This window comes from Bactrocera tryoni, chromosome 2, assembly GCF_016617805.1.
Source record: "Bactrocera tryoni isolate S06 chromosome 2, CSIRO_BtryS06_freeze2, whole genome shotgun sequence".
Classification (NCBI taxonomy): domain Eukaryota; kingdom Metazoa; phylum Arthropoda; class Insecta; order Diptera; family Tephritidae; genus Bactrocera; species Bactrocera tryoni.
The window spans coordinates 29925552-30069730 of record NC_052500.1 but is presented as its reverse complement, the minus strand read 5'-3'; the positions used below and the strand labels follow the sequence as shown (position 1 = coordinate 30069730).

The window sequence follows — 144179 nt, the reverse complement described above, 5'->3', positions numbered from 1 at the left end:
GGTCATCTATACTTTCAGGTTTCGGTCCAGATTGGCGTATCGATGGTGTTAAAAGTATTTCACCAGAACAAATCTCGCAAATTGATCGCATTTTTGCGGCTGATATATGCACTTGTTTACGGATTAAAGCTAATTATACAAACGATCATCGAATGGATCGGATTACTTCGGTTATTGGCGTTTCGTATGAAAACAGATGCACGCGCGAGATGCACAAATCAGGCAAATCCAACCACAGACTGACAAATAAACAAATGTAAGTATGAATGCGAGTATAGTCTCGGTACTTAGCTTCGGCATTGTAATCGAGAAGTAATTTACTGGCGAAGAGAAATCAAGTGCCACACTTACTTACAACTTTGATGTGCGTAAAAATAGCAAAACAACAAATGGAGGACTGAAAATTTTATGCTCGGGTTTTACGGGTATATACGTAAGTATGTATGTATGTCTGCATGTACTACAAAGATCGTTTTCCGCTAAGATGCGCAAAAAGCTCCTCAATGCAATGCAACAGCACCATCGAAAGGCGGAATGTTTGTTGTAAAAAGTCAAACGCTTCACAGAGAATGGGAGCATTGAAGCTGAGCGGTAGCTGGAGATGCCTTGAAAACGCCAATTAAAATGTTACACCGACCTGGGCACTGATGGTCGTAATGCGTCACACAACTCAACGTTGGAGTACCTGTCCCCACACCCGCTACAGCGCAAGCTGGTGATGATTTGCACACAAAAATGGCAACTATGTTAGCGAGGCGGGGGTAGCGATGGCTTCTGTGGCTAGTGCTCGTTGGCGATGGCGGCGGAAAAATGGCACAATCTGTATGAGCATGAATCCCCCGCGTCGTCACCGGTAGCTGGAGCGCAGGCAGGGGCAGAAATGACGGTTGATGGCACTGTGATTTGCGAGTGTTGCATTTCGTTTCACTTTGTGCTCAGCAACGCAACTCAGGCATAACATTCACATCTGAAGAATTCATTTGCCGCACATAACTTTATGCTGGCGCGTGTATGCATATTTTTGTGTGTGTGCGTGTATAGAAGGTGTGGACCCCTCAACTAGCGTGTGCCGTTACTTTGTCGATATTCGTGGAATATGATGAAAAGGTAAAAGGTATTCAAGTTAGGTCGGTGCTTCAAGTGTGCCACTTCCAAAGCGCCAACCAACCAGGCCAGCAGTCGACGCTTCGTCGTGGGTGATTTAGTCAAGCGTGTGGAAGAAGCGGCCATTTTGTGGGACGCTTGCATGCTTCAATAAAGTGAAGAGTTGGCAAATGTAGTCCTCAAAGCAACTGTTTTTTTTTTCAAACTTACGCACACAAAGACACATACTTATTTGAAGAGGTGTGAGAGTACATCTCATTTATACTGCGTTGTCACCATTTTTTATTTTTGAATTCACACTTTGTTTGCGAAAAAACCGTTAACAGCTATCGTATTAACTTCAAAAACTGTATTAATTTCGAAACACGAAGTTGTAGAGCCACCACTACTAGTTAGTGAAGCAGAAATATTCCAGAATGCCATAGCCAGAAAAATTAAAATCAGCAGAGTGCCTGGAATAGATGACATATCAAACGGAGCCTTAAAGGAAGCCATGAAATTAGAAGCAATTTTATTTGCAAATATGTATAATGTGAACTCAAAAGAAGTGATATTCTGAGACTCAAGGAAAATTCAGCGATTGGTTCTACTTTGTAAATCAGAATAGTGCCCGGTGAAACCTTCATCACACCGAGGTCTGTTCATGTTTGATTGGCAAAGTGTACCAAAGCATAGTAAGAAATCACTTGGAGTCAGCACTTTAGAAAGTCGGTGAATTATCAGAAGGATAATATGGCTTTGTGAAACAGAGTTTCACCATTGAGGCACTAAGCAATGTGATTGACACTGCAAAATACGCACATAGATGAAAAGTCGGGACTAAAAAATATTGCGCGTTGATCATCCTAGGTGTGAAGAATGCTTTAAGGCTAGTAAAATTAGCAAACATAATCGCATAATCTAAACAGTATTATAAGTTATTTTGAAAATAGACTATTCGACATATGAAGGCCTCAAGTCCTGTTTCGAGTGGAGTACCACAAGGCTCGTTGATAGACCTCCTTCTTTGGAGCCTAATTTATGATGGGGTGCTGAGAAGACATCAACCAAAAGCCGTGAAATTAATCATATACTTGGATGACCTTATAGTGGTAGCAGTGGGTCGTAGATGGCCTCCGGAACAAATTCAATGAGTGCATTAACGGCCTGTGCCAGTGGTTCTTTCCCATGAGTTTAGAATTGGCAAATCACAAGAGAGAAGTTCTGCTCATAATCACTAGAAAAGTGGAAGAAAAAATATCGCTCTACATAAAGAAGTCACAACTGTGGTATCTGGGATTAAGTAATTTAAGGAGCATCTGGTAAAGCGAATAAAATCTTAAATGCGTTAGCAAAAAGGTGTGTGCGTTCCAGCCGACGATTTTTGCTTGCAAAGATAATGAGATCAGTTATGTCGTATACGGCCCCTATATGGATTCAGACGCGAACTCGCGCGACTAAACAAGTCATAAGCGCCGAAAACAGAAGAGAGAACTAGAAGCTCAACAATGTGGCAGCAATGGTGGCAGACCTCATCCAAAGGACGGTGGGCCCATAAACTGATACCGGAAACTTTATGAAGAGACAATTAATTCGTGGATAAACAGACGACATGGGGATCAACTCTATTTAGATAAGATTTGGATATAAACTATGCAAAATATAGTGAAAAACAATCTGGAAAAAACTTCGAAATAATATGTTAAGAGCTACTTCGACGGAGGCTGTGGGAAAATCTGCATTTATATGGTTACCCTAAGGTCTAAACGAAAACAAAATTCACTGCTACGTTGGGCGACACAATATTGGTAGAATATCTTAAGCATTAGTACATAGCTATTGAAGAATTTCATAAGTAGGCTCTCATAGTTTTGTAACATATTAATTGTCATCATGACTTTTCTCATATTCTACATTAGACTACATACATATACACATACATATGCATATGTCATTTGTCATTTGTCTTGTTGCGGTCGGTCAGTCGCGCTGCGTCGATGATTTATGCCAACCACTCTTATTATCCACGCTTTCAAGTGTCTGTGCATCTTAATTGCGGCGGGAAAGTGTGAAATGCGAGTACAACCCAGCATTTAGAGACACATACATAGCCTATATTCAACTACATACATAAGCGTTTACCTCCACAAAGTCGGTGCACTTCAATGGATATGCCTAATCGTGTCATCTATTGGGAAACATAAGAAGTTTGAAAGGCGTAAAATTGTGTTTATATACTACTTGAGGTCGACTACTTAAGAACTTCAGCTCCAAATTTACATCTGTATGTAAACATTCACTTGAGTGTACCATACATATACTCGTATGTATGCTTTTTCGTGTGTTTGGCTGGGCCACACAGTTGCACTCGTATTTATTGTCCACGACTCGAGTGACCGCAGATTGATTTTTACGACTGTTCGTGTTCGTTTGTGATGAGAATTGTTTATTAACTGTAATTTGCTTCACATTGTCGTATGAACTCTCCCATAATTAGTTGGGTTTATATATTACAATAAGAAGAAGTAAAAAATCAATTAAAATTAAATAAGCAAAATAAAATAAAATTTTATGAAGAGACAATTAATTTTTATACTAAACAGGGTATTTTAAACTCATATAGAGTTTGCTTTGATGTTTTTAACATCTAAAAAGAAATGTCGAACACCCTCCAAGGCATAAACGACCCTGTCAAAGGTTAAAATATGGCATAATAAAAGGGGCCAAGTGGGCTTTTGCTCTAACCAGGATATGGAAGCAGGTAACTCGGTTAATATCATCTGAGTAACCAATTAGTTAGAAAAATTTGAGAAAAAAAGGCAGATCGTAGCTAAAAACACAATTCCGCAATTCCGTAGCTATATGCTATAGTTAACCGATCTGACCAATTTCTTCGGAGATTACATTGTTGCCTTAGAAAATAATCTATACCAAATTTGATGAAGATACATTGTGAAATGTGAAAGTTTTCCATACAAGAACTTGATTCCGATCGTTCAGTTTTTATGGCATACAGACGTTGTTATCACGCCATGATAACCGACTATTTGATGCCTGAAATTGAAGCTCGTGAATTCGGCGACATTTGATTTCAACAAGACTGCGCCACTTCCCACACACCGTGTGATATCACACTGTTAGACTTTTTGCTTTGGGTATGTGAAAAGTCTAAAGTCTATGCGGACAATCTCGCTTCGATTCACGCCTTGGAGCAAAACATCACGTGTATCATTCGCCAGTTACCAGTCGAAATACTTGAACGAGCCAACGAAAAATGGACACAACGTACGAATCATCTGAGACGTGCTGCGGCCAACATTTGAAAGAGATAATCTTCAAAAAATAAATCCAAAGAATTTGAATTCTTTTGACTGATAATAAACATTATCCATTAAATTTGAAGTTTCTGTGATTTTTCTTCCCCAGTTCAAGGGTATTTGTGAATGTAAAAATGGTTGATTCCGACAGTATGGTAGTTTGAAAAAGTTTCGCATAAAAATCCATCGGATATTACGAATAGAGATACTTATATAAAGATAATATGTCATATGTTTATGAAACTATAAGTGCTCAGGTAAGAAATTTTCGCAGTCAACTTGTCGAAAATATACGTGAATGACGTTTGTGGCCGAATCAAGTGAGCCAGTATATCCACATGGGTGCATATGTAGATATGTAATTGTATATGGCGTGACAGTGTTGAAAAAGGCTCAATGGATATGCTCGTATGACTATGTAGAACGCCAAAACTAGTCAGAGCAGCAATAAATGCGCTTAGAATTGTGATTACATTGGACGAATTTAGCCCACATAGGAAAATTTAGACACTTTAAAGCGGCCTTGTTGACCAACGAACCTATTTCAGTTCAATTAGTTGCCATATCGCTGTATACATATCTCTATATCATTAGAAATTACTTTATTAGAGTTGCAATGATTTGGAATTTGTTCCAGTAAATCTAATAATATTTGAAATCTTTCCACAGCCTTCGTTAGTTACTTTGTCAGGTAACAGTTATTACTATTTCTTACAAGGTAGACAGTGACATATTGACTATGTCCAAATAGCCACTATCAAGCACTTGTGCGCCACACGTGTGCGCTGAAAAAGGCTAATCTCAACATGAGCAGCAGTAAAGGTGTAACGCCGATTGTGAGGGCAACGGCAAGTAACCGCAATCGGTCAACATCCGGTGGCCGGAAGATGGCGGGTGGTGGTCGTGCAGCGCTCGTGTCCATTGAAATTAGGCTTGGTGCGACATACACACTATACACACATAGATATATATATATATATGTATATATAGAATGCATATTTGGTATTTTCTCTTTTGCTGAAAATTATGTCCTTATCTCACTTCCTGTCGTGATACAATTTTCTATCATAATATTTCGTTTATGACGACTCAGTTGGGCGTTGGGTCGCCTGACTTTCGTAATAACTGTCTTAGCGTGGAAATAAGAGCCTTTGAAATTTCTCGCACTCAACCACAATAAGTCTCGCGTTGGCCGCACAAAATCGATATGTCCCATTTCATTGCCTAAGGCGTATGATAAATGTTCGTCGTGCACGATTGCTGATGACTGACGTGCATCTATGAGTATTTCGCCACACAGTCTTCCATCTTTGTGACATTCTCTAACATTCTGCGTCGGCCATCGTCCATCATCATTCGTGCGCCACCGTCAATTGGTGGCCTACAATTGGTGAGCCACAAAAAATGCATAATTTAAATAATCGCCAGCACACACTCGCTCCTTCCTTCCGTTTAATTGGATTGGTCGCGGGTCGTTGGACGAGCGTTGCTTCATTTAGCCTTTTGCGGTTGGTTGGTCATTTCGTCGTTGTCCACTAACACGCAATCTACTTCAATTGCGATTTAGTTTCCACTTTCGTGTCGCTCCTCCAGTGGGGTGGCGAGTGGAAACTTACTGATAAAATGACCGACCACATGCTAATGTGCTTGGACGCCAACGTCGCTGCCATCGTAGTATTCTATGCCGTGCCATGTCTCTAATTTACGACGCTTGTCATTAAAGCTATGATGGAAAGTGGATGGATGATAGGGATCTCTATGACATACAATAAAATGCGCAGGAAGTGGCCGCGCAAAGTGGCGGTGTGAGTGTGGGGTTGGCCGCCATTATTTTACGAAGAATCGTGCTGCGAATGACATGATTTTGCAGAGACATTCTGCGTTGGTGGTGTGGTGGCGGGATGAGTGTGTCATAAAAGACAGAGAGAGACAGAGAGAGACAAAAGAAGCAGTCCATTAAATGCGCTCCAATAATGACAATAGTGGAGTCACTACTTTTGTGGGAGTATATAGTTTTATGTTGGCCAAAACGGAAATGAGAACGAGACTTCTAATAAAAATGGTAATAAAAGCAAGTTATTTTTAATTAATTCGGGGAAAAGAAATTATTGAAGGGAGGACTGCACTTTGAAATCTTTAAGTTTTGATCTTAAATAGCAGTTATAGCTAGTGGAATTTAAAGATCTATTGTCAGATTTGTATTTGCAAGAAAAAAGCAGGTGTGTAAGAAAATATTTCTGAAAATCTTTATAACCAACAACAATAAAAAAGTTACATCGAAGCTTTAATACCCTTAACAGGTGCATTTTTATACCGCAAGGGAGTAAAACAAGATGTTTAGATAGTGGTCCGATCCGATAGCGCTGCATTGAAAAAAAATCTTTGCCAAGTTTCGAAAAGAGGAAGGAAGATGTTTAAAATGTGATTTTCAAATAATCGCTCACAAGAGTCGATCGATGAGACGGCGCATTATCGTGCAACAAACGCTAACTTTCATCTTCGCGATATTCGGGCCGAACACGTCGAATACGGCGCATAAAACGCTTCAAAACTTCAAGGTAGAATACCGCGTTAACGTTTAGGCCTGGTGGAACAAATTCTTTGTGAACAATACCCCTGGAATCATAAAAACAAACCAGCATTGACCTCACTTTTGATTCTCCATGCGCGATTTTTTGGGTTTCGGCTCGTCCGGTGCTTTCCATTCAGCACTCTGGTGTTTCGTTTCGGGATCATATTGGAAACACCACGTTTCGTCACCAGTCACAATATTGTAAAGGAAGTTTTTGTCCTTTTTGACCCCTTTAATGATGTCCTTCGAATGTTGGTTTGTGAGCAATTTTTGGTCGTCAGTCAATTTGTGCGGAACAAACTATGTACACACCTTTCGTAAGCCCAAATGTTCAGTCAAAATGCGATAAATCGATGTTTTGGAAATGTTCAATTCCATTTCTGTGAATTTCAATGATGATTTTGGCTGATTTTTGATGAATTCACGCACAGTTTCGATGGAATTTCCGGTGATCACGGATTTTGATTGGTCCACATGTTGGTCGTCATTTATGTCCTCACGACCACTTTGAAAACGTTGAAACTGCTCATGCACTCTGCTACGGGATAGGCAATCATAGCAATAAACTTGTTTCATCAAAATCCTGTGTAACATAAATAGGAGAAAGTCTCTAAGGAACCACTAGATCCTTTTTCAGAAATGAGTTATTTTAATTTTTCCAAAGTTCTCATTACCCCACTGTATTTCACCAAAGGTTCTTCCCAGCGAGCATTATTTTCAGACCCGACAGCAGAAAATAGTCGCTGGGGCAAGATGTGGAAAATGCGGCGGATGCGGAAACAATTTGAAGCCCAACTCATGGATTTTTGCCGTCGTTTTCAATGGCTTATGACATTGGCATTAGTGAAACAACACTTTCTTTTTCTTCGAATCTGTAGGTATGGTCTATAACTTTGCTTCCGCCGTTTTTTTTTTTGTAAATTTAAGGCTTTATTGTATAAAAACGGTTACAAAAATGTTATTCAAAATATTGGCCGTCGCTAGCTACTACTTTTGACCATCTTTCTGGCAGCATGCGTATTTCGTGACGAAAGAACTCCTCATTTTTCGAGTCGATCCAAGTATCAATCCAATTTTTTACTTCTTCATAAGAACTGAGGTGCTCGTTAGCTAGACCGCGTGCCATCGATCGGAACAAGTGGTAGTCAGATGGAGCAACGTCTGGAGAATACGGCGGGTGGGGTAAGATCTCCCATTTCAGAGTCTCCAAATATTTTTTGACCACCTTTTCGACGTGAGGCCGAGCATTGTCATGCTGGAGAATGACTTTATCTGTCTTTCCTCGTACTGTGGGCGTTTTTCTTTTAGTGCTCGACTCAAACGCTTCAATTGCGTTCGGTATTGATCTCCTGTGATGCTTTCAATCGCTTTAGCAGCTCATAATATATCACTCCCACCAAATGCAGAGCATGACCTTGGCGCCGTGAATGTTCGGTTTTGCCGTCGACGTGGAGGCATGTCCAGGCTTTCCCCATCACTTTCTTCGCTTAGGATTATCGTAGTGGACCCATTTTTCGTCGCTAGTTACAATGCGATGTAAAAATCCTCTCTTGGTTTCAAGTCGTAAGGAACCCAGTTTCCTTGTTTCTGAATCATCTCCATGGCTTTGAGGCGTTTTGATACGGCTTGCTGTGTCACTTGCAACGATTCGGCCAATTCTTTTTGGGTTTGAAACGCATCTTGGTCGAGTAATGCTTCCAATTCAGCATCTTCGAAAATCTTCTCCCTTCCACCACGTTGAAACCATTCGCGATATGTTCTTTCACTTAGGACAGCCTTACCGTGCGTATCCGAAAGCATTCGATGAGCCTCAGCCGCACTTTCCTTGGAATTAAAAAAGAAAAGTAAAATTTCCCGCAAATGTCGAGAATTCGGCTCAAAAGGTGACATTTTCAGTTGAGAATAAGTTTGCGATGCAAACAGATCTCTACAAATATTTCGTTGGGTTAGTGTTGACACAAATATCCAAGATCGATATAAAACGATTTAATCGACCAGTGCTTGACCCTAGAGACATCTATTCGAAAACGGTGGAAGCAAAGTTGTAGACCTAATATTTCGAGGATTTCGTCCCCTTCCAATGGGCCAATAATGCTATGTAATAGTCGCTGTTGTTGGTCCTTTCTTTTTCAAGGTGGTCAATAAAAATTATTCCAAGCGCATCCCAAAATAAAGACGCCATAACATTGTCAGTTTACTTTTGCGTTTTTTCTTGCTTTGGAAAGGGTTTATCGTGTGCAGTCACTTAGATGATTCATTGTCAAAGACACCAAATTCTATAAGTCACTCATCGTCACCGTCCTGCTATATGGTGCAGAGACATGGACGATGACAACATCTGATGACTCGACCTTACGAGTTTTCACGAGAAAGTTTCTGAGGAAGATTTATGGTCCTTTGTGGATTGGAAAGGACGAATATCGCATTTGATGGAACGGTGAGCTGTACGAGATGTACGGCGGCATTGACATAGTTCAGCGAATTAAGAGACAGCGGCTACGCGCGCTAGGTCATGTCTTCGAATGGATGAATACACTCCAGTTCTGAGAGTATTCGACGGGTGCGGAAAAAGCAGTGGAAGAGGAAGACCTCCACTTCGTTTGAAAGTTCAAGTAGAGTAGGACCTGGTTGCACTTTGAGTTTCCAATTGGCTCCAAACAGCGAAAAGGGAGAACGACTAACGCTGTAACCGCGTAACAGGTGTCTACGCCAAAAACTAAGTATTTAAACTTTCGGCGTATAAGGCACTGTACATCTTTCTGTGGTCCGTACTATAAAATACAATATAATAGAACAATAGAATGATTTGATGATGAAATGACTGGCGGAGCTTCTTTGATGTACTTTTTAAATTATCAGATTCCAAGGGGTCATTGTTTTTTTATTTTTTATAACTCTGAATTATTCACACCCTTCTCAAATTATACAAATCGCGATCTATCACAAACATTGCTTAGGTTATTCAACTTGAGTTGACAGACAACGTGACCAACACTTGATCCATTCAGTTCATGCCACAAATTTTCCAAAAGCCTCTGGTTCGAAGCTACGCTCTATGTGATTTTATAGTAAATGTGGTTTATTACTTCAACATTGAGTAATTCTAACGATGCGCTGAGCTCAGACTGCTGCCACACAGCGCATCCGATGTCAATGCTACGAAAGTGGTCTCTACAAAATATTGAATTTTGCTGGGATATTAAAACCAAGTCATCGCATGTGAAAAATCCGTAGTTTGTATGTAAGTATGTTTGAAATTTAAGATGTTTAACCTAAAAAGTGTCAATGCAAGCACATACACGTGCATGCCACTGATTCATTGAATACATATGTCCTCCTCAATACAGCGACTGACTCGGTTTGTCACATTACCCCAAAACAATTACCGACACAAAATATTATAGTGCAAATATTCAGAACGTGACAAATTGAAAGCGCGCATTGCAGCGAAGCAGAAACTACGACTACGTGTCCAAATTGCCGTTCGCATTGTCGTCGCTGTCGTCAATATTATCTTCGTCATCCATCCAGCTCCGCAAAAAAACTGCTCGCCTATTGCCAACTGCTCCACCACCCATTCTGTCATGCATCCGTCGGTCCGTACATCCAAATGTTTGCTTTAACAGCTGCTTCATCAACGCTTTGTCCGGCTGTGTGCCACACAGCAGCTCTTTTGGCGCATGCGTAAATTTGGGATTGTCGCCTGTTTCTTCGTTGCTGTCCGTCCGCCGTTCATGCTTTTCTGCATTCAGAGGTTCTGTGTGTCCAACGACAATGAGGCTTTGACGACCACTTCCTACTAACCATCGTTGCTTTCGGTGTGCTTGTGGGTATGTGAGGTAGGTATGTTGTTGCAACTTTTTCATTCATTGCGCGCTCAGTGTGTAAATAAACCATTTTGGTTGGAAGCGTATACAATGTGTCGAATACAGCACAGTGACGCAATCTTGATACTAACACAAATTTGTTGAGACGGCCAAGATCAGTTTCGGCTTTGTCTCCTGGTGCGTCGAAGGTATAACTGCCGAGATGCTTCAACCTGGATGTTGGCACTTCACCTTCTCTCATACATTTTTGACAATTTGCATCCGACTGAATTTTTTGCATTACACCAAGACTGCCTATTGGATAATGCTTAGAAAAAATTCCAACGATTGCTGCAAGATGAACTTTGGTAAGGGCAAGCAGTTCAGTAGATCTCCTACCTTCAACTATAGGTCAGAAGAACCTTGCATTCGTACACCAGCGCCTGCTAAGCGCACGCGGGGTCCATAGGTTCAGTGCTAGATCGCAGACAGCGGAGACTCGACTCGTTCCCACTCCGATGTGAGCGGGGTAGGGATCACTGACATTTTAATGGAGCAGGCGCTGCAAAACTGAGTTGGAGTTAGCAGTCTTGAAGAGAACGTTAACCATGAGGATTTTGATGTTCAGAGAATACATCAATCAGTGGTCACTAACAAAAGTTCGTGCATAAAATTGAATCTAACCGCCATTGGAAGTAAGAAGAACATGAACCAATAGTTACTTAATCTAAACATCTTGTTCATGTTCGTCCTTCGCTTTTAAGTTTCGAAATTTCTGAGAAGTTTGTAATTTTTGACTCTTTGTTCGAAAGAATTCGCCGGATTTCCAATCGTTTGGGAGTATTTCTCTAGTTTTATGAACGTGTTGAAGAGAGTATCATTTTGAGGTGTTTTTACTCATGAAAACGATTAATGAGGAGTTAGTATAAGTGACAAAGGAAATTCAGAAACGCGGAGAACAGTTCTCTCGAATGATCAAAGTGCTTTCCCATCTGGGCTCGTCTTTTTCCATGGTTCTGCGCCATATAATAGGACGGAAATAATGAGAGACTTATAGCATATAGTTTTTGTTCGTTGAGTGAGGGATCAAAACTAAGACTTACCGACCTAAACGGGGTTAGATCTCCAAAATAACAGCGCTTGGACGGATAAATCTGAGTCAATTCCGGTAGCACGGAACCGGCTGTTGTAAGAATTGAGAAAAGGATCTACTTTTCAATTGGTTTCCGATCCAAAAGTAGAACCTCTTGGAAAGAGTTATTCTGTGTTTGATCTCCAGGCTTAGAGATATGATACTACAAGTGTGATACTTGTATGTAACATTTTAGCAGTAACTGAAAACTTTTTAGACTTTAGAAATATTTCATGTCAGCTTAAGAGAACGAAAACGGAACGAATGCTCGTGCGAACCGAAAAATGCACTCTGATAACGGATTCCAAATGAGACGAAGATATGACGGTTCAGCAAGTTTCAGTTATCTTTTGTTGACGTAAGAGTTTTGCACTAAATTTACAAAGTTAGGAATCTGCGACCGTTTCGTGAAGAAGCCAAAAATGATTCTTTAATATATGGATTGTTTGTGTGTACCATAAGAAATCTGGAAAGTAATGATCAGATCAAATTATCGGAGTCTGTTGAAAAAAAAAATATTATAAAATCTTTATTTACAACCAGTCCTTCGCAATAAGTAAGCAACAGAAGTCACTTAATCACTTGGTGATCCAAAGACGATTTGTAAATTTTACAATTTTGAACCATGAACGATTCATCAGAAAATGAAATAAATTATAGTGAACTAAAATTGATTTTTTTTTTTCAAATTGGGAGGACGATTTTTTCATGCTAAGTAAAGTTGTCCCTTCCGGACGACCTTCTCGCTCTCGTCCTTATTTATATTATTGTTTTTATTGCTAATTCATGTTTTAAAGATCTCCACTCAGAGCTGCTATTCCCCTCTCGGAAAGGTAGTGGCCTTATATGGGGTCAAGCTTATCTCAGTTACGAGGCCAGGGCACACCCTTATGAGTCAATGCGTTCAAAGCCGACAAGTGCAAAGAAGTAGTCATCAGGATACATCTACCAGATCAATTTAATCATGACGGTAGGGAAACGTATTCCGTAGCTTGTCAAGGTTTCAACGGGATGGAGACAGCTTTGGCATGCCGCCATCCGCCGTTCGCAGCGTGTCAGCTCTGCATTCTTAGGTGGTCAACAGCCCAGAGTTCAAACCAATCCTTCTAGTAGTTCGAGCGAGATTCATGTGTTGCCAAGGGTCAGAAGTCAGAAGGAGACTAAAGGCAGTGGAGTCCGTAGGTCTTTCAGCGTTACTTAGGATGCACCGCGCTAAGGCGAACCTGCTCCACATCTCTCAGGAAAGATTTAAATCACCAATGTTATGAAAAAGGCAATGACACAGTTCCGGAAGCAACCACGCTTTCGGAGTCGAATCTACTAGAATTTTTGCCGACTAAGAACTAACAAAGAGTGTTTAAGTTGGAGAGTTCTTTGAGGAAAATATGTAACAATTCTGCGTAAGTTCGAGACTTCTTTGAGGTTAACATGTAAATTTAACGATTTTTAAAAACACTCCTTAAATTAAATAATAATCTTAATTACAGGATTGGCTCGCTGACATACAAATTTAGATGCGAGTTTCCAGTTTCAAAACCACTGAGTCCACTGTCTTTCTCAGCAAGTGTACGTGTACATATTAACAGTTATATATGTGCGCGGCTGTGACTAGGCAAATACAATAGCTTTGTTGGTGTTCACTCGTCGTTCGCACTTTATAGCCCGACACAGTGCAATTCAATAGAGAGCAATGCCGTTAACTTCACTTCTGTTTGGTTAAGTTCAGTTCGGTGTATTTTCTGTAGCATGAAGTAGCTGCGCACAGTCATTTGCTCCTGATTACCGTGTCGAAGATCATAAATTTGTTTATGAGCCACTTTTTACGAGTTCGCATTGTCAACGCTACGACGAAGGAGCAACAAACGCGCAGCGCGCTGCAGCGGGCGGCTGGAGCTACGATGAGCACAGCATAATGGGGAACAAATAAATATACATATGTATATGTATGTATGTATGTATGTATGAATATGTATGCATATGTGTATGCTAAATGAGCTTAAAAACCAGCACAGTGGATATAAGCGTTTGTAGACCGCGCGTCAGCCGCGCCGCGGCATTTCAATGCACCGAGTTCACAATGAAAACAGTCAGCGCGCATGATCGCGGAGTCTGGTCTGAGTGCGAATGTGCATGTGTGAGCGCGTGGTTTTTGCGTGGCATAAAGCACTGCATCGAGTGTCATAACTTTTGACCAAATGAAGACATAAACAGACCATGCAGTGCGCGTCGCAGACAAAAGATACAAGGGTAAACGACAACAGGCGCAACAACAAAGAAAACATATTGAACCAGTGCTTGTTTGTTTTGTTGGTTTGGTTTGTGGCGAATTCGCTTTTAACTTTTAGTTTTTGTTTTTGCTGCTGCGCTTTATAGCCGCGCACACACACACACAGAAGCCTGCGCGTGTATTTTATAGACATCGGCGAAACAGTAGTTATTGGCAGCTGAAAAATCAATTTACTTGCGCTTAAAGTTTTATTTCTTTGACAGTTTCTAAAGATGTTTACACACTACGACCGCAGACGCCGCGCGAAGTTGGCTGGCAATGCGCTCCTAATGCAGGCGTACGTGTGCGCGCAATCCACAGATAAATATATAAATCCTGCATATATGTATAAAGCAGATTACATAGCGTGCCTACAATGTACAATATAATGCTTTCGTTTGCTGTTGTCTTGCTTAGTCATTGGTCAGCGCGTTGACGCGGCACGCCGCGCGCGTCTGCTTGGCTGTTATTCTGTGTGCACTATCATTTTAGCCACCATTGGTAGATATGATAAGACAGCGACACACGCCACGCCTCTAGCTTATTGCTTCAGCACTCACCTCCATGTGAAACCGTGCGTCTGACAGACAAAATGTGTTGGCGCTGTTTGCCGACGGCGAAATGAAAGCGCCGCGAATTTTCGATTAAACTGTATAGCGCCGGATATTTCAAGGACCTGCACACAGCTCTGAAAGAAGTGAAATGTCGACCACCAAGCGCTGCGCTGACCTTGTGGCGCCTTGTCTGCCGCATTCAAAGCTCTACGCAAAGGGCGCGCGTCAGCGCGGGTAGCGCACAGCGCGAGCGTCTGCGGTAGTTGTCCTCTTAACACACTTCATTAGTTGCAAAGATTGCAAAAAGCATATATATGGCACACAAAGCAATGTTAATTACCGTAGTTGCCACCGTTTATTTCAATATTCGCCGCACTCCGGGCGAATTGGCAGCGTGCGCGCCAAGTACAGCATGCATGCCTACCATATTGCCTGCGCCAGTGCTGCTCATAATCAATCTCGCACTTGCCGCGCCGTCATATTTATTGCTTCACATTTCCACTAGCAAATGCCGCTGTACACTCAGCCAAACATAGGCATGTATTGGTATGTGCTTATTGAGTTTAGCTCCACCTCCGTGTGCTACTGCGCAGACGCGTAAAAAGCGCGCTCACACTTTGCCGCCGCGCGCTCGCCTGCTGGCTACTACGTTCGTGTCTGCGCTTCGTTGTGGGTGAGCGCTTGGCACGACACGCCGTTGTTGGCTTTGTTGGGCACCTCACTATTGACATTCATATATGTTGTTGTTGCGCTTGTTGCTGCTTCTGCCGCTGCAAGTTGTTGTGGTGTTAGTGATGATGGTGTTCGTGGTGATGGTGCTGATGACAGACGAATGACAGACATAAGCGATTGTCGACAACAACGACGAGCAGCAGCGCACACGCTGAGATAATTCTGAGAGATAAGCGCCCGGCCGACCGACCCATGCCCGCCAGTCAGAAGACAGCATTTGCGCGCTGTGCTGCGCTGCGCTGCGAGTGTTGTGGCCGCGCGCTGTTGGTGTGCGTGCACACATACACACACGGCAGCACTTAGAATGCCGCTGTGGGGTGCAGTTGGGGTTGGCTGCGCTTTTGTGAAACAGGATGCCCATCACGTCTAATGGCGCGCTGTAGCCACTCGACTGAGTGTGAGTGTGTGTCTGTGTGTTTTTCTGTATATTGAGTAGGTGGCTGGTTTATCTAGTATTGTTGTTATTTTTTGTTTTACAAGAAACACATTTTAGTTGATGATAAAATTCCAGCGCTGCTGGATTTGACGAATGGGGCGGTGTAAGTGGCGCCAGCCCTCAAACTCACTGAAAATTTCCATTCATTTTGCTATATACAACAACAATAACAGGGGCAACAACAACAGCGGCATGGCTGTTATTTCCATTACAACGGTGCCTGCAAATTACTGGCGTCATTTCGAGTTGTAGCATTTTGGTGCAATAATAAAGGCAACTGAAGCAACAATAACAACCAACAGTCAGATCCGTTAGTCGCAGCAAAACTGCAGTTCAAGATAAATAATAAAAAATTAATATTTCATTATCTGAAATTGTGTGGCATAACTGTCAGACTCTGCCCACCGCCGCCTCCGTGCGCTGGCATAGAATTTTCACCACATTTCCTGATTATTCTCAGCTTTCAGCACCAAAATGCACATTTATACGGCTGTATGTGTGTATGTGTGTGTATTTATACACTGATTACTTTATTTTATATTTTTCATTTCTGTATTTGTTCGGCAAATGAATTTGCTCCAGCGTTAGTAGGCGATAGGCGGGTGGGGATTTTTCAATGGGATTCTCATAAATTGAGTGAGAGACGTGCGGCGGAGTGGACGAGTGGACGCATGGACAAATGCCACAACTGCGTTCAGATAAATTGAAATGTTTTGAATTGGCATGAAATTAATTATTGATTTAAATATGCAATTGTGTGTGTGTGTTGGTGTGCATCTAGGCATTGTGGCTTTCTGAGTAGCACAGCCGCATGCACAGCTACATTGACTTGTAGGCTAAATTAAGCGCTAATATTTAATGGAGAATTTCTATGTAATTGGAGATCTCTAAAATATGGATATTTGCGATTCATTAATTTTATGTTAAATGAGAAAGAATGCGAAAATTTAATATCCTTAGTTGTTTGTCTGAAGAAAAATTCATGTGGACTGCAGATTAATTAGTAAATTTATAAATATACGAAGAGACAGGCTTTTTGTAAGGCAAAATAAAACAAAGAATTGAACTGTTCGCACATAATTGAATATTATATGAGTTTAGAGCTGCAAATAATGCATAAAAAAATAAAATAATAAAAACAATATAAAACGTTATCTTTGGTTATATCAAAAATAAAGTATTTACCCTTCAAATACAAATCTTCCACACAAAAACTTTATTTCGTTGCGTCACTTTGTATGAAAGCTAAATGATGCAGTGATTTGAGCTAAATATTTTCTTTAGAGATTATACTTTATTTTTTAGTAATAATTCGAGCCAAATTTCGTGAAGATAACTCGTCAAATAAAAAGTTTTCCATACAAGGACATGCTTTTGAGATTGTTGTCTCATAAATTGAGAGATGGACGGACATACTTAGCTAAATCGACTCAGCTCGTTACAATGATGATTTGTATATATGTATGTATATAATTTTAAGATTCTGCGTCGTTTCCTTCTGAGAAAGCAAAGAAGGGTATGTAAAGTGCATATACCTTCTTCTTGGTATAATAATTGAATTAACATTTGAATCAATTTAGTTTTTTGTAATACTGAACATCTTAATTAAAAAATAATAGAAGAACATTTAATACAAAACCAAGCTTGTACCATTTTGAAGTAGAGCTCGTACAGAGCTATCAGATTCTATACTCTAGAATACATACATATGTACATATACCGGTAAAGTTACACAATCAAACCATTTATGTTTATTAATTTTGAATTCAATTTAATGTTTTTTTTTTGTTTTGCAATATCTTATTATTTATTAAATCTGCTTTTATTTTTTTTATTTTTATTTAAAAATTATAAAACAAAAAAATAGTTTTTGTTAAAAAAAATTATTGCATTTTTATAGTTTTTATTAAAAAAAATTATTACATTTTTATTTTTAAAAATATAAAAATATTTTTTAATATTTTTTAAATATATATAAATATATATTTTTAAATAATGTAATAATTTTTTAATAAAACTATTTTTTTTTTATTTTTTTAATAATAAAAAAATATTTTAAAAATAAAATTTAATAATTTTTTTAATAAAAAAATATATTTAAAAATAAAATTTTATAATTTTTTTTAATTAAAAATATTTTTAAAAATTAAAAAATACTTTTTTTTTATAAAAACTATAAAAATGCAATAATTTTTTTTAATAAAAACTATTTTTTTATTTTTTAAATAAAAATTAAAAAAATAATTAAAATAATTTTTTATTTTTTTGAAAATATTTTTTTTAAATAATCATTTATTTTTAAAATAATTTTTTTTTTTTTTATTAATAAATTAAAAATTAATGTTTAACAATCAAAATCAAGCATAATTTTTTATTTAAAATTTCGAGTTTAAAACATAAAAAAAAAAAATTTTTTAAATAAAACTAAAATTTTTAATCCGAAAAAACGATTTTTTTCATGTAGCAATTGATGTACATAGTTGTTTGAGAGGTGAAAGTAGTCGCTGATTTGTGTTCACTCAATGAGCTATCGTTGAAAGCATCTCACATTAAAAGAAACCATTTGAAATGAAAAATGTGATTCATTTCGAGGTTTCCTACTTTTAGAAGAAAAGACACAGAAACATCAGATTTAATGGAGAATGTTTATTATCGTTCGAAAGAACATTCTTTGGCATTTGTTTTTTGAAGATTATCTCTTGCAAATGTTGGCCGTGGCTACGTCTTAGATGGTCTACCCGTTGAGTCTAATTTTCGATGACTCGTTCCATCATTTCGACAATTAACTGGCGAATGACACACATGATGTTTTGCTCCAAGGCCTGAATTAAAGCTTGATTGTCCCATAGACTTTAGACTTTACCAATTCCCACAGGAAAAAGTCTAACGGTGTGATTTTACACGATCATGGTGGCCAATCGATCGGCCCAAAACGAGAAATTTTCTGCTCACGGAAGTGTTCTCTTAACAAATCTATTGATTGATGCGATGTGTGGGAAGTGGCGCCGTCTTCTTGGAACCAAATGTCGCCGAGATCATGAGCTTCAATTTCAGGTATCAATTAATCGGTTATCATGGGAAGGCTAGCGGCTTGAGTTCACGCACAAGCTGTATTTTGTACGCTTTCAATTTAAGATCTCGACGTAAAATGCACCAGATCGTTCCATACGTCAGTCTGAGTTTCTGCGAACGGCACCATATCGACACACCACGGTCTTCATGTATACTCCCTGCTACGGCACCGTTACATTTTATCCCAACGCTTCGAAACTGTTTTTATATCTTCATAGCATTTTTATAGCTTTTCCTTGCAGACCTCGCTATTGGGCCAGTAGGTCGGTGGTTGGTCTGTCGGCTGGAAATTCGCATTTGAAAACTATTATCCAATACAATAAAATAATGGGCCGTGAAGAAGATCAAAACAATAGTAAAATCAAAAAGCGGCGCGTGCCGAGTCTGCTGCATTGCTTCTGATAGATGCAATAAGATTCAAATTCACGCGAACGCGCGATGCTGCGTCGTAGCTGCAAACGACCACAGCGCTTTTTCGGCCATAAAATTTTGCGCAAATTCATTTCCTCACTAATTGCGCTAAAGTGCTCTAAATTTTCCAGATATTTATTTGCTTTATGAAAATTGTGTTATAATAAGACCGAATTACGGATAAATTTTCAATTGTGGAACAGCTGAGGAGACGACGGTGCCGGTTTCCGCCGCAAAATGAGAGTGCGTAAATAAAGGCATGCGCATATCTCGTACATAGGTATGTATAGTGGCTACAAACGTTCTCCATATGGGTTTAGGGAATGTTTACGAGGATTTAGGTTAGGTTAGGTTAGTCTGGTAGTGGTAGAGCAATGCATACATCAGTTTCGGTCTTTAGATGGAGTGCTTATCTACTATATGTACTGCATGAGGAGTAGTCAAAATTTAGGAGGCTTCCGCTTGACTCGATTTTCAACAGACACTATGGCCTCACTAACGATCTTCCAGTGTCTCATACCGTGGGGTCTTCAAATGCTTGAAGCGTGGTCTTGCTAATGTGGCACAAGTGCACAAGAGATACTGCATTGTTTCTCTGATGCCGTGTTCTTGTAGTTTTTTCAATCTAACAGCAGATGTGTGCTGCCACCAGAGTTGGAGAGTGTTCCAGAAACTTACATATTTCTGATCTCCCGCTGTACATCTCCTGCCATGTTCTTGCCTTGAACTTCGTATAGACAATTCATGGGCTTACCAAAGTCGTTCAAGTTGTCAGTTGACGGCCTTCTTGACAACCCCGTACATTATCTGATTGCCTTCGATGCCCTTGTGACCTGGCACCTAAGAAAAGTGCAGTCTCTTGTTTCTGGCGATACTCTCCACTGCTGCCCTGCTCTCAAGACACTTCTCGCGAAAATGCGAAACGAATTAAAAATTTGGAGTTGCCCGCTAATGCTTAACAGGCCATCTCCGCGGCTTTTCCAATAGCATAGATCTCTCCTTGAAACATACTGCAGCATAAAAGGCTGCCTTATGGTTAACTCTGGACAGTACATCCCGGCACCAAATCTCTTCTTCATTTTGGACCCATCCGCATAAATGTTTATTGTGTTGCGCACATCTAACATACTTTTTCTCTTACTTTGTCTACTCTGAACCGTAGTTCCCAATTGAAAAATGGGACCTTGTCCTTGTACCCAACGAGCTTTGATCGACGGTTCCATATGTAATTAAGATATAAATTAAATGTAAAATGTATGATTGTTGGCTAATGTCGGATAAGGCTCGCTAGGATTGCGATGTTGATCATCCCTACGAAGCTCATGGTAGTCCCGCTTTAAACATTGGTTCTTTGTATTGCCAAAGCTCTTAGGTATATATAGTATATCAAGCGTAAACTCAAACAACTCTTGACTGTAAATAGTCTCAATTGGCCGAACTGCATGCAAGGAAAAACATGAAATTATCTCTTTTATACACCTGCTAGAATAGTAAAGAAAAGGACACGTTCATTTTATTACTTTATCTTTTAGTGAATTATGGGAGGCATTAAATGTTAGTGAAAGTCAGACCTATATTTATTTTCCTACACTTTTGAGTATTGCTTGGTTTACAAAATCTGAGAACTTGGAGCGCCGTACTTAAAATTAGGCGAGATCCCGCTGTTCCACTTTCCAAGCTTGGGTGATGAGGGTGAGTTGATTATGTACACCCTGTTTAGAATAGATGTCAGTGGTGTTAGCAACTGTTGCCTGCTGTCAAAGTCACCAACTCATGAATATTTTTGGTAGATGTTAGCCAACAATGAGCGGACATTAATAGGCTGGCATACTAAGAACGCCGCGATGCATGTGAGTCCAGGGCAGGTGAACTACTTACATATGGACAACCGTACATACATAAATCCGCACGCATGAGTCTCCGTGTGCATGTGATATTCAAAGTATCTGTATGGTAAACGTCAGCATTTTACCTTGCGTGACTCCATTTGCATAAAGCCCACATCATCCAATGGAAGGGGTGAACTTCGCGACTAAAAAACTCTGTCGGCAGCTGCCCCACGTGTGTCGCACGCGCCATTCTAACACTAACGCTTAGTCGTCCAAGATTGCGCTGGTGGCGCTGGTGCCTAGGGTGGTAGTTCTGGCGCTAACGCTTGTGCAAACTGTCCTTAAAGCGGCGTCGCGGTCGCGGTCGCGGTCACAACGCTGATTTGCATTTTGTTGTTGCCACCTGACACCGCGTGACGCTCAACCACATAGGCACTTTGGCAACTGGCTAGACATTCAACTAGCCAGTCAGCCAGCCAGCTAGTCAGCCACTTGGTCTCTTGGCCTTCCACCTTAGCTCAATTGTACTGCCACTTAAGCGCTCACTTAGTCAGTCACTTTGCTAGTCAGTCAGTCATTTGGTCCGCTCATTCATCTATTCGCGCAGCACCACGCGGGTCATTTAGCCTTTTTCACTGGACTTTTGCAGTCGCGGCTTTTGTTTTTGTTTTGCGTGCTGTCTGTGTGTTTCTGTTCTTGCCACCAACTCCACACCGCCCTCTACGGTCGCCACTAGTTGTGTCTCTTCGTTTGCGTTTTTGCTTTGTTTTTGTGTTTTCTTGTGTTTTTTCGTTTTTGTTTTTTAGTTAGTTTGTTTGTTGTTTGTTGGGGGCGCCCGCCGAAGAAGTTTCGCGTCAGTCGCGTCTGAGGTGCTTCAAGGGAAACAGGTGCCATTGCCGTTAGTGCTGATGTTACTCGCGCAAAAAGTGCCGGTGCTATGTTTAAACGCCGCTGGCCGTTTTCCTTCGTGTGTGTATGTGTGCGTCGGGTTGTGCCACTGCTGGTCGGCCACTTGGCCAAGTGAATTGAAAACCGAAAAATGCAAATAAAGTAGAAAATACTAGCTGCTGCATTAAAAGCAAAAGCAAAAACAACAGCTCAAACATAACAAATACTCAGCAAAAAGTGCCGTTAAACGTTTAGTGCGAATGTGCATAATGACGCGAAGAGTTTGGCAGCCGAGTGACTGTGTCGTGGGGTCTGCGTTGCAAATTCACAAATAAATTTTGCGACTTTTGCTCGAGTTTTTGCGAGGGCTTCGTATGTTCTTTTGGAATTCGAGTGTTTTTTGGGGCTTTATGGCGACATTGTTGGCACATTCAAGGTGAAGATTACCTGTAATTTTCAAAGGGTGCGATTTTACTGTTATTGCTCCATCTTTGGTGTTTACTCATATAAATAATGGGAATTAAATTCCAAAACGTTGTGCATTAGATGAGTCTTTGATATAATATATATCTGGCATATAATGCATGATATATTTACTCTCCTGGCAAGCCAAAAATGAGAAGTAAATAAAGCGCGCAGCGCGAGGTATTAAATTTGAAAAAATGTTGATTTGATTTCAGTGCGACCTTTAGTAATCCCTGGAGATTAAACAAAAATTAATCGAAAAACGGGTTTTACTGAAACGTTCCAAAGCACCCGACAACCCTTTACCAATTACCAAATAACTCTAGAAGTATTTGTCGCATTGACTTAAAATTTTCAGACAACATTTCTATGATTTTATATTTTAAGAAAATACAAAGGATGGGTAGTCATCCTTAAGGTGTTACATGAGTTTCGTCGGGTAAAAACAGTATTTTTTCAACAGTTTTTCTCATATAAAAAATAAATATTTTACTAGAATATTTTATAGTTACAAACACACATTGTTAACAAAGAAATTCTGAAATTTCTGTAAAAAAATTTTTTAACTCGTCCATTGCGACGCGACCCCAGGGAAAAAAGATGCGCCCGCATTGGCAAGATAACTGCTAACAGGATCATTTAAAGTGAAAAAATACGCAAACTTGGGCGAAGGAAAAAAAAACAACCGAAAATTTGATTTTAGGCAGATATTTTCACCAAAAAATGAAAATTTCAGTCAACATTTCGTGAAATTGTTTTTCAAATATTTGTAATCGAAAATAACCAAAGTCTTTAAGAATTGTATCTCAAAGACCTGTGTAAAATTTCATGAAGATTGGTTTGCTAGTTCTCAAGAAATCTTACCAACCGACTCCAAAACACACAGTTTCGAGAAAAACACGTTTAAAGATAGCGTACTTAGCTTAGCTATCCTCGAGCGCACAAGTTCTCAAGGCTATATCTTCGAAACTATTACTCGGATCAACTTGAAAATTTTGGACAATATTCTGGAGGTGTTGTAGAATTTATAGAACAAATAGAACAAAAAAAATAGTTTTGAAACCCGTAAACCCATGTAACCTTTTAAGATGTTTTACATATTAACCTATATATGTGCTTTAACACTAGATATACCAGCGATTGAACTATATCTATTTATACCAAACCAGTCAAAATGACTGTTCTTAAAAAAAAAGTGTTTAATGTGGTTTCCAGTCTTTATTTACTTTTAAATACATACAGTATACATATATACAGTAATATAAACTTTGTAAAATTAATTCTTTAGTTATAACTAGCAAAGTCATGATATCATTACGAAAAGAAAATATTACACGTAGTAGAAATTTTAAATTGAAATACCGGAAACAGTCATTTTGACTGGTCTGGTATATCTAATGTTAGAGTCAACCGAAAGCTCCAAAATATTAATGTTTTATTAGGTCATCACAAAAATGTTCTCCCCAAACTTCAATACTAGGCTTCAGGGATTGACCGAAATGTTCGGTAAAAAATTAGTTGTATACACTGGGGTCCACATGTTTGGTGTTTGGGTCCTTGAAAAGTTAAAGTTCCGTTTCGACAATTTTTGAGCGTTACATGAAATTATTCGGGACAGTATTTGGGAATTTTTGTATTCCAATAACTTCATTGTGGTTTGAGTTGTAAACTATAAGGTGAATGAGTCAGATGGAATTTTAAAGTTTGTTATATGGGAGTCAGGCGTGGTAACAGTGTTCTGGTGTTGCAGATCTTACTATGAGATATTATTGTTCAATATGTGTTTAACAAATTGTTCAGGCATATAATAATTATTATTTTGGGCTTTAGTGAGAATAAACATACTGATGTTATATACAGAGTTTTTAATAAAGCAAACCATTCATTTCTTTTGAAATAACTGGATATTCTTGGTTTTCAAACAATATTTCTAAAATGGGTTGCTTTTGATCTTAGTAATAAAACTAAACAAGTTATATTTAACGATACTTTTTCTGATTTAATTAATGTCCCTTCAGGCGTTCCTCAAGGTAGCCATCTTGGTCCAATTCTGTTCTTGTTATTTACTAATGATATGTCATCTGTTATTAAATATTCAAGTTTAGTTTTATTATATGCTGACGATGTAAAACTCTTAAAATCATATACTTTAAATAGTGGAAGATGTCAGTTGACAGACTTAAACAACTTAGTTTCTTGGTGTGTTAGAAATGATGTGCCTTTCTCGTAGATCTGTAGACCCTACTTCATACGTAATGTAGTCCATGGCGACCAGGCAGTTTACTTAAAAAAAGAATTACTTTATCTACTCTTAATAAGTAGCATTTAAAAATAATAAACTTACTTTAACTTAATTCTTAACTTTGGCTGTAAAAATTTTTGTTTCTGTAGCTGAGCGGCTTAAGATCGCAACGTTTAAAAATTCTCCTGTCTCTTCTGAGCAAATTCCGCTCGTTTGCGGATTGTGTCCCTCGCATCGGTTGCGCGGGAGGAGGGTAGTCATTGGGAAGTATTATTATTTTTATTATATGCATATATTTATGTATAAATCAATACTATATATCGCAGACCTCACAGTTGAAGAAACAATCCAATATTGAAACCAAGAAGTGCAATACTATGCTAGTTAAGTAACTGACTAATTATCAAATACGAAAAAATATCGAAATAAATTATTAATGAGAAACGAGAAATTCCAAGCGAGTACTGGTGCGCGAAAAAAGGTTTTTATGTCATCAATAATCGATATAATTATGCGATCCAAAGCTTTTGCGCGCAGACTCAATCAAGGTAAGTTTAAAAGTCTGTAAATACCATATATATATCTAAAAAGAAAATTTAATAATAAAAAATTTGTCACAAAACAAATTAAAACGAAAGTGAAGAAAGGAAACTATATTTTTATTGGTAAAGGAAAGGTCATCGGCAAATACATATCGTCAGTAACAGAGAAAAGAAGATTACAAAATCTCGGAATTTAAGCTTAAAAAAAATCGTTTGTAACAGCACCAATTATTCCAAGTCGCCTGAACCTAACCTTTCTTGATTCGACTTGTATTTCGAAGTGTTATAATGAAGCTTCAAATTAAATTTTGCCATCAAAAGCTAACAGTTTAACGTCAAAAATGTATTTCTCTCGTAGCAATGTCTACAAAAACTGATTGACATTCAATTCAATTCAATTCAGTTCAAATTTGGCGGAACTAAATCATTTAAAGTATAAAATTGTACTCCAAGCGGTCATTAAACTTTTAAAGTTGTGAAAGTGGTCATTAGCTTGAATTTTTTTTTATTTTTTTCAAATTGGCCGCGGCTACATATGGTGCATCAGTTGAGCCCAATTTTCGATGAATCGTTCGAGCATTTCAACTGGTATCGGGCGAATGACTCGCGTGGTGTTATACTCCAAGTCCTGAACTGAAGCGGTATTCTCCGCATAGACTTTAGATTTTATATAAGTATCCCCTCAGGAAAAAGTCCAAAGGTTTGAGACGATCTTGGTGGCCAATCGACTGGCCCAAAACGTGAAACTATTTGTTCACCGAAGTGTTATATCAATAAATCCATTGATTGATGACCAAATGTCGCCGAGATCTTGAACTTTAATTCTAGTCATTAAATAGATGATTATAATGACGCAATAACGGTTGTTGTTGTTGTAGCGGCAGAAATCTGCCGAGTTCACAGTCCTTGCCCGGATAAAAATCCGGATCCATTCTGGTAACGTAGACCCGACTGGGCGCAATAAAGGTCGCCATTAACGGTTACGTTCTCACTGGCATCATTGTGGAATAAATATAGACCGATGATTCCACCGACCTACAAACCACAACAAAGCTTTGTTTTTTCTGAATTAATGACGAACTCTTGAATATCTTCAGTTTGCGTTTGTTCCAAATGCGGCACTTTTGCTTGTTTACATATCCATTGAGCCTCATACTTGAACAAAATTTGGCTCGAAAAATTCGGATATTCTTGCAATTATTCGAGGTCCCAGAGAGCGAAGCGATGTCGTTTGGGAAGGTCGGGCGGCTTCTTCTTGCACAAGCTGCATTTTGTACGCTTTCAATTTAACATCTTGACGTAAAATGCGCCAAGCCGAATCGACTCTCCACGGTCTTCGAGTACGCTCTCAGCCTCGGTTTGTAAACGTTGTTCAGGCGTAAGTCTTTACATGATGGGGAAACAAAAATAATATGGCAGCTTGACTCAAAAAAAACTCTTCTTGGTTCACCCGTTATAAACGAGTATTTTTATAAAAACAACTAAAATTCTAAGCCAGTCAGATCATTCTGTCCATATTGTGTTTCCAATTTTCTGTCTTTTTGTCGAGAAGGCACCTAACTAGTATAGTTTGCGTTGTCCTTCTGCCTTCTGCAAAAAGCAGTTTATAAGTGAATATAACTCTCCGTCTTGCTTTTGAATCTTGTCAAAATATTCATTATTTTCAAAAAATTGGTCCATGAATTTAGTTTTTGTGGTAAAACTTATTTTCACAAATGCCATGGAAAGTTCTATTTCTCTTCTTCAAAATCACTACTGTTAATATTTTTCTTTTCTTCTTGCTCACTATTTTCTTATGCTCGTCATTAGAAAGGGTATTTGCTGATTCTTGAATTACTTCTTCGACGTCTTCTCCATTTAGCTGATATAAACAAGTTAGTTTTGCTAAATCCAGTATTTTGTCTATATCGACAGAGGCTCCATTGTATTCGTCCATGCTTAAATGTGACCAAATATACTTCCATTATACTTTCAAAGATATTTTTGTTATCTTATAACAAGAAAGGATTTGTGCTTGAAGATTTTAACTCCAGGGTGGCAAAAGAAGGCATCTTTGGTAAAATCGTTGGAAAATTGAGGCTGATCGACTTCGCAGGGGTCCAAAGTATGGTTGGTTGTTGTACTAGATTCCAGCACAAGAAAATTCGTCAACTTGGCTGTCTCCGGATTGGAAATTTCAAAACCAAATCGATCATGTTGTGATAGATGGATGACATGTCTCCAGTGTCCTTGATGTTCGTACACTCCGAGGACCTCGTTCTTGTTGTAGCGAACTTACGCACCCGCCTCTGTACAGCAACGCACTCCCGTCAACAAACACAAGGAAGGTACGACGTTAAGAAGTTACAATCACAGCCGACAGAATATTGAAATTCGCGTACAATGTTAGTGATGTAAATTGCGTTTGAAAATTAATGGCGAAACAAAAAACAAAAAAAAAGAAGGCACTATAAAAAAGTATGACACAATTTTTGTGATAAATTATTTCAATAAAGTTATTCTTGTTGTAGAATTATTTTTATTAATTTATTTTGAAATAGCATGTTGGCGATAAGTCACTGGTCTCATGTTAAAAGAGAATAGGAACAAATATCTGTATTCTATATTAGGGTGGGTTAAAAAAACGAATGCCTTTTTCGATTCGTACGCTGAAAAATTGCATGATAGATATGTCTAAGAAGGGATCTTCAAGTATGAACTCTTAATCGAAACGGAAGGTCTTCTGACTAACGTTTTTCTATTTCTTCAAGTAGTTGTAGGTGGGATACAAATTTTTCTACCTGATAAAAGGGAAAAAATATAAAGTCGTTACAATTAAGAGCTCATACTTGGATAGCATTTTTGAGTGGGGTTCATCAAACAAATTTTTCAGAGTAACAAGCGAAAAAAAATCATTTTCTTCACCCTCCCTAATATATCATATTTACAAACCCTACACATAAGTATGTATTAAGATATATGTACATAAATACATTTGCGGTCCGTGTTACGCTCAGGCTCTTCAAATACAAATGTGTGTATGTGTATATATGTATATACATGAAAAAGTTTTAAGATTAGTTGGCATCGAGTTTTGATCATGAACCAGCGCACATTCACGTGCAATTTCTGATTTTCTGACATGCTAAGGGTTCTAGTATAAAATTGAAAATAATTTTTTTATATTTTCATGATTCTGATAACCGGATATCTGTTGATATGAATAAATTCGAGATAGTTCGGATATCAAGTTAATATTAGTTAACTCTTCGGATATTTATGTTCACGAATTTCCGGTTAAATTTCATATTTTAAAATTTCTTATTATAATTCCACGGAAATATATGGCAGCCACAAGGCGTTGGGAAGACAATTACCCAATAGAAACATACTTTTCATTCCTGAAATATTGGGGCTGGGCTTATTTGCATTTTCGAATATTCGAATGCTCATAAGAAGTAATGTCCATTTCTTTATATCCTATATCATTAAAAATCAAGAATTCTTACTAACTAAAACTGTAAAAATATAATAATAACAAAAATTTGTGGCGAAACATAAAAAGATTTTTATATGCGCACATACATATGTGTATTTATATCCATACTCTGGCAAAAATATCTACTACTTTGACTTTATCAGCTTCCAAAGTTCTAAGAAAATACGCAAATATTTAAACCTTACTTATGTATGTATATTATGTATATAGTATGTTGTATATAATGTGTTGAAAAACAACAACATTTAAATATCTAACTGATAAGCGCGTGGTTGGCGTCCATCGGTTCGCTGGCATAAGACTCGGTGAAACCCCAGTTGTAAGATGCTGCCATTATAAATGTGTACTAAATGCTTATGCGTATGTGTTTGTTATTGTAGTGACATTGCGTTGCAGCCTAGTTTCGTGCTATCAGCAAGCACGTCCGATTATAGTACAATCGTTCGGTGTGGTGACAAATATTCAAGTAAATTAGTCTTTTTCTCCTGGGCCGACGAAAAGTTCGAAATCTCGAAATTATTTACTAAAGTCTTGTGGATTTTGAAAAATGCAACATTTAGACAATATGGAAGTGGGTTTAAGTAATGTCTAGAGTTTGTTGAAATCAAATCATTTGTTCACTTAAATGAGACACGCCCATTGTCCAAATTTTATACTGGTTACTATGAAGTCCTATTGTACCACGGATAGTGTAAATGCATTTATTCATTGGGTTATCACATTTTTAGTCGTTTTAAACAAAATCGTTATATGGAGAGCGGGCGAGGTTATTTCAATTTACTTATTTTTACGCAGTACGTGGATAAGCTAGGGAGACTTGTTCTCAGCAAGTCTGGTGAATCTACTTTAGTGGTTCGTGAGTTTTGTGTTTCAATTTATTAGAGGGCGGGATAACTGATAGTTTTTTAAATATCTTTAAATATGGATCCCCTTCCGTACTACGACGCTTATCGCCAAATAAAAGTTTTGTATACAAATTAATAAGCTTACTAACAGCACTTGCTGATAGTATTCCAATTTCTCTATCTGCAATATGATTATGTCCGACTATTTATTTATTTATTTAAAATAATCCATATAACAAAAAGAGTTTTATTATATAAATACATAAACGCAGCACTGGCTACGAGGCCTTCAGCCGTCTTGTAATTATAACTAGGTGAAAAATTCTATTTGCTAAGGGTAAGTAAAGATGTAAGTTGTTCAAATATGTTTTAACAAATCGTTGGTTTTTAAGAATCTATATACAATCATCACGTTTTTTTCTGAAGGTTCACTTAGTAGTTTTATGAAATCAATGTTGCCAGAGTTGTGGGCTGTTGAGTGAAGCATCAGACAGAGTGTGAGTAAGTGTTTGATAGAAGCGGTGTCATCGCAAAGGGGGCAAATGGATGGGCTTTTACCCGATAGTAAGTGGGCGTGTGTTATGATAGTGTGTCCAATCCTTAATCGAGTATATGTCTTCATTGCGCTAGTTTTAACTGTTGACAAGTAGATTATACGATTTCTGGCTGGGTTTATGACCGCGTAGTGATGTTTAAATGTTTTCCATTCGTTTGCGTTTTTTTGATGCCTTTTGTGCTTAATAAGGTTAAGAATGTCTTGCTTGGATGAGTCGTAGTATGTTAAGGCAGGAGTCCTGGCTACATTTTTCGCAGCGAGGTCTGCAAAGTGGTTGCCTGTAATACCAGCGTGGCCAGGGATCCACATTACTTGGATTTTCTGAGGGGCACCAATGACCGCGCCCCTGATAACTTCTATTACGGGATTGCGATTGGAAGGAGACGTTATTGCAGACATACACAATTTGCTGTCTGTACAGATGAGGAACTTTCCTTTAGTCTTTTTTGCGTAATTAACTGCATGAAGGACAGCAGATCCTTCAGCGGTAAATACAGAGCTCGTTGAGGGAAGAATCCAATTGCAAATAATTTCTCCTGTGGCAGTGACAACTGCTGACGAAGTGGAATCGATGGACTTGGAGCCATCCGTAAACAATAACTTCCAGCCATTATTTGTGTAATTAGATTCCAGTTCAGCAAAGGTTTGTTGAAAGACTTCGTTTGGTGTGTTTTGCTTGGACAAAAACATAAGCTTATTCTGTAGTATTTTATCATTGATCAGAAAGGGGGATGTCGAGTGGTGAATTTGCGTGTTGCGTTACGTAAAATATTATTTTCTGCAGCGAAACTTAAGCATCTCGAAATAGCCGATTGTATTCTTGGAATTTTTCTTTTTTTCGCGGCATGGGTGATAGTTGTATTTAGTAATGGGTTGGTGTTCTCAGCCGTTTTCGCAAGAATTTGAAGCGAAGAATCTATAATTTTGTCCGACTAACTCGTTCCTTCAATAAGTATTTTCTTCTTTATTGGGGTAGGCACCGCTTATAGTTATAGCCGTGTTTGCAACCAGTTGAGGCAGTCGTTATTCCTTTTCGATGTTTGGCGCCAACTAGAAATTCTAAGTGTAGCCAGGTCTTTCTCCACCTGGTCTTTCGAACTTAGTGGAGGTCTTTCTTTTCATCTGCTTCCCTCGCGGGTACTACGTCAAATATTTATACTCTCGCAACAAAGTTGCTAAGGAGAGTATTATAGTTTTGTTCACATAACGGTTGTTTGTAAGTCCTAAAACTAAAAGAGTCAGATATAGTGTTATATATACCAAAGTGATCAGGGTGAAGAGTGGAGTTGAAATCCGGATGTCTGTCTGTCCGTCCGTCCGTCCGTGCAAGCTGTAACTTGAGTAAAAATTGAGATATCATGATGAAACTTGGTACACGTAATTCTTAGCTCCATAAGAAGGTTAAGTTCGAAGATGGGCAAAATCGGCCAACTGCCACGCCCACAAAATGGCGAAAACCGAAAACTTATAAATTGTCATAACTAAGCCATAAATAAAGGTATTAAAGTGAAATTTGGCACAAAGGATCGCATTAGGGAGGGGCATATTTGGACGTAATTTTTTTGGAAAAGTGGGAGTGGCCGCCCCTACTAAGTTTTTTGTATATATCTCAGAATCTTCTATAGCTATGTCAACCAAACTCTATGGAGTCGTTTCCCTCAGGCATTTCCATATACAGTTCAAAAAAGGAAGAAAGCGGATAATAACCACGCCCATCTCCCATACAAAGGGTATGTTGAAACACTTATGGACCAAAACCATGTCTCAGGAACTACTAATCTAATTAATTTTACAACAAAATAAAAAAAATATGTAAATGACGGATAATGAAATCTCGATTATCACTTTATCATGCGAGAGTATAAAATGTTCGGTGACAGCCGAACTTAGCCCTTCCTTACTTGTTTCAAAACTGTTTAATTCGTTGAACTAAGTCAATGGCATCGTATATCTCATATAGCTTATTGTTCTATCGACTGCGGTCTTTGTCATCCCAACACGCAAAGGACCATAAATCTTCCGCAGATCCTTTCACTCGAAAACTCGTAACGGCGACTCAAAAGATCTTCCATGTCTCTGCACCACAAAACAGGACGGGGATAATGAGTGACTTGTAGAATTTGGTCTTTGTTTGTCGAGAGAGGACTTTACTTCTCAATTGCCTATTCAGTGCGAAGTAGTACCTGTTGGTAAGAGTTATTCTGCTTCCGATTTCGAGGCTGGCATTCTTGTTAGTGTTAATACTGGTTCAAAGATAGACGAAATTATATACGACTTCAAAGTTATGACTGCCAAGAGTGACGAGGGGGCCATTCGCGAGGGCGACGACTTTTTGTTTGACGACAGCAGATATTTGCTTCGCTTCATTATCCAGTCTCGAGAAATCAGAACTAACGGCAGCGGCGTATGCTATTTAAAGGGTCATTAATTATATTTATCAATCTTACTAATAGAAAAAAATAAAAATAAGAATATAGTTTTAAGTCTGCTATCATAATTTCTTGCATACGGCAGATATTTTGGCGCTTTTGCAATAAATCTAAGCGCCCTATGCTTTATTTTCGTTCAATATTATTATCCTATTTCATCATTTGTTAATCTATAAGTCTTCATTTTTCAACATTTTAGCTTTGCTTTTCGAAGTACGTGAAATTCGATTGTCACTCCGATATTCTATGGCTAGACTATATTATATTGATTATGTGTATACTTATGTACTGGATATATTCCAGTACGTATGTATATATGCATGTGAATACATGGGGAAGTTTATGCGTGTATTAAGACAGCTCCACAGGTCTACTGACCATCATGTTTACAAATACTCACTCACTTATTCTTGTACAAATTAGTTTATTTGGACTTTATCTGCCCGAACCGTTATTTAGTCCGTCCAGTTGTCATTCAAGTCACCAGTGAGAGTGTGTTAATTTTTATTGCATTAATAAAGTAAATTTTTCTACAAACCTTAATAACTACATATACATATGTACATATGTATATCACATACTCACACAATTCTAAAGCTACGCATCAAGACAGTATTTATCTTCGAGAATACCAACGCTCCGATACGATCGATTTTTTTCAAAAAGCTCAGCGGGCAATAAATTTCTTTGATACGACGAAACAATATTCGGCGGCAATAAATTTTTACCCAGTCCAAATAGCAACGAAATTGAAGCCAAATCATTGCAATAACAAGTTGCTGGCGGCTAAGCGGTGTCTTAAGCAATCGCAAGAGACATTATATTCTCTTTAGCGCTGGTTTAACCGAGCACAATAACAACAAGTTTTGGTAAATATAGCAATATAACTGTATATCAATGACACTTGCAGTCATGTGTTTAATACCGTTACGTATGTGTGTTAGGAAATATGCGAGCAATAAAATATTTGGCTTGATAACGATTTATTTGGTTAGCCTGTCTTCTTTTAAGGAAATTGAGTAATCGTGAGTACTTGTTGTACACAATTATCAGAAGCTCCAAGCCAGTAGACCCTTCTGTAGTAGCAGACGATCTTCTGCCCAAACTAATTTATGTAAATACTGAGTCAAACCCTGTAGAAATGATTCGTTGCACGGATCAAACGGAAATATGTTGTCAAGGTTGGGCTTCCATGGTTTTAATTCGTCGCATAGTCGGATGTGAACTCTTTTACTCCATTTTTGCTATACTTCGGCACAATAGTTTGACCTACATTTCGGGAAAATAATTTCTAAAATTGGAAGTGCAACAGGCAACAATAGGATACTCTTGGTGATGGCTTCATATAAACTTCAGAAAGATCTCTGGCGTAGCTTTCCGCTGTTGGCATATCAAATAGTTGTAATAGATCTGGTTGATAATCAGTTATAATCTAAAGCCAGATATGATTATAATTTCTATATAATATGTTTGGAATTCCTAGTTTAATAAATGAAGCTTTAATGAAAAAACAGTAATAAGACTTTAGGCACGGTGAGCTTATACCCGGATGGATCAAAATTAAGAGAGAGTATAGGAGAATAGAATGTAGATAGGAGAAGTTTTCTGTCGGAAGCTTTTTATCAACTCTAGTTTCAGACTACTAGATCACTGTAGCGTCATTCAAGCGGAGCATCTTCGGAGTGCATCTTCAGATAGGTCACTTCGATAGCCGAGCTGCTATACTGACATTGAACTCGCTAACTGTGCGCTCAAAATAAGTCAAAGAGTTCGTGAACTTGTTAGCAATATTTAGCTTTAAGCTTTCATATTAGGCTTGTAAGGGTGCCCAGAAACAACGCAATTGCCGAAAACTGCAAAGCCGATGCCCAATTAACGCAAACTCATCTGGTTGGAAGCGAGTTGGTTTTCAGAAATGCTTTTACTATATAACGCTGGTTTTATTGGACCTCCAGTGAGTTTGACAAGCGCTGGTTAACAACCAGAAATTGTGCAAGTGCAAAATGCTTCTGACCCAGAGCGAACCTTGAGATGTCTTTCGAATTAGTAAAGTCAAAGCCGGCGCAATTCCAGGTGTGTATATTCTGTGTGACACTATATGGAGGAAGGCGAGGTGTAATTTTCTCCTCTAATGCTCAGTTTTTGCCAGATTAAAATTGAAATATCTCGGTAACCATACCTAGCGAAAGGGCTGAACTTGGTATTAATCGCTTTATTAAATTTGTGGAAAGATCAAAACGCTTCGTCGATCTTAAGGAATCTGGTGGTATAATTTTGAAGTTTTTGGGTAATAAGGAAGATCCATCGATTAGGATCAACCCTATATCCTAATCTAACTTTAGCAATGTTTGATCACAAGTCAAGTTTGGCGGTCAATAAGGGTTTACTATGTGTATAGTGGAAATTGCAGGGAATCTTCTACAATGAGCATACATACGACTATACTCTTAATTCAGACCTGAACTATCATCAGTTGAACTGTCTGAGGAAGCATAATTCAGAAAGAATTGGAGTGCGGATTGCATTCCGCGATTAGAAGGCTTTCGTTTTATGACGAATGATTTTGCTGGTGAAAAATTTGCCTCAAGTGAAGCTTGTGGAAATCGACTCTCCTAGTGTTTGATAATATTGACAAGGATTTAAGATTGACATTAGGAAACTATCTTCAAGATTGCAGCAAGATATTGAACATAGCGGAAAGACCTTAATTTAATAACATAAAGTTAAAGGTCCCAAACTCAGCGCACAGTTCAGAGGAGGAATGGTGCACCTTCTCACTGTAGCTCGCCTTCAAACGGATGTTTTTTTTGGCTAACCAGAGTATACTTGATCTAAGACCGGAAGTCATTAACTGCTTGAGCCATATGTAAGAGAATAGTTTCTGGCACTTCTAAGTGAATGACGCTCAAAGAACTTTTTTCACTTGCGTGAACTTCTACACATGGCTCCATACTTAAAGTCGTATCTCGACAAACAAAGTCTCTATAAGTCACTCATTATTCCTGTCCTGCTATATGGTGCAGAGGTATGGACGATGACAACATGTGATAAGTCGACGTTACGAGTCTTCGAGAGAAAGATTTTGCGGAAGATCTATGTTTCTTTGTGATTTGGCAACAGCGAATACCGCAGTAGATGGAACGATGAGCTGTATGAGATATACCGCGACGGCTATGCTGGCTAGGTCAAGTCGTCCGAATGAACGAAAACACGTCAGCTCTGTAAGTAGTAAGACGAAGACCTCCATTGCGTTGGAAATATCACGTGGGATAGGACCTGGCAACATTTTGAATCTCCGATTCGCGTATATAATATACAGACATATAGACTAACATGGTTACAACACTAAAATCAAATTTAGTTTAGCAAGAACAAAATTTCATTGCATAAATCGGTTTACTAATTGATATCTAGTAAAGAACTAACCGACAACTGTCTAAAGTCCAGACGAGCTTATGAGCCCCTAAAACATATGGCAGTGAAAATATGCGTAAATAAAAATCGCAATGTCAATATTCTCTCATAAATTGACAATTTTGTTTTTTTAAGGCAGGAAATCGCCCATAAACAAAGAATAAAAGAGTATAATAGAAGTCATTATTTTTTCGGCAGTATCGTCTGTTAGACATTACTATTATCAGGCAATCTAAAAAGAATACTCCAATACTGGGGCACATTTAGTCTGAAATGCTCGTATAAATCGATCGCCGTGATCGTAAACCATCGATGATAACGTCAAGCGAACGTACTGAAGTACAACGTCGATGTTGTTGTTTCTACTTCTGCCGAAGACGAGTGAAAACAAGCGCCAATTTAAAATTTGGTAATATTATTGTACTTATTTATATAATTTATGACTTCCACCTATAAAGAAGATTTTCATCGTTGGCTAAGCTCATAAAACACTATCTACAATTAGACATTTACCAATCGATATTGATTAGCGGCCAGCAAGGAGTAAGTCGCGTAATGTCATGCTCAATAAAAAATTAAAAAAAAACAACAAAAACTTCATAATAGTAGGTGAAGAGCTTTTCGTAAAGCACATTTGCGACGTTGACTAATTTTAGAACCCACACACACACATACACAAGCAAACTCATGTACTTAGACCACGTCACGCACGCGTACATAAATACGTACGTATGCAGGCTTCAACCGCTCTGGATTGTCTTGTCAAATGAAGCATAAGCAGATAACACCTGTGTATCATGTCTATTTATTTGGTATAAAGTCGCATTTAAAAGGCATTGTGCTGTGACACGCAGTGATGCTTGCGAGCTGACATTCTAAGGCTGTGGACAGTAGGCATAAAATTTATGGTACCTGCTCTTTAATTTACAATGTCAGTGTTTGAATTTCTAGCGGCATGATGAGACGACATTTTAAAAAGTTAGTAGAAATATCGATAATTGGTCGACTTCATCGATTAAATGTTATATATATATTATAAAGTCACCCGGAAGCTCGGCACTATTTGTATTAGGTATATGCGAGCTTAGGGAAGTGTTGACCCGTTTTAACCCACTTTTGATATGCAGAGATACTATTGCCAGGAAAGGATTCTTTATGAAATTTTTGGTCAAAAGCCAACTATAGATACTGGGGTCCGTACATTCGGTGCCGAGAGGCTTGAACAGTTTTGGTTGGATTTGGAAACTCTTTGGTTTTTATACTCTCGCAACAAAGTTGCTAAGGAGAGTATTATAGTTTTGTTCACATAACGGTTGTTTTTAAGTCCTAAAACTAAAAGGTTTAGATGTAGGGTTATATATACCAAAGTGATCAGGGTAACGAGTAGAGTTGAAATCCGGATGTCTGTCCGTCCGTCTGTCCGTCCGTCCGTGCGAGCTGTAACTTGAGTAAAAATTGAGATATCATGATGAAATTTGGTACTCGTATTTCTTGGCTCCATAAGAAGGTTAAGTTCGAAGATGGCCAAACGGCCTACTGCCACGCCCACAAAATGGCAAAATCCGAAAACCTATAAAGTGTCATAACTAAGCCATAAATAAAGATATTAAAGTCGAATATGGCACAAAGGATCGCATTAGGGAGGGCATATTTGGACGAAATTTTTTTGGAAAAGTGGGCGTGGCCCCGCCCCTACTAAGTTTTTTGTACATATATCGGAAACTACTATAGCTAAGTCAACCAAACTCTATGGAGTCGTTTCCTTCACGCATTTCTATATACAGTTTAAAAATGGAAGAAATCGGATAATAACCACGCCCACATCCCATACAAAGGTTATGTTGGAAATCACTAAAAGTGCGTTAACCGACTAACAAAACACGTCAGTAACACTAAATTTTACGGAAGAAATGGCAGAAAGAAGCTGCACCCGGGCTTTTTTTTAAATTGAAAATGGGCGTGGCGTCGCCCACTTATGGACTAAAAACCATATTAGGAACTACTAGACCGATTTCAATGAAATTCGGTATATAAAATTCTCGTAACACCCTGATGACATGTACGAAATATGGGTGAAATCGGTTCACAACCACGCCTTCTTCCAATATAACGCTATTTTGAATTCCATCTGATGCCTTCTCTGTATAATACGAGTATATACATTAGGAACCAATGATGATAGCGGAATAAAACTTTACACAAATACGGTACTTGAAAAATATGTGAATGACGGATAATGAAATCTCGATTATCACTTTATCATGCGAGAGTATAAAATGTTCGGTGATACCCGAACTTAGCCTTTCCTTACTTGTTCTCCTTGATTTGTGTATTGAAAAGTGAAAGCATCACAGGTGCCTCTTCTCATAGCATGAATATGTTTATTCTGATTTTGATCGGTCAGTTGGTATAGTAGTTATATGCTATTGTAATCCCATCTGAAATATTTTTTTTGGAAATTGTACCGTTACTTTTGCAATAATGCTTTTCAAATATAGTGAGATTATCTCGTCAAATGTAAAATTTTCCTATGCAAGGACTGTATTATGATTTATTAGATTGTTTATATGGCAGCTATAGGTCTTTGCACTTCGATCTCTGTCGAATAAAAAATTGTATGATACAAAGACATGTTTACAGGGTTTATCTGGAAAGTAATAGGACTGATTGTTTTCCGCTGCGACTGTACTTCGAGAGGATTTGGTAGAGGGCGTTCCTAGCTAACGAACGAGCGACTGGTCAGTTGTCTCCGAGCACCTGATGAGTCAGTACAAACATTTTTGCGCAAGGTGTTTCTGTGTGTGGTGCAAGCCGAAAATGCAGTGTGCGTTAAAGCAGAGTTACGCGGTTAAACTCTGTGTCAAACTCGGTAAATCTGCGACAGAGGGTTTGATATGATCAAGCAAGAAGTGGTGTGTTTCGGTGGCACCAGGCCTGGTCCCGACTTATCTTATAAACCGCTGAAGCTACAACAACCAAATGTTAAAGACATACAATTTTAAACACGAGATGCTACAGGACGGCTTTATGGGATCCGGTGTAAAATTTTGACAATGAGCGTGGTACCGTACCAAATGTGGCACATATCGTTATTTTAACACAGCAATTTTAAATTCCATTTGAAACCTTGTATCTGTATAAAACCTTACACAAGTAATGTGCTTAAGTCAATTCAATTTACCCCAAAAAAATTGTCAATATCGGACCATAACTATTCAAGCTCCCACAAACGGAATATGTGGAACCCAGTGCGTATGGCCGACTTTTTGCCGAAAAGCCATTTGAGGCTGATTTTAGCATAATTTACGGTGACAGGAAATAAAATATGGTAATAAAACTAAGGGAGTCTATGACCTTCAAAATAAGTTAATTTGATAACAAATTTGATTGCAATCCATTTACGATTTCGTCGAACAATGAAGTTGACCACAAGCTCTTCTTCTTCTTCTTTAGTGACGTAGACACCTCTTAAGTGGTTATAGCCGAGTTTATAGATATATAGACCTTATAGTAGAAGGGGGTGATGAGTGAATTGTAGAGTTTGAGCTTCGTGCGTCGAGAGCGGACTTTACTTCTCGATTGCCTACTCCTGCCGAAGTAGCACCTGTTTGCAAAAGTTATTCTGTGCTGGATTTCAAGGCTGGCATTGTTGTTGGTGTCAATACTGGCTCCAAGATTGCTGAAATTATTACGACTTCGAATTTTTGACTGTCAACAGTGACGTGAGAGCAAAGTCCCGAGTGCGACGATTGATTGTTTGATGACAGTTAATATTTTGTCTTGTCCTCGTTCACTACCAGACCCATTTGCTACGCTTAATTGTCCAACCTGGAGAAAGCAGAACTAAGGGCGCGATTGTTATTGCTAATGATACCGATGTCATCGACATACGTCGGCAGTTGTACACTTTTGTGTTGTTGTGTTTTTTACCTTCTTTATTCAGCTCTACAGCTCGAATAATTTTCTCCAGCAGTAGATTCAAGAAATCGCTCGATAGGCAGTCGTCTTGTCTGAAACCTCGCTTAGTATTGAAAGCCTCGGAGAGGTACTTCCCGATCCTGACTGAGCTTTTGGTATTGCTCAACGTCAGTTTACGCAGCCGTATTAGTTTTGCGGGCATACCAAAATCAGATATACCGGCATAAAGACAGCTATTTTTCGTGCTGTCAAAAGTAGCTTTGAAATCGATGAAGTCGATTCTTATTTCACGGGTTTTTTCCAAGATTTGGCGCGTGGTGAATGTCTGGTCAGTTGTTGGTTTTTTAGGCCAGAAGCCACACTGATATGCTCCAATCAGTGATAGAACCTTATATGCGATGTTGAGAAGGCTTCTCCCACAGTATTTGGTCCAGATTGTGGAGTCTCCCTTTTTGTGACAAGTCCTTTTAGTACTTGTAATATTTATAGATACATGCATACGAAAGTTCATTTATATAGTATGTACATAATTTATATATAATTTGTATATAAAAATATATAATATACAACTCCATATTCACATAATGGTCCAAACGTTTATGTGCATATGAATATATGTACTAAATATTGCGAAAGCTCTTACAGCTGATACCGAAGATAGCTCATTAATTAGGCGTACAAGTGTTTTAGCTGTACGATCACCACTTCATAAATTGAGCTTTCAGCGAGTAGCGTGTGAATATGTGTGCGCGCATGTGTATATGTTTGTGCTGGGGCATGCTCAACTACGGATACACCAGCGCCTACATTTTCTAAGTATTCAAAATTTATGCTATATATACATACATACAAAACTAACAACAATTGTATGGGTGTACGACTTCTATCTATTTTAATTTGCTTGTGTATGGGTTTTTCACAATTTTAGTTTAGTCTCTTCGATTAGATAACGGTTATGTGACACCAATACATGCGCACTGAATATTTATAAGCGTTTGCTGCTTGCTGCTGCAATAACCGTTATCTTTTGGAGAAGCTCGTCTATCTATTCGTGTGTTTGTACGAGGCTGAGTGTAAATGCAAAGGCTCGTGTCTGCGTGCTTGGTGGGTTGAGTGGGTTGAGTGGGCTGTGTTTCGGCTTGTTATGCCGCTGTTGCGCGCTACGAGTACCAAAAGCCAGATCACACCAAAGCTTGCCGTTACCATTGGCGGGGCCATTTGGCGCACAAGTAAAGCAGACATACCGCGCGGTCAACCGCATTCGACGCGAACCATACGCTGCCTCCGTGCTCGGATAAACCCAAAAAGTGTTATTTTGACATAGAGGACGCAACGCGCCCGGATAAATGGACGTACGCGGATTATCGCTAAATATTCTAAATACAACAACAAACTCATACACTTAGATTACGTTTCATATACCAACATACTCACTCATACACACGCATACGACCGCAGTACTTGTTGCTTATAATTGTACTGCGGCGTTTGGCGAATCGGCAACGCCGCCGATCTCTTTGTATCTAAGACGATTCTAATCCGAAGTGCAATCCGCGCGTTATGTAGAGCAAGTGTAAAAAGCGACGCGCATATATAGTATATTGAAATTAGATACATATTCGTTTAGCAAGTGTATTTGTGACTGAAGGCTGGAAAAAAAGTCAACGAAACAAAAGGGAAGATCAGTAGCAATTATGTGGAGCGGATGTACCGCAGTCAGTGGCAACACAGCGTCGCGCGCGATCTGTGTCAAGTTGTGGGGTACGCGGCAAATGTGCCAGCGTCGGAACGGCATACAGTTAAACGGATATATTCGATGAACTAAAATATTCAAATAGATACCGCGTACTAAGCTTAATAAATGAGGATTGAAACGCGACCCAAGGTTTATGGTGCTCCAAACTAATATACGAAGCTTGTTTGAAAAGCGTTAATTGTTTGAAAGCGAGTTGCCAAAGTAATCGTGGTGTACATTTGATTGCAAAGAAAGTAAAACGAGCGTGAAAAGTGAAAGATCTAATGGATTGAAATCTATTGACAAACTTTAAACAAAATATTTTCGTGTGAAAGAGTTCATTTCTTATAAGAAAAAAATTGAAAATACTGTGGCAGTTGTGGATTTAAGCCCAAAACACTCCGAAGCGGTAAGTACTTGATTTAAGAATCCACTAGACTGCTGTGACGTTTTAGTACAAAAAGTGTAGCACATCATTCTTCAAAGCTCCGCACCCACTGAGATAACAAATGGAAACTTATTTTAATTTTCAGGCACCTTTGAAACTTGTTATGTTCTATTTTTGTGAGGTTGGAAAGTACTCAAAAAATGTCTGTTTCAAATTGTGTTGTGTTGTGTTGTGTTGTGTTGGTCAATGTAGTGTGCTGCAAGCTTAAGATCTCCTTCAAAGGTTGTGAGATGCTATGAAAAACTTGTTCTCTACACAAATTCATTATGAAAAAAAAAACTAAAATACTAAGTTAAGTCACCAGGTAATGATAAAATTAATGTGTTTGCACGTAACGCGTTACCCGAAAACGTAATCATTATGATTGTCAAGCTTTTTAACGGAATGCTCAGACTTTGTCATTACCCATCGCAATGGAAATGTGCTAAGGTTATTTTAATTCTTAAACTCGGAAAACCTGTACATCCGGTTAAATCTCATAGACCAATTAGTCTAATGGTAATTATCAAGAAAATATTAGAAAAAATATTTTTACGTAAGCTTTTGCGAGTGTTGGAAGAGAAATTCCGTATCATCAGTTTGGTTTCAGAAAATTTCATGCTACAATTGAACAATGTAGAACACTTCGTAACTGCTGCTATGGAAAAAAATAAATACTGCTCTGCTGTGTTCCTTGATGTCCATAAAGTATTTGACAAAGTCTGGCATTTAGGCCTATTATTCAAATTAAAAGGAAAACTACCAATGCTGTATTATTTGCTGCTAAAGTCTTACTTGAACAAACGAACGTTCTGCTTAGATGGCGTGATGCTGAGTCCGATTTGAGACCTATAGGTATACTTGCTGTTATGCTTAAGGCAGTGACTCGCCCCTGTCCTCAACATTCTTTAAACAGCAGACCTTCCATTGGTCAACTCTGACTCCAAAATGACGGCAACATATGCTGGTGATACTGAACTTCTAACATCAAGTGGCTACCTTAAGGGGGTATTCTACGCTAGAATTTTTAAAAATTCGATTTTTTTTTCATATATTTAAAGTTTAGACCCTTAAGAACATATCCTCCAAAGGATTTTTAAAATTAAAATTATTTTAAGAGCTACAGTTACTTTAGTGACGCAGTACCTAGCCCGGTTCGGCCGTATCGACTTTTTTAAACGCGTTTTTCTCGAAACTACTTTTTTCCACACGGTGCCGACATTATCTCAAGTTCTATACAACCGATTTACTTGAAATTTTGTGTGAACCTTCTTTATATAATCCTTTATCGTGCCTACAAATTTTTGTTTTTAATATTTAAAAAAAAATTCAGGAATTTCAAAAAAAAAGCGTAAAAACTGATTTTTATTTTCAGGCAGTCGCCATTTTTCAAAAAAAAATTTTTTCATGTTCCCTGAAATAGGGACTATAACAGCAACCTTACCGATTAAGAATTTCTTTTGATTTTTTTTTTTTTCAGACCACTAGGAGAGTCAGGATCAATGTCACCAGGATGCGCCATTTTTTTTTTACACCTGTCTCTCCCTCCCTCTAATTATTTTAATTTTTAATATTTTTTTGTAAAATTTTTTTACTGTATTCTTAAGATATCAATAAAAACACCATAAAAAATTGATAGTAAAAATATTAATTGCCTTTTTTTACGACACTTTAAAAATTACCTGAAATTCATGCTTCTAGAGTAGAATACCCCCTTAATACTGCTTCAAGAAAACTGCAGATGCAACTGAATGCTTTAGAACCGTGGCTCACCAAATGAATCGGTATCAATATCGAAAAGTCCATACAAGTAGTATATATCCTCATGCACAAAATAGCTCTCAAGTGGCTTCATATGATCAGTTTTTGCCAACAAACCAAGATCCCGTCTCAGTCTGAATAATAAGTTGCTTATGACATCTGGTGTAGTGCAGCGAATTCAAATTTAATATAATTCAAACTTTTCAAAATAAAGTTCTGGGTACCATAGTGGGAGTTCCTTTCTACCTGAGAAACGAAGTCCTCCACCGGGAACTAAAGTGGTTTACTGTAAAGGAAACAATCGAAAAATTTTGTAGACGGTACCTCAACCGTTTGGGGAGTCATGAAAATATACAATTGGCTGTCTTGTTGGAACCAAAGCTCGTCAACATCAACAACCTCCATAGCAAGTACGAAAAAGTCATAAATCATATCTCCATGGCTCTCTCCCTCATGGATTAAATTTTGAAGAAATATGAAATATGCCCATAGAGTACATCAAAGAGTGACTTTTGGAGAATTTGTAATGCCGTTTCAACATGCACTTTTGGTTTACCATTACTCAAAATTCGACAATTTTGTGCAACCAAAAGGAAGCTTTATCCCTGGTTTGAGCCCTTTGGCCGAACTCAAGTTCTTTCTTCACGTTCTTGCCCGAGTTGGATTTTGTAAGCCCTTAAGCTAAGATCCTTCTAAAAATTCTTCTTTAAAGTAGCAGTAATGAAAATCATTCGGAAGTACACTTTTGTGAGATCCTCTTTCCGCCAAGAAACTGCTCATTTGTTGGAAACGTCGATATCGGATCACTATAGCCTGTTGCTGACTTGGCAATCTTAGAAGCAGAAGCATCAAATAATTGCTCTGGTATGGAAAGTTTTTTTCAAGCTGTCTTCACGAAATTTAGCACAGATTATTGTTTAAGGCAACGGTATAATCTCTGAATAACTTGCTCAGATCGCATCGCTATAGATTATAGCTGTGATTAGATTAGATAAATAAATGAGGATTGCAGCGCGACCTAAGGTCTATTGTGTCCGCTCCTAAGTCACAACGACTCACTTAGCCGCAGCATATTGTTAAATTCCAATATACTGCTAGGTGCTATTGAGACGATGTGATCTCTATTTGGAAACATGGATCCAAGGGTCTTTATAGCTCCGAAAAAAGCTAACCGATCAAAATCAAGGTAGGGGTATTTTTATACCATTTTGTACTCTAAGAAATGTAGAAGAATAATAGTATTATAGATTCTTTTTCTCAGCAGTAGATAAAAATAATTGGTGTACTGGCCACTGGTTACATAATTATATTTGGTACAAGCCAGGTTTTTTGTTCTACAGAATTTAAAAAAGATGTAATTAAATGAAGTTTTTATTAGTTTCTTGACAAGTCAGTCAATAGTTTGTTCGTTTAAGATTTTTGAAATATGGCTTTCACTTAAGACATTTTTCTTCAACCTAGAAGTAAAGCTGCGGATACCCACATGATAATAAGTTTACATGCACTTCATTTAAATAGCATATGTATATATTTTATTGCATGCTCGCGCATTTTGAAGACGAGCAGCTGATAAAACTGACAGCAGCCCTTCGGCTGAAGAGTGCTGCTACCGCTTATCCACGCGCCTCAACGCTTCCGGTGGCCTGTGCCATTAATAAAAGCGCACATGCCAGCATACGGCACATGTCCATATGTATGTAGTATTTATAAATAGTAGCGCATACAATCATATATATAGACAGCGAGAGCTACTCTCATTCATTGAATAGTTAAGCGCATTGTCAGCTGCTATCGTCGATTGCAATTGCATATCCTGCGCCCGCCCTCCACTCGCCTTTCACGCGCACACAAACACACACAATTCGAGATCAGACGGAGTTCACAGGCGAGCGCCTTGCCGTTTGCATGTTGGGGCAAAAATAGCTATGCGTTCTTTAATGCTAGCTGAAATGCGTGAAATTTGGAAGGTGATAAGAAAATCGAGCAGGAAAAAAATTACAAACAGTGATCTTCTTCGTCTGAAATTGAGAGATTAGAAATATTTAATTAAAGCACATTAAATTTTTATATTTGAAGAATAATTCTCAAGGGTCATAAAAATCGCAACGAAGTCAAAGAGAGAGATTGGATAAGCTGGTCATATTCGACAATTTATTCAAAGTGGTTTTCGAAATTCCTTTAGCATAAACAAAAAAATGGAAAAACTAAAATTTCAATATTTGTCAAAAAAAGTGATTTATGATCTTTTTAATTATATCGATGCTCTAGGTAGATAGGTATATTGAAGTTTGCGTCCGAATCTAAGGAGCATAGTGCTCTCACTTCTTTTACAACGATCACTGATAAATTTCAGTATCCTGCTGGATGCTATTAAGGCGATGTTATCCCTATTCGAATATATAGATCTTAGGGTCTGCGTATACAAATGTCGCATGTCGCAGAACCATCAGATTGCAAAAGGGCTATGTCCATTTTAAATTGCTGATTCTTAAGTCTACAGTGCCCAGTGTAAATAACACTGAATTATTGTCTCGAAATGTTAATAACATTTTTAAACCTGGCGAAGTTGTAATCACATATTAGCAACTTTGTCTGGCGCAGGACTGTAAGTTGTTGCCAATACATTTCCCTGTCCACTCTTTCCAACTGACGGAGTAGCTCTTGTATGGTATGAGTTCCCAGGGTTCATTCCCAGTCACTCTTTTTGTGACCTGCCACACATATGAAGCGAAATCCTGATAGACTGTTCAGCCGTTCTATGCACTCCTGTAATTTCATAAGCTGAGATCTCCGTTAGTGCAGCATGACTATCGCTGAGTATGGCAGGACTTTCATTCCGGTAGTTGCGTTGGAGATTTGTACAAACATACTTATTTAGAGCAAATGTTTCTGCTTGGAAAATGCCCGGAAAACGTGCCAAAGGCATGGAAGGTTTGGTACACGTTCCTGCAACGCCTTTGGACTTTTTCAAACCGTCAGGGTACCACTTCATAGCGCTGCCTTTAGCACTAGGTAAAGCTTGACGTTATTGCATTTAGCCTTACCAGCTTTGGTAACTTTAAAATTTCCAGTGTATTTAACACTTTTGGTATTGTTGTCCCTTGTCAGAAGAGAGATTAGTGTTTCATCATATAACCCATTCGTGTGCTGGGACGAAACAACCTTCCCTCTGTCGTACTCTTATGGTCACATTTGAAGCATTGTATATTTAGCTAATTGACTAATCGGTCAAACATTATAGGTGGAGGGGTGTGTTTTCCAACAAGATTTCTAGTGCTGCCGTCGGACAAGTCTTTGCCTCAACTTTGATTTTCGATAGTTGAGGTCCGACCGAAACCTGCGATGCTTTCGAAGCCCATAACAACGCTCTATTTGTATATGATAATCGGTCTTACGATCAAGGTGTACATCCATTTGATAAATCTTGGCTGGCAGCTTTAGGATTTACCAGCCAGCCAGCTTTTGTGGCTTTGACTATGCTTGGATCCACGGGCTGCGTTCACCGAAGAATGAAATCCATAGTGAGGCCCATATATTTGGATCTTCTAATTCTCCGCCGCCAAAAGTTAAGCTTCACAGTGGTCTAAGACAGGCTTTGACAGTGAAAATCTGTTGTATAAGCGATATGCTCGAAAAAGTTGCCATGAGCTATTTGAAGTTAGGATGGTCGTCATTTCCGATTTTTTGTTATGAACTTAAAGAAATAAGTTCATATGGTTGGCTAAGTATCTTTGACTTCGATTCTACTATACTCCAATGTCTGGTATAAGTTTTAAAACTCAACTCCTTTGGTGAAAATAAACAGTTGTTTTGTCCACTTGTTTGGCTTGTTTGACCCCCTCTTCTCGAACCATTTGTTTCTAGTTTGCTTGGACAAGACTTCCATCTAATGTGGGCATTTAAGCGTATTTGGTTTTTGGACGTAAAGTGGGTTCATTACAACTGGTCCTCACATAACCTGTACGGAATTTAAGAAAACACAAACCATTAGTTTCTCTGACGTAGAGAATGATTTTAGGACACATGAAAACATTTTTAAACCCTGAAATGATCAGCGTATAAATGACGTCCGTTTGCTTGTCTGCCTGTTTTTGAGATATCGATCTGAAATTGTGCACATATCCTTTCTTCTTCAAGAAGCTGCTCATTTGTTGGAATCGCCGATATCGGACCATTATAGCATATAGCTGCCATACAAACTGAACCATCGGAATAAAGGTTTTATATGGAAAACTATTTAATTTAATAAAATGTCGTCACGAAATTTTGTATGAGTTGTTGTTCGGGAGAGCGGTGCAATCTTCGAAGAAATTGTTAAGATCGAGTCCCTACAGCATGTAGCTGCCATACAAACTGTGCGATCAAAATCAAGTTCTTTTAAGGAATCTTTGGTGGTTGTGAAGGGTATTTTAGCTTCGGTGTAACCGTTTAATACTTACCGCGAATTGCGTGTTAGGTACAGGTGGACTCTGCATTATAGAGGTTGGTATAGGTTAGGTTCAGTTTTGGTCCTTTGCCAGACGAAATTCAGTTCCTAAGTCCAAGAGAAGTAGTCACCCTTTACGATGCCTGCGCTTGTCATGAATTTTAACTTTACGGCCTCACATCGATACCTCCTTCAGCGTATCATACCATGGGGATACCAGTTGCTTACAGCGTAGTCTTGCCATTGCTGGACAAGTGCACAAGATATGTTATATTGTTTACCTGGTGTTCTGCTCTAAACATTCCCTGCAGTCTTCTCGATCTGTCAGTTAGATTGACTAGTTAGTATTCCGATCATGTTCCTACAATCTCTTCTATCGAGAGGCTGGTATAACTTTGAACTATATTCTCTCGTGTCTAGCTTCGCCTACTCAAACTTTTCATTCTGCCTGGTGTACCAACCAAACTGCACGGAATTTAAATCGGTTATTTATGCTTCGTTTCTCATGCCTTTCAGACCACTGTGTTCAATCTGCTGCCACAAGTCACTAGTATGTAATGCCATACTATCACCTCCAACCTCTTGCAAGCAGTGATCCTGAGAAGTATACAAGTAAACTTTGATTTCTATTCGAAACGGTGAATAAAGTCATTTTTGCCGAACAATTCGTCGTTCTAGTATTTCTATTGTTTGGCGCGTTTGTAGGGCCTAAATGCGTCTGCGTGTCTGCGAAAAAGGACGACTTCCGCTCTCCACAACACAATGCACATCCTCGATTCGCGATCGTTTCGCATTATAATTATGATTTCGTCTGCTTGCCACGCCATTTCGTCTGCTTACTTGCGCTAAATGATGTACGCGCTTACAGTTTTACGCTTATATATATATATGTATGTGTGTGTGTGTCTTGGCATTCAATTCTTTGTATGGATGCTTTTTCATTATTTGAATGACTTTTGAGTTGACTTGATTTCAGCTTCACATCTGATTACCGACACAATACTTCATGGAAGCAGTGGATTACCTTCTTTGCATTTCATACATCTCACATGTGTATGTGTGTGTGTGTAAGAGTGCTCACAAGTGTGTGTAAGTGCGATTGGCGGGAATTTTTACAAATATCTACGCGCTCATACATATTTACTCGGTATGCGCGCGGTCCACTTGGCCCTGACGCGGCGGGTCGCCGACGTAGAAGTCAACAATTTACAAGATACTTTGGCAAGCACACAAGGCACAAGCACAATAACAATGTAAAGCAAGCGGCATACTTGTGTTTGTGCGTGTGTGTGTGTTTGTGCTTATTACGGCATGGCCGACTGTTGATTGCGTTATATGTACTTGCAATTGGATCGACGAACGGATCACCACTCGACACTGACGGAATGTCGACAAGATCGAGCGACTATTTACATACACATACATATGCACACGCAATCAGCAGTACATAATGTCTCATGTGGCTGTATGTTTGTAGACTTGTTCATGCACGCGGTGGTGGCGACGCGCTTACTGCGGAGCGAACAATGGCAAATCGCTTGCTGGCTGTCCTGTAATTACGGTTATGCGATAAAAGCGTGTGAGTATTTGTGCAATTTTTAAAAATAAAATCCGAGGAAAGATCGAGGCTCATAAGTGCGCGTCTTGTAGCGGAATCTACATACATTTGTATATATATATATGTACATATATATAAGTATAAGTATATGCATGCCCGTGTATATGTAAGCACGTCCGCGTTATAAATACAAGTATGTTGCTATGTACTTGGCAGCGTCCTGATTTTGAAAAGTTTTTTTCTGATGCGCGCCACAACGTCGCAGTGGCTTCCCGCCGAGTTAATTACGGACACATACACACACACATACATATACAATAAATGCGTTTAGTTGAAACATGCCTTCACTTTGGCAATCAAATCCACATAGTCCAATAAATAGTTTAGCTTGTTTTGCACCGATTGCCCTGCAGCACATTTTCCTGTCTTCCTTTCAAGCGCGCTTTTGTTTTTGTTGTTATAATTTTTGTTTTTGCTTTTGCCGAACTTTGACAGTTGCTGTTTGACGTTTGCGCGGCAAATATCCTTGCGCGCCGCCGCTCTGTTGCTGCCGTCCCGCGGCGTGTCAGCTGAAATCTAGTGCAATTGCTCAGCTTGCTGAAATTCCTCCAGTGACATTCGGTAGCACTTGAGCCCGCGCGCACCACACTGTGCATTTTTGTTGGGAGACACCAAATTGAATGAAAGGCATATTTCTTTCGGATAAAAAAATCGAAATGTTTTGAAAATTGCAAAAAGTTCATATGAGCTATTGAATCAATGTGTACTATTGTCAATATAAGCGTATAACTGTTTATTCTTTCGATTTTGCAATATCGTAGTTAAACGTTTGCCCTCCACTGAAACCCATAATTATTGTGAAAGCGAAAGTGAATTTTGAATTTGTCGCAGTTATTATGTGCCGGCGCTGTTTTCGACTTTTTGTTTGAGGAATTTCTAAAATTTTTCCAGGATAATACTTGTTTAATCTGAGATTTCTTAAATATTTTTTCCCACACTTTCTGGTGTTGCTTGATACTTGCATTTGAGTTTATGGAATTGGTCTCTCGAAGAGCGTTCCAGTAGGTTCCTCCTCTTCTTCTTGGAGGTGGAGGTTTTCATCTTCCTCTGTTTCCCGCGGCGTGTACCGCGTCGATTACTTTCAGAGCTGGGGAGTCTTTATCCATTCGGACGACATGACCTAGCCAACTATGTCAATGTCAAGACAATGTCGTCATATATCTCGTACAGTTCATTGTTCCATCGACCGCGATATTCGCCATTCCCAATACGCAAAGGACCATAAATCTTCTGCAGATCCTTTCACTCGGAAACTCGTAACGGCGACTCAAAAGATCTTTCATGCCTCTGCACCATATAGCAGAACGGGGAGGACGAGTGACTTGTAGAGTTTGAGCTTCGTGCGTTGAGAGCGGACTTTACTTCTCGATTGCCTACACAGCCGAAGTAGCACCGTTGGCAAGATATATTCTGCGTTTGATTTCGACGCTGACGTTGTTGTTGGTGTTAAGGCTGGTTCCAAGATAGACGAAATTATCTACGACTTCACAGCTCTGACTGTCAACAGTGACTTGGGAGCCAAGAGTGTTTGTTTGAAGACAAGAGATATTTCGCGTTACCCTCGTTCACTACCAATTCCATTTGCTTCGCTCCCTTAACCAGTCTAGAGAAATCAAAACTAAAAGTAATATAGCAATTTACTGATTACAAAAGTCTATAAGCGAAAAATATGACACTACAGTTGCAGCAGGACGCACTTCGGACTATAACAAGATGTCTTCTGATGTCTCTCGTGAAACGTCTTCATAGCGTGGGCAGGTTGCTCTCTATTAAGGAGCATAATACACTTCTCTACAGGTAGTTTCTGCTCGTGCATGTTTGCAGAAACCAACCATGCAGTCACCTGCTAGAAGCGGAATCGCCACCTGCGAACATCTGGAGTGATATGCATTCGTCTTTTTAACATTGTGAGACCTTAACATAATGGCTAGAGAACGTTATCACTCGGAGTTCGATTCGAAAATAGTCTACAAGTTTGTCTCGGCATTCGAAATCAGTCTTATACAATATAAATACGTAAATAAGATTACCGCGTATGACCCTCCGAATTAATTTTTGGAGTAATAGAAAATAGTTCTTAATGAATAATTTTTAATAGATTAACGTTTCTTGGCGCTAAGACATCGTTTTTAACTATCATTTGCTGTATTTTGAACTGCTTAGACTAAAAAAGTGAATATTTTTTTGGTTCAGAATAAATAGAGAATTTTATTATGGAAAAGAAATTCTATCTATTGATTTGCTTCCTGTTCGGGGCAGCGGCGTTTTCAATATAATCTTGTATATGGAAGGTTTGGCTATACGTTTTCTGCTGACTCCAGAATAAAATTTGATTTTTTTACCCCGACCAGGGTATATTAAGTTAATTAACGATGCTTGTAACACCCAAAGGAAATATGAGAGACCAGATAAAATACATAAGTATATATAAAAATGATCACTGTGACGAATTGAGTCGATTAACTACGCCCATCTGCCTGTCCGTGTGTTCGTTTTTCTGTATATACGCAACTAGTCCCTCAGTTTTTCAGATATCGAACCGAAATTTTGCATCCGTACTTTTCTAACGGAGAAGCTGCTGATTTGTCAGAACCGCCGATGTTGGCAAGCTCTTGCATGAAGAACTTTTAAGTTTGGCCTAGCTTTTTAACCGAAGCAATGTTTTGCAATCGGACGACTATTACATACGAGGTTTGACAATTAAGTAATGAGACTGATTTTATTTTTTTTATTACTCTTTCTCTTTTTCTGGCATCCCTCCCCTCTCCATTGATATATGTACCATCGCTCTAGCTTGTTTAGTTCGCCTGCTGCGTCAAGTTGAGTAGACGTGTGTTTGTAGTGCTCGTTACGAAAATGGAAAAACGAAAGCAAAAGCAGCATCGAATGACCGTCGGAGAAGACTGTTTGGAACAAGTGGGAAACGATCCACACTGCTTGGTCGAGTTATTACAGGCGATGACCCGGAAACCGAACGCCAAAGCTCGCAATGGTTGTCTCCGCGCGCCCCCCGCCCGAAAAAAGCTCGCATGAGCCTTTGCCTTTTTTGATAGCCGTGGAATCGTCCACAAAGAATTCGTTCCACCGGGGAAAACTGTGAATTAAGTCTACTATTGCCAAGTACTCGAAAGATTGGGAAAACGAGTCAACAGGGTGCGCCCAGACATCGCTCGTAACTGGATCCTTCATCACGACAACGCACCCTGCCACACCGCCCTCAGCGTGTCCCAGTATTTGGCCTCTAAAGGGATCGTCGTATTGCAACAGGCGCCTTATTCACCCGACATGTCACCCTGTGACTGTTATTGTTTCCTTAAACAAAATCGGTGGTCAAAGGAACCCATTTTGAGTCGATTACGGACATTCAGGCGGCCGTGACGAGGGTACTCGCGGACATCCCAGTCGAAGCGTTCCAGAAATGTTACGAAGCATGGAAAACGCGCTGGAATCGCTGCATAGCTGCCCAAGGGGACTACTTGGAAGGGAATGGCAGAGTTGTAGAATAATTTTCAAATGTACGTTTTTTATGTAATCACTTAATTGTCATACCTCGTATAGCTGTCATACAAACTAAATGATAAAACCCGCGGCCTTTAAAAAACTCGTTTATTTGGCAATATATTTTCTGGAAATTTGCCATAGACTATAACCAAAGGCATTACTACAATTCCTAGGCAAATTGGTTAGATCGGAGTACTATAGCATATAGCTGCCATACAAACTGATCGGTTAAGATCAAGCTCCGATAAAATTGTTCATATGAGATCACTCTAGTATAAAGCTGTCATACAAACTGTCCGATCGCAATTAAGTTCTTGTATGGGAACTTTTTTATTTTTGAGGTGAAAGACACACATTTTAGCTTTATTGCCACCGGAGTTAACTTGTTTTCTAATTTTTATATAGGTGTATTCTCTTAATGTCGTCTAATACAATTCCCACTCTTCCCAACTTTCTTCAACTAATTGCTCCAGCAAAAACATCACTGCACTTGTTGTAGCCTTCTACTTCTACTCGACTATTCACTACAATTGCACATACACATACATACATTTATGCTAATGAGTAGGTATGTGTGCAAGCCTTCCATATGCCAGTGAATATAAATTCACATTTTCTTAATTGTATGCAAATCGCCCAGAAATTGTCATAATAGGTGTCAAATTTGTGCGAGCACACCGCAGCACCCAAAACAATTCAACAGCTTTGCTTTTTTGCCTTTCGGTGGTGTAAGAACTCGCGCCTGCAGTTAGCTCATAAATTTCGTGTAAACTTGCGCGAGAACACAAAACAGTTGCCACATTAACAAACACACCGCATAATTCACGCGCTGGTGAACGCGGAGCGCTGAGCTAACAGCGGAAGATACATGATGGCATTAAGAGATGAGCCGCATAGGGAAATTAGTCGGTATGTATGCCTGCATAACGGTAACGGCCTGTCAAACAAATTAGCGCGACACGAGAGGTTAACATTCATTGTTGTCTTTCTTATTTGCTTGCCGAATTTGATCGACACATGTGTGTGAATGTGTGTAGCGGTGGCACCACGAGCGACGCCGGTACAACGGTTGTGTCATCAAACCCATTTCTCCTGCGCGAACAGTTGTTTTACGTTTTTTTTTTTGCTTTTTGGTTATGTAACTAAAGGATCTAGTTGTGTACAGAAGGCACCGTAACGAAGTTAGGGGATGAACACACGCGGGCGCATCCTGTTTGTCTATGCAAAGCATACAATTAGGGGTAAACGTGTGAGTGAAGGGTGCTAATAGCGTTAAATTAAGATGAGAGCGACAACGCGCTGCCAGACAATAAGGCAGATAGTCTATTTGCATTTGATATGGATATGGATACGGTTCTTCCAACACAAACACACACACACACACACACGTGGAATGAAGCGCGCACACCAACAGCACACAATAAAGGCGTTCAGTCACAGGCAATTGAGCGATTGAGTTGTGTAAGTGAACGGGTTAATCCTTTTCGTAGCCAAGCAGGCGTGCAAAGTCAAAAACTATCGAAATTGGATTTCGGCGAAATCAAGCGTTCGGGCGAAGGGACCGAGTTCGCATTATGCTCTTGCCTTTGTGCTCAGATTTATTTCGGTTTGCCATCTCCACCTTAGTGTGTATCACTAACAATGCGGCAAAACTAATAAATTTGATTTGATTTAAATTACTTCGTTTGCTTTCTATTTGAATATGTAATAATTTGTAGATGAGAGCTCTCGTTGACAACGCCCATAACTTAGCGCAAACGAAGGCTGCAACTTTGCTCCATTCACACTTCGTTCAGTACTGTTATCTTTTGAGTTTCAATAAAACAAAAGAGGTGAATTTAATGACATATTTATGAGCCTGATTTGCAATCGAACAAAAACTGCAAATATTCATATATTACAATGATATGAGTTGCCAAAAAAGTTGTTAGATTTTCCTGTTGATTTTTTCAGAAAGGAAAAAGTGTCAGTTTAAGATAGAGAATATACCTATGTGCACATACGATAGATATGTACATACAATATATATGTAGGTGTGACACGAAAAATATTTTCTGTTATATAAATTTCTGTTGTCTTCTTGAAATTCATTTTAATCGCTTCACGTAATCACTAACCACTACCCAGTTACTAAAAGGAAAACACAGAAACTTTAAATTTAATTAAATAGGTATGTTTATTATAATTTAAATATCTATCCGTTGAGTCCAAATTCGATGACTCTTTCTATCATTTCGAGTGGCTTCAAAACTTGAATCGAATCGGGATTGCCCGCATATCAATTTCAGGCATCAAATAGTCGGTTCTCATGACACGATAACGGTCGCCATTGACAGTTACGTACGCACCGGGAACATTTTTGAAGAAATATGGACCAGTGATTCCACTGACCCACAAACCACATCAAACCGCTGTTTTTTCTGGATGAAATGACAGCTCTTGAAACACTTCAGATAGCTTTGCGTCCCAAATGTGGCAATTTTTCTTATTTACAGTTCCATTAAGTCAGAAATAAGCTTCATTGATGAAAAAAATTTACTCGAAAACGTCGGATCTTCTTGCAACTTTTCAAGAGCCCGTAGAGCGAAACGAAGTCGGTTGGGAAGGTCGTGAGACTTCAGTTCACGCACAAGCTGTATTTTGTACGCTTTCAATTTAAGATATCGAAGTAAAATGCACCAGATCGTTCCATACGTCAGTCCGAGTTGTTGCGAACGGCGCCGAATCGATTATCCAAAGTCTTCGTGTACACTCTCAGTTATGGCTGTTATATTTTCTTCACTGCGTGCTGGACGTGATCTATTCGGTCGAATATTATCCAATATTGCAAGCTGAGTCTCAAGATGGATGATGGTGTTGCGTATAGTACGCTTACAGAACGTTAGTTTTCGTATTAAAGTTTCGTAAACGATTTGTAAACGTTATTCAAGCGGAAGTATTTCCATGATAAATTGCCAAACAACACTCAACAGAACAAATACAACAACTTGACACGACTCACTCGTGACCTGCCAAAAAGACTATTGAATAAAGTACCTCTACTTGGATCACAAATTATAAGATAAGTATAACAACCGAAACCGATACGAAATGTTAACTGCATTCGATTTTTTTCAATACTCTTATGGTCATTAATAGGAAAATCATATAGTTAGAAAGAAATAAGGGGAACCGATTATCAACCCGAGTTTCATTCAATACAAAATGACACTATGCTTCAACCTAAAAGCCAGTTGGTGCTAACTCTTCGAGTTCACTGCTTTAGGGAGATGAAAATATCAAGAAAAACTTATCCAAGTCATATTATCAATATTATGAGATTGACGAAAGAAATATCCACAAAGTTTCAAAAAGGAATCAAAATTTTTTTTAATTGAATTCTATTATTCCTCTACCATTTTTCATCCAGTACCACTTTGGTTGTTGAATTTGTTTAGTTGCTTCAAAATAGGCATCATTCTAGGCAATTTGATTTAAGAGACGTGCAAAATATGTTGTTTTTCTTCTTTCGGTCGAAGAAATCGGCGACTTAAGCACATTACGGAGGTGCTGCCCCAAGTGAAACAACGTGCACTAATTGGTTTCGTTCAAATAGGGCGACTTCGATATTAACGACCGTCCGTCTGAAGAAAGGCCAAACACCTTCGAAGATTGTAAATTGGAGACATTACTTGATGATGATCCTTGTTAAAATGCAAGAATAGCTTGCTCTGGCATTGAGAGTAACCCACCAAGTCATTTCAAAGCGACTATATGCGCTGGAAGGGCTAAGTTCGGGTGTCACCGAACATTTTATACTCTCGCATGATAAAGTTATAATCGAGATTTCATTATCCGTTATTTACATATTTTTCAAACACCGTATTTGTGTAAAGTTTTATTCCGCTATCATCATTGGTTCCTAATGTATTTATTATACAGAGAAGGCATTAGATGGAATTCAAAATAGCGTTATATGGGAAGAAGGCGTGGTTGAAAACCGATTTCACCCATATTTTGTACATGTCATCAGGGTGTTAAGAAAATATTATGTACCGAATTTCATTGAAATCGGTCAAGTAGTTCCTGAGATATGGTTTTTGGTCCATAAGTGGGCGATGCCACGCCTATTTTCAATTTTTAAAAAAACTTGGGTGCAGCTTCCTTCTGCCATTTCTTCCGTAAAATTTAGTGTTTCTGACGTTTTTTGTTAGTCGGTTAACGCATTTTTAGTGATTTTCAACATAACCTTTGTATGGGAGATGGGCGTGGTTATTATCCGATTTCTTCCATTTTTGAACTGTATATGGAAATGCCTGAAGGAAACGACTCTATAGAGTTTGGTTGACATAGCTATAGTAGTTTCCGAGATATGTACAAAAAACTTAGTAGGGGGCGGGGCCACTCCCACTTTTCCAAAAAAATTACGCCCAAATATGCCCCTCCCTAATGCGATCCTTTGTGCCATATTCAACATTAATATCTTTATTTATGGCTTAGTTATGACATTTTATAGGTTTTCGGTTTTCGCCATTTTGTGGGCGTGGCAGTTGGCGGATTTTGCCCATATTCGAACTTACCCTTCTTATGGAGCCAAGAAATACGTGTACCAAGTTTCATCATGATATCTCAATTTTTACTCAAGTTACAGCTTGCACGGACGGACGGACGGGCAGACGTACGGACGGACAGACAGACATCCGGATTTCAACTCTACTCGTCATCCTGATCACTTTGGTATATATAACCCTATATCTGACTTATTTTAGTTTTAGGACTTACAAACAACCGTTATGCGATCAAAACTATAATACTCTCTTTAGCAACTTTGTTGCGAGAATATAAAAAACAGCGAGAATTTATTTGCACACCTCATGTACTAAGTTAGCCACGAAGTTTGTAACAACCAGAAGGAAACGTCGGAGACGCTATAAAGTGTACTTAGTGCATATCTAAATGATCAGCGTGACGAGCTGAGTCGACTTAGCCATGTCCGTCCGTCTCTCTGCATGTACGCGAAATAGTCCCTCAGTTTTTGAGGTATCTATCTGAAATATCCCACACGTCCTCTTCTCCTGAAGCAGCTGCTGATTTGTCAAACAACTGTAGCAGGTAGCTTCCATACAAACTGAAGGATCAAAATAAGTTTTTTGTAAGGAACGCTTTTTTTATGAAATCTGGCGGAGATTTTCTTCCAAAGTAAGATTAAAATCTCCGAGGAAATTGTTCAAATCGAGCAGCTATAGCATATAACTACCATGCAAACTGCCAGTCTAGGAGAATTTTTTTCAGCGACATACAAAACAAAATTGTTCGCTAGATTCTTATTCTTCTTCCTTAGCAAGACAGTCCTGGGCGGACCATCTACATATCTCTCCAGAACTGCACTTTCATATCTTTGAGATCACCAATCACTGCATTTAACCATTCTTCCTATGGTCTGCCCTTGGTTCGTTTCCGTATTCGCTGAGCTTTTATGAATTTTATGATATTTTGTTCAATAATAAGGTTTTTATGCTCGGAGATAATAAGATATACATATGCAATCTTCCAACATCGTTGGACTATATATTTTCCTTAGTATTTTTCTTTGGAAATTAGCTATAGGCTTCACCTCAGTCGCCTTATCGTCCAAACTTCACAAGCGTATGTCAAGATCGGACACAGGAGTGCATGATAAAGAAGTGGATTTCTGGGTTTCGAAATAAGTTTAGATAAGATCATCTGAGCAGATGTTTTTAGTTTGCTATCCATTTGGTTTTGTCGAAGCTTAGGCATGATAGTCATCTCTATGCTTAACTTCTGAGCTTACTTCAAAAGAGTCAGATAGATTTAACGCTAAGATCGAAGTCTATTAACTGTATTGGCAGAGAACTGTTTCTTTGATAGCTGTAGCCGGCGAAATAGTTCACAGAACCCTGAATATGAATGTCGTCTCTAGATAGATTGAGACACTGCTAACTCAATAGATATTTTTTCGAAACTTACAACTGCCTTGTTTCAGAGTGCCTGGTTACTCAAAATACTTCTGCGAATTACAAACTCCCTTACGTTCTTAAATAAGAATTTTCTTGAAAAATGAAATCTAAAAAAACTTGGCTCAGGCTTCACTTTATCAAAACCACAGAAGCTTTAATATGAGTAAATAAATGAAAAAAGTTTATTTTTAACATTACAGAACGGCAGCATTCAACCAAGACGAATGCTTTCCAGATTCAACCCAGCAGTTTGCAATCATGTCCATAACCGATAAGAAAATCCGCTTATTAAATGCCCAAAAATGTTATTGTACTAAACCACAGAACACAACAAATTACAAACCGCACTGCACGTCTCTTCCCCCAACGACAGCCCAGCAAACAAGTTAGGCCGACGAGTCGACAAACCCCCACACACGACAACTGAAAGAAGCTACACTTTGAACTCACAAGCACTGTGAGTCCTTTGGTTGTTTGCCAAGTGTGGTTGCCGATGGCGAGGCTGGCGTGCACGAGGTAGGGCAATGAGCAGCGACAGATACTCGCATTTTGCTCGTGCAAGTGGCTGTGTGCCCGAATTGTTGTGCCCTCAGGCCATACTTTGGCTAACCTTGCGCATTTCGCAGCCACCGACACCAACAGCAACAGCAACAACTACAACGACACCGACCCCTATACTTGCGCACGTACTCACCTGCCGTGCAGTGAAAAGTTTGCAATTATTTGCACCACACAGCAGCAGACGCTCGCTGCTGGCTCGTTGTCTGACCCCCAGCCTGCGTCGTGCTGCTGGCATTCGCCTCTTACCACAACCCACAGCCCACAGCATGGCACGGTCTATAACGACCCCGTAAAATACATAGAATCAGCAATCGTACGCTGTCGGCTAATGTGCGAGTACGCTTTGCGCAAGCTTCGGCTCGGCAAAACGAAGGGAGGACGATGCTGTTGTGCGCGTTGACTTTGTGGCATGGTGTGTACTCATCACCTGCTGCAAGCGCTGTGGGTTCGGTCAACCACAACCGCAAACACATTTATGCTGCGCACAATAGCAACAGCAGCAACAACGACAACAACAACAAAAGCTTGGCTTTCAGCCACCCACCAGCGCGCCCACCGGTGCTCTCACATGTTGCCAGCTGCTGTCGCATCTGTATTGGATGAAGAGCAAACGAGTATCTGTATCTCTATGCTGGTATCTGCCAGCGCTGCTGGGCTTGGCGTGTGCCACAGAGCGAGATACCAGACATGCGCCAGGACGATTGCGAGCATGATGACAATCGAGACAAAATAGTCAGCCAACCGACCAACCAACCAGCCAAAGAAGCACCAACCAAACAACCACCCACATGCGATTGCCATCGCATGTATCTACTTGCAACACGGCGCTACTTGCAATATACAGACGCTTATACACATTTTGTTGCTGCAGATACTGTGGCAAATGATAGTGCTGCTCTCAGCGTCGCGTATGTGAGTGCGATGTGGCATGATGCGCCTCGCATGTCCTCGCAATGTGCTCTGTCTGTTTGTTTACGGATGCGCCATTGGATGTGGCAACAATGCAGTCGACTGCCAGGCAGGTAGTTTTTTGCCACATTACTTACAGTTGTTGTTTTTGTGAAACGCTAGGATGCGCTGCTAGCGCTCACCTCAATCACTTGCCGCTCATGGCGTCGCATTGGCTGTGAACCGGCGCATCCTTCGTTGTATCATTCGCACTGCTGCTGTCTCTGCTGTTGTCGCTGAGCGCATCCACACAGCGCTGCATACCCTCGCTGCCACAAAAGCAGGCAGCAAAAACAAATAATGCACACACACACATACACTCTCACAGCTAAATAATGAATGCGAGGACAATGTACACGCCCTATTATCCTGAATTCGGTGTCTGTTGCTCCTCCCAATTTGCCGGGTTCATTTTATTTCACATCGCTGCGTGTGTGTGTGTGCCTGCTGCGTAGGTATGCGTGCACGCTTGTCTGCCGGCGCTAGACGCTTTTGCGCTGCCCGATGTCTGTGCGCCTGTATTTATTTGGTTGCGGCTCATCCACGAGAGTCTTCGTAAACTTTTCTGGTTGGAATTTTATTTTCACATTTTTTTTGTGCCAATATGTATTAGTATGGTATGTGTGTACCGTTTTGTTCGAAGTTTATTGTTGATGTTTTTATTTTCACTTTTCTTCGCAGCCAACTGTGCGCCATGAAGCGCTCTCACCGCGCCTGAGGTGGTTCCGCCATCCAAATGCCTCACATATGCTCAAAGTTGTACTTCAGCGCACACATTTCGCCCTATAAATGAACGTGACACTCACACATTCATATGTATGTATATTTGTGTGTATATCACATGTATATGTATATGTGTATGTGTGCCTTTGTGCTTCCACCGTACTCATAAGAGCAAATAATGCATCCATGTTTTATGTAATTATTTATTTCGGTTACATTAAATACATACAATAAATAAGCAGTAAGAACGCGCTGGATACGCGCGGAACCAAATATTTTATACCCTGGCATGTTGGCAAAATTTTTGTATTTTTGGGATGATTGAGCAAGCTAATTTATAGATATTCTTCTTTACTGAAGTAAATACCGCTTACGCGATTATAGTCGAGTTACCAACAGCGCTCCAGTCGTTTCTTCATTTCGATATTCCAAGCGTAGCCAGGTCCTTCCCCACCTGGTCCTTCCAACGGAGTGGAGCTCTTCCTTCCAGCGGAGTGGAGATCTTTCAGAGCTGAAGTGTCTTCGTCCATTCGGACAACATGACCGAGCCAGCATAGCCGCTGTCTTTTAATTCGCTGAGCTATGTCAATGTCGTCGTATATCTCATACAGCTCATCGTTCCATCGAATGCGATATTCGCCGTGACCAACGCGCAAAGTACCGTAAATCTTTCGCAGAACTTTTCTCTCGAAAACTCGCAACGTCGACTCATCCGTTGTTGTCATCGTCCAAGCCTTTGCACCATATAGTAGGACGGGAATTATGAGTGATTTATAGAGTTCGGTTTTTGTTTGAATTTAATAAACAGATTTTGAAAATATACTTGTATACTTCAACAAGTTCAGATCGAAGAATGGATTATTTAAGAACACGCATTTGCTTTGTGCAAGTAATAGTTGGTTCCAATTGGTCAGTTGGAAGGGACACCTTTTCCACCTTGATCGGGTTCGAGGCCAAATCTAAAACCCTTGCTATGAGTCTGGCACTCGGCCGCAGTGGGACGTCACACTGAACTGAGCACATTGGAACGAACCCCAAGGACTAACTGCCCCCGTGCTCCCCGGAAGGAAACGTCGGAAGGCTATAAAATAAATATATAAATGATCAGCATGACCAGCTTAGTCAACTTAGCCAGGTCCGTATGTCTGTATATACGCGTGCCAGTGTCTCAGTTTTTGATATATTGATCTGAAATTATGCAGAAGTCTTCTACAAGAAACTGAACATTTGTCGGAACCGCTGATAATGGACTACCAAAGCATATGGTTACCATACAAACTGAATGATCAAGCACAGCTTCTCGTATGAACACTTTTTTATTTGACGAGATCTAGTCACGATTTGGCACTTAAATTATTTAAGTTATTGTGTGGGAACTTTTTTCTTCTTAGTGATGGGTTTTATAGCTTCGTTGTAATCTACGTTAATGTTTTTTCTTCTCTTCGATTCAGTTCTACAAATGGCAATTTAAGAGCACGAATTTTTTTTTAAAGTTAGCTATAACCCTATTTACGGGATGCTCAAAGCTTGGAAGAAAGTTTGTGGAAGGGTATATTGTCGGTAACTTTCTATGAACTTCAATTTCAGACTTTCTGTCTATTGCAGAAGTTTTCAAGCCGAGGTTGCTATTATTAAGGTAGTAGCAGATTTACTGCTACATAATGCAGCCTTTCTCAAAGTAGGGATTATCCATTCTGTTAGCAGTACAGCGATACTAATCTTGAAATTTTGGTACAAGATCTATCGTAAGAGATTAGTGAGGTCTTTGTCCACAATAAGTTGTGTCTAAAAAAAAGTTGTGTGTCATTTTCCAACATCACTGAGCCATATATTTTTATTAGTATTTTCCTTTGGCTAAAGATAAGATCAGCTGAGTTTTTTTTTGGCTTACTACGCATTTGGGTTTGTCTAAGATTTGGTATGAAAGGTCATTTCGTTACTTAACTTCTGGGTTTACTTCAAAATGGTCTGAAATCGAAGCTCATTATCTGTATTTGTAGCGGACTGTTTCTTTGATGGCTGTAACCGCCCTTAGCAGACCCTCGCAGCGAAGTAGTTTACCGATCTCTGAGTATGCACGCCATCTTTAGATGAATTGAGACGTTATTAACTCAATTTTATTTTCAGAATTTGCCCTCAGTAAAGCTAGCCTCTCTTTATTTGTGGGTTTTCTATACTATAAGGCTGAGAATCTTACCGGACGCCAATTGCAGAAACTGTATGAAAACTTCTCAACACTTTCTGCTTGTTTGTTCCGGGTTTACGAGATAAAGGCTTCAACACTTGGAAGCTCAAACTGTCAGATATGCCACCCAACTGGTGGGTATAGAAATTCAATGCCTAAGCATATTTGTTTTGATCGAAACGTGCTTTGCTGTCTTATAAGAGTGAATTCAGGAGATATGTATATTTGTATGGCTTCACAAAGGACTGCATATAGTAGTCCAAGTGCGATCTCTGTTTAAGCCATCTAACCGAACCTAACTTAGTTATATTCCTAATTGGTGATATATAATATTTTTATAATATAATCACTATTTGTCGAAAGTTTTATTTCACGATCTTTAGCTGGAACGTATTTTTCAAAATTCTGATGTCGTTTACCGATGCTTAGCTGAATGCTGTTTTAATTATAGTATAGTGTAGTAAACCAAAATGCTTTCCACATTCTACTAGATTGTTTTAAACTTCGGGAGGGTAAGTCTTTTACTCAAGTTTTACTCAGTTTACTTCCAATGAATTTAATTTAATGCACAATTTTGAAATGAGCAGCGTATTATTATTCAATAAATGTGAAAATTTCGACTTTCTAACTTAAAATAATATTTCTGGTCCTCACAAATTATATCTGAAAATTTAAGCGCAAATAGGTTTGCAAGATTAAATATGAAAGAAGAAAAATTAAAAAGATAATTGTGCTAATTTCATTTAGATATTTCGCTCCTTGTTCGCCTTTGTTACTGAATAACGACTGTTATATTTGAGTTGCCATTCAGCCATTTTGTTTTTCACCGAAGTACCTCCCATTGCTTGAAAGTCTTTATCTAATGCCTTAGTATTTATACTCGCCTTTTGTCTGTTTGTTTGTGCTCACATAGAATGGATGCTTTCACATCCTCTGCTGCATGCTCTCGAGTTGTGTACATCTCATGCTGTGCAGATTTCTGTTATTTACTCACGTTGAAATTGAGGGTACAGATGATTTACAGTGTGACATTAAAATACCCGGAAATCATAATGTACATTCCTCGTTCTGAACGACCTTCGAGCACTTCAACTATAGAAAATATTAAAATAGTGAAAGATATGGTTGGCTTGAAAATCGTCAGAAAAGTGTTAGAGAGATGGCAAGAGAACTTGACAGGGGGATAATCTTTGAATGAGACATAGGTTTATGAGTTGTACATCCAAAAAGTCAACAATCATAGGAATGGAGGAAAAAGACGAGCCAAAGCTGTTAAAAAAATTAAGGTGATGCTCATTGTGTGGCAAGAGAACTCAACATCTCCGAGTCCGTTAGAATGATTTTGGTGAATATTTTGGGTATGAAACGCGTTCTTTCTCGACTTGCCCCAATAAATCTTAAATTTTTCCCAAAAGAATACCGTAAACAGGTCTCTTATGACATGCTTAATCTTTCGAATTCCGATCCCACATTCATGAAGAGGCGGACAATCTTTGAATGAGACATAGGTTTATGAGTTGTACATCCAAAAAGTCAACAATCATCGCCGTTAAAAAAATAAAGGTGATGCTGTTTGTTTTTTCGATATTCGTGGTTTGGTGCGTCATGATTTTATTTCGAAGGGACATACCATCAACAAAGAGTTCTATTTGGCTGTGTGGAGGCGTTCGCGTGAGAAGATCGAATTTGTGGATGAACAATTCAGGGATTTTACGCGATGATAATAAAGCCAAAAGCGCAATGAATATCATCGATCAACCCTTTAATTTACCAGATTTGGTTCCGTGTGATTTTTTCTTGTTGCCCTAACTGAAATTTCTGCTTCGTGGAACCCGTTTTCAGTCGATCGAGGAGATAAAACAAAATTCGCTGAAGGACCATCCCAAAAAGTGCTTATGAAAAGTATTTCAAGGACTGGTAAAATCTGGTGGGGATTACTTTGAAGGAGACAAAATAAATATTGATGAATAGTAGAATATTTTGCGCTTTATTTACAACAAAGGGACTCGTCCACGTTTTACTAATACCATCTATATGATTTCTATTATTAAGATTACGACTATTAGTGAAGAAGATATAGCATTTTTGGTGAACCAATCATTTTAAAATGATTCTTACATGATTTTTGAACAAAAGCTTATGATTTAAAATATAATTTTTGTATTTATGAATTGTATTGAATCTATCCTATGTATCCTATGTCCTTACCCTGGTCCTAAGCTACCTCCCCACCAATTTTCAGCCAAATCGCTTCAGCCGTTCTTGAGTTATAAATGGTGTAACGACTTTCTTTTATATATATAGATTTACGGGTACTATTTTATCACAATGTTTCAAGTAAATGTGTAAATGTTATTGTGTCAGATAAGTTATCGTTATACAGAAAATATAAGTTCCGAAATTTATAACACTATATCAGGCTCAGATGGCTTTCAGATATTTCGACTATTTTTTCGATTTTATAAGTATTTTTACACCTATCTTATGAACGTTTTACATCAGATTTTAAAACTTCAAAGCATTTTCTCCACAACTCACGTTTTCAAAAAGAGTGCCCCTCATAACTTCGAAACTACAGGAGATGAACCCTTGCCTTGACCAATAAGCCAAGCAAAATCTGATGAAGATATTTTGTTAATGGAAAAAACTTTGACGGACATGGCTAAATCGTCTCAGACTCCCACTCTGATCATTTATATTTTTTTCCGACTGTAAGAAACATCGTTGCATGGTTCTATACTTCTAGGCTTTGTCATATGACATATTTTTTATGGAGTTATTCCATGTTCATTTGAGAACGTCAAGAGTTCGCTGATCAATATCTTAAAGACGAAACAGGATGTTGTATTTCTTTGAAGCTATTAAAAAGTTCGGTCAGCAGGCAACCTTTTAGTATCAAGTGGATGGGATCATCTCATGTTACCAGCTATTGAGGAAGTAAAATAAAGAAAAAGTTAAGTTAGATCTCACTTGCTCAGCTTAGAACGTCGGTTCTATATAACAGACGATAAGAACTTTAAAAATAGACAAAGCGCTTTGAGCCTAACACAAACTTCTTGAGACGGTTAATGTCAGTTTCGGCAATGTCTCCTGGTTAGCCGGAGGTAAGATCGCCAAGATATATCAACCTCAGTCTTGCAAAGGCTTTACGATAGAGCAGAAAGTTCCTGAATATTTCCACTTTCCTCCATATAAGTTTGACAACTAGCGTCTGACAAGATTTGTAGCCCTGCCACATGAATGCCTATTGGATAGAGTCCAGTAAAAAGTCCTATAATTATGGGAGGAGGAACTTTGCTAAGTGCAAAAGGCTACTAATAAGATCAACTCTATGCTTTAGAATGCTTCCAAAGAGACCATTCCATTGTCGATCGAAGTCAAAGTCATAGTTTTCCATGCTGAAATTTAAAATTAGTTTTTGACTAATTTTTTAACTATGAAATTGTCTTCTAATGGAAAATCTTTATCGATAGAACTCTATCGCAAAACAAAGTATTTACTAAGAATTTTGTAGTCTTTAATGCTATAGACGTATGCACAAAAATCCATTTCAAATTGGCTTCCACCTTATTTAGCTATAAGTTTTGTGGGCGTTATTTTTTTCTTGGGCTTGGGGGCAAATTAATATTATATGGCTTTTGTAAACATTGTCAACAAGCTGAAAAGTTAAATTGACTTGCTTAACAACACAATGAGACTCTTCAAAATCAAATCTCATTCATTGCCAACCGCATGCTCGTTTTAATGCGCTGCCAACTCGTCTCCGCGCCACAAATCCAATCAGAAACGGATGAACAACGGCAACGAGCGTGGGGAAAACCATATTCGATTTGAATATGCTGCTGGAAAGCCTTACGTAATATGCCTTTATAAATATAGATATGTGCATTTGTATGTGTAGATACACACTCCTATATGGCAGCAGATAAAATTATTTGTGTAAGCAGATTTCCGAGTATATTCGATAGCAGGACATGCATAAGTATATAATACATACTTTGATGTAGAAATTTACATACATATACATATACTTATTTACATACATATGTACATATACGTTTATGCATGTCTACATTATACTCACCTGCAAGCTAAAGCTGTCTATAACGAGCAATGAGAGAGCGCGCTCATCCTTGAGCCTATCATCCTAGGCAACCATATCCGCAACTCGCACAGTCTCACATACACACAACACACACATGTGCTGCCACAATTGCCGCAATCGGCTGGCCATAGTATTGCAATTGCATGAGTTCTAGTTTTCGTATTGGAATTCGTATCCTGCGCACCGAGCGCTGCCCATTCATCCACGGCGCCGCAATCCGACGCCATTGACGCCGACGTCGTAGCTACTATCTCGCCGTCGCTGTTGGCGTTGCGGCATATTTGCCAACTTGGCATTCATTCGCAAACGTTCACTCGCCGCAGGCACGACGATTTGCCAATTCGAACGGTTGTTGTGTGTTCCGTGCCGTGCCGTGCGCTTTGTTGCTGTCGTCGTCGTCGTCGTCGCAAGCGAGCAGCCGGCGTGAGTGTGTGTGCGCTGTCGTCGTTGTCAGCGCCGCACCGCTATAAGCGCTTACACGCGTTTTGTTTTTGTTGTTGTTGTTCGTTGTGTTGCCATCATTTTCGTGGTTATTGTGGATGCAACATTTCGTTATTGTTGTTGTCGCGTATTTATTTTTGCTTTGATAATTGTAAATATGTTGCGATAGTTGTAGCTAAAGCTGTGCGCTGTCTTTCGACTCGTGTGTGTGTGTATGTGTTTGAGTGTGCATGGCTGTGTGTTTGCGTTCATCCCCTGCTGTTTGCGGATACGAGATGCAGATAGTCATCGCAACGAGACACGCTGATGCTACCACCAACCATTGACGAGCAACAACGCCGCTTTGCACACACAGACATATTCTATAAATAAACAACAACAAAAAGACACACAGCGCACATATGCCACCCTTCTTCCATCCCTACAGGCAGCTCGATCACTCATACACATACGCGCATAGAGCCATACAGACACGTACACTTAGTAAATATTTAGTCATCAGCCACAACATCCTCATGGCACATCCCGGTTCATCCCCGTTAAGCCACTGCACCGCTAACTGTAGCTGCGCTAGCGACGCGCATTGAAGCAACGCCGACTGAACGAACACAACCCATCTCGAACATCCGCTTGTAGCATCCCAAACCAATTCAAATATTAAAACGTTCATTCGCCTTGGGTGTTGATGTGTCTGCGTGGTCGTAGTCGTGGACGTGCTCGTATCCGTTTGCAGCATTTCGTTTTGCTTTGGTTTGATTTAGTCTTGCGGAGACAACCGGCAGACAGACAACTCACACAGACCACTCAGCGCTCGCAGGCTCTGCGATTTTCACTGCTCATACGCGCATTCGTCTTTGACAAGCGGTACGCACGATTGACTAACTAACTTCGGCGTTCGCAGTTAGTGCTCGAGCGTTTTGCGACATATTTGTGTGATTCTTGAAGAAGTCGTGCTTGACGCGTACGCACTCGGTGCTAGTGTAACTGTAAAAAGTTGAAATTTAAACAAAAAAATATAAAAGAAATAAGAACTGAAAAATCATTGCTTTCAAGAACTTCATGATAATTTCAATATTTTGTGGAATTTATAACAAAAAATATGTTTAATTTCGGTTGATTTCGTGTCATTTCGTTGAAAAGCAGCTTGCGGTTTTAAATTATTCAATTACTGACTGGATAATTACAAGTGCGTCTGTGACTCCGCAACCACACAATCACAGCTGTTGTGCGAAATGAGCGCCGGAAAGTGCTGGAGTACCAAGAATTTCCATTAAAAAAAGCAAATATTAAATTATATTTAAATTATGAAAAATATGAAAAATATGTGAAAATAAAATTAAATACTTGGAAGTAATGGATAGTAATGGAAAGTGTGGTGTGAAATTTAGAAATTAACTAGAAAAAGTACAATTCGTGGAAGTTCTAAAAAGGCAGCCGAATAAAGGGCAAAGTACTGCTGAAATGTTATTAAAGTAGTCAAATTATAATTACCAATACATATGCAATTACATATGAAGTACAAAAACTGAAGCGTGAATTAATCGATTTTTATATGCGACTACTTCATAAAAATAATTTATAAAAAATTTAATTAATTAATTACATAATTAAAAAAAATTAATTAATAATTAGTGCTCATTAATTACATAATTATAATTTAAAAATTAAAAAAAAAAATAAAAAAAATTAACTAATTAAAGGAAATCACTTTCAAAACATTTAAGCAATTAACGCTCAAAAAGTTCCCTCATTTCATGCTGGTACTTCTAAGGGTTAACTAAAAATATAAATATGCATTGTTCACACAAATGAATTATAATTTAATAATAATTATAATTTAGCCTATCATTTAATTGAGAGCGGCATAAATTCTTCTAAAAGTAATCAGTGTTCAACTCAAGTTGCAGTCGCCGTCGGCATATGCAGTATACTTGCATGACTGCTTAAACTAAATAAAAAGTAAAAAGTACTTAACTTAACCATAGAAAAACCAAATATTTGGGATTGCAACGCGCGGCTTGAATATGATTTTCGATCGCTATGCTGTATCAGGTACGGTTACAACAAAATACGCTATTTTTCTCAGCATTGGAAGTAACTGATTACTAAGTAATGGTGCTTGTAATGTGTGGGTAGTGCGGCGAGCTGTTGAAACAAATATTCCCAACTTAATTTAGTTAATTTTTTACAATTAATGGTAATGGAATTTTTAATTTTTACTTTTTTTTACAATTATTGAGCATGAAATTCGCGCTCAGCCTTAATACTCGTACGTTTTTCTGTCTGTATATACCCGAACTAGTCAAATAGTGTTAGAGATATCGCGCTGAAATTTTGCACTCTGTCTTTTTTTCCAAAAAAGCTGCTCGTTTTTCGAAACCGCCGACATTGGAGCACCATAGCATGCACATATCTAACAGGCGAATATAGGAGTTGAACGATGGAAGTCAAGTTATTGTGGGGAAAACTTTTTCATTACACGAAAAATCTCCACAAAATGTGGTATGGGTTAATGACGGAGTTCACTGTGCAATCTTCGAAGAAATTATTCATATCGCCTTCAGCATATAGCTGCCATACAAACTCAAGTAGATATCTTCACAAAATTTAGTGTAAAGTATTCCAGCATCTTAAGGAATTTTCAAGATCGGATCACTTTAACGTATAGCGCTCATATAAACTGATCGATACAGTACTTATGTTTTTTTTTGATTTCTAAGGGGAATCTTCCAATGATGCTGCCTCTTTCGGGATCACACCCAATCAGTATTAACTAACTTTACTGAACTTGCGGAGCAGTACTCCTACGTACAAAATCTTTAACTCCGGCTGCTTTAGCTTGTATTTGGATCTGCGGGACCGCCGTTAGGCATTACGCAGAACCAAGCTTGGCAGGAATGCTTGTTCACAAACTTCCTGCGGGATTATTCAGCTGCTCTTAAACTTCTTCGCTGCCGTTCTCTTATACTGAGTTCTTGGATCGCTGTTGCGACCCATTCTTTTATTTTCGCTATTTCATTTAAGCCCAAACCAGCTTTGTTTGCAGCATGTGACTTATAATATTGTCGGACGTCAGCCTTTGGTTTATCAATCGTTCGATGGTGGTATCGTTCGATGGTAGTTCTGTCCACTACATATCTCGAGCAGGAGAAAAAGATATGCTCGGCGTTTTTATCCGCACTGTTGCAGACTGAACACTTTTTGTCGTCATCGTGGCCAAGTCTATGAATGGATGTATTCCCTAAAACAGCTATGGCCCGTCAAGAATTGCGTCAGATAAAAGTCTGTCTCCCCGTGTGGTCTCTCAATCCAGGCTGGTACGTTCTTAATGAGCCGATGCGTCCATTTTCTTTTTTTTGTCGCATCCCATTGTCTTTGCCACTCTTCGTGGTTCGCCTGTCACTTCTTTTTTCATAGCTTTAGATTTTTGATAGGCTCTACTTAAGTAGCTCTGAGGTCATTAAAAACGGCGACATAAGACCAGATTTTATATTGGCCGCTTCATGTGAAACCATTCTAAACGCACAGGCCGTTCCAATAGCACATAACCTGGACACTGCCTTCGCCTTATTGTCATTTGTTTTTTGGCGCAGTGCTGTCTCTCATATAGGAGCCGGGTACATCAGTGTTGACTGGCTGACTTTAGCTAGTAGGGCTCTCCTACTTTGGCTATGGCCACCATTGTTTTTCAACGATCGCTTTCAAATTCAGTCTCGTATCAATCGTAACGCCAAGGTACCTCAGGGAATTATGCGTTATGACGTTGTATATAATATTTTTTTTTGTGTTTTGTAGTATATTATAGCTTTGGTTGCCCAATTTTACTTGGCTTTTCTCTTTTCGACTGATCACTTTCTTCATTTCGCCTTTTTAATGTGCACGTAAGATCCAAAATTATAGAAACGATTATAAAGATGATATTCTGAAATATTCTGAAATCGTGTAACGTTCGGCAGCGATTAAAAACAAAGGAATATTTGTGAAATTCTCTTTGTGAATTGCAGTTCTTCAAACAAAACAGCTTTGGAAAATTGTGTCTCCTAAATCTTAAAATACTAGTTATGTCATACTTTCCGCTGCAGTGTGGTTTCGTATAAGAAACGAACTCGAATTTATTTTCGCTCAATAACTATCAATAGAACAACATTTTTCAAAACGATTTCCGAACATTTATATAATTCTAGCGCATGAGAATTATTCCTCAAGTCTTTTTATGACCTTACAGCAACAACGAATTGTAAAAGAATTTCTGTTAATTTAAGGGATTACATGGGTTTCCTCGAGTAAAAAACATCTTCTTTCAACAAAGAAGAAGGAAATTTTATAATTTTTGGAAAAAATATTTTAAACTCGGCCATTGCTACGACATTTTCGGTGACCTCTCGGAAAAAAGACACACACGCGTTATCAGGATAACTCCTTACAAGATCAGCTAAAGTGAAAAATACATGTTTTAGTTAAAACCTTAACTTAGAACTTGGACGAAGGAAAAAAAACTAAAAATTGGATTTTTGGCATACATTTTTAGAAAAAAAGAAAATTTCATTGAAAATTTCCGACATTTTTTTTTTCAAATACTTAGTTGTAATCGAAAAAAAATCCTTCGTCCAAGTCTTTAAGAATTGTTTCTCAAAGACCTGTGTTAAATTCAATGAAGATCGATTTGAGTAGTTCTCGAGAAATCTTGCCAACCGACTTTAAAAACACTTCTTCTTCTTCTTAATTGGCGTAGACACCGCTTACGCGATTATAGCCGAGTTAACAACAGCGCGCCAGTCGTTTCTTCTTTTCGCTACGTGGCGCCAATTGGATATTCCAAGAGAAGCCAGGTCCTTCTCCACTTGGACCTTCCAACGGAGTGGAGGTCTTCCTCTTCCTCTGCTTCCCCCGGCGGGTACTGCGTCGAATACTTCAAAAACACAGTTTCGAGAAAAACGCATTTAAAGACTTAGCCTAGCAGCCTCGACCGCACAAGTTTTCAAGGCTGTGTCTCCGAAACAATTCTAGAGATGCTGTAAAATTTAATAAGACAATAAAAAATTGAGTTTTTGAAACCCGTAAACCCATGTAACCTCTTAAAAATATTTTTCATTTCATTAAGAAACCACATTTATTGGATATTTAAGGATTTCGCTTGTTTATGCCACGATATGCTTAACAAAAACAACAGAGATCTCAAAGAAGTGCGGAAGTACTTTCCAGTTGAAAAGAAATATTGACTGTATAGAAAACTAAAGATCAGGTTGGGTCATGAATGACTCGGTCTTTAAAGTTCCAGACTAAAACCATTTTCCTTACACGTAGTCAGAAGTCACACTTGAGCGTTGTGCGATGCTGTGAGATCCTGCAGATAAGCGACTATTTGCTTAGAACTCCCATTTTATTACAACCTTTGTGCAACACTATTTACACACACACACATTCACATGCACATATATTTGCTTTTGGCGTGCGCTCATGTAATTTGACATGCGGATGTGAATCCTTGAGATAAGCGCTATGCAAATTTGCGGTCGGCACTCATTGTTCGGCGCAACTGGTGAAGGTTTTCACACTTAGCGGCCTAGTTTAGAGACAAACCGGCTAACGCCGCGGCTGCGGCAACAAATGCAGAACTTTGAACTAATTTAAACAGCATAATTGTTGTTGTTATTTTATAGATTGTTTGGCTGATTATTTAGTTTTGGCTTGCGGTTATTTGCGTAGCATACTAAATGGCGTTACAAGGTGCGCGCGGCCACACACATGCCGTGTACAGTTATAGATGCAGCCGGAAATGTGTGTGGTCCAACGCACGGCGGAAGGCGGAATGCGCAATTTAGTTAAGATCAAACAGATAACAAGATGTGATAGATAATGAGGTAGTTTTCACTAATAACTTCGAGTTAGAACTCTAATGATACGGGTTCCCGTACATTTGGTGATTAGAGCAGGTAAAACTATAGCAGCTTAAGCTTCTCTAATGATTTTTTCTTTTAATGAAATATCTGATATAGTCTCAAATATAAGTGTTTTCTCGATTTATTATACCCTGCACAGGGTATATTAAGTTTACCACGATGTTTGTAACATGCAGCAGGAAATGGAAGAGACCCTGTAATATATATAAACGTAGTAGTCCCTTAGTTTTTGAGATATCGATCTGAAATCTTGCACATATCTTTCTATCATTAAGGTGCCACACATTTGTGGGAAACATTGATATCGGACAACTATATCATATAGCTGCCATACAAACTGAACGATCAAAATCGAGTCCTTGTATGAAAAACTTTTTCAATTGAGGAGATATCTTCACTTAGTTCAACATAGATTATAGTGCTAGCCAAGGCTATAACATACAGAGAAACTGTTCAGATCGGACAACTATAACATATAGCTGCCATACAAACTGAACGATGAAAACCAAGTCCTTGTATGGAAAACTTTTTTATTTCTCTAGGTAAATTTACGAAATATAATAAAGATCTTTTCATACCCTTTTATGGTATAAAAAATGCAATTGTGAAGGTTGTAACAGTTTTGTCGTGTTTTATTGCAACTGGAGCTAAGGTCTCCACACTTGAATTAAACGCCTTTAAAATTAAAATCGTTATGTTATTGTTTTACTAAACAAACTACGTGCGTATGTGCCATAGACAGATACAATGTCATGTCGAATATATCGCTTATCTCAATATGTGTTTGTTTATTTTGTCAGTGCTATATATTTATACACGATTATCTGAATGACTCTTCCGATATCGGATCGCGCCTGTCAAACGGTTTGTTTATTTGTATATTGACTGCCTTCTCATCGTCTTCTCCGTCACATATCATATTCTATTTTGCAAGTACTTTGTAGTTGTTGTGTGTTGTGCTGTCTTTTGGCTCTTCAGAAACGCTGAGATTGCGAAACTGCCCACTTTGGCTCGTTAACAACTTTGTTGCCGCATTGTTTGTTGTTACTGTAATTATTGTCAACGAAAAATCGTTGACAACGATGACACATCGCTAATCATGTACTGTTATATTAATGTATGTATGTATGTATGTACAAATATGTATATGTGCACGTCGCTAAAGAGATCCACCAGAAGAGATAATGCCAGTCCTATCTATTGACTTGATGTCAAATCGGTGACAATGCTGCCGTTCAAATAGACATACATATGCATCTATTTAGGCAAACACACAGACACTCACACACATACATGCATATAAGTGCTGTTTTGTGCCGTCAAGAAGCCACTTGGCCTTAACTAATCTCTATCTTGTCTCTGGTACAAAGTAAATTGGAGTATTCACGCCGTACATTTCATAATTATTTACAGTTGTTTGACACCACAAATTAGCTATGTACGTTGCTAGATACCGTTGTATTTCGGTTGTCCAAATTTGTTTGATTAATTTACGATATTTGTATCTTATCTGGCGTTTGAAAGCAACGATAGCACGAAGTGAAAACACAATTCTTCGATGATTCAATGGAAGACATGCAATGGAAGAGCCTTTCGAAATGTCCACATTTGGATTGATAAGCACAGTCGACAGACACTAAAGAAAGATATTTTTTTTTGCATTTCAGATTTCATAGAAGTATCGAGCGCTTGACATTGCAAAGTCGTTTTCTTCTCAGATCACTTCATCGTATAGTATTTTTTTCTTCATATAATTATTGACTCAATAGTAACGGTACATATGAGACAACATTTAAACAGCACATAGCTTATGGCTCCCTTGGTTTTGCTGGGAGGATCGACGGACTTCACATTTAACAGAATCAGCGCTTGCCGATATAGTGTCTCGCTTCTCTCCAGCCTTTTTACCCTTCAGTCACACGTGAGTACTAACGGGTTGCAGTATGTGAGGATTGCCTCAACCTCACTCGCTGAGGAAGGTTCAGCTAGCAACCAGACGCGCTCCATCGGTACATGCGCTGTTACAAAAGACTGTAAACCCAAGATCGATCGCAAGATATCTGGTGATATCTTTGCCCTCAGTAAGGCTAGTCTCTCCCTAGTTTTGGGGTTTTTAACAAGCCATTGCTCTATTGGCGCCAAGCAGTAAAACTAGGAATCCTACCAGACGCCATCTGTAGAAGCTGTATGGAAGAAGATGAGTTGGAAACAACTCAAAACTTTCTTCTTGACTGTTCGACGTTTGGTAGGTCAAAACTTAACCACTTGGGAACGCTTAGCTTCAGACATCCCACCGAGCTGGCGGGAATGGAAATTAAACGTCTGTGCTACTAAGCGTTTTGCCAATTTATAAGTTCGAACACAGGAGTTCTTCTTTTCTACGGCCTCACAAAGATCTATATATAGTAGTCCAAGTGCGATTTTTGATCAGCCATCTAACCTAACCTAAGGTCAAACATTTTCTATTAACATTTTTACTGAAATATTTTTTCGATTATCCTGAATAAACCTTTAATCAAGTCAGTAAAAGTCAAGACTAAGTTAAAAAAAACGCTGATGAAATTTCTACAAAACTAAGATTTCACAATTTTGCGCTTAATTAAAACTAATTCGAACTCATCACCTTTGGCGAGTTGTTTTCGAGATTTAATCGAATGTTTTCAAGTGTCGATTTCTTTTGATGAGTGCTGCCGAATTGAAAGCCCTCGGCCGAGTAGTAATCACTACACTCTGCTTAATTTACTTTGACGCGACTATCGTGAAAACGAGATAGAAATACTTAAAGAAAAGAAAAATAGATGAGGATGGCACCGCGACTTAAGGTTTATTGTGCCCTTACTCACTTCAAAGTAACTAATCTTTGTTAAGGGGTTAGATGTAGTCAGGGACATGAAAAGTTCACAATTTTAAATAAATTTTGGCCAGTAAATTATTTTATTATCTAAAAGTAAAACTATAGCATAGTTTAAAAAGATTTCAACTTGACTTGACAGAAATTAAAAAAATAATTTTGAAATTAGTGACTGTTTGTTTTGATTCAGTTCCAAACGAAGCTTCTTGTGTCGACAAGCACTACTCCTGGAGATTCTTATAAAATCAATCGGACAAAAAACCTAGTTTTTATTAATATTTAGTATAGAATGTATTGTCTGGTTGAAGCTTTTTTAAATAACAAAATGGCGGCTCAAGGATACAATTTCTAGTTTGCCGGGAATAAAATATAGTATGAATTATACTATAAAAAAAAATTAAAAACAGTACTTAGTTGAGGCACTAGCTTTTCGTGTTTTCAAAAAGTTGTATGAATTTCATTAAAATCTATGGAGCGGTTTTCAAGTTTCGGTGGGCATTAATACAAAAACGTCGTTTTGGGAGAAGCGCAATTAAAAGTTTACTGCTGCTAGCTACTTACTCTCGAACGTTCCAGAGCGTGTAAGAATTTTTTTTGCTAATTATCGAATATCGCTAAAAGTATTTGTCGGACTTATCACAAATTTTCTATAATATCGGGTGATTTTTTTGAGGTTAGGATTTTCATGCATTAGTATTTGACAGATCACGTGGGATTTCAGACATGGTGTCAAAGAGAAAGATGCTCAGTATGCTTTGACATTTCATCATGAGTAAGTCTATACTAACGAGCAACGCTTGCAAATCATTGAATTTTATTACCAAAATCAGTGTTCGGTTCGAAATGTGTTTCGCGCTTTACGTCCGATTTATGGTCTACATAATCGACCAAGTGAGCAAACAATTAATGCGATTGTGACCAAGTTTCGCACTCAGTTTACTTTATTGGACAAGAAGAACTGAACTTGGTTGACATGTGGTTTCAACAAGATGGCGCTACATGCCACACAGCTCGCGATTCTATGGCCATTTTGAGGGAAAACTTCGGAGAACAATTCATCTCAAGAAATGGACCCGTAAGTTGGCCACCAAGATCATGTGCGATTTAACGCCTTTAGACTATTTTTTGTGGGGCTACGTCAAGTCTAAAGTCTACAGAAATAAGCCAGCAACTATTCCAGCTTTGGAAGACAACATTTCCGAAGAAATTCGGGCTATTCCGGCCGAAATGCTCGAAAAAGTTGCCCAAAATTGGACTTTCCGAATGGACCACCTAAGACGCAGCCGCGGTCAACATTTAAATGAAATTATCTTCAAAAAGTAAATGTCATGAACCAGTCTAACGTTTCAAATAAAGAACCGATGAGATTTTGCAAATTTTATGCGTTTTTTTTTAAAAAAAAGTTATCAAGCTCTTAAAAAATCACCCGATATTATATTAAATATTTCTAAGATATTATGTTTCAGGTGAATTAACAAAAAGGGATTTTTCTGACAACCAACCAATCTAAATATCTGACTCCCTTAACCCCTTAAGGCATCGGCAAACATTCTTGAAATACATAAAACCGGCATTTTGACAATGCCAACTATAGAATTCTTGTATATAATTTGTGTTCAATAGATAGTCCAAAAGTATCGATTAAAACTACAATGAACTAAAGTACCGATATATTGATCGGCATCGTGTCTCAGGACTATAAACCTTTTTTTATGAACGCTTATCCGAATTTCAAATATGAACGTTAGTTTCAGAACATATTTACAATAATATTTATATTTATAATTCAGCATAGTGCGGACTTTAGTAGACAGTAAACTATATAGATTTTGAGATCTGACGTCGTAATTGGACATTTTTAGTTATTTTAGTTTTGTTTAGTCCTACAAGATTCAGCGTACCTTTGAGTATGGAATACGACTCAATATCGAGTCTGCTGAAAGAATCGAATACCATCGATTATTTTGAGACTCCAGTTTAATAGAAACAGTGCTAGCCAAACATTATAAATGAACACATATGTGGTTAAAAAAAAAAAAACATTTTGAAAACTCATGAGAGATTGAAGTTTTCAATAAATTATACGCCTATCATAATCATAACTATTTCACTTCTATCAATAACTTCTATTATGAAATCCATCTCTATCGATATCTAACTCCAGCGTTTCTTTTCTACTTTCTTTGCAGGCAATAGTGGCGACGAGTACGAAGCGGCGGCAGTGCGACACCTCAATTTTGTGCCATTCTCCAATCACCACAGCAATCACTTCAATCACCAACTTCCCCTGCAGCATCATCTCCACCAACAACAAACACACCTGCCAACAACGCCACTGACAGCGAGCGCCGCACAGCCGTCGTTGAATTACGAACGCGGCGAACACAAGCGCGAGAGCGGTGACCTAAACGTCGCTAATGTCAACGCCAGCGCCAACGTCAACGCTAATACAATTTTACAAAACGGCCACAATAGTGCGGCGTCATACGATTTGGACGCATCGCCACTTTATGCGACACCAATTGGGGCGGCATATCACAATCATCAGCAGCAGCAACAACACAATCACAATAACAACAAACAGGGCATTAACTTGCAGCCACCACAACAAAACCAACCACACCTGCCGACACAAGCGCTTGCAGCAGCGTCAGCCGCCACGTCCGCCACAACGCCCACCTCCGCGTCCGGTACAGCGCATCCAATGTACAATTCATTCTTTGGCAGTAAAGCGCACGCGGAAGACTTCTTCACGCAGCTGGCGCGTTTGCGTGGACGCGACGATTCCGTAAACGGCTTGGATATACGGGAGCGCGGCGTGTACGCGAAGGTGCGGCTTAGCCGCGGTACGCGTTACGGCCCATTTGTGGTGAAGCTGTGCAGCGAGCCGACGGCGCCCAGCCTGGCTTGGGAGGTAAGTGCGCGCCCATGTGTGTGTGCGTGTATGAAATAAAGGCGCAGCTGACGCTGATTAATTTAGTTTAGTGGGAAAACGCAGCGATTTTATTCGAAATTTGCACTTATTTTTGGGTGAAAATTCGTTACTGAGCACCGTTTGCTTTGTTGTCGTTTGTTTGGTTGACAATTTTTCCGTTGCTTAATCCTTTCGCATCTGTGCGAAAATTGCAAATGCGGATCGCATTACCGCCAGCGGTCGCAAATTGCATAAATACATGTGTGTGTGAGTGCGTGTGGCACTGAAATTTAATCCCATCAAGCGTTACCCAAAATTACCACAGTCCCATTTTGCACATTTTCGAATAATTATTTCGCTCGCATCCTTTTTGGGTGCAAAAATGCGACAAAATCAATGAAAATTAAGTGATCAAGAAAATATTCGATTAAAGTGCGCTCAACAGCGCCGAGTTGTTATTATTGTTTTTACTTCTGTTGTTGCACGCATCAGTTGTCAATCAGAAAAGCGGCTGCGAATTGTCACACCGTCTCACCGCTGTGTGGCAAGCGGCCCCTGGACTGATAGCATAACATAGCGCCGAGTCTGCAATGAGATAGCAGCGGATGGGAGAGTGTAAGGAAGCGCGCGCGCACACAGTGGCAACGGATATGTTTAGGGATGTGCCACAAACCGGAGCTAATTTCCGGCACCCAAATGCGTGTGTGTATATGTGAAAGGCAAAGCGACGACAACAGCGTGTGCAAAAAATACGCGCAAATCCACAAAGTGTCCCTCAAATGAGGCTTAAATTCGCCAACGAGCAGATAATACCAATTAGGGTCCGACATGCAGCATTACGTGCAGACTAAAACACACGCAGCCTGCTCTCCCCACACAGCTACATACACACACACACACACACAAGTGTTGGTGACTACCTCACTTCAGCTATCTTAGCTCCGTTGCTGTTGTCAGACTGCCTGTCTGTCATCCCATTCATCTGCACTTTTGCTTTCCGTCCGTCCATTGCGTTATTCGTCCTTACTGTATACGTAGATATGTATGCATGTGGGGCGCTACCGTTTGACAATCCAATCAAATTATCGCGCCTTACGCAGATGAGAACTGTGCTCTGTGTGTCGACTTGACAATTGTCAATCATAAAAATTTCTAAGTAAACAATAACAACAATTCCCAGGTAGTTACATTCAACTCTGCTTTGCAGTATTCAACAAGCAAGCCACTCGAGTTGCAGCCTACTCTACAAATTGATCCTCACGCTTTGTTAGACGCTTAGGCGACTTTTGTTTGACATTTACTTCCCTTCCAATTCTGTTTGTTATTTCTCAAAATATTTGCGAAAGCATGTGTTTTGCTCGGGATGATCCCCGAATCAACTCGTAGCAGGCGCTCGGCATTTGTTGATCCAGTTTTTTGAGAATTTAAAAATATATTATGTTGGTATCAGAGTCAGTGAGCGCGCTTTAAAGAGAGACTATGCTTCCATAAAATATTTTTTTTAATTGTCTTACGAGAGCATCTGAGGTCTCAGCTTTAAAGTGAACAAATAAGAAACCTTATGTAAAGGATATTTTAGAAAAGAAATAGTGTTACAAGGGACCATGGTTCTGAAGTTCTTATATTCTATCAAGGTTTTCTTCCTTAATTTTTCATTCAGTGATTTATTTGGACATTTAGATGTAAAAAAGTTTCAGAATCATCATTTCCAAGACAATCGCTATAGACAAAGATGAATCTATGACTTAGTAGTGACATAAGTCTTGCTGAGAAGTAGTTACTTTGAAGTTTTAGTTAAAATTACAAGCGAAGATGTCCGAAAGTTTCCGAATACGAACGTCTTGTAAAAGTTCATTCACTGTAACGTTTAGACATTACTGTAGACTGAACAGGGAAAGGTTAGCTTTTATTTTGCTACTAATCCAATAAGGTTTTAGGTAGGGTCCTACTTGTATTTGAAGCCAAAACAATTGATCTATCACTGGATCCTCTTAAAGTTGTTGGAATCACCCGGTTTTCAATAGTAAGGACCTATACTCTTGAAAAAGAAGGGAAATATAAATTAAACTTAAAGGTAATGTTACAAATAGTTGGACAAATGAAGTGTAATATGAATCAGAGCCCTTCTGCAAAATATTGAGTTCTAAAGTGATTTCCATAAAGACGAAAAATTCAAAAATTTGAAAATAGTTTTATTAAAGCTAATTAATGTAATTAATAATGGATCGAAAAGACTGCAGGAAATGTTTAGAGCAGGGCACCGGAGAAACAATGAAGCAACTCTTGTGACTACGCTGTAAGCATCTGAGATCTCCGCGGTATGATACACTGGAGGAGGTATCGATAGTTATTCCGCAGAGTCTATTAAAATTCGCGTAAAGCACAGATATCCTAAAGGATGACTATTTCTCTTGGACCTAGGGACTGATCTTCATCTGGTATCACAAAGGACCAAAACTAGTATATGCGTGGCATATTGGCCTACCAGTTTAACATAACCTTAGCTCCTAACCTAATTAATGTCTGGAATAGTTTGATAAAGTTGAAGGTACTAACTTAGTTGTCACAACAATCGTTCCAAGAAACTTCTTTTTATACATTTGCAACAACATTTTTTATAACGGTATATAGTTCATATCAAGTCTTTAAACACAGTAAACAATTTGTGATAAAGCAATTTTCTTCTTAATTCGTCAAATAGTCGACAGCTCATACTTTAGTTAGATCCGAACTAAAACTTTTAGCTCAACAAACATTGTCGGCACAGACACTTTAACTCTGCCACGGCCACGGCAGAGACAATTTCCCTTCAAGAAACAAAAAAGCAAAAATTGGTGAAAAACAACACTTCACTGAAACATCATACCGAACAAACAGTGACACACTTTTCCCATTGCAAACCGATCAATGACGAGATCGAGCGATCAATTCGGCAGCAGCGCCAGCGCGTCGGCATCGAATTCGTGAGCATGAAACCGCTGGTGTGAACAACGTCATACAAATAGTAGATTATCTGGTGCGTGTAAATATTTTTCTTATTGTTGACACACATTTGTAGGGGTTCTACCTCGCATTGTCGTTATTATCTTACCTTTTTTTGGCTTGCGCTTTGTGAAGCCAATTTTGAAAATGTGAAATGTGTATGGATGGACATACATATGTATGTGTGGAGGTAGAGTTCGTTGAAAGTAGAGCAGAACCGAGCTGCAAATGCGCCAGGCAAACAGTAATTGTATTTATACCTTTGCCGTTTCTAATTTGCGACACCAAGCGCCCCATACATTCGCAACGGATTAAACTGATCTTCCGATATTGAGTTGTCAGTTGTCAGTTGTCATCTGCGACTGTGACTGTCTCTTCGGCTGTGTGTTGCTGCTTGCCAATTGTCCTGCTAATCCCTAGAAACCTAATTGCATATGTTGGCAATTTGATTCTTTACCCTAGAGAAGTTGTTGTTTCCTTGAATCGTAGTGGTAGTGTAGACTGGTATGCTTGGTTGCAATCTGTAAGTGAATTGGAATATTAAAAAAATATATTTGCAACTGCTTGGTCAATTATGTGAAACAACTGAAGTTCACGTTTTACTTTTCGTCGACAATCAGCAACTTCATTTACTTGCGTCCAGCTTCATGTCCGAAAGTAAACAGTTACCTGCGAGGGAGTCATGAGAGGGAAGAACCCCTGGAAGCGATGGGCGGTGAGCTTTTTTACGGATTGTTCAAAACATAAGGGGAGTGTTGATGGAAGAATATCCTGCAGGAACTTTCCATTAGCTTCAGTTGTAGGTTTCGTGAACACTTTAGCGTCTTCCAAGCTGAAGCGCCAGCTCTAAAAGTAGCTATAGATGTACTGTTTCGGAGCACAACCTGCTTAAGTCAGAATGGTGAATATCCACTCCGATAGTAGGGTAGTGATATTAGCTTTGAGTTCGCTAACTGTGCGCTCAAAACTAGTGAAAGGATGTCTAGACTCCTTCCCTCTAACATAGAGTTATCTTATGATTAGACTGGTTTGTATGCCAGGTCACAGCGATATTATAGGAAACTGTAAGCAGATGATATTGCTAGGGCAAGTTCTACTTCAATCTCAATAAATGAGAAACGGGAACGGAGCTCAGTTGGTATCTTGTAGTTCACTAGTTGGATCGGGATTCTGGCATTAAGATTGAACATCTGCTACATTAGCTGTTTGGAAGAAGATGAGGTAGAATCATCTCAACACTTTTTCCCTCGAATGTCCCGCTTTTAACAGGAACCAAGAAAAAAGTAATAAAACATCGAAGCAGATTTGTGAAATGTTCAGGTCGTTTTTGCCGATAGCTGATGTCCACCCACAGGAGTGTTTCGTATAGCTTCAGGAACAGTCTAAGTGTGATCCCTCGCCTCGCTGAGGTATCAGCCATCAAACCAAATCCAAACTAGTTAGCGTTACGTTGATCTCAATGTTAGACTCTTAATCACTTTTGTTGATTCATTGGATATATAGAAAATAATGGAGGCTTTGCACTGAGACCTATGGTCCATTGTGCCTTTCTCGATATCACAAAGGTCCAGCACTCTGAACAATTCCAGGAGCTTGCTGGGCGCGAGTGAGGTGATGGAACCTAAGGCCCTGAGCCTGTTTCTAAAAATTGCTGGGCAATCTAGAAGCAAGTGTTTTCAATTTTCCTGTTCCATGTCGCAAAACCGACAGTTTGCGAAACAGAAGCCTGCTGCCTGCTGCCAGTGCGGTATCCCCACCCTCTCTTCAGTGCGGTGTTGATTTCAACTGATTTGCTCGCTTTGCCGTAGGAAGAAACGAGACGCTTGCTCCAAGTCTCCATTTAGACAATGACGGAATGTATGGCAATCGGACAGTGCTCGGTTAAAACCTATACAACTGTGGCGAGACGAACTGAGAGTATAGTTTATATTTGAATGACTCTCATGTACTCCACTACGAGCCAAAAGGATTTCGCAGCCTTTTAAGGGTTGAGTAGATCAGTGCTCACCGAGGATTCAAGTCAATTGCCTTAGTTTATAGGGTTAAGTCTGAGGTTTCCTGTCGCTCCGTCATGATGCGCGATGTGACAGCGACAAAGTTCAAAATTTATAGTGAAAAGATGAGAAGGTCGACTAATTGCTATGACGAGTTAATACATTAAAGATCTCAGCTTCTGACATATAATTTACAATGCAACAAATTAAATTGTTCAGCATTTTTTCCATGACCTCGACAATTACCAAATTGTTTAACTGTCACAAAACTTTATAATTAAACCGGAAAAGTCAACTGATTTTCTACTAAAAATTGGCAGACAATTAAACTCGTTCTTCTAAGTAACATCTATGCTCATCCAAAAGGATTTCCCAGCAATCAATTAAATCCACAAACGAGCGGATAAGTAGCCTAACATTAATTATGAGAAGACAGCAACACATGTTAACGCGCGCCACAAAAGACAAGACACACGGGAAGAAGGCACACACAGGCGAAGGAAGACGCAAACGTGTAGGTAAAGAAAGGATAAGAAGGAAGAACAAGAAGCGACAACAAAACCAACAAAGGTCGGCTTGCTAGGCGCAGCGGGACTATGCGGCTACTGGAATTGGGAAACCGAAGATAACTGCGCGACGGGTTGTCTGCGCTGTACGCCACGTAGCGCGCAGAGCGTTGAGGGAATTGGGATGCGCACACGTTATTTTGCGGTCACGCACAATTTATCAATTTACAGTTACAATCGAAGCGATAATAAGAGGTTAAGCAAAGGCTTAACTTGAAGTGCTTGTCGATGTGTGTGTACGGAACCGTTAGAAGCGGCTTGGAATGATGAGCTGAGCCGCCGTAAATGTGACTATGATGACTTCTTCAAAAGATCCCGCTGGCATTCGGCATTGCTCCCGCCGCGCTGAAGTCTCTTGAGAGTACAAGAGCATTTAGTGAATTTACCAAACAATTTAATTTGTAAAGAGACATTTGGCGTGCCACACACCCCCAAGCCGCCAGGCAGCGACCGCTGCGTTTGTGTGCATACAAAATGCGAAAAATATGGAAATCACAAAAAAGTCAGAAAAAAACATGAAAACGCGAAAAACACAAGTTTCGACAACAAACAATGTGTTGTACAACAAATCGTCTCGACGCTGCCAGCGTGCAACAAACAATTGGAGTGCAAAATGCGCGCCGCCGTTGCTGCGCGGCCAACAACTGTTAAGTGCACACTCAGCAGCAGCAACAACAAAACCAACAACACACACACAATGTATGCTTGTTGTTTTTTTTGTTCGCAACGCACCGAAACTCTTATCTCGCAAGTCATTCGGAAAAACGACGTTTCCACAAAGTGGCACATACGCGTAAGCGCTACAGCGCGCGGACGGACATGTGGATAAACGCGCCTAGCTACACGCACCGCAAACAGGCGGCGGCGAGAAGGCAGGCAGCGCGTAACCGTAACCGCGTGTGCATGAGTACGCGCACACGCTCTGCAAATTGAGCTAACAACTCAATTCTAAGCAAATAAGAATTGACGTCGCTCCGTCAGCCGCCAGCCGCGGGGAGGTGGGCGCACACAAAAACAAGCTGCCGCACATTAATACACTTGAGTACGAAGCGTTTAATGTGCATTTTGTTGTTATTACACTGCTGATTTCCGCGTGCGCCCTTCGTCTGTGCTCGGCATTAGCGCGATAGGCGCATTTTCGCACTGCTCATGCACTTCTAATGCTCACCGCTGTTTTTTATGCGCCCGATATTTCAGTTAATGACGCACAGCCGTCCGCCGGCGGTCAGATTTTTTCAACATTTTTCATTTTTTTACGCAAGCTTGGCTCAATTTGTCATTTAAGGGCCATGTGACACTGTCGTAATTGGCGGGCAATGAGGCGGAAACGCAAGCGTTTGTGGGGCGAGCAACGCGTTAATAATCATAATCATGTATGTACATATGTGTGTGTGAGTGCGCGCAAATTCTTACTTAGTGCAACCACAGCATAAGTATGTGATTTTTGGCTGTAATTGGTGATTTTGACATTGTTTTTAGCGCAGCAGGCGGCACTCGATTTGGCCGCGGGAGGCGGCATGTTGTTGAGCTTAAGTCGGTTTGCAACAAAAAGATGCTTCGGTGCGTTTGAGAGTTGATTTAGTAATATTTGTCAGGATTGAAAACAATTATTTCGGTTTAGAAATTAATGCGAGAGACGTGGATCATTTGTATGGCATTAAGTTGGTCAACTTTAACAAAAATCTGTGCAATATCTTCCATCAAAATGCGATCGATTCGATTTTTTGTGCAGCATACCTAGAAATATATATATTTTCACTAAACCATAAAGAAGTTATTAAGTTCCAACAATATCTGTTTTAAGCGATCAAATTTGAAAAACATTGTAACATTTTTTTTATTGTAGGAAGAAGTATTGAAGGGCGGAGGGTGGAATTTTAATCCGCTAAACCTAACCTAAGCACAATTCAACACTATTCCACGAAACTATCCGTTAACCATTACTTTCTGGGAGTGACTGAACATTTTAAGTTTATTCTATTGTGCGGACTGACGAACGTTTAGTCTGTTCAAAAAGTCTCAGTTTTGTCATTATTAAAGCTTCACAGTCAACTTACCACTTCTCAGCGAACCGTCTCATAAGAGTGGCGTCAAATTTTCGACTAAAATCACCGAGCGTAGTGTTTGCTCTCGTATTTAAAAATAAATAAAGCGAGGGCAATAAAATAAAATAAATGTTCAGAGCAGTTTGCTCACGTCGGCCAGTTCCGACTAATGTCATTATGGAATCTGTAGAAGTAGCTTTTAAAGAACCCATGTTCACTAGGTATTTAAGTCAAATGGAAACTGCATCGGGTCCATAAACTGCACACATTTTATTGGCGGCTTGAGATGCATTTTTGCCTTTATCGTAGTAGTACTGTAAAATATGCTGTATTTTCTCTTTATTTTGCTCCATGTTTGCGACGCTATAACTCAAGAACGACTTAAAAGAAACGACAATCGATCAAACACGTGTTAGCGCGTGAAATGAGCTTTTCAAAAAGGTATAGCATGACCCGATGCGACGAATAAAACTAGAACTACGCGCTTTCAGCGCCAACTAGCGAAAATACCGCAAAACTTTTTTGACATTTCAATTTAATATTTCAGCATCATCGGTTGCTACCAATGATTTCCGGAGACCAATGATTTTTTGTTTTGCAGAAAGTCGAGGGACTGTGGTTCTTGATCTTGCATTGGGTTTGATGTCTAAAGCCTGTAAACAGATGGAATCTGGCTGGCTGGACTCTTATTGAAGCAACCTAAAATATTACTAAGTTCACTACTTTTGCGATTAAAAGTCGTTGGCTGAACTTTTCCTGACATATACGCAAGCTGCACCTTGAATTTAAGTCTTTAGTCTTATAGATATTACGCACATACTTCAATTGTGGCTGCGAAGTAATCTCGCACTCCCCTGTGATAAATATTCGTTCTTTCACCTTACTAGTGCTTATGAGTAAAACTTTTCGCAAGTAATTGTTTATATACAAAAATTGCCCATTTTATTTTTTGAATATTTTTTCACATTGGGCGTCACCTCCATAATTTTTACATTTGCTTTCACCAGCCCAGCCTTGCCTAAGTGATTACCCATGTAAAGTACGTTTTCTCTGGACGTTCAATTATGTCAGTTGATAATTAATTATTATATTATTACTACTTTGTATACCACAAAATACTTTCGACTTCTGGATTTTGAGATCTCTTAGCAACTTTTTAGTGTTCGGTTCCTTAAAAATGTCCAATTGGAGTTTTCGTAATAGCGGTATCTACAAAATCTACACAACAGTTTCGGTTAATATTGTCAATTGTGCCTTAAAAACTGATAGAAACCTTAACGGAACAATTTTGGTAGCATTTTGGGTAATTAATCGGTGACTTAACCTATAGGTACCTGACAGGGTATGATTGCAATGTTATCGTGCTCTTTTTTGAATGATTGTTGATGGATTTAAATAAATAAAGTTTCGGTTGGAATTATCAATTGAGGCTTAAGAATTCATAGAAACTTTAACGGCATCACTCTGGTAGCATTTTGGGTAATTTATCGGTGACTTAACAGGTAGCTTGTGGGGTATGATTGCACAGCTGTCATAACCTTTTTGGAATAAATGTTGATGAATACACGAGTGTGTTATATTGCTTTTAAATAAAGCAATCAATTACTCACCACTGCTCTACCTTACTTACCACAATTGCTGTTTCGGGCATACACATACAAACTTAACTTTGTATAACACTTACGTTGGCAGCTACGGCACGGCAGATGGCGCTCGCAATCGCTCTAGATTTTTTTATCTAATATATGTACATATGCTCATATGTAAAACGTGGTGTGTTGAATATTTGTTTAGAAAAAAAATAAAGTTAAAAAAATGAAAAAATTAAAAAAAAAATAAAAATATTAAAGTTAAATAAAATAAAAATAAGGCAAATGGAAAAAGTAAGAAAATACATCAACTTCAGTTGCACACAAGGTATATATGTACGTAATAGCATATATGTATAAATAAAAAATTTGCGATATAAAATTTTTTTATCGGTCAGTTTGTTTGGCAGCTGTATGCTATAGTATTCCGATCTGATTTTTTTTCTGAAATTATTGTGTTGATTTAGACAACAATTTTTGTCAAATTTCATTAAGAAATCTTTTCAGATAAAAAAGCTTTCCATACAAGGTCCTGATTTTTAACGATCTGTTTGTATGTTAGCAATCTACAAATCCCAAAATAACCCATATATATACATATCTGCATTATAGGCCTCCATTATCGTTTATGCCATTATTTAGCCTCTACTTTTCATGCTTAATTACATTAATACTTACCTACATACCTTTATAAACCCAATCAAACTTCAAATTAAAAGCGACTTTTCGCAACAGGTCATTGCAGGTCCACACTTCCGCGGCTGGTTGGAGCCGTCACATGATGTTGCGACGTGGCTGCGCAAAATACGCGTTGTCGACAATGACGGAGAGGCTAATCTGAAGAACTTCCTGGTGGCAGGATATGTGAGTGGAATGCATTTTTTAACAACAACAAATACACATTTAACTTTCTTCTAAATAACACGTTGATTTTTCACAGCTTTGGTATGAAACAAATCGTGATATAAACGCCGGCGAAGAAATCACCATCGATGGACGGCCGCGCACACCCATACACCTAAACGATGGCTTCGCCAATGGCGCCGATGCGGGCACATTGAACGCGACGAGTGGCTCGCTGCAAGGCGATGATAAGAGCGAACGTGATAATGGTGAGTAAAGAACGCCTCTATTGATAAACTAAACTAATCACAAAGAGAGGAGACACACCACAAATACACACTGCTTGGGAAGAACAGAAAACACTGATGTGTTGCGAAGAATAGTTAGGGCCATGTCTGGCAACTAAATTCGTTACTTTTTAACGCATTTGTACATTTATCTGCCATTTATTTGACTTTGATGTCGCTGTCAAGCTTATCGCGATGCTGCAGCGGCTGATCCGCTGGAACGGGAAAATGAGCAGCTGTGCAACCACAACGGAGGCCAATTGAAAAATGATGCATACTTGGTATGCGTTGTTGTTGTTGGTGGTGGTGTGTAAGGGCAATGTTTGTGCTTAGCAAATATGATTGGCGATTAGTGAGCGCAAACATGCAATTGATAACGCGCGCTGCGGCAATACGCGTGACTTGCCACATGGCACGCGTGTTGCTGTTGTTGCTTACAACGACGAACATGTGGGCATAAGCACACATGTTGTGTATGTGAATATATACTGGATGCTGCAATTACTTGCAACATTATTCACACTTTGTGCAATCACACAATTGCGCATGTCCTGTGGCAGGAGCTGCCAGCTTTAGGCTTGATCCTCGCAGTCGTTTGATTGCCGCATTACAAGGCAGAGTTGACAACGCGCTTGCGAGGGCGCCAGTGGAAGGGTTTGTCAAATGTTTGACACTGCCACTGTACATCAGTGGCTGCGATAAGCATCAAATATACAGTTGTACATGCTTCAGTAGCAACAACATAATACAAATTTAAAGCCAAAAACAATAAATGAAATATTAATAACAATGTGAGAATAATTATGAGACATGGCGTTGATTGTTTGCGGGGATTTCAATTTAAATTTACACTCTCCTCCTCACACCCTTTACACCCTACACTGCGCGCCCTGCACATGCGCACAATGCCAGTTTCATGGCTGGCGCGCATTATGAGGCACCGCATATGTTTTCGTTTGTTATTAAAACGCTTGATAATTCCATTAAGGCTTTGCAGCTAGAAAAAACAACAACAACGATATCAATATCAAGTTAAACAACCACCATTGATGCCACATTGCAGCATCAGCGCAATCAGTCTGACTGCCGCGCGCTTTCAGGCTCAGAGACCAGTCAGACTACTGGCTTGTGTGGCGATCGGGCGTTCAGCCGTGCACAGGAGTGTTGACAGCGCGTGACACAGCTACATACGTAAGTTTGTTGTAGCGCGTGACTGTAATTGGCAGCCAGGCGTCGACAATGTCGCCTCATCAGCGGCCTCATCAAGGCAAATACGCTCAAAATATGGCATACGCTCAATTTAATCGTGATCCGGGTATTGGGCGCATTCATAACTTATATTTGCATTCGAGATTCATCGCTGATAAGTATTTTTGTGTGATATGCATATATAAAAAATACCCTTCTGCTAAAATAAGCTGCTCACTTGAAGCTATTATATGCACAATGGCGTATGAACGACAAAAATCCAAAATTGCCAAAATTGCGACGTAATTATAAAAAATTTAATTGATAGTAAAATTTTCTTAGTTTTTGGTCTGACAAAATTCGATTTTCGATCAGATAAATACTTATACTTATACTTATACTTATACTTATACTTATACTTATACTTATACTTATACTTATACTTATACTTATACTTATACTTATACTTATACTTATACTTATACTTATACTTATACTTATACTTATACTTATACTTATACTTATACTTATACTTATACTTATACTTATACTTATACTTATACTTATTCTTATACTTATACTTATACTTATACTTATACTTATACTTATACTTATACTTATACTTATACTTATACTTATACTTATACTTATACTTATACTTATACTTATACTTATACTTATACTTATACTTATACTTATACTTATGCTTATACTTATACTTATACTTATACTTATACTTGAGGCGGCTAATATCTACTCCAGCCCATTCATCGGGTTCGTAGAAAGTATGAGAACCGAGATGCTTCAACCTTAGTCTGGTGAAAGCTAGACAGAGGAGGAGTAAGTGTCTTGATGTTTCCAACTCATCTTCCTCCTTGCAAATTTGGCAACTTGCGTCCTCCAAAATCTTTAGCCTCACCGCATGAGTGCGAATAAGACAGTGTGCAGTTGCGGCTATGTGAACCTTGCTAAGAGCTGGTATACGTAGTTCCAGGGATCTTTTAAGTTCCACTCTAGGCCAGAATGCTTTCGCAACCCTACAAGTGCTGGCTAAAAAGTTTATGTAATCGCCGTTAAGGTGCTAATCCAACGGTAGGCCCAGGAAACGTGTTGTTTCGACAAGACCGGACTATAAGGAAATGGGTGTAAAATGTGTAGGGTTAGCTTGGTATGTAAGGAGGCGGTTGGAGTCATGCGGGGACTCGTTGCAAGCTGGACATATATTTGGTATTTCGGGGTCGATTTAGGATATTCTAAGTATGAGTTTAACCTGCTACAGTATCCATAACGAAGCTGCGCAAGGGTTACTTTCGAATCGCGCGACAACTCGAGCTCGTCGTCTGCAATGGGTGGTGGTTTGATTCCAAGTACGTCATTTACTGAGAGGAAGTCAGTCTTATGTCAGTTCTGCTTCAATCAGATGACTACAGGGATGGTTTCTATGAAAACACCCCAGCAGAAACTACTTGGGGAGGAGTTCATTTTGCTCCTTAACTGGGACCATATAGGCCTCACTGTGACTTAAGGATTTTGTTGCGGCTCTATACTCTTTTGCGGCTCCTGCACAATGTTTACTGAATTCGCGCGAGCCACATTGATTCAACGTCCGCATGCAAGAAAACAGGGGAACACCAGTTCGGTCCCACCTTGGTTGGATTTATATAATGGTGCTCTTTCTTGCACGCTCATCGAATTAACAGTTTTCGTCAATTCTGTTGTGGTCAGGTATCGAATCAAGTTGAATATGGTTTATAGGTAAAATACGCAGAAAATATTTGTGATCGACTCATTTGTCACCAAGTAAAATGGCGTTTTAAGAAAAATTTTAGGAGTTAAACTGATGGAACTGAATGAACTGAGCGGCTTCACTTTAAAAACATCTCAGTAGTGTTAAATTCAGCGAATCAGCAGTCATAGCAGAAACTGGCGTTAACCGTCTCAAGGAGTTTGTGATAGGCTCAAAGCGCTTTGTCGATTTGTAAGGGTCTTATGATCTATTATATAGGAGTTTTAGGTAACACAACGGACTGACGTTGTAAGCTTTCCAAGTGAGATCCCTGTTCGGATCAAGCTGTTAACCTAACTTTCTTAAATACACTGGCGAAAGGTGTAAGGATTCGAAATCCTCCATCATAACAATAACCCACTTTAAATGGTTTGTTAGATGTATGTTTGGGTCCACGCCAAGTAAAAATCTAGATCGAGTTTACTACTTTGTCAAAATTCAAAATCTTGAATTTTCTTGTAGACACGATTTTGTTTTTTATTTAATATATTATAATATTTTGCCGCATTTATTCAGTGCTTGAAGTATTGCATATTTGGCCTTGGTGAGCCCACTGTGCGCCAGCTACAAAACCATCACGACTAGTCAGTTCAGTAGCTGTTGGCTATCATCACTAGGCAGTGGCATTATTCGACAGCTTAACTTCGGTGATTACACGAGCCTATTTACACATGCAACATATCGCATACATATTATTACATATGCACAAAGCAGTCTTAAACAGACGCAGGATATGTTTGCACATTTTATATTTTCAGTATTTTATTAGTTTTTGTACAACAACGCGACTTAACTGCGGCGAGTTGCGTTTTTGACGTTGTTGTTGTTGTGGTTCGCATAGTTATTAAATGTACACATTGCGGCAGCGCTGACTTGTCGTGTGGCCGTTTGACAGTCGCGGCACAATCGCCAATCAGCGCGGCCAACGCGGTGGTGGTGGCTGCGTTGCGGCGGCGCATGCGTGACGCGGTTAATTACAAATATGTGGGATTTATGCAGCCAAATTGAACGCGCCACAATCAAAGCCACTGAATGCATGTATGCATGTGTGTGTTTGTGCCGTGTAATGCGTGTGATTGCGATTGCGATCTGTTGATTTGGCCGCTGATCGCTCGCTGGCCGACGCTTGTGCGTTAGTTCGCGCGCTTATCCTGACGGCGTGATAGGCGCTTAAGGCGGTGGTAAGCGACCGTTTGACACGCAACGCCCAACAGCTCAGGATTAATTTCAATAAAATTGCGCACATTTATATTGTGCATTTCGCTGCTTCATTTCTATGTAAATTAATAATTCATGTAGCCACTGACATACATACACATAGAAGAGCGGTACGGTATATCACCTTGACGGCAAGGTTCTACTTTTGTAACCGTTTTCGCGCGAGAATTTCCCAACATTCACCAGCGCACCTGCCCGACAGCGGTGACTTACTGCCCGCTGCCTCGCCGCCAAATATTATACAACGGACTTCATTAACTTTCCGGTGTTTCACGTGAAAATTCTTAACGTATTTTAACACAATTTTAAGTATGTGTGTGCATGTATGTGTCTACTTATTACTTCGTTTCGTGTTCTGTAATGACATTCAGCGATTCTTCGTTCGTGTTCCGGTGCACTGCGCACGCACTGCACACCCCTTCTTGCAAGGACTTCGCGCCAGAAGGACATCTGGTTAAGACCCTTGCTGTTCGTTCGCTCGTTGGTTCGCGGTAGCGCTCATGTTGTTAATGTGCGTTTTCTAGAGTTAATTTGATTCACAAATTTTTAATTTATTTGAAGAAAATTCGTTTGCCATGTCATGTGGTTTACCAATATGTGTGGTTGGCCGGTGTTTCTGTATTCGAAGAAAACAATTTTGTTCAAGGCCAGCTTGCAAGTTGTGAACGTAGCTAAGCAGGAAGCGATCCTAGCTTCTTACATTAATCTTAGATTTGTTTAGTTAAGGTTGGTGTATCGGCTGTATACAGCTTATGGTACCTTAAAAGCTATATAAGCGCCTTTAAAGGGTGATCCATTTCGAGGTTACCAACTTTTTAAAGAAAAAACACAGAAACTTCAAATTTAATGTTTATTATCATTCGAAAGAACATTCTTTGGCATTTGTTTTTTGAAGATTATCTCTTTCAAATGTTGGCCGTGGTTACGTCTCAGATGACCCATCCGTTGAGTCAAATTTTCCATGACACGCGTAATACTTTGTTCCAACGCCTGAATCGAAGGTGAATTTATCTGTTCACCGAAGTATTCTCTTAATAAATCCATTGATTGATGCGATGTATGGGAAATGGCGCCGTCATGTCAAAACCAAACGTCGCCGAGATCACGAGCTTCAATTTCAAGCATCATAGTCGGTTATCATGGCGCGATAACGGTCGCCATTGATGGTTACGTTCTCATCGGCAACATTTTTGAAGAAATATGGATCGATAATTCAATCGGCCTACAAACCACATCCAACCTTTGCTTTTTCTGAATAAAATGGAAACTCTTGAATATCTTCAGGTTACTCTCCTTCCCAAATGCGTACTGTTATATTGTCATTTTGATTCATAATTGCGCCTACTGGAGCAAAGTTTTTCAATAGGGTTTTTACAAACGTTAGAGACTCTTGGAACTCATGCTATCTGAGAAAAATTATAAACGAAGCATTAGCCTACATACCCGGAAATTATAAATAAAAAGAAAATATTTAATTATTCATCAATTTTTATTTTGTCACCCTCAAAGCAATCCCCACCAGATGTAATATACTTCTGCCAACGATTTTTTCAGACCATGAAACACTTTTTGGGATGGCCTTCTGGTTCTTCAGCGAATTTTGTTTTATCTCCTCGATCGACTGAAAACGGGTTCCACGGAGCGGCAATTTCAGTTTGGGTAACAGGAAAAAATCACATGGAGCCCAATTCGGTGATTGAGGTAGTTGATTGATGGTATTCCTTGCGTTTTTTTGGCTTTAAATTCGGTCACAATCGTGGCTCGATGCGATAGTGCATTATTATCGTGTAAAATACATTAATTCTTCTTACACAATTTCGGTCGTTTTCGACGGATGTTCTCACGCAAACGCCTCAATACGACCAAAAAACTCCTTATTGACCGTTTGTCCCTCCGGAACAAATTCACCATGCACCAAAGCACGAATATCGAAAAAAATTAGAGCATCACCTTCATTTTTGAGCGGTTTTGGCGTGGTTTTGTATCGGATCTTTTTTCTCCTCCCTTCCGATGATTATTGACTTGTTTGCGTGTCAAACTTATAAATCCATGTCTCATCGACAGTTATAATGCTTTCCAGGAGTGTGGGATTCGAATTCGTACGTTCAAGCGTGTCCTAAGAGACCTATTTACGGTACTCTTTTTGAAAAAAATTCAGCTTTATTGGAACGAGTCGAGCGAGAGCGCGTTTCATACCCAAAATGTCCACCAAAATCATTCGAACGGACTCGCGATAGATGCTCTGTTGCCATCTCTCTAACACTTGCCTAACGATTTTCAAGCACCATATCCTTGACTTTTTAACATTGTCATCAGTTGAAGAAGTCGAACGAGGCATATCATCAACGATCTCTTGACCGTCTTTGAAGGCTTTATACCACTCGAAGGTTTGGGTTTTTGATAAAACTGAATTACCGCAAGCCTTTTCCAACATTCGCAACGACTACTAAGATACACCGACTTAATCAGTTGCTGTAAACAAACTGGTTAACAGATCGTGCTCACATTTGGCATAGCAATTGAAGACAGTCCTACCAGCTTAACAAAATACAATTTTGGTAACATCATTTAACTGAGGAATTCAATTACAATTTCCGGGTCTTTTTTGACACCATATATAGCTGCTATATAAACTAAACGATCAAAATCAAGCTTTTTTAAAAAAACTTTTTTAGTTAGAGAGATATCTTCACCAAATTTGACAGAAATTATCGTCCAAAGTTCGGACCAATATACAAGGAGTGTTCCAAAGTAAACAGGACTTTAAAAAAAAACAGAACAAATGGTTTTTTTGGCAAAAACAATTTATTTTATTCAAAATAGTCTCCTTCTGCTTCAATACAGCTTATTGCAAGGTCCAAAAGCATGTCGAACGAGTGTTTTTGCTCGATGGCCGGTTTGGCCGCCAGTATGCCGCTGCAAGACTTTTGAATGGCCTCTACTTCTGCATAACGCTTTCATTTCATGGGCAAATGCATTTTTCCGAAAAGGAAGAAGTCGTACGGTGCCATATCAGGTGAATACGGGAAGTGGTTAATGGTTAAAATGTGATTTTTGGTCAAATAATCGGTCACAAACGTCGATCGATGAGACGGATTCTGAGCAATTTTTGGTCGTCAGTCAATTTGTGCGGAACAAACTATGTACACACCATTCATAAGCCCAAATCTTCGATGGAATTTCCGGTGATCACGGATTTTGTTTGGCCCACATGTTGATCGTCATTTATGTCCTCACGAACACTTTGAAAACGTTGAAACCACTCGTGCACTCTGCTAAGGGATAGGCAATCATCGCCATAAACTTGTTTCTTCAATTGAAACGTTTCCGTAAAAGTTTTACCAATTTTAAAACAAAATTTTATGTTGGTCCTTGGTTGAAGCTCATTTTCGCACCGATAACACAAACGTACCGACACTTAAAACGCAATATCTTCACTTTCAATCAATGAAATGTCATGAAATTCTCATTGGACAATTGATAAGGATAGCAAAATCTAACGCGCTGGTCGACATATGGATGGCGGCACCAGGGGACGCTAGATTCAAAAAAGTCTTGTTTACTTTGGAACACACCTTGTAGCTATAGCTACCACATAAACTGGCCGCTCAAAATCAAGTTATTGTATGAAATCTTCCTTTCTTATCCCTTTATGGAAGAATTTATTAAACTAAAAGACTTCAGTTGAACAAATCCGTAAAAATATTTAACATGTAATGAAAATGCATTCGTTTACTATTCGTTCAATTTATATAGTTTAGAATATAAATATACAATTCTAAAATATATAAATTCATTCTTATTTGCTAGTTGAAATGCTAGAAATTAAATTCATTAATATTTCATAAACAGCTATGAGTGGAACTCAATCTATCTGCTAACTCAGTACTGATCGTATGTTATTAAAAATGCAGTATATTTTAACGATGAGGTGATTTAATTAAGTGGAAAAATTCCATAAATAAACTAGATCACCTACAAATCAAAACACGGAACTGCCTATTGGAATTGCCAACAAACGCTTACTCAACGCTTGTCACTGTGGCCAGCTGCTTTGCATAAATGCGGTGGGGAATCCCATTTCACGGGAAAAGTCAGAACGCCGATGAACACAGCGCACACTTTAGTTCCGCTCATCCTTCTAATGACCGCAGAGAAAGAATTCACCGGAATGCATCCGTTAGCTAACAAAGCGGAAAACTAATCGCATTGCTCAATTTTGCACAATGTCATTTCGCTAAGAAATTTCGCATAAAAATAAGGCATTACTTGCATTAAAATTCAATTAGCGCGTCATAAGCGCTGGCCTCAATTTGCGCTGACTAAGTTGAGCGATTGCATATCCGCTTCGCGTTACGCCTTCGCATACAAAATCATACATATATGTCTGTATGTATGTAGTTAACCCTTTTGCGCATGCGGATGCGCTCGCACTTACTTACAAACACACACACATAACATTGAGTAGGCGCCCAGCTATTGAAGCGTAGAATCAATCATTTGCTGTCGCTTGCTGGCAACCGTTAACACAATTGACAACTGCAACAGTTTGGGCAACATTGGCATTGAATTCGAAATTGATTTTTCGCGAATGTGAAACTGAGCAGCGCGCGCCAGCGCTTATTGTTGCTGCAATTGAAGACGAGGTTGCAATGGGCACGCGAATGCCGTGATGCTGGCTGTCAGACATTAGCTGCGGGCATGGAACGCTTCCCACCGCGGCAGACTGCCTGCTGTAATGACAACGAAATTACGCGACAATTGCCCAACTGCACACAAACAACAATGTACGGGCACAAAAACAAAATGCGCTGCGCTAATCAACGTTGCCGCGTAACTCTTTCGTCAAACTCAGAGGCTGTGAGGCGTTCATGAGTGTGTGTGTTTGTGTGCTAATGCGCGCGCATGCGGTTCTCCGCGCCTGATTTGGACACTCAATTTCTAATCAATGTGCCATCAATCGTCACGCCGCCGATTGTCATCATTTATCACAGCACCTTGGCTTGATTGGCAGCGCCACATTGACTGCGGCACACGCGCCCAGCACGTACCAACCTCTAATTCAGTGTTGCAGCGCTGCTGTGTCCATTGTCGGTGCGGTTGTTGTTATTTTAGTGTATGCGGCGGCGAACAATGCATCAATGATGATCTTAATTTGTGCGCTGATGCTGCGATTAGGCAACATTAACTTGACTTCAGAGGCACATGGTTACAAACACGCATGCGCGCAGCTCCCAAAGGATTGCATGAGGGATGGCACTCGCTGTTTATCTGCTGTCACATATGGGAAATGAGTGATTGGGCATGGGTATACCGAGTTGTTTGTTTGAGGCGGAAAAAAAGTGTGAACTAAAGTCACGTGATTAATTGTGCGACGAGATATAACTTTTAATTTAGTTTTGTGATATTTGTGATAAGCATTGCAGAATAATGAAAATGTTGTATGTCAGTTGATAAAACTATTATTTTCATTGGAAAAATGTTCGAGTTAGTACAGTAGCATCGTATCTGCCACTCTACTAGAGGTCAGGGATTGGATTCTATCAGAAAATATATCGAGTATCGCGATATAAGGATTATTGGTTAGTTTTAAGTCGCAATTATTTTTAACACAGGAAGGACACAGCTTGGATCCTATCTTATAATTATTGTCGTATCAAAAAATGAAGGCCTTAGGGGTAGACACAGCACTGGCCATTCTTCAAAGAGACAGCGTTACGAAGAAGTTTGAAGTTACTCTCGGCTGTAAGGCGGAATGGAGTGATACAACGCTCGACTTACTATTGAGAGGCAGCACTATCGAGTGTTACAGTGACGGCTCGAAAACACCGGAACGCATTGCAGCAGGTAATGCGGGACCGCGTATCAAATTATCCATACCAATGAGATGTTTTCCGAGCATCTTTCAAGCAAAAGTCTTTGCTATAAGTCAGTATGCAGGAATCAATCTCCAACGCAACTATCGAAACCAGCGTATCACTATAATTAGCGATAGTCAAGGGGTACTAAAAGAGATCTGAGCTTATGAAGTCAAATCGCTTTTAGTGGACATGTGTATAAGAAGCCTGAACCGCCAATTAGTTTGCAACCGTGTATATCTGGTCTGACTGCCGGGGTATAAAGGAGTAACCGACATTGAGCTGGCCGACAAACTAGCTCTGCGGTCGGCGACGGATTCCAGGATGATGGGGCCAGAGACATGCATTGCGGTGGGCTCCCACACCATAAAGAAGTTGGTAAGCACGAAGGAGAAAGTGGGGAGAGAACGGCTCGGGCAGCAGGCAACAAGAATACGCCACGCCAAATTACTATTAGGAGGCTACAACTTAGCAAGGTTTAGAGTTATGATCCTTCCTCGAGACAAATTCCTACTCCTTGTCGCGCTCTTTACTCGGTACTGCAGACTCAAGAACCACTTGCCCAACATAGGCATAGACTCTTGAACAAACTGCTGGTTTTGAGACATGGAACCGGAAACTCCGGGACAGCTGGGCATGAGATATTGCACTCACTAAAAATTTTCTTCAATAACTTAATTGTTTCGTTGGCAGTATGGCATGTAGTCTTGTTGGAACCAAAGGTCGTTCATCGCTGAACCAAATTTTATGAATATAGTACTTACTATCGCGTATTAAAAAGGAATGTATGAATATTCCCATGCAGCCATATGGCACGACCATGATAACTATCTTAGAAATGTTCGCCAAATTTGAATATTCCTTGTCAGCTACGAGAAGTTCCCACAAGCGACGCTTATTATTCTAATTAACTTTATCGCCATTATGTTTGTTTTTGTTTTTCCTCGAACATCTTATCATTTCCTCATCATTATTCCTGCCTCTTTTCGGAGACCATTTAGTACTTGGGCAGTTTAATCGTGAGAACTCCGCATGCTTTGTGACTTATGGCTTATTTTCTTACACAAATATTGCACACCGTCCCTGAGACAACAAGAACATCCCTTGCTGGACGGTCTCATGCTCGGCGCACCATGACCGAGTCATCATTTAGATCTATTGTGGCGCTTAAAATTTGACTTTTGACCCTTCTTGCGGTGTTGTCACAACGCGCTACGCTGCCGCAAACACAACCCCCAACAACTCAAAATCATACGCGCGTGAGTGTATGTGTGTGTCGGCAAGGCAACACCTGTGTTGAAGCGCTACCGCAAAAGGTAAAGGTGCTATATGACTTTTCGGAACGCAATCCAGCGGAACAGTGGTGGTTGACTTGGCCCGGCTTGCCTTGGCCTGACGTCTTGCCCACGTAAGTGTTTCGACGTTTCATGGCATGCAACAATCTGCAAGCGTACCCCCCACACACGCAGCGGAACTGGACGACCTGCTGCCTGAATTATGCATAATTGTGCTCAGCTGAGTTGAGCGTTGTTGAGTTGAGTTGTGTCGGCTTGAACGGGTTGTTGAGTCAGCTTTCGAAGGGATGTTTCGTGGCAGCTCACCTGCAGGACTACACCTGTGTAGTTGTTGTGCATGCAGACCTGTGCAACCTGTGTTGCAGTCCTTCATAAGTGACAAGCACTGCACAATAAAGTATCCTGACAATCCCAACTTGACCGAGTCACCTTGGTTCGTACGTACCGTCTGTATTGACTTATCCAACTGACTTGGTGAACTAAGCTTTTGACCAACGCTTGTCTGGGGCAGACGTATGATTGAATTGAATGCATTTTAACAACACTTGCTGATCTGTTGATAGCCGTTAGGTCCCTCTGGGATCAAGTAGAGCAGTGCCCGCACTTCGACCTCTGCGCTCAGCAATTGTTGTTTTCGTGCACGCCACCAAATGAGTTCGTCCATAACAGCAACAAAAATACCTGTTTGTGTTTGTGTTCTGTATTCTATTTTATTTTTATCGAGTGTTGTTGTTTTTGGTACGGCGGTCAAGTGTCAGCACACTTGCCCACATTTGAAGTGGAATTGAGTGTAAGCCAGGTAGTGTCGCGGCCGCAGGGGTTGTTTATTCGGGCCAATTATCTATTCACTTTTCTGACTTAAATGTACTACTAACTATTATTAATGCCGCTGTTGTTGTTGTTGTTGCGTTTATTGTGTGCCATATGAGTGCACACGATTCATCATTTACATATACTCATGCACACACACTCCCACATGGCGCTGCTCGCATTCACTTTCGTCGCGGAGCGCCTGTCCTGTGTGAGTCCTTCCGGTCCGTCTGCGTTTTTTGGACTAAAGAGTCAATTGCGCGGCCTTAAATGGCACACTTGTTCCTCAAAGCGTCTAGTGAGCGGTTGTGTCCATCCCGAAAATCTTCAGTGAAAGTGTTAAAAAAAGTTGAAAGTTCAATAATTTTGTTTTATTTTTTTTCTAATCGAGAAGTTTGTTGAAACTGTGTGCCTTAGTTTGAAGAATATTTTTTGCTGTTTTTGCCTTGTAAGTACATTATGCTTGTATTATATAATATGTGTACAATAATTGTTTCAAAAGTGAAAGGCCTATGGATTGCTAGAAAAAAATATTAGTAATTTGAAAATTTCGGTGTGAAATATTTTCGACAATTTTTATAAATGAAAAAATTATACCTGACATATCGAATTCGTTTGAAAAAAAACTTAATGTGCTGTCCTATTTTGGCATAACAAATGTGTGTTATTTTTGTTTGAAAATCAGATTTTTGAAATATTTAATATCTTTTAAATTAATGTGTATTTTAATTTTAGGAAGCGTTACAGAATTTTTTAAATTTTGACAAAAAATTTTCAAAAACAATTTTAAAATTTCCCCAAAAACAAATTTCAGAATATTAATATGTTTTTGCAAATTAATAAAAAAAAACCTTTATAAATTTTTCTATTTAATTTAATTTTTTTAATACTAAAATACATGTCGAAGCAAAATCGTGTTTTTTACCTGAGCTTAAATCTTAATTTCAACACATTTGACGCATTCTTCCCCGCTTAAAAAAAATTAGTTAAGAATTTTCAGTTTTATCTGCTCCCACTTTTTAATTTTCAAATATTTTTTGAATAAATGGAAATTTTTTCTCCGACTTTTTAAAAATTATGAAAAGAATTTTAATTAAAAAAAATATAAAAAAATTAATATTAAAATATAAATATTATTTAATATTATTAGAAAGAAATGTTGGCTCACAAAATATTTGTTAAAAAATATTATATAATACATTTCCATAATTTTTTTATTTTTTCGTTTTCTCAAATAAAAAAAAAATTTCAAAGTTCAAATATTTTTTCGGCTTAAAACATTTTGTATATCAGTGTGTGTTTTAAACTGCTAGAAACACAAAAAAAATAATAATAATAGCTTCAATAATAACAAATAATTATAAACAAATAATAAATAAAAAATTTAAATTAAAAAAAAATCCATACAAAATTTTTCATAATTCTATTTTTGTTGATATGAATAATGTCACAAAAAAAAACAAGTGTTTTAATAAATAAATTCTTTATGTATCAAATTTTATTTTAAAATTTAATTTTTTTTTAACATTTTGTATATTTAAGTGTTTACTGTTTTGAAATGTTTTAAATTAAAAAAAAATAATAATTTAAACATTAAAAATAATTAAAACAAATAATATATATAAAATTAACAAAAAAAATTGGCAAAATAAACTTTTGAGAAAAAATATTATTTTTGTTTTATTTATTAAAATTTTATTCTCAAGTTAAATAATATTTTCTAATTTTTCTGTTTTTGAATTTTTGCAAATAAAAAAAATATAATTTAAATATTAAAAAATTATTTTAAACAAATATACAATATGTAAAAAAAATTTAAAAAATTTGAAAAATCAATTCTTGGAAAAAAATGTTTTCTTCATTATTTTTTATTTATTCAAATTTTATTCTCATTTAATTACACTATATTTTTTCAAATATAGTTTTCTGCATATTAAACTTTGTATATTTTGGTGCTTATTTTTAGTATTTTTGTTTAATAATTAATAAAAATAATACATTCAAACAAAAAGATAAATTGAAAAATTCTGTTTTGAAAAAGGAACATTGTTCTATACAAATTATCATAATTTTAATGTTGTTGATATGACTAATGTCACAAAAGAATTGTTTCACTAATTTTTTTTTTACTTATTAAATTTTATTTTAAAATTTAAGAATATTTAACATTTTGTATATTTAGTTTTATTTTATATTTCAGTGCTTTGAAATCTTCTAAATTGAAAAAAAAAATTAATCATTTAAATTTTAAATTAATAAAAAAGTTCAAAAAAATTAACGCATCAATTCTAAAAAAAAAATTATTAATTATTTTTTTATTTATTCAACTTTTACTTTCAAGATCAAGCATATTTTTCATTCTTAACTAATTTTGTATATTTACTTTCTTAGTATTTAGAAGTCTTCCAAATAAAAAATAATATTAATTTAAATATTAAAATATCAAATAATTAATTTCAGAAAAAAAAATGCAAAAATAAATTTTTAATTTTTTCTCCTTGCCATAATATATTTAATATTCCCCAAGCCGCTCATTTCGGTAAGCAACTTTCAACTTCGTCCAAGCCGCACTAAATAATAGTAATATCAAGACAATACCATCAGCGGTACAGCCCATGGCTGCCACATTAGAATTAAAAAGCATCCTGTTACACGAAACAAAAAGACAATAAAAATAACAATAATAATGTTAACAATAACAACAGCTGTTGGTTCAGTGATTTTATCGGCGGTGTATTCATTAAAAGTGGCGCGGCCATTGCACCAGCTACAAGCTACCAGCAAGCTGCCGGACCAAACGCCAGAAGTGCTACAGTGGTCTAGTGCTCCGAACTGCTCACCCACGTAACAGTGGCGTATGTTGTTGTTGGCCGACACACAGCGCTCGATTTGCTGGCGAGTACAATAGCGGACTGCTACCGATTGTTGTTGTGATTGGTAGCCAACAATTTGGTAGTTTTTTTCACGCCAGCTAGTCAGTAGGCGTCCGCCACGCTGGTCAATTGACCTTTGATGAGCCCAAAATTACAGCTGCAACTGGTAATTTCCTGCGGTTGTGGTGCCCGGTGGCGTTGCAGTAAGTACGTCGCCACAAACTCATGCCACAAGGCAGCTGATGCTGTGGCGCTGTTTTGCGGCGAAGAAGCCGCGGTGCAGCGCAGTTGTTAACGTGGCTTTTGCTGCCACCGTGGCGCTCATAAATCATTTGCCGCAAGCGCAGCGCCCGCTACTGTGCTCCAAGATATGCATGTAATGAGCATTGTACTGCCGAAATATGTGTCAATAATTTTATTGTTGTTGTGTGTTTTTTTTTGTTTTTGTATGAATGTTACACTTTGGAATTATTCGCCTATTCAACGATTTCTTTTTTATTTTCAGGATCTCTCTATAGTGGCGGCAACACCACAGGCGACGACGAGTACAACCGTGAGCGTTCGTTTAGCGAGAAAGCGGATTGCCTTGATTTGACCGACGACGAAAACGGTTTCGACATACGTTGTGAAGTTTGTGATAAAACATTTCCGGAGCTAGACGAGTGAGTAATTCATTTAACTATATTTTCAGAGTTCACAGCATATAGGCCTACATAAAATATTCAATATTTGATTGCTATAACAGTAAACCATACCAACTTTTGTCAAGAATGCTTGTCAAATAAGAAAGTTTTCCATACAAGAACATGACATGGTGGTCCGATGTCGACGGTCCTCACAAATAAGCAGCTTCTTGGGTAGAAAAAGACGTGTGCAAAATTTCAGTTCGATATCTCATAATTGATGGACTAGTTTGCCTATATACAGACAGACCACTAGATGGACATGCCTAAATGGACTCAGCTTATCACGCTGATATTTTCTATGTTCTTCTTATAAGTTCTCTGGAATTTCATTTTGTGTATTACCAACTTAATGGCATTCCTCATTTTGCCTCTTCAGCGCATAATAATAAATCTTTGCCAAGAATTTCCATTTCACCACAAGTTTAAGACAATAAAATTAATCAATTCAACAAAGAGCGATAGCTTAACTCGTAGACATGAAATATTTTTGAAATAATCAGTTCTCAATTAATACAACCCCAACCCGCACATTTACGGCACACTCCACCAAGGGGTTAACCCATCCTTATGCAATTTATTTCTCCACTGAAGTGTGCTATGATTATCGCAATCAATTGGATTGTGTTGATAATTAAAATAACCCTTTTCATTTCTAAGTTCAATGAGCAATGGACATCAGATAAAAGCAGTTCACAATTGTATTTATGTTTAGCTTGTTAAGAAGTAACTGTTAATAATAGAGGACTATGGCAGCCAATCGATTGCTTAATCGAATTATCGCTGTTAATTACACCGGCCGTATGTGTCATCAGTGATAATGAGGCAGCAATTAAATGTGTCAATCTAACGGTAAATGTATGAGTATCTACAATACACTTTTAGGTATATACTTGTATATTAGCGGCTATTTGGATTGACCTTGACTAACCGCTTGTGAAAAACTTACTTCCTTTTTTCCCTGGTATCTTTATTTCTTCATGGTTCGCTTGCCGTCTTAAGAAGTTGGTTGTACTGTTCATGTTTTAGCTAAGCTTAATGGCTCGCTTAAATCTGTTTGATTTTCGGATGAAGACAACTTAGTAAGGAGTTCTACCTTGAGTTAGCCTAAGAATTTGAAAGCTTTTGTGGAAAATGCTGCCGTATATCAACTAGTAAACGCGCTTAAAGGTTAAAGTGAAATCCTCGCTCGTTTCAATCGAACCTCAGAGAATACAAATAACAAGCAACAACATAATAAATAAGTGAGGGGCCTTTTGTACCCTGAACAGGTTATGTTAAGTTTGTAAACTCGAAAGACAACGTCATAGATCCTATAAATTACCTGGTTTCAGCCATTTGTAATACGTTCTCAAAAATTGAGACTGTCTCAAAGCACAACCTGGCGGATTTTAGAAAGGATTTGGGCTTGCATTCATATAAAATTGTTCTCGTTCAAGAACTGTAGCCATTGGACCGCAATAAACGTCGTGAATTCGTTGTTTTTGTTGTGAAACAACTTGAAAAGGATAACGATTTTTTAAGATATTAATCTTCTTCGACAAAAGTGACGATTCTGGTGCGAAGAAAATCCACTAATTATTTATGAATAACCATTACATTCATTTAAATTAACAGTTGGTGTGGTTCTGGTCTGGTGGAATCATCTTCTTACTTCTTTCGAAATGAAGCTGGTGACACCACTACTGTCAATGGAGAGCGGAATAGATCGATGATAACTAACTTTTTGTGGCCGCAATTGGAAGAAGTTGCTCTTCAGGCAATATATGGTTCCAACAAGACGGCGCTACGTGCCACACAGCACGTGCAACAACCGAATTATTGCAAGAAAAGCTGAGAGTTTCGATTATTTTAGGGAATTGTGACATTAAATGGCCTCCAAGAAGTTGCAATTTAACCCGATTAGACTACTTCTTGTGGGGTTATTTGACGTCATTGGTCTTTAGCCATAAACCAGACTCTCATCAAGTTTTAGTAGTCAAGCTTTAGAAGTCAATATTGATATTCATGTCGTATAGTGCGACTAGATTTGGTGAAAAAGGTACTCGAAAGTTGGGTTCATCAAATTCGTTCCTGCAAAAAAGTCGTGGAGGCCCTTTGAATGATGTTATATCCAGAACTTAATTACATCGATTATACTTGACACTAAATTTGAAATTCGTTAAAAACTAGTTTTTTTTTGTGAAAGACATCACATAATTACATATGTATCAAGAAATAGCCCCTCAGTTTTCGAGATATTGGTCAAAAATTTTGAACTCATCATTTTTCCACGAAGAAACTGCTCATTTGTAGAAACGGCCGATATTGGACCCTCATCTTACTTGATATGAAGGTTGAGGTTATAGTATAATGTGGTCACTTTTGGTAAGCAGAACTGGGGCTGTGGGATGAGCAAAACGTTATGTTAAGGTGTCTATAAGGTATAGATACCATGCAAACAGAACGAACGAAATGAAGTGGTTGAATGGAAAGCTTTTTCTGAAATTTGACATTTGTCATTTAGCTGCCATACAAACTGGTCGATCAAAGTTCTTGTAAGGAATCGTTTGTATTTGTGAAGGGTATTATGGTATAGCAGCGGTGCAACCGATGATCACATTTTCCTTGTTTTGTTTCGCCTTGCCACAAAATTGTCACAGTATACTTTTTACAACAATAAAAAGAATGTCATAAATCCATACCGCTCATTAACATTGCTAATCACTTTATTTGCCCACAACACATTTCTCCAATTAACACAAAGAACTCAACAACTTGGTAAACAACGGTGAATTGTCAAGCAAATTGAAATGCAAATATTTGTACGCGAAAGTGATAAAGTGTTGGCGTTTGTTTGAAGACACCCCCGAGTGTCTTCCAAATCGAGTGGAATCAGTGCAAGTCTTCGTGTGTAAGCGCCGTTGTGTCGCTAAGCGTTGGAGCACACGAGCTTATTTGCGCGACAGTTAAAGTCAATTGTTGAAGTGTTGATATATTTACTTGCCACCGCACATACATTCGCATACATATGCAGTGATTGAGCGCGGCTGAGCACGACGGGCACACAAGCACAATTGAAATACTGATTTGTTTGCACAGTCAAGAGACGATAGCGGGCGAGTTGAAGTCATGCGCGCTTAGCTGGTCACTATGCCACCGCCGCCGCATGTAAAATATGGTAAAATACTATATACATAAGTGTTCATGTGGAAAGTAGAGTAATGTGCAGCAGGATGTTTCATCTGGGCGCCGGACGGCCCTTCGTGTGCGCGGCTAATGCATATTTTAGATTTTGTGCCATTATTAAATGAGCAAGTGCGACGGCACGCAACAGATAACTCGCCATGCCACTTCATAACACAGGGAACACATGGCATTCAGCGCCGCTGGAGGCAACATAGATGTGGCAGGTCCTTTCATTGATATTTTCACCATTATAGAATAGCAAAAACCAGCACAAAATAATATTTTTATTCAAGCAAAGTTAGCGTCAACAGACATACGCTGAATTTCACCTGAGCGCCACATCCCCAAAGCGGTCAGTAATACAAAAAAAAAAAATACTGAGAACGCCCCACTTGAGAAGCGCGCTCAACACACCACATATGCCTTCATAAGTACGCGCTCGTATGTCCATTATTTGCTTGATTATCGTCGCGTTCCCGTCATCCTTTTTGTTGGCGCTCTTATCTGATATTTGTCGTGCACTCATTCATTTTGATGTACATGCAAACCGCCCCAGCAAGGCAAATAAAATCAAACAACAACGCCCTCAGCCACTCAACACCCACGCGCGCACTAACACACGACTTTTGTAAGCGCTGCCGCGTAGTATGCTTGTATTTGCCTATTGACATGTGCTACCTCATTACGCGCGGTACTCCAACCAACCCACAACCAACAGCGCAGCGCGCCCCACTCGTTGAACGCCCGCGCGCGATAAGCATCTTCGTTCGTCAAATTGTGAGTTTTTATATTTCGTATATGACCGTTATGCGCTGTGTGTGAGCGGACATGCACATCAAGGACACAAATCCTGACGTTTCTGTTGTGCATGGCTTCGAACAGCTGCGCTCGCCAAGCGATTTCGGTCGGGATTGTACATATTGGAGCGGCGCGATCGTATCGCACATTAAATATTGAACATCATTTGGCTAATTGTTGACAGGCGAACCAGTAGACAAATATTTAGACAATAGCTTTGGCGGCATTGAGCACATTTATCATGATTGTTACATATGTAGCGTGGCGTAGCAAATGTATTTATCAACTATTTGTGCTGCTTTTTGGATTTTTTTTATTTATACTCAAGTATTAATAAAAATAAAACTTACAAGTTTCTAATTTCGTATTTTATTTTCTAGGTTGGACCATCATTTGGTTGCTAAGCACTCGTTTCGTAAGGACGAGTTCCCCTGTGAGTTGTGCAACAAGCCATTTTGTCATCGTCCTTTATTACTGAAGCATCGCGCCTTAGAGCACAACGAAGTTCGAAAGTATCCCTGTGAAAACTGCCCAAAGGTAAGTTCCAATATATTTTTCGTTCGTAAATTATTTGTCAACAAATTTAAATAAATTAATAGTTGGGAAAAAAGCGATAATAATCAATTGTTAATAATAAGTGGATAGATAGAAAAGTTTGAGCTAGGGATCGTGTTTATCTACGCCTTTATTTAAATGGCTTGTTATAGTTTCAGTTTGGTTTTAGTTTTATTTAGAATTTTCGGGGTTTCAGATTGTTCATTATTAGCTTCTGGTTAGCATTCCGGTTAGCATATGGAGTTCAACTAATCGGATATTAACGTCGAAGCCGTAATGTAGCCTAACTATGGATCCGAGACGATGTAATGATGGGTATAGACAACCGTTATGAATGAGAACAGAACCTTTATGATATGGAAATTTGGAAAGCTTTCAGGCGCCTTACTTCGGTACCTCTTGTGGAAATTTTCTATATACACCTCTCTCAATCGGCTGTTGAACTTATGATGGCGAATTTTACATCTTTCTCAATGTTTTAATAAGAACAGTGACACTACGCCTGACTTAGATATGAGCAGGATAGCTAATTCTTTAAGAAAATTAAATTTTTTTAAGATTTCAAAATCAGAAGGTTCATAACGCCACTAACCCATGCATATTTCTGTCGAAGACAGTAAAAATAAGGAGTCGAATCAATCAATCTTGCTTTCTCCCTTCAATCAGCAATTTTTTAATATTTTACAAATACTTTAACAGGCGTTTCTGTCGCTGAAGTTTTTTGTATTGTTTATTTCTTATTTCTTATTTTCCTCCACCGCAGCTGTTCGCTGCCAAGTCCAAGTGTGCCACCATATCGGCTTCAGTGGTAGCTTTCATAGATCTCTCGGAACATCGGTCTGGGCTGAGAACACAAAACTTCACCAGTTGCCGCGATCCTCTGCGAGATTACGCCAATTGTATATCAAAAATGCAGACAGGTCGCTACGAACCTAGTACTTCCTTGGAAGTGTGCGCCCTTGTTTCTGTTAACCATCTCGGATCGAAGAAGTTTTTCGTTGGAGTTTATCGATTTTCATTTTCTAGACGAATAACATGACCTATACACCACCTCCGTTGCATTTTTAGACGCTTAATTATATTCATGTCCCCTTATAGTTCGTGTTTTCCTCTCCTTTGATATTCATCGCTCACACGGACGACTCCAAAGACCTAGCAGAGAACAGTTCTCTCAAATGCTCAAATTGTTTTCTCATCTCGGTCCGTCATCGGCACCGTATAATAGAACAGGAATGATAAGAGACTTATATAGAATTATTTTTATTCTTGGAGAGAGGAATCTGCTTCTCAATTGCTTACTGATCCGAAGGTAGTATCGGTTGGCAAGAGTTAGATTATTGGTAGAATTTATGCTGGTACTGAGATATACAAAGTCCTTAGTTTTTTTAAATTTATAGCTACCAAAAGTAGTGTAGCTCATAAGACGGAAGGAATCATTGTATGTGGCCTCCAGATACTTTGTCTTGCCTCGTTTAATACAAGACTAACTTGATATTGTTATGGCAGAATTCCTCCGATTTGACAGTCTTTGGCGAGATAAAAATCCGCGTTCGTTTCGGTTACATAGACCTGACCGTCGTGGGAACGACCAACCTCTTTTTTATCGCTCCTTTTGCCAAGCTGTTGTTAAGGCTTACGACATCAGTATCACCAGCGTACCCCAGTAAAACTATATCTTTAGAGCAGACAGTGCCATTGCGGTTTATATCAAATTTATTGAAGAAGAAGAAGCATTATATTAAAGTAGACGCACGAGAAAGTATTATCTTGGCTAAAATTTTGGTTAGTATCGAACACTCGGAAAGGTTTTTCAAGATTTTTATGAAATTGAAGGTTGTGTCCAACATTATTCTGTATAACCGTATGAGTTTCACAGCGATACCAAATTTAGACATGACATAGAACAGGAAGCTCCTTTCAAAGCTGTCGAAAGTGGCTTTAAAATCAACAAAAAGTTGATGGGTGTCTATCTGTTTGTCAATGTTATTCTCGTGGATTTGACGTATTATGAAAATCTGGTCTCTGGCAGATTTGCTAGGTCTGAAGCCACACTGATCAGGTCAGTTCAGGGCATTTACCCCGCAATAACTAACGCGGACTGTGTGATCTCCCTTCTTGTGGATAGAACAGAGTGAAAAACTCGAAAATGAGGAGAGGAAAAAATACTTCACGTAACCGCATATATTACGAATACTTAGAATATAATTACACAGCTAAACCTTTCGTTGCGACTGAGGCCTTTACTAGTTTCATTATCAGCAATCTTGAACACGCGTCGACTTATGGTTGTATTTAATAAGCGTACCACGTGTTCATGTCCTTGTAAACCACAGCGCGGTGCGGTAGCCAACAGTAGTTGATCATTTGTATGTACATTAGTCAATCTGCGAAATAGCCATAAGCGCGACCACATTTCTAGCAAGTGGCAAATGAAGCTGCGGCTCGCGGCTCGCGGCCCGCAGCTGTCAGCTCAGACGTGTTTTGCCGCTCAAACGAAAGAGATTGTCCGGCCAGTGTGTGGCATTGTAGAGCAGCGCAGAGCCGCACCCCGTGCCAGCTCACCTGTGCGCCGTATTCGGCTGCTTGTTGTTGACTTTGAAGAGACTCCGCCTCGTCCATTTATCTTCTTTGTGACAATCTTGCGCCTCGCAGCAACAACACACCCTTGCCATGAGCCATGTATACCGCGGTGTTGCGTTATGTAGCGGAATATGTTTTCAACAAATCCAAGATTACGTAGTATGCGTTAATTTTTCAAAAGCAGGACGGTGCTGGCGGTGTGTTGGGGGCTCAAATAAGAAAAGAAAATAGTACAATGAATGAGATAAAAATTAATGGAATGTCACGGTGCTTAATGCTTAAAGTGCGAAGATTGATCAACCAGCGCCAAAATGAAACAGTTAAGGCAAATCAACAACAACAACACCAATAACAAATAGACCTGAAAGACCAACGTCATTGTTAAGAGCGTTTGGGAGGCGGAGGAAGAGCGCAGTGGGGACGCCATTTCGAATCGTAGCAACGACAAATGTCAAAATCATTGATTTCATTACAATGTGGCATTTAACAAAGTAACGCATGAAACGCGCAACAATGAAGCGCTGGAGAATTGTTAGCGAAAAAAAGTATACTCGCACTATAAATCTATGAGCGATGAGGTGCTGCGCTGCCAACGCCGCTGCCGATGTCGCCGTGTTGATAATGCGGATGATAAAATACTTTTGATTTCTAGTAGATCAATAGCCGGCGGCCACTTACTTTTGAATTACCACCACTAAAGCGGAATACAACAAGAAGAAAACAACCACAGATTAACAACAATAACAACAATTGTAACTTGAATAACAACAAACCCCATGAAAACAAAAAAAAAAAACAACACCAAATTGAAGGCAAAAAAAGTAGACTCGAAATAGAAAATCTCCATGCATTGTTTGAATATCAAAAATAACTCGAAAATGGAAAAAAATGTCGAAAATTAGACAAAAGAAAAATGAGTTTGAAATATTCAAAATCAGGGCGTGTACTCACCCAAAGTACTTAAAGTGTGGTAATGATCAAATTTGGAGCTGTGACGTCCGCCCGCACACTTCAAAAAGGTCGAAAGGTGTAAATAAAACAAAAAAAACACGAACGTTATTGAGCACTTGCCACGATTGATGGTGAACTATGAAAATACACACACATACATATGCGTGCATAAAGCGGCAGCTAATAGCTGGACTTAAACGGAAATTGAACGCTGTTGCACTGCAAACTAAGAAATGACGTCCCTAACTTGACTTTAGCGGCAGCTACGACTTTTGGAGAATTTTTTTATTGAGTTAAGCTCAAAACTAATTTACCGTTAGACTGTTGTCTGAGCTTTCTTTAAGATCCTTTTCTTTAAGATCGGTTGAGAGTTCGGTTGAGTGCGCGAGAAAGCGAAAAAATATCGAACAAAGGATCTGTCTCAAATTTTGTATTTCTAACTAAATTACGAATGTTGGAAAAGGCTTACGGTAATTCTGTTTTACCAAAAACAAAAGCTTGCGAGTGATAGAAAGCCTTCAAAGGCGGTCGAGAGATCGTTCAAGAAAGGCCTCGTTCTGGACTACCTTCGACCTCTTCAACTAATAAAAAGAAGTTAAGAATATGGTGCTTGAAAATGGTCAGGGAAGTGTTAGAGAAATGCCAAGAGAACTCGACATCTCTCTTGAGTCCATTTGAATATTTTTGATGGATATTTTGGTTATTAAGCCCATTCTTACACGACTCGTTCCTAAAAAGCTAATTTTATTTTCAAAAAGAGTATCGTAAACGGGTCTCTTTGGTCCAAAAGCTCAATGAATACTATCATTCAACCACCATATTCACCAGATTTGGTTCCGTGTAATTTTTTCTCGTTCTTCAAACTAAGATTGTCGCTCAGTGGAGCCCGTTTTCGGTCGATCGAAGAGGTAAACAAAATTCGTTGAAGGAGCTGAAGACACTTATAAAAAGTCTTTCGAGGACTGGAAAAGTATAGGCCTAAGTGTATAACATCTGATGGGGATTCTTTTGAAGACGGCAGAATAAGTATTGATGATAATCAACTTTGAAAACAGAGATTTGAGAAAAACGCGTTTATAGTTTTAAGTAACTATAGAGCTGGTCTCGAGCGTGGAAATTTTCAAGGCTGCATCTCCAAAACAATCACTCGGATCTACTTAAGCAGTTAGGATAATATTCTCGAAATGTTATAGAAATAAATACGAGAAGAAAAATTCGACTTTTTGAAGCCCGGAAGCACATGTAAACCCTTATTCACAGTTAAACGATTTTCCTACTGGGCAGCAGCTCAATTTGATGGCCAATGCAACACATCAACAACGCAATCAAAACGACAGCAAGCCACATCATAACTGCACACTAACGCACACATATCAGCTGGGCTAAGTGTGGAAATTTGGTTTGCATGTCGATCGAATTGTGGGTCATTAGCAGTAAGTAGGTTCTCGGTGGTTGGAAACGTCTTGAAAGATGCTTTTAATGGCTGACAAGCAGCGGTAAGTTGTGGTTAGGCGGCATGCAACAAAACATGATTTGTGTTTTGCTACTTTACCGTTCAAACGGTCAACGATGGAGAATGAACGATCGATCGATCGATCAAAGCAACGGTCGTTGTTGCAGCAGCAGATGGTCGCCAGGTTACAGTTACGCAGCCATTACAGTTATGGGCGCATTGTGATGAGCTTACGCTGCGCGTGACTATGCCACGCCGCGGTAATTGTTTCAGTAGTTAACGTGTCGTATGCATTGTATACGCCGACTGATCGTGCCACAAAATGAGCACAACTCCGAAGATACACCCGCAATGCGTAAGCAGACAATAGCGTGGACTTATTACGTCGCAAGGCTGGTCAATTGTTGGACTGATCGATCTTGCATGGTCATTTCAGAAATTAAAAAAGATTTCTTTCAAATGCTCATCAAATGTAGGCTTTGTAAGCGCTACTTAGACGCGTTAGCATATGTAATGCTTGGCGAGCACTTTCAGAATTCAATGCATTTTCTTGGAAACACGGACTTGGTATGCTAGAAGACGTTGTCGGTGGCGGTGACAAAGCAGCAAATTGAAAATGTCGAAATAAAAAGCAGAGTGGGTGCATACGAAATATTCCTTCTTGTTGGAACTGCGCTTCGCGGTTAGATAGCGTTAGCGCTGCGTTTGCTTCGTTGAAGAATTCGGAGTACGTCATGGCAATGCAAGCCCAAACGAACACGCTGATTGCCGTTGTGGAGCAGCTTCAGCGCAGCAAAGCTACTTTGTGTTAAGCAATCGACGGCGGGTGTTGAAGCGCCAACCGTGCAGACAGTTGATTTTGTCGCACACTGACACAGGCACATCAGCATAACGAGCGCCGCGGCGGCTGGACGTTTGGCCGCGTCAAATGGCCATCGCAACTCAAAGCGACGCGCATAACTCAAATCAACTTGGCGCAGAGCGAACGCAATCAATTCATTTTACGCCATTCATACTGAACATATCAGCGAGTGCAAAATAAAAGCAACAAACAACGCAGCGCTATAATAAATAACAGGCGCTCGAAGTGAGTTTACGTTCAAAAGTGCTTCAGCGAATGCTTCAATCGACTTTACACTAATCCTTTTGATGTTGTTATAGCACGAGCTATTCTTGTTTCGCCATAGAAAAAAAAAGAAAAATAAAAATCAAATAAACATACATGCAGAGGAATGAAAGACAACAAACAAAGCCTTCACGGCTTCACGGCTGTACTTCGATCATCCGCCAGCACCGAATCTAATGCGCACAAAGGCACATACTCCAGCGCGCGATAGAAATGTATACGAGCGAACGGACGGACGGACATACAGACAGACAGACAATGACAGGCAGGGAGACATTGCCAGTCAGCCATACAGCTATTGAGGCAGCTAGCGCGTTGGCCAGGCGCGCTGCCAGCCGGTGCCATTATGACAGCATGATTAGGCATAACAGTTTCATAAAAGCAGCAAATCGTGCGCGGGCCCCGTGTCCGTAACGGCAACGGCAACAACAACAAAAAATAGCAACAAATACAATTGCAATAACAACGCTAAGCAAAGCGTCCCTTACACGCCCGCGCTCAGCTCAGCAAACAAAAGTCATAGCTTTGCGCTAGGTGCTGGCTGCGCGGGCGGGCCGCGGCCGCTTAGTGCCAGCGGCAAGCGCAACAAATTCGCGCAAATCTTTCTATAACACATTGCTTGTTGTTGGCTCTTGGCAAATGCCCCGCAAGCAGTGCCGTAATCTACACCTGGCCACTTTGTTTGTGTCATTCTACCGTCTGCATCAATAGCGCGGACGGGTTTGCGCCTGCGCACGGCCAAGCGCTGTCGAAAAAGCATTTACCTTGCTTTGCTGCGACATTTGTTTTCGTTACTTTTTTCGCGCGCGCGACACGGACCAGCGACAATTGTAACAATTGAAGGTAATAATTTTGGTGGGTGGCGGCGCTGACGCAGCGCGTTGCTCTGCTGGACTTAGGCGCTGCTCTCGATTTGGCACTTGGCAGCGCGCTGAAGTTGCTCTCGTTTATCTCGAAATTTGCGTAATCTTTGCCACTGCTTGACTTTTGCGATTCTATTATGCCTTTTAAGTATATTAGCCATACGGCGTCTGTGCTGTTGTTGTTGCTCCTGCGCAGCCAGCGCGCAATTTGCATATGACGCAGATCCGTTTGGGCGCGCATTACCTGTTTCAAGTTTTTGGGTTTTCCGTTTCATTCTTTGGCGTTGATGTTTTGTCACTGCGCTGGCCAACACACTTGTTGTTGCTACTGAAAACCGTTGGTATGATTGATTAATTTCATTTCCATTTCGATTTGCACTACTATCAAACCACACACATACACACTTTCACTTGCCATTTTAAATAGCCAGCCTGCAAGTCATGTGCGCTCCAGTCGCGCAGTTGTGATTACCGTTCAAACGGTAGCATGGCCTTAAACGGCTGCAGAGCTGCCACTACTTCGCCTGCTGACTGGCAGCTAATGTGAAAAAAATTTGTAGTGCTCATTTAGGCCTGCCAGTGATGGCGCACTCAATTTCGTCTATCTGTAACATGATTTCGCATTGCCCAACCCCCACTACAGCTTCCTCAAAGCCTCTCGCCATACAAACGACGCAACTGCCTCACCCCGTTTCGACGTGCTGCTTCTTTGCCGTTGTCTTGAGCCATGTACCTTCACTTCGCTTGCCGCACTCGGCAACTAGGCAACTGCTCGGTTGAACTCATACCGCCATCGCTGCGCGTCGTCTCGCATCTCCGCTGTTCGTTTCGCATTGTCTCACACCGAATTTGGCCGCGTCCGTTCTCTGTTACGGTACATTTAAGGTCGCCATATGCTTTTTGATTTCGATTTGACGCTAAGCGTAGCTCATTTTATAATTTTGATCTCTTTTTTCCAATTTTTCGTTGTAGTTGTTTGTATGCTTGTATATTATATTGCTTATGCGATTAATCTTGATTGTGTGTAGCAACCTACATACGAACAAGCAGTACTTCTGCGTGTACTCCCGTCTCATTTCATCATTTTCATTTTCGTTTCGTTTATTTTTTGGCACAGGTATTTCGTGATCCATCGAATTTACAGCGGCATATTCGTGCCAACCACATCGGTGCCAGAAGTCACGCGTGTCCGGAGTGCGGAAAAACATTTGGTACATCGTCCGGCCTCAAGCAGCACACGCACATCCACTCGTCGGTGAAGCCGTTCCAGTGTGAGGTGTGTTACAAGGCGTATACGCAATTCTCGAATTTATGCCGTCACAAGCGCATGCACGCCGATTGTCGCATGCAAATCAGATGTCCTAAGTGCGGTCAGAGCTTCAGCACGGGTACCTCGTTAACCAAACACAAGCGTTTTTGTGACCCCACCAACGTGCCGCTGCCACCACAGCCCGTCTCAGCCGGATCCGGTGTGAATTTGCCACCACATTTGCCGACGCACCAACAGCAAGTCATGCAGTCTCGCGTCTTACAGTCGATGAATGCGGCCGTCGCCGCCGCCACGGGTAATACCAATGGCACAAGCGCTGGTCTGCCAGGTAGTGGCATGTCGCCAGCCGACCATCCGTTCGTGCTGTTTCCGCCGTTCTTTCCGAATTTTCCAGCTGCAGCCGCTGCCTACGGATTGCCGGGCATATTTCCGCCAAGCTCAGCGCAGACAACCAACTTCCCGTTCTTGTTTCCGAAGACCAATTTGGACATGTGCATGCCGGGTTTGCCGACGTCAAGTGCTCACAATACATTCAGCAGTTTGCCGTCGATTAAGGCTAGACGGCTGCACAATTTGAACGCTGGCGAGAGTATGCGCTCGGGCGACGTATCACCGCCGTCGAGTGAGCACAGTCTGAAGCAATCGAATAGCAATGCTAATGCCACATTAAGCCTAGCCACGGATACTGATGAAGAGGGCAAAGTACCAACACCACTAGCGCTGACGTTGGCTTGTAATTCCCCCAATTTCAATGCCAATCAAAACAGTTTCTCCACACACAATCCAAGTGATGAGGAGACCAGCTCGTCTGTGGAGCTAAAGATCACACAAAATGAAGACGTCGACGTGCAGGAGCAAGAAGAAGTTGAGGAGCCAGCAGATATGTCAAAGTGTGAGACCAGCACCAACAAGCTTATGGAAGATGATAAGGTAAGCTACTTGAAACTCCACTCAAAAATCACTTGCGCAGCCATGCAGCTAACATTCCTACTATCTCTTTTCAGAAATCGATTGATATAATGAGCACTCCACCGCCCGCAGACCCGTCGGATGAGGAAAACAGCAAAGCCACCAATAGCGCCGCTGTTGCGGAGCTGCCACTCGATTTGAGTATAGGCCGCAAGCGCGCACGCACCGCCAGCTCCAGCTCAACTGCCGACACACAATCGGTACATAGCGAACGCTCCAGCAATCAGGCCGCACAAGGCGAACACAAATCAGACTGCGAACAGCAACCCGAGTCCAACCTAATACGCGCACATCACCATAAATTACTCAGGCGTTCAAGCCACAAAATATCAAACCGTCGCTGCGAGAAGCTAAATCGTACACCCTCTATTACCGCCTCGCCTGGACCGACACCATCACCTTCGCCACCCAGCAAAGAGCAAGTCAATTTGTTGTCAAACGATGTGAATTCCTCAGCGTCGGCGGACTTTGATTGCTTGCAACCGTTAGAACGAAATCCGCTTTTCTTGGAGGAGATCTATCATCGTTCGCGCACGCTAAACGATATCTTTCCACGCCCGTTTCCTTTTTTAGGGCCAATGGGCGGACGGCCAGCCTTTGATAGAGCATTACAATGCTCTGACATGCCGTTTCCGCCCGAACCGGTTTTTCGCAAAAATCTACTACCTGCCGGTCTCATCGGCAGCATGTTGGCCACGGCCTCCGGCAAAATCAAGGATCGCTACACATGCAAGTACTGTGGCAAGGTGTTTCCGCGTTCAGCCAATTTGACACGTCACGTGCGCACACACACCGGCGAACAGCCCTATACGTGTAAGTACTGTGATCGCGCTTTTAGCATTTCGTCCAACCTGCAGCGTCATGTACGCAATATACACAATAAGGAGCGTCCGTTCCGCTGTCATCTGTGCGATCGCTGTTTTGGTCAGCAAACGAATCTCGACCGACATCTGAAGAAACACGAAGCCGACACGAACGGTTTGGGTATTGGTTTCGGCGACTCGCCCTCCTCCAATGAGGCCGATCGTGAGGACAACTATCTCGATGAGATACGCTCCTTCATGGGCCAAGGCACATACAGCGAAGAACAGTACACACCGACGAGCATTGGTGGCGCCGAAAACGACACCGACTATGCGGGCAGCGATGCAGACGTGGAGTTATCCGTCTCGCGTTCATCCTCAGTCGATGCTGCGTTGGCTATTGGTAGTGGTGAGGATGCCGTGCACGTAAAGCAAGAGCCGTCGGCAGATGCGACGAAAACTAGCGACGCGGTCGATGTAAGCTCGTAAGCGAGCGCGAAGGGTTGCGAAGTGTTGCTTAGCAGGTGTTGAGTGTTTTGAGTAAAAATTACATAATTAACGGTCGTTGTCGATGTGTGGGTGAAACGCACATATTGCGTAGCGCAGTTGCGCGCTGAGTTCTGGAACGTTTACGTCTATTACGTCAATAGTGATAAAACTGTGCGCATTTGCTCGTGACATACTATCAAACAGCTGTGTTGAAAATATTAGCATAACGAATTTTAAGTGTATAAATCATAATTGTTGGACATAAACATACAGTTTCACATACATACATACATACATGTGGGTGTGTCTGTGCGTATATAGTATTTAGCTGAGCGCATTATATGCAAAGTATCTAAACTACAGTTGTTTTTGTAATAAGTTTTGTTAAATTTACTAGAATGTACTATTAAATCTAAATGAATTCTTGATTAGCTAGCAAAAGTCAGGAAAGTTGAAAATCAATTTTTTTGCTACCAAAAAGTGTAAATTGGGCCTCGCAAGTCCAGTGATTTGCACTCAGCAGCACTTGAAAGCGTCAATAGCGTATTTGTTTAGTTGTAAGTGCCACAAGAAAATATTAAAATTTAAATAAATAAACAAAAATGCGCAAATAAATGCATAAATCTTACGTAATTAGCAGACTAAGTAACAAAAGTCACTTGTAAATAAATATGATGATAATGATGAAGGAGGTTAATTGTATGTTTTGAGACAACACGCGCACATAATACAATTATATAAGCAGTATATGAGCAGAAATACGTATGTAAATGTTTAAGTAAGTAAATAAAATTTGATTTTTGTAATTTGTAAGCGTAAACCAATCGTTTAATAAATAAATAAAAAATAAAAAAAAAAAACAACAAGAAAAACGTTAATTTTGGTTGTATGGCTACTCTAATACCCTTCACAGGTCACATTTTTGCGGCATAAATTTATAGAATAAAATAAAAAAGGAGCTAATTTATGATTGTGATCGATCATTTGTATGACAGCTATATTATATAGTAGTCCGATCTGAACAATTTCTTTGTATATTATAGCCATGGCTATAACTATAGGCTATGACGAACTTAGTAAAGATATCTCGTCAATTGAAAAAGTTTCCGTACAAAGACTTAATTTTGATCGGCCAGTTTGTAAGGCAGCTATATGCTATAGTGGTCCGATCTGAATAATTTCTTTAAACATTGTAGCTTTAGCTAGAACTATAAGCTATGTTCAACTTCGTGGAGATATCTCGTCAAATGAAAAGGTTTTCCATACGAAGACTTGATTTTTATCGGTCAGTTTGTATGATAGCTACATATATGCTATAGTTGTCCGATCTGAACAATTTCTTTGTATATTATAGCTTGGCCACAACTATAGTCTATGACGAACTTAGTGAAGATATCTCGTCAATTGAAAAAGTTTTCTATATAAGGACTTGAGTTTGGTTAGTCAGTTTGTAAGACAGCTATGTATATGCTGTAGCGGTTCGATGTGAACAATTTATTCGGAGATTGTAGCAGTGTTTTCAAAAATTATCGGTGCCAAATTTCGAAAGATATCGCATCAAATAAAAAAGTTATCCATACAAAAAGTTATTTTTTATCGGTTAGTTTGTAAGACAGCTATATTATATAGCAGTCCGATCCGAACAATATTTCTGGATATTATAGCTTTGGCTAGAACTATAAGCTATGTTCAACTTCGTGAATATATCTCGTCAAATGAAAAGGTTTTCCATACAAAGACTTGATTTTTATCGGTCAGTTTGTTCGGCAGCTATGTGCTATAGTTGTCCGATTTCTGTGATTCCAACAAATGTGCAGCTTCCTGGTGAAAAAAGAATGGTTGCAAAATTTCAGATCGATATCTCAAAGACTGAGGGACTAGTTCGCGTATATACTGACAAATGGCCTGACTAAATGGACTCAACTCGCCAGGCTGACCATTTATATAACGGACGCTACAAAAATTTGAAATGAAATTCTTTATTCAATGCCATTATGTATGGAACTCGATTTCTTTTACATGGCCACCACGTGCACGCTTGTAGAAATCCAAATGCAGAACCCAATTTTCGACGATTTTTAAGTATAAATCGGCCTATACTGCTGCAATCTTACATTGATATTCGTACGAAGTTCATAAATCGGCGCTGGTTTGTTGGCATAGACTATAGACTTGATGTAGCCCCACAGAAAATAGTCTAACGGCGTCAAGTCGCACGACCGAGTCGGCCAATTGACTGAGCCATTTTGTGAGATAACAAAATCACCAAACTTGGTTTTCAATAAATCGTTTGTGACATTCGCTCTGTGGCTTGTGGCGCCTTTCTGTTGGAACCACATATTTTCCGATAACATCCAATTCGGTCAAAAAATAGTCGGTTATCGTTGAGTGGTAGCGATTTCCATTCACAGTAACTTGATTATCACGGAAGAAGTACGGTCCAATGACGCCGCCTGCCCATAAACCACACCAAACCGTAGTTTTTTCGAGATGCAATGGTGACCCCTGGAGTATTTGTGAATTGCTGCCTGACTAATAACGTATATTTTGCTTTTGACGAAGCCATTCAGCCGGAAATGAGCCTCATCGCTGAAAATGATTTTTCGATGAAAATTCGGATCATTTTCAAGTTCTTGCTCAGCTCAATTCACGAACATACGACGATTCTGGTCGTCAAGTGGCTTCAGTTCTTGCATCAATTTGACTTTGAAAGGATGCAGGCTAAGATCATTTTGCAAACTTCGCCACAACGACGTCACAGAGATGCCCAAACGCTTCAGAACGGCGTGTGAGAGATCGATTTGGATTTTCCTCAATTGATGCGCTAGCGGCAGCAATATACTCGACACTACGGGCACTTCTTTGTCTCACTCGCAAGGGAACATTTCGTAATGTGCCTGTGAATTCAAATTTTTCCACTAGACGCTCAATTGTTGATCTGACAGGACGATTATGATAACTGTAAGTTGGACGTAGCGCTCTTCAAGTTGAGGCCACTGACTTCGAGTTTTGGTACTAAATTTTTATAATTTCGACTAATTGTTGGATCGTATATCTCTTCATGATGAAATGGCAAACTTTACTGAAAGAAAAATTTGGAAAGAGAGGCAAAAGTATGGTGTCCCTATCAGTCCACTTTTGTAGCGTCTCTATTGAGCTCGTTACATATTTCATTGGGTCTCCGGCGTCTCCGTTTGGGTGTTAAAAGCTGCTTGGCAAATCTAATATACCCCGTTGAGGGTATGAAAACTTTTTAATATTTTTTGTTGTATTTAATTTGGTTAGCAAACATTTGTATGGCTCTGAAGTGGCCTGGAGTTATTTTGCCATGTTTTTCTACAATCTTCATTCATTTCACAGCCTCATCACTCAATTAGAAATTTCGCTATTATAGTAATGATGGCTGCAAGGCACACAGTTACACTTATAACTGCGTTAACGTATGCGTGCATGTGTGTGCGGCTGATGTTTCAATCTTGCAGCCGTGACTTGGAGTTTATCAAAACCAAACTTTTTCGTAAACATTAGCGCATTTATTTCATCTGCTGCTCCTTGCTTCTTTCGTAGTTTGAATACACTCACTATTGTTGTTGTTGTTGTTGCTGTTGTTCTTGTGTGTTGTTGGGCAACCAGCAGCGTGCGGCGTTTTGTGAAGGAAACGTTTCAAGTCCAAGTAATCGACGGCAATAAAAACGCCGTTCACTTAATCACCGAATTAACACTTTCATTTTCATTACTGCCAACACACACACAATCATATTTCTATACATACATACATACATGTAAGTAATCATCAGCATATAAATATGCATATATATAGAAGGGTATGTACACATTCCGATATGTGCATTGGCAGCCGTGTGTGCGCGCGTTTTATTTACGGAACTCTTGAAGACGTTCTAAAATCAAGGTTAAGTTGTTTTTGATTCAAATTTCGTACGCTCTCTTCACTTCATTATGGCTTAATTATTGTTTTACTGTTTTTCGATCGAAATTAGCTGCTAATGGAACTAATTTAAAATGAGTGTTATCTTTAATCATCTGGTAAGTGCAGTCATTTCATGCTTCGAAAACTTATCCATAAATCATAGTCGATCGATTAATGGCCTCGTAAAAAGGCGTCGACAAGCGCAACGGATTAATAAGCCTTAAATGGTTCGGTTTAAAAATAGTTCGACACATTTTACTTTGAGAAATTGAGAAATTGTAGCTTTCTCAGCGATGTGCCATGAGCGCTTTAATCAAAGGTGTAATGATGATTATTTTTATCGAAAAGATGTTGAACCAATAAAATTATGATATGAGAAATATTAATATATACTATTAAATAAATATTTTTCAACGATGACTTAGACTTTTTGAGTATTTTTTGAAGATTTTAGAGTTTATTGAGGTTAACTCATAATACAGATTCTGCCTGTGTCTGGAATTCTTACTTCCTTACTAGGTATGGGCCCAGCATTTTTTATGTTAGGCTATTTTTTTTTTTTTTTTTGCTAAAGATACATCTTTTTCGGGATCTTGACCAGTTAGTATTATCTAACTTTACTGGTCTTGCGGAACAGTATGTCAACGTACTAAACCCTTAACTCCGGCTGCTTCAGCTTGTATTTGGACCTGCGGGATCGCCGTTAGGCATTACTTCGGGCAAGAATTCCTCTTCACAAAACTGCCTGCGGGATTATTCAGATGGTTTTAAGCTTCTACGCTGCCGTTCTATTATCTTAAGTTCTTGGATCGCTATTGCGGCGCACTCTTTCATTTTTACCCATACCAGCTTTGATTGCAGCACGTGACTTATAATGTGGTCGAGCGTCATCCTTTGGTTTACTCATTCGATGGTAGATCTCTCCACTAAATAACTCGAGCAGGAGAAAAATCTGGCGGCATAAGACTAGATAATGGTTGACTGGCTGACTTTAACTAGAGTAGGGCTCTTCTACTTTGGCTAGGTTCACCAGTGTTAGCCATTATTCTTGACAGATCGTCACAGCAATGTAGTTCGCATAGCCAATTATTTGAGCCTCGTTTGACAGCGGTAGGCGTAACACCCCATCATATAGTACATTGCATAATAATGAACCCAATACGGAGCTCTGCGGTACTCCACCTGTCTTTTGGACCTGCATCGGTACCGTAGCAGTCTGTCAGACAGATAGCCACTAATTTTCTTTAGCAGATATGCCGGTGCGTTTTTTGCCTCCAGAGCCCTAATGATATGTGAATAGGATGCAGAATTTAAAACATTTTTCACATCAAATGTTATAACTGCATCCATCTGGTTCTCTATAGGCCGCAATGTCCGTCAATTCTCCGACTGCGTCTATGATGCATCGATGTCTCCTGAAACCAAATTGGTTTTCAGACAAGCCTAGCAGTTCTCCTTCTGAAGGAGGACCAGGCGCTGCCTCTTCCATACCCTTGGCAAAACGCCTTCATTAAAACGCAACTCGTCGATTGACATTTGAGCTACAACCACTGATGATATTCTTCTGGTCGTTTGCTGCTCTTGCGTTGGGAAAAACGTTTTCACCACATTTTCTAGCAGGGTAGTACAGTTTAGTGCCTGGTTTCTACCCCCCTCACCTTTGTTATTACTTAGCTCATTGTGTGTGCTTCTAATGTGCGTATGGTCAACAGTCCAGAACAATATGGAAGCTCAACTAGTAGTGGTTTCGGTGAAGTGGTCTGACCTATGGCTAATTCTGGTGCACCGTGCAGAAGGAGCCCGCTGTGGTTTTGAGCGCCGTGTGGTGAGGCTCTCGTCGGCAGGTACCCACGTTAAACACAAAGGACGTTGTAGTTCCAGTGAGTGAAGTCATTCTGTGCAGCAATTAAAGCGTAGTAAAGTTGGACCATATAGCGCGTTGTAGCTGTTCGCAGAAGCGGAAGCTTATATTGACTAGAACACCTAAGGCACTAACAGTCTGACTAACATCTATTACTATTGTATTACATTTTGTATTTTTTTCAGCCGAGAGGACTTATTTTCGAACGCTTTTTGCAGCAAATCAAATAACCACACAAAAAATTGTCTTGCGGTGTTAAATCGCACGGGATTGGAGGCCACGTCACAAGCCCACGACATGGGATAATGCATTTACCGGTTTCCTTCAATAAATTGACTTTTCCGTTTGCCGTTTGCCATGTAGCGCCGTTTTCTTGCAGCTAAACGTAATCCATATCAACACCTTTCTACTTTCTCAACTACTTTCTCATCGAGATCATTTTTGAAGTAATATGAAACAATGATAACCGCTGCACAGAGAGCGCACCAAACAGTATGTTTTGAGGATGTAACGGAGGCGCTTTTCAATGGGGTGCTTTTTATGTGGTGGGTCCCAAACATTTCGCCTTCTCATTTTAGCTCTCCTTCAAACGGATGTTTTTGACTACCCAGAGGATACCTTGTCTATAACCGGAAGTCGTGAGCTGCTTGAGGTATATGTAAAAGAATCGTTTCTGTCCACTCCCAACTTAATGACGCTCAGAGAACTTTCCTCACCAGCATGAACTTTTGTATAAGGCTCCATCCTCCATTAGCACCAACAACACTATCCTCCTCGAAAACCAACGAGAATAACTCTTGCCAATTAAACTCTACAAGTCACTCATCATCCCCGTCCTGCTATATGATGCAGAGGCGTGGATGATGTTTATATCCGATGAGTCGGCGTTACGAGTTTTCGAGAGAAAGGTTCTGCAGCAGATTTATGGTCCTTTGCGCATCGGCAACGACGAATAACGAAGTCGATGGAACGATGATGGCTACGCTGACTAGGTCATGTCGTCCGAATGGATTGAAACACTCCAGCTCTGAGAGTATTCGTCACAATACCCTCCGGAGAAAGCAGGGAGAAGAAGTAAACCTCTACCCCGTTAGAAAGACCAGTTGGAGGAGGACCTGGCTACACTTAGAATCTCCAATTTGTTCCGAAAAGGTGGTACGTCTGGCGCACTGTTGTAAACTCGGCAATAACCGTGTAAGCGGTGTTTACGCTTATAAAGAAGAAGACGAAGAACGGAGTCTCAAAAATGGCTTTTAGATCATTGATCTAAATGCTTCAATTTTGTTCATTCCACCAAAAATTAGCTTTGTCTGTAAAAAAAAGCTTTTTTGTAGGAATCGGAATTCGTGGCTATCTCGATTTGGGCGCATTCACTGAACGTGCAACGCGCTTGATGGTCGTTTGGCTTTCATGCTTGCACGAGTTGGATTTTATGAGCACACAAACCAAGATTCTTTCGAAAAATTCTCCATAAAGTGGATGGGCAAGCTCTAATTGTTGCAAGTGATGTTGGAAGGATTCATTCGGGTCTTCTTTGATATTCTGCTCCGCAGCAGCAATATCGTCTTCGGTGCGCATTGTACGATGTCTCTGTCATAGCGAGAACAGAAGTAATACTATATGAGATACTAAAAGTCTACAAACCTAAAACAAAATAATGTACATTACATCGATTTCAAGCTGTGTTTAGAGTTATTGAAAATAAAGTTGCAACATTTTGAGAAAAATTTTCAAATTTGATTTATTTTCGGAAATCTAGCTAAAATCGTGAAATGCGCTTTATATAAGAACCTTTCGTGTTAGCTCTATTAGTTCTATAATTGGACGAACCACGTATTGAGTCTTTCAGAACATATATTTCCACCTAAACGAACTTTCAACGAACACCTCAGTAAGTAACCAGAGAGTAAGCAATGATTTGGCGTTTATTTATGAGCTCCCATAAAACGGTACAATGAAGCGCGCTGACAAAAAACACACCAATTTCAACCAGCTTGAGTAGAAGGTGCTAAGAAACCAGCAATAACAATACTGATGATTAGAAAAAAGCGATCGAAAGGAATGAAACATCAAAAATTATGTACCTACAATGCAACGCTCCATACGCTGGCCAACTTACAGACTTACTAACCGACTGATTGAATGCCTGGCCTGTGTGATCGACTGTGCGGCGCGCTGACGAACTCACACACACACATCGAAGGCATGTAGGGGCCTGCACTGGAGCAAATGACTGTTTTGCACGCGCGAGTATGTCGAAAATTTATGGTTTCCATTTGATGCCGAAGATGAATGGGCAAGTGAGCTTTTGCGTCATCCAGTGAAGACTTGCCGCCGTGAGTCCATTTGTGCACGAGGCGGCATGCGCGTACAAAATTGGTCAGCGGTGGCGGGAGGTAGGCGTAGTGCCAACATTAACGACTGAGACAGTGGCATTAACTGCTAAATTATATACGAGTATAAGCAACCGCACCGCAGCCAAATGCGGCCGCGGCAGTTGAGGCAGCCACTGCAGCAGGTCAAGCAGCGTTCGACAATTGGAGCAGCCACAGGAGGTGTGAGCGGATGTAGTGAAGTAATAAAAATTGAAGCAGCTCTAATCTGGCCACTGATGGTTTTCTTAATGAGCAACTCAACGGGCCGCAAAGGCGCACAGCGCGCTTAGACATCCAACGAGAGAACGGTAAACACGTTTGTTTGTATGTATGCGTATTGACTTGCCTGATTTTTTGCTTTAACTGCCACTCACCACATATGTAGATGGATACGCATGGCTTCATTGTGTCGCTACGAAGTTTCATATAGGTCGCTGTACCTCTGTGTTGTGATATATATCTTTTTTATGTTTTATCTTTCGAGCTTGAAACCAAGACTGATAAAAGCTCTAAGCGTTCCCATATAAATTGTGTTCCAGAGTTTATGCACTTAATTTTCATTCTATAATAAATCTTAATGGACCCTCCATTCATTGCAGAAATCGAAAATCTCAAATACGATGAATATTGACCGACTTTAAGGAAATTCAAAATATATCCTTAATATGTAGAGCAAAAATAACCCTCAGCGTTTACGTCTTCGTTATCGTTAAAATTTCTTCCACCGATCATTATTTTGACGTCTGAGCACATTCGTACCTGTGTGGTATATACAAGGTGGCGCAAAAATAACCTTCCGATGTTTTTTGGCTGTATTTTTTTTTTAATTAAAAACTTCGATTCTGCTTGTGGATTATTTTTATTTGGTCTTTTAAATTTTTTTACATCAAGTCGAGAATATGATATCATGTAAATGGCCGCCGCCACAGTTGATTGTCATTTGAGCCTTTTTTATGGCATTTTCCATCACTTTGGCCAGAACTTCCGGCGATAGGTCCTCACATTCTTGACGGATATTGTCTTTAAGAGCTGCAAGAGTCTGAGGCTTGTTGACATAAACCCGCGACTTCAAAAAGACCCACAAAAAGAAGGCCAGTGCAAATCGCCAAAACGGGAGATTATTCGCCCGAGAAATGCATCTTTCAGCATATCGGTTGTGGCACGTGCAGTGTGTGCCGTTGCACCGTCCTGTTGGAACCACATGTTTTCCAATCCCAATTCATCAAGTTGCGGTAAAAAGAACTCATTGATCATTGCTCTGTTGCGCTCACCACTCACAGTAACCGTTTGGCCCGCGACGTCTTCGAAGAAAAAAGGTCTGATGACTCCTCCAGCGAAAACAGCACACCATACAGTGACTTTGAGCGGGTGTAATGGCTCTTTGTGGGTTACGCGCGGATTTTCAGTGTCCCAGAAGCGTAAATTTTGCTAATTTACGTACCCGCTAATATGGAAATGGGCCTTATCACTCATGATTATTTTTGATGAAAAATCATCTTCCTCTTGGTGGTGATTAAGGATGGTTTGAGCGTATGTTAGACGAGATAGGTGGTCAGCAGCTAACAGCTCTTCAAATCTAGTACCAAAATTCGCTGTAAGCACCATCGACTGATACCCATTTGCGTGGCATGTCGTCTGGTCGATGTCGATGGCACTTCCATGACATCCTCGCAAACAGCAGCAATATTCTCTGCAGAACGTCTACTCCGGGGTCTGCCACGCCTGGCAGCATCTCGTGTTGTGCCAGTCTCTTTGAGACGAGCGGCTAAACGTCTGCGACGAAATTCACGTTGTGCCAAAGTCACTGAACGATTATTAGTCAAATAAATAGTCACCAATAATCCGCGTTCTGGAGCAGTGTGGCGTACCATTGTTTATTTACGTGTATTTCGCAAGTGATGCCTTCACGAAATTTGCCACAGATTATTGTTGCAACGTTATGATCTCCGAACAATTATTAAGATCGGATCACTTACCGATCAGAAACAAGATAAAAATCTTATAATCCTTTACTGAGCAACCTTATTTCGACTTGAATGTTGTTCATATCATACAACATGATTAGGAAGAACTACAACAACATTTTACGTAGGATGCTAAGCATTATGCTTTTATTAAAGCCTCGGCGTTGTCGAAAATAAATTTTCTTGTTAATTAAAAAATTTTCGTATGAATGTTTATTATAATAGGCTTATGTAGTATATGATGTGGGAAACCTAGGCGCAAGTTAAAAGACTGGAAGAATCCAGAATCCAAGAGTTGTTCCTCTGCGTGGAATCGATGCATTGTCAAACAGATCATATCCCGATTCTCGCACGTGCAAGGAACGAGCAAGATCATGAAGATTACAGGTATGTCGGAATTAGACACCGATGTACCTATCCGAAGCTAGCAGCATAAGAGAACGCACGATAAAGCATTGCTGAAAGATATGACATATGTAACCGGAACAGCGAAAATATGGATAACAGAAAGGAGCAGTGTCATAAAAAAAAACAGCGAGAGAGGAAATGGGTCATTACAGTAATAAGATGTGATCTGACGTCGCATCTGTGACGATGGTATCACAGACTTCGGCCACTCATTCATACTTGGAGATTTTAACGCCAAAGCCAAGAGTGGGACACAAAGACAACTAATGCCATGACAGCTAGATGCAATAATGGATCCAAATCCACTTTCAGAAGGCCAGCATGCAACAACCCAACCTCCGATATCACACTGGTGTCTGAAGGATTCACAAACCAGCTACGTGAGTGGAAAGTGCTAGAAGACTACACAGGTAGCGATCACAAATATATGTACTACTTCTTGGACCTAAAAAGTATAACAGCAACTAAAAGAAGAGAAACACGTAAATGGAATGTTTCCAAGCTAGGACTTACAAACCATTACGCAAGTAACACAGCCAGGTATATTTTCAAAGAAATTCTGCTCAGCATCGCAGAGGCATGTAAATCAGCAATGGCACAAATAAACAACGAACGGACATCCAAAGAAAGCGATCTGGTGGATAAATGAGATAATTCCGAGACAAACCTCTAGGTAAACCAATATTTAACATAGATGCTCTCCGATCAAGGATGTTTACGAAAATACCTAAACAACATGGAAAAACTGAAAGTCCTGTTTGTATAAACGGAGACGAACCAAACCGTTCTTTCTTAAATGCTGTCGATGAAAAGAAGTAGAAACAGACTAGAAAACAAACTTGGTTAACTAAATACAGAAAATTGTGGTAAGAAAATGCTAGCCAGCGGCGAAAACCGGCCCCGAAGAATTCAAGTCATTAAAAAAACAGTGAGCCAAAAAGCTTGATGCTGGTTACAAAATCGTAGGCATCCCTGGACGCAGGGGAAGTAGAAACTGACCTGCAATTGGTCAATCTTGGAAACCTTGCACTGAAGTAATAGAAAAATGGTCCCAGGGCTAGGGAAAAATTCATCATAAATAAAGAATTTGTCACAAATTCTATATTTCTAATCGAATTTCAGCGGGGAATGTTGGAAAAGGCTTACGGCGATTCAGTTTTATGAAAAACACAAGCCTACGAGTGGTAAGAAGCTTTCAAAGACGGTTCGTTGAAGACATGCCTCATTCTGGACGACCTCTGATCTCTTCAGCTGATGAAAATATTAAAAAAGTGAAGGATATGGTTTTTGAAAATCCTGCGGTAAGTGTTAGAGAGATGGCAAGAGAGTCTGACATCTCTCGAGAGTCCGTTCAAAAACCTTTGGCGGATATTTTGGGTATGAAAACCGACCACGCACACATGAAACACGTTCTTGCTCGACTCGTCCCGATAAATATTTTTTTTTTAAGCGTCTCGTAAACAGAACTCTTTGGACATGCTTGGTTGGAATTCACATACCACATTCCTGGAGAGCATTCTAACTGCCGATGAGACATGGGTTTATGGATTTGTCTTGCAAACAAGGCAACAATCATCGGAATGGAACCCATTTTCAGTCAATTGAAGGGATGAAACAAAATTTGCTGAAGGAGGATAGCCTTCAGCTTATGATAAGTATTTCGAGGACTGGAAAAATCGTTGGATGAATAATTAAAAATTTTGCGTTTTATTTGCAATTTCCGGGTACTTTTTTGCCCCATTAACAAGAATCGAACATATCATATGCATTCGGTGCCAGGAGAATTATATAACAATGGAAACGGGAAAACATAATAGAGAGAAACCCGGAAGCGATAAACAAAACTCTTCTAAATATCTTTAAGCTAGCCTCCATAACACTGATATTAGCTCATGATCGGGATAGAAAACTTAACGGCATTCGCTTTGGCACTAATTTCACCCGGTATGATCACATAGGGAAATCATTCAATTTAATACTTGAATGAATGACTACCAATATTTATCCGCTAACTTGGATTATAAATTGTATTTTGTTGCTGTGTGAGTACATAGCGCATGCTCAAATAAATATAAAGATATTTGTATGGAACATAATTGCAAGAAACCACGAGAAGTGATGATTTCCTTCGCGATCAAGGTTAAGCTTGATTGAACAGGAAATTCGGCAAGGTTGGCATCCCTGATTAGCGGTTTATAAACAAGCCGCTGCCACCGTTACAGCAGAATGAAGACTAAGACGAGAGATGCAGAGCAAATGCAGTAACGGCAGAGATAAAAGAGATCAAAACAACAACAAAAACTACAACAGTGAAGGCAGTCAAAAGGCGGCGCGTTAGATTTGTTGTGGCATCAGCTGCAAGAAGGCGCGTGTAAGTCCAGTAAATGGAGTAGCATGAAGTGAAGACAAGTACAGTGGCAGGCCATCGTAATGAACGCCGCATTAAAAGTGGGCCATGGTAGCCAGCTGAGATGGCCGCAGCTTAATGATGATTAGAAATTGATAAATGATGCACCGAAAGCGCTATTTCGCACGCCAAATACCGATTTATAAGGGGCGAAGACACGCAGGCGAAACAACGCTGTTTTGATACAAATTAATTAAGCGCTTTGTGGTGAGATTTCCGCTTTCCCTTAACCTTGACATTTTATAAGCGCGCTGGCAACGACTTGCCACCTGCCGAATGCGAAAAATAATATACGAACCGAAAAACTTTAATCACAGTAATATTTTATAATAAAATTAACCGAAATAATTCAATGTCAGCGCATACGCGCATTAATTAACCGTTAATGGCATGTTGCAAACACGCACATTCAATCAATTATGCCACAAACAACCCAGCGACGCACTCACTTACGAGAAGCGCCACATTTCGCACACGCAACACTCATTCACATTGGAATTAATATATTTGGATCAGCGCGGCCGCCGGCGCACTACGTAATCGCCTTCTGCGCGAAATGCCAGCAATAACCCAGTTCAACTGATGACCACCAAAAGCGATTTCGACCGCGGCGCTTTCGTGTGCGCCCAACACACTTGCCACTAGGAAGGCGTGATTCGCAAAAGTGAGCTAATTACCCTTCCGCTGCGTTACGCCTTCAACGAAATGCGGTCGAATTAGTGCGGAATGCACACAAGCAAAACAAAAATCGAGCTCAAGATTTTTCGCGCAACTCTACTGCACGCGTGCGTCATGCAAATATTTCAGATTCGCATATATGATTTTCAAACGAAAATATCGCATATAAATCGATTTTTAACGCAGGTAAAACAACTGCGTTCAAAACGTTGACAATGGCAACAACGCAAAGACATTAGCGCTACTGACTGCATATCAATCATGGCGCGCTGCGTTACATGCCACGCAGTGGGCGCCGCTACGCAACGCAACGCGCGCGCAAGCAAATTACAATGGCGAAGTACTAACGCGCATGTACGCGCCGCTGCCGCGCATACAAGCTATACCATTTACCGTTACACGTGTGCGTACTTCGCACCCAAAGGCTGACGCGGCAACCGCTGTGTTGCGGTCACTTTCGATTATGCAAAACAATGTGGACCACGCGGGACGCTAGGCAACTTGCGCACATCCAGCAAGCGCTGGTAGCTGGCGGCCAAGCGGTAGCGTTTGAGTTGGATGTGTTTGCAGGAATCGCAGAAGCGCCGCGCTCCACCACTATTAGCAGCACACACAGCGCCGCACACACTGCGACCCTGACCACAGCCAACAAGCGCCCGCGGTGCCGCGGCGCCCATGGTAGTCGTTTGCTGGCAATGTGGCAGCGTTATTAAGGCGCGATCCAACGTTTGCTTGGCGATTTTTCATATTGCTACGCTGAATTTTAATTTGTTTTGAACAAATGTTTTATTATTATAATACATTTTTGAATCGACGCTATTGTTATTGCTGTTGTAATTTTTGTTTTCTGCTACGCCACGCCAGCCAAATGTTGCTGTGTATTGATGAATTTGCGGTGAAACAGTGGCTAATTGATAATTGCTTTTTTAACACTCATTTTACCACTCATTTTTTAAACAATCTCATGCACACAAACACACACATACACCCATGCTAGGCTAATGTGTGGCGTTTGGCGGTGTGTGCGGTTATGCCATACATCAATTTGGTGCTTTGCGGCTGCTACCATTTTTCTAATTTTGCTAATTTTTGCTACCATTCATGCTACTGGCCGCGTTTGCCCCGCTTTGTTGTTGTTGTTGCCGTTACTGTTGCTGCTATTATTATGGGAACTTTATTGGCTGCCATTGTGAAGACCACATTGTACTACTGGCTTGTTGTTGTTGCTATGGTTTTTCGTAATTGTTGTATGCGTTTGCATAGATATATTTACCTGAAGTTTTTTGCTTGGCTCGGACGCTGTCCACCGTTAAGCGTGTTGCGGAACCAGAGCAAACGTCGACATGCTCTGTTGTTGTTTTTGCACTGCCAAAGTGGTGAACGTTCAAATATTTTCGTATATTCACTGATGTTTGTGTGTGTGTGTGTAATGTATTCACCCAAATGCGAGTAAATCGTCGATTAGCTGATTCGTTAAAACCGTTCACCCAGCGTTTAAGTGAAAGTGAATGAGCTCAGCTTTGGGTTGATTGGTTTGTCAGTTGATTGCTTAGCTTCATAACGGCAATTCCTCAGCTAAGTAATTTGTTAAAGTGTTTCTAAAAGCCAAAAGGGTGTGTACATTATGTTCTTCATTTAGCGAAATATTTCCGACGTACCCTAACCTAGCTTTTATGGAGGCCAAATATTATGGAGAGCGGAAGGAGGACATCAGACGCTTGAAAAGGTTATATTAAGCGCTCCAAAGCCTAAGAAATCGGAGGGTGAACAAACGTGATGCGGTCTACACCAACAAAAGGCACTTGCATAATGCCATTTTACACATATCACCCGTGGACATTGTCGGCAGAAGCATTGCTGCGAAGTGCGTTTTAAGGCTCAAGGAAGTTGGGCATATGAGGAGGTTCGAGCAAAGACCAGCCTAAATTCCACCCTCCTTCAACTGCATTCCTGAACATTTGGATCACTGTGCCACAAAGGCTACCCGTGGTTGCTTCTTCTCTGCTCACCTACCGACGAGGAATATATGGATAAGGAGGAGTTGGTAGAGAAGAATCAGGCGATATCATTGGCATCTACAAAGCCCATGAGCTAGCTTTAGGGGACACACTTGCCCCGCTCTTATTGGAATAGGATCGATTTGGATCCCCATTACTATCCTGCGTTCCAGCATTAGATCAAGAGATATCGCATGCGCTAAGCAGACACTGGTCGACGACCCAATCCTGTGTGATTGCAAAATCCCTTTGGCTTAGAGTAGAAAAGAAAAAATCTGTTGAACTAATTGTCTTTGGCAAGGTTTATCTTGCCGCATTCGTAGGGGTTCTTATTAGACATTCTCCAACAGGCATTTAAGCGATAAAGCTCAAAATCTTGACGGACTCGTGTTGTCAAAACTTTGTAAATCAAGGTGAAGTGAAAACAGCCAAGCACTTTCTCCCCCATTTGTTCAGTCTTTGCAGGACTGAGATTGAAACATTTTGGTAGTCTTACCTTTGGCGAACCAGCAGACATACCAGAAACTGAAATGTGTCGTCTCAACAAATTTGTGATAGTTTCAAAGCGCTTTGTCAATTTGTAAGGGGCTAATATAAGAGTTTTAGGTAACACAACGGAAAGGTGTTCTAAGTTGTTCAAGTGAAATCACTGTTAGAATTAACTTCATAACCTAGCCTGACCTAGAAAAAGCTACGATTACGGTATCTGAAGCGTTTATACTATATTTCAAGTAAGCGTTTGTGTGGCGTTTGTAAGCCTTGGTTGGTTGGTATGCCTACTGCATTTGATACCTACATACGTAGATGCTCGAGTCAAGTTATTTTAAATCAGTTGTGATTATCAATGAATGTGCGCAGTTGTATTTGGATAGTTGTTATGTTTTAAGTTTCTGATAAAGCATTTATTAAATTTTTATAAATACAGTTGAACTTTCATAACACAAACTTCTATAAGTCGAACTCTTGAATTGGCAATAGAAGTCAATTTTCTTCCATAACTCGAAGTCTCTCTAACTCTCTCTAGTTTTTTCGTGACCTCACAATGTGAGACAGCTAACGTGGGATAAGCCTCCTCAACATTGCAAAAAATGTTCTATGGAGCGTACTGTGTGAAAGATTAAAGCCCATCGGCAAAAACCGATTGGACCTTATCAGACCAGATATTCACCCGTGAAAAGGGGATCGACACACATCACCACTTCTTCGATTTCAAAGCTGCTTTTAACAGCACGAAGAGCTGCCTTTATGCCGCTTTGTCTGAGTTTGACATCCCCGCAAAACCAATACGGCTGTGAAAACTGACGTTGAGCAATACCAAACGAGATTTCCGACAAGGTGGCTTCCTATCGTCCGACTTCTTCAATATATTGCTGGAGAAAATAGTTCGAGCTGTAGATCTATATAGAGAAGATAAAATCTTCTATAAGAGCGTACAGCTGCTGGCCTACGCCGATGATATCTATATCACTGGTCTTAATAACTGTGCCGTTAGTTCTGCTTTCTTCAGACTGGATATGAAAGCGAAGCAAATGGGTTTGGTAGTGAACGAGGGCAAAACGAAATACATATGTCTTGTCATCAAACAAATAGTCGTCGCAGTCGCGACTAGGCTGCCATGTTCTTCGAAGTCGTAGATAATTTCGTCTATCTTGAAACCAGTAACAACACTGTCAGCCTCGAAATCTAACGCAGAATAACTCTTGTCTTCAGATGTTACTACGAACTGAGTAGGCAATTGAGAAGTAAAGTCCCCTCTCGACGAACAAAGATCAAACTATATAAGTCACTCATCATGGTGCAGATTCATGGACGATGATAACATTTGAAGAGTCGGCGTTACGAGTTTTCGAGAGAAAAGCTCTGCGGAAGATTTATGGTTCTTTACGCATTGGCAACGGCGAATACCGCCGTCGATGGAAAGATGAGCTGTACGAGATATACAACGACAGTGACATTGTTCAGCGAATTAAGAGGCAGCGGCTACGCTACGGTCATATCGTCCGATTGGATGAAAACCCTCCGGCTTTAAGAGTATTCGACGCGTTGCCCGCCGGGGGAAACAGTGGAAGAGGAAGACCTCCACTCCGTTGAAAAGACCAGGTGGGGAAAGACGTGGCTATACTTAGAATCTCCAATTGGCGCCAACAGAAAAAACGTAAACTGGCTGAAATTATGAGCAAACAACTCAAGGCACCTTCTTGGTTCCTTCATTCATATTATGCTGCCTTGGTACTTCGAGACTTTGTTGTCAAAAACTCAACTCATACCGCAACCGCGGTATTCGCCATATTTGTCTGAGTACGACTTCCGGTAAGAACATTGCTAAAAGTGCGTTTTATCGCACAGTGGGTTTGAAGGTAATGACATTGATTTCGAAGTCTAAATAAAGAATTTACATTTTATAAACAAATTAACCTCACTTTTTCACAATATCAGTCAGCTTGAATGTTGACCTACATATGTACAGCATAATAGTAGATCTTCAGCTGAAGCTGAGTTGCAATTTGAGAATTCGATCACTATTTCAACTACTCAAAGGACAAGACCCAAAAACAGCAAAAGCAGCGCTGCTCAAACCTCCAATTTCATAATCTCAATCAGCAACTTTCCACGTTGCATAACAGCAATATGTCGCACTTGCCCCATTCTGATTGGTCCATTACGCCGAGCTAACCGAAAGTCGAGTTCACACATAATAAATAGTTCTTGGGTTGTTATCATTTTTATTATCTTGTTGTTGGTGTTATTACAACTACTCATATTGCTGCAATATGAATTTTATTGTTGATGTTGACGTGTTTTTGTTGTTGTTACCTTGTTGTTTTCGCTTTATTTAATATTTATTTATACGTTGTTATTATTGCTGTTGTTGCGGCTGTCATTATTGTTGTTTTGTTGCAGCTGTCAGTGTTGTTCTTGTTGCTGCTGCTGTTGTATATTATATGTTATGTTGACGTTATTGTTGTAATCGTTATTTGCGCACGATTACAAATGATTGCGATGAAATCGCACAACTGAATTTGCCAAGCAGCCGCCGAGCCGCGCCAACCGAACAGCCAAGCGCCCGTCCACCGCGGCAACACCGGCCCAGACACGCTTGGTGCGACATGCCTGGAGTTGTGTGTTGTTGCGCGCTGAAGTTGACTCGACTTTGCCACGGCGCGGCGAGGCTGCGCTGCGGTGCGGGGCGTTGTGGGGCGCTGTATGTTGTTGGATTGGCTACCACATTTTACGACGTCGCCAAGGCGTTTGCGCGTAATTTCGTGCATTATTGTTATTGCCGTGTTTGTGTATTTGTTGCGGCTGTTGTTCGAAGCTTTTCGCAATATTTTGTTTGTTTTGTTTTTGCTTTATGCCGGCGTGTATTCAAATTATTTTTGTTGTTGTTGTTGGTGTTGTTCGCATGGCTGTTCCAGTCGTTGTTCTGCTTGTCATAATTGTTATTATTGATATTACATGTTATTATTAGTGTTGTTGTTGTTGTTGTTGTTGTTGTTACCGTTGCTGTTATTTTTGTAACGCTCGTTGGCATCATCTGTTATTTGCTGCCACTGCTGCCGCCGTCCCAAACAGAAAACTCCCATGAAAATATGACAAACCGCCGCATTGCGCTCGCGGACAGCCAATTCACACACACACACATACACATATGCACCGGTGCGCGTAGTATACGAGTGAGTCATCGGCGTTGCATTCAACATGCAGCTGCAACAGAGTATTGCAAGCTTTTCTGCGCAACGCATTGCAAAATGCCAGCGCCGTGCCGACTGTCCGCCTGGCAGTCACTTACTTGTCGGCGCCTGCTGGTCTTCTGCGACGAAGTGCGGCGAGCGGGTGGAGCCAGCTAAATAACCATCAGCTCATTGATCAACGAACGCATATAATGCAACGCACATACACACACACACACGCTTCTACTACGGTGCCCATTCAGCTCTGGGTGCTCGCTGACATTATGGGGCATCAGCTGCCGCAGCACTCAGCCAGACAACCAACACCCAACAACAAACAACCAGCGAGTTTCAAGCAAAGTTCATGCGCCGTGCAACCTCAACAACAGCTCTACTGTATGTCGGCGTTGGCCGACTCCTTCCCAAAGGTGGCCACCATTGCACCGGGCACTGTACGCGCGTCGATTCATCTAACTATCAACCAGATGTTTGGCGCAGCCGGCAAAGCGCCAAACCAATTATGTACTTCATATACCTCAATTGCAGAAGTGTGTACGGTTTTTTTCCGAAGGGATTCCAGTGTTGGGAATGCGGATAAAAATATTCGGTTATTGAGTTCGTTGTGCCATGAAAGAGGTTTTAGGCTAGGTTAGGTTAGATTAGTTTGGTAGACCAATAAGCCGTGCATAGACCAGTTTTGGTCCTTTACTATACCAGATGGAGTTCAGTTGCTAGGTCCAAGAGGAGTAGTCATCCTTTAGAACACCTGCTTTTGACGTGAATTTTAACAGACTCTGCGGCCGCACTATCGATATCTTCTCCAGTGTATCATACTGAGGGGACCCCAGAAAAAGCGTAATCTTACCAAAGCGAGATGACCTATTGTTTCCTTGCTGCCCTGCTCTAGACATTTCCTGCATTCTTCGCGATCAGCCCCATGAGGGCGTGTGTCGACACCAATTAGTGACCAATAAGAGCCGTTAGCCGAACCGAAAAAAATATTTATAAGAATTGGATTTGGCATAAAGTATAAGAATTATGAAGTTTGAAACAAGTTCGAATAAGTGGGTAGAAGCTGAGACTCTTACTATTACTTGTAATTTGTAGAAAAAGTCCGGCAAAAGAGTCGACGTCGACAAGATTTTAGGGGGTTTCTTCCTTACGAAATTCGTCGCTTCGTTGAAACTCTGAGGATTTCGATTAGCTCAAGACTTTACAACAGATGTCATCGGGAAACCGGAGGAATGTGATTTCATAATGAAGTTTGCACAAGAGAAATGGGTCGATCACAAGGAAATACTAGGGATTTTAAATACATATAGTCCGGCCTCGGTCGAGATCGAGTTGTTTTTTGATAACTGTAAATAGCTTTTCTTAACAGCTTCACAGGCTTATTACTGCAACAATATGGTCGGCTGGGCTTGGATATGAAAATTCACAAGCCAACATGGCATTCCGTGTAAAACAAGGAATATTTCCCTAATAGCGAGAGGAATGTTAAAACTTAAACTGGTTAAGTAGCGCTGATAGGCCCATTGTTGTTGTAACGGCAAAAAATATTCGAGAATTAATTTCAAGGAATGGTGCCGAGTTGACAGTGCTTGGCCGGTAAAAATCCAGGTCCGTTCCAGATACTGCGACTGTGATGGGAACGGGCGGAGCTGTCGGGAGCTACGCTGGATCTCGAGATATGAGTTTCTCCATACTTATGACAATCTCTTATTTACACATAAAAAACAAAAATCGGCTGATTTATTTTTCTAAGAATAATTTTGAATAAGACCATCCAAGTTACGAGCCAATATTAAGATCATTTTAAATTTTTCTTAGAGATTTCCCTGCCTACACTTTATTTCCTTATAAACTGATCTTTAAATCAGCAACCCAAACAGCTGAAAGTTTCAGCAAACCGAAGCAAATCTTATAAGATAACTTGAAAGCTAACTATCCTCAGAAACAAGTCTGTGCCTGCGCCACTGCGTGCGCGATGTAGATCTCTACATTATGTGTCCTCAAGTGTGTTCTGGCTCCGTCACAGGAAGACCAGCCGTGCCACTCGTAATTCAGCTGGGCGTGTACGGCTGGCTGCCAACTGCCGCTGTCGCTGTCGCATGTGAACGCTTTGCATATTTTGATTTTATATTGTGGCTCACTTCATTTGTATTTTTTTGCGGCAAACCAGAAAAGTTTGCACTACTGCCCGCTTGCCCCAGTATGCTGCGCATGCCGGTGACTGGGCAGCGCACAGCAGGCGGCCAGCCAGTCAACTCCGCAACTCAAACCACAAACAAACAACGTACCAAGTGGCCCAACCGCTCAAGCACTCAAATGGACAGGCAATCAAGCTGCGAGCCCAGCCGAAAGCCGTGTGCGACGAGACACGTGGAATAGATGAGATTTGAATGCGAATTTCATAATCAATGACTACCAGGCGGGTGCATGGAAAATGGATTAAGGATCGTATGACGCAACAGCAAGAGATCGAAGTGGAAAATAAAAAGCTTGAAATACCTCTGCACGCGTGTGTGTAAAGTTATGAGCCCTTTGGTGGTGCGCACTCCTCATTGAATTATTGTCATACAGCACACATTTGACATGACATTTCTTTGTCTGGCTGGCGCTCGCATCTAAGCGGCACATCTGCAGCGTCACCAGCGCACATGCGCCGCTGTGGCACCGCGCCAACACCCACTCCAACTAACTAACTGCCTGAGTGGTACACACACTCGCGCACACACACACACATGTAAATAGACGGCGTGCGCTGTGAACCGTCGATGGAGTCTCTCGCGGTGTATCGCACATCTGATTTTGGCCCACTTAATGGCCCAATAAAGACTTCAAAGCACACCTTTGCGGCTGACAGCGTGCGCTGCCAGCGTTGCCACGTCAAATGATGCAGCACAATATTTATTAATGTTTGTTTGCTGTTATTGTCGTAGTTGTTGTTGCTTGGTACTACCACGAGTATTGCTGTTACTCTTGTCTCCAACAAATCAGGCTATAAAACTTCGAAGGCAGTTAGGCCGCAACGCAAACAAAAACAAAAAAGCTCGCGCATGGTGTTGGTGATGAAGCCGAAGAAGGTTATGGCTGGCAGCTGCAACGGCATCGCGAAATTCGCTTTGGAGCTAGGTTAGAAACTAATTGCAACACCAACACACCGAGATATGTCATGTCTATTTGCTGATGTCGCACAAATGTAACGGTAGACATACAGCCGAACGGCACGCCGTTGTCACTTGGGTATACCGCAAGCTGTAGAGACTGCACCTGGTGCGGGTGTTGGTCCGTTTGGCACTGATGTGTGGCAAGTAATATACAGTGGGTTTGATGCTGAAATCGTAGAATCATAAAATGCGGAAATACTCATTTGGGAAGGTGGATACTTTTTCTAATGATGATCCAAAAGGAAGAAGAATTGAAGCTGCTCGTCGCAGAACGGTTAACTCTATACACCGCTGTTAACTGAAAAACATACGATATACCCTTCACAAATGCTTTTCTTCTAGCAGCATATGTCTGACTGAACCTCGAGACATAATCGAACAACGGCTAGTTTTTTCCCGCCATGAAGTTTGTTATAGAAAACATTCAAAGGATCTGTACCTTTAAACGGAAAGTTCAGTTTGTATGACAGATCATTAATGCAATCATTTATATTGTACCATACCATATACTTAGTATATACTGTATAGGGCTTACGAGCTTTTCTTCTGATTCATGAAACTGGTTCCAAGTATACTGTCTCTTAGTGACACTACCTCTGCAATTTAAGTTGACATCCTCGACATCTCGAAGAAGAGTG

The 144179-nt window shown here is 39.8% G+C and overlaps 1 protein-coding gene across 2 annotated transcripts; it reads left to right on the top strand.

Annotated features, from left to right (window-relative positions):
• Nucleotides 1-25241: 25241 nt before the first annotated feature.
• Nucleotides 25242-121931, top strand: LOC120769232 (transcription factor hamlet). 2 transcript variants are annotated; one of them, XM_040096130.1, is made up of 8 exons: nt 25242-25353; nt 79316-80040; nt 89952-90080; nt 90157-90328; nt 105880-106036; nt 110404-110560; nt 118669-119751; nt 119826-121931. In XM_040096130.1, the coding sequence occupies exons 1-8, from the start codon at nt 25242-25244 to the stop codon at nt 121080-121082; spliced, it is 3792 nt and encodes a 1263-aa protein (XP_039952064.1). In that variant the 3' UTR covers nt 121083-121931. The 2 variants fall into 2 exon arrangements, with proteins under 2 accessions (XP_039952064.1, XP_039952065.1); XM_040096131.1 differs by lacking the exon at nt 25242-25353 and adding an exon at nt 70088-70427.
• The last annotated feature ends 22248 nt before the right edge of the window (nt 121932-144179 follow it).

Coding starts and splice junctions, on each gene's coding strand:
- LOC120769232 (XM_040096130.1), top strand. CDS start 25,242: ATGAGAAACGAGAAATTCCAAGCGAGTACTGGTGCGCGAAAAAAGGTT. Junction 90,081..90,156: donor ACTTCCTGGTGGCAGGATAT/GTGAGTGGAATG, acceptor GATTTTTCACAG/CTTTGGTATGAAACAAATCG. Junction 90,329..105,879: donor TAAGAGCGAACGTGATAATG/GTGAGTAAAGAA, acceptor TTTTATTTTCAG/GATCTCTCTATAGTGGCGGC.